The sequence below is a fragment of the Anabrus simplex genome, chromosome 11, assembly GCF_040414725.1.
Source record: "Anabrus simplex isolate iqAnaSimp1 chromosome 11, ASM4041472v1, whole genome shotgun sequence".
In the NCBI taxonomy this organism is placed as follows: Eukaryota; Metazoa; Arthropoda; class Insecta; order Orthoptera; family Tettigoniidae; genus Anabrus; species Anabrus simplex.
This window is the reverse complement of record NC_090275.1, coordinates 84,242,961-84,387,139: the sequence shown is the minus strand read 5'-3', so window position 1 is coordinate 84,387,139 and position 144,179 is coordinate 84,242,961. Positions and strand designations below refer to the sequence as shown.

The 144,179-nt window shown below is 38.4% G+C and overlaps 1 protein-coding gene across 1 annotated transcript; it reads left to right on the top strand.

The window, feature by feature from the left end:
* Positions 1-43,254: 43,254 nt before the first annotated feature.
* LOC136883516 (ribokinase) lies at positions 43,255-140,264 on the top strand. The gene is made up of 7 exons (XM_067155880.2): positions 43,255-43,437; positions 53,010-53,142; positions 67,798-67,924; positions 85,238-85,399; positions 107,616-107,707; positions 122,189-122,377; positions 140,027-140,264. The coding sequence occupies exons 1-7, from the start codon at positions 43,337-43,339 to the stop codon at positions 140,201-140,203; spliced, it is 981 nt and encodes a 326-aa protein (XP_067011981.2). The 5' UTR covers positions 43,255-43,336; the 3' UTR covers positions 140,204-140,264.
* The last annotated feature ends 3,915 nt before the right edge of the window (positions 140,265-144,179 follow it).

The following is a 144,179-nucleotide window of genomic DNA, read 5'->3' as shown; positions in this document are numbered from 1 at the left end:
TTCTACAGGATGGTTACAAAGTCTTGTTACCCCTATCATACGCCAAATGAAATGAACAACGGTTCTTAAGAGTAGATTTTATTCAGAACTTTCAATGAATTTATGATAATCCTCTGCAACATAAAACATTAATTATCCAATGAATCAGTCTTTGCACCATCATTCTCATGGCAAAGGATAACACACCACCAGGTTTTGCGTGACACATTTTGGAGCAATTCTGGTACAACATGAACAAAAGCCTGTCTCATAGCATCTTTCAGTTCGCCAGTGTTACTATAACGTTCTTACGCAGCAGTATCCTCTGTGAATTCCCATAGCAAATTATCACTTGTGGTGAGGTCTGGGCTTCATGGTACTGCAGCACAAATGACCCACGAACAATCCAGAGCCCAGGTAAAACATTAAGATATTTGCATACTTTGATGGCATAATGGGCAGGTGGCCCATTCTGCTGGAGCCAACATGACTCTGTGCTTCCATGATCATCTAGGATGATAGAACAGAACAATAAGCTTAAATATTTCACCAAGGCTGACTTGATGTGTTGCTCTAGTTAGCTCCTTTAATGGCCTTGACAATCCGATCTACACTTAGGGCTGTTGCCCAGGTGGCAGATTTCCTATCAGTTGCTTGCATAGCCTTCTCTTAAATGATTTCAAAGAAGTTGAAAATTTATTAAGATCACCCTTGATAAATTATTCCAATCCATAATTCTCCTTTCTATAAATGAGTATTTACCCTGATTTGTCCTCTTAAATTCCAACTTCTATGATCTTTTAAAAAATGCACTCAAAAAACTTCTTTTGTCTACGAGCATCATTCCAAGCCATCTTTCCAGTGACAGATTGGAACATGTCTCTTAGTCGAGCTGTACGTCTCTTTACTGCTAATCTTCCCAGCCCAAAGTCAACAACATTTTTGTAACACTACTCTTTTATCAGAAATCAGCCAGAACAAATCGTGTTGCTTTCTGTTGAATATTTTCCAGTTCTTGTATCAAGTAATCTGGATGAGGGTCCCATACACTAGAATCATACTCTGATTGGGGTCTTACCAGTGACTTATATGTCATCTCCTTTATGTATACCCTCATAACTACAGCTAGGAATTTTAGGTGCTGCACCTTTTCTTTTTTGCAATATAAATGCCCAGATTAGTTTGTCTTGCAAAGAAAACACAAAATGAACATCCCTAACTGTATTTTAGTTGCACCTTTTCTTAATGTCAGCATCTTTTCCACTTGTTTAATACCTTTTTGGCTCCTTGGAGTTTATATGTCACACAAACACTTCAAGACATGTAAGAGAGTACGCGTTGTTCAGGCACTGCTATTAGCACACAAAAATCACAAGTTTGAAGTAAGGATTCATTAATAATAACTGCTTGTTAGTTGGCAGTCTATGCACCACTTGTGCTATTCAAACTTAAATACCATAATTTTGGTAATTTTGAATGTTCCTTTCCACCCCTACTAACCCTATTCTGGTTGGGGCTAAACTTTGACTTAAATAGCATCCAGAGTGTCGCAACTATCTCAGCGACCTCAAAAACTGTAGATTCAACACTAATATTGGTCATTTTAGCCATTTTTATATTTTACCCCCCCCCCCCCCCTAGAGTTGGATGCATAGGGACTGGTTATATGAACACTCACCCCTTCTATTACACCTCAATTGGCCTGCAAAATCACCTGACTTGAACCCCACTGAAAATCTTTGGGACACATTGGAACAGTGGGTAAAACGCTGATATCGGCATCCCCGCAATTAGGTGGAATTGCGCGCTCATATCCTCAGCGATTGGTTTACCATGGATGCAACATACCTGCACAACCTTGTGGACTCACTTCCTACCCCAATGCAGGCAGTTATCAAGTTCAGAGACAGAGTTACATGGTATTAAATGATGCTTGTAATGATTTCTTCAGGGTCAATTAATTATTTGTCTGGTAAGCTTATTTGGTGTGCGAGAGCATCTGTGTAAATGCAGTAATCATAGTTGGACAAACAGTTATTGCAAACATGATTCTTGAAGGTACTAGGATAATCGGATTTCAGGAAGTGACAGTTTATCTCCACAGAGGGTTTGAGAATTAGTGCAGGAGATGTTCTGTTTTACTTCATTAACATGAGTTCCGAATAACTTAAATGATTTATATAGTATGTATTTAGATAAATAGCAGAATTTACCACAAGAGATTGTTCTATACATTTGCCTTCTGATGTTAGGAAAGTCTTGATCTTAAAATTAAGGGTGATTGTTCAGCAAGAAGTCTAAAATTCTTCAAATTGACTAGTTCTTTTTCTACATCTGATCTAGAGAACCTTGATAACGTAATGTTATTGACACGTAATGGCATTTAAAGATATGAACTTCATTAATGTGTCCGTATTGAATCGAGATTAATGATAAGAAATATTTTATTTTACAATGACTAGAGTCTGAGACGTCTGGATGAAAGTTACTAAAATATTTTATTTTATAATGACTAGAAAATATCTGAGATGTCTGGATGAAAGTTAACTTTTATATTGTATTACTTCCTTATTCACAAATTCTAGCATTTAATTAATGTACATATTGTAAACTATGTAAATATGTAGTAAGCATGAGATCATTGTATTTAGTATTTGATATTATTTTAAGTTTAGTATTAAGTTCCAATGTTAATTGAGTCAAGACTTGACCTTAAGATTAATATTAGGCTGAAGATGCCCAAAACTAGGGCGAAACATGTCCCTAACTAGTGTTAATATTTCATGTATATTTTAATCACTACCGTACTAATTATAATTGTATTGAATAGGTGGACACAGTAATTTTATTCAAGAAATAATTTTACTTATTGTATCTTCAATACGGAACAAAATGAGATTAGTTACTTGTAAATACAATATCCATGCCGAGCAAGTGGCTGTGCTGTTTGGGTCACATAGGTATCAGCTTGCATTCGTGAGAGAGTGGTTCGAACCACATTGTCGGCAGCTCTGACGTCAATCTTTTCCGGTATTAAGTGATAGTACGAGGGCGAATCAAAAAGTAAGTTACACTTCAAGTTATGGCAATTTATGAAACCATCCACACATAGGCAACGTGGCTATAACAACAACATACAATGCCAAGTTCACTTTTCTACATAGTCCCCAAGAGACTGTAAACAGGCGGCAGCGGCTAGTTATGTTCGTGCTCCGTGCGGCAAAAAAGTGAGAAATTGTGAGGAATTCGTTAATTGTGAAGGGGATTGTGGACGTAATTTTCACAAGGAATGCTCATGAATGTCAAAGAAGGCTTACGAGGCGGTAAGAAGTGATCCAGAAATTGTGTGGAAATGTAAACGTGACGATTGTCACCCGCTCTAAATTTAAATGTATCTGTATCAATGCACGAAATGTTAGGAACAAGTTTGAGGATATCATGCTTATTATTGATGAGATTACAGAAATTGACATTATAATTATAACAGAAAATTGGCTATCAGATGAAGAAACATCCTATTATAACATACCTAGCCTTATATCTTACCATCTAGCTAGAGAGGGGACTGTCAGTGTATGTATCAAGAACATGGACGACTAAAGTCATTAAGATCATTAACAGTTTTCACAATATTTTCCAAATAGACGTATTTAGCAAAAACCGGAGATATAACGTAATTTCATATTACAACCCAAAGGAGAGTAATATTACTAACTTTATGATAGACCTTGAACTTGTTTTGTGCAATACCGTACCCGAAAAACAAACTCATTCCTACTTTTAGAAGACGATAACGTAGATTTTCTAAAAGATAGCAATATTTATAGGAACTATGCAACCTTATTGAATTGTTACAATTTTTACCCCTGCAATATAAGGCTACCGACAAGAATAACACCCACATCCTCAACTTTATTTGACCACATATACTCAAACTTTGCCACTGCTGAATACTGTGTATATAATGTAATAAGTGACCTTAGTGATCATAATATTCTAATTCTAGAAGTAATAACACAAATTAAAGACAGCTGTCTATTCAGTGTTGACGCAAATATACAAACACACATGAAAATAAATTACACGAAGCTAAATGATTTTTTCACAAAAAATACATGTACAAATCTCTCTACTGATGTGAATGAAGCCAAATACAGTAGAGACAATACGCGACACTTACGGATTTCGCCTTGCTAAAATGGGGGACAATTCGACGGTGGCGCTCCTAGTGAGTTGACCTGAACAAATCGCGCTAAATTCAAATATCAATGGAAATGTATATACGGAAATGGATAAATAAATTACGTCTAGAAAGAAAGTGGTATTGAGATATTAACTTCGAAGTTGCTAAAGCAATTATGGATAAATGAATGAAGAATTATTTAAAAGGTTATTATTCAAAGACTGAAATTAGACACAAACAAGATATGAAATGGGGTGCTGTGAAAAAGGGCTAATCTTTCAATTATGCATTACTTTTTTAGCTTTAGCATTCCTGCCTGAACTTTTACGGTTGGATTTGTCTTTTTTCTCATGTAAAAAACATTGTATCATCACATTAAGACACTTGTCAATAAAAATATCGGCACATTCCTTACACACATGACGCAATGAATTAACATTTAAAAGCTGGACAATTTACCTCTTAACATGAAGCCTACTAACAGAAAGAAAATCTAAAATTCCGGCTTTAATCTGAGAAGAGGGATTAAAGGAAGAAAAGTATGAAAATGTTGTCGATAGTGATGCTTTGAGGAATTTTTACGTACAGTCAGAGTAAAAATGTAACATACCCTTGGCTGTATAGTCGAGGATTTTCAAAGTCGCTGGCCCGGAAATGATCTGAACAGATCTTATAATTCTTATATAAGCGTAACGTCCCTTCTTTCTTGTACACCTTATCCAAATCACTTCTGTGACATTTTAAAACCCACAGATCACACCTACAACAACACATCGGTATTGAAGGTTAACTGCTGCACTATAGAATAAAATATGCGTATTACATTTTATGCCAGTTAAAATATGGGTCGAGCAGGTCAGAAGATTATGAAGTACTATAAAAATCTCTGTCACTGGAAGAATATATATGCAAAAACAATATTACTTACATGTTCTTGTCACGAGGGAACCTGAAGAATGACCGCGCATTTTTCACTACTTCGTAATTACTGCAGCCAAACACAGCACATACCTTTCCCCTCATGTTGAGAGGAGATAGCAAGGAATGACACACGCTACTATTTAATTATGCCAACTCAATGAAAACGCATAAATAACACCAAAAACTTCACACAAAAATACACGTGCTCTTATGAGAGAATCAGTACTGTTAAGGTCTATCCGCTAGAGCGAGCTCCAATAGCTGTCCCTCGATATCTCGCTCAGTGTCGGGTATTGTCTCTACTGTATTTTGATGAAGCCTACGACCAGCTCTGTGCTTTTATAAGTGAGGGACTTAGAGTAGCTATACTCCGCACGGTCATACTTCTAAATTGAAGTTTCGCAAAACAAATGAGCATCGCCTTCCCTCTGTTGCCAGCGCGCTACGCCAGCGAGAACAGCTGATGGAATATGACCGCGGTAAACAGCCCTTTTAAACTGTAATACAGTACTCAGAAAAACGAATGAATATGGATTGAAAACAAACTCACAAGACCTACACTTTCTAACAATATCTGGCACTAAAAGAGAATATATTATTAACAATAAAAGAGAATGAGGAAATAACACATCACTAACGGCTAATGGCTGGCACAGAAAGGAGGTTATGGCCTACAAGGGGAACACACTACTGATCTCAGAGTCACTGTAACCCTCCAACAATATGGAAAACACACTAAATACTGAAAGAAAATGCAAAAGATCGCGAACGGTACCGAATACCATACACGCTGAGCGAGATAGGTTAACCACGTGGCGAATGTAAATATTAGAGTTGGCAACTAGGTTTCGAGATCGTGCTCTGCCGATATAAATCGATATGAATGGCAGCTTGGGATTGGTTGGATGTCTATGCTTCAGCGCATAACCACCAGACAGAGCCAAAATCTGCTAAAACGTCAATTTAGAAGTAGAGCCGTACGGAGTATAGTTCAAATATTGGACAAAAACCATCACGAAAAGATACACATAAGCCATGGGTAACACAAAAATTCGTAGAAGTGGTAAAAAGAAAAAATATCGTATATGCAAAAACTAAAGCTAAAAACCCATCAACTGAAACAATCGAAGAGTACGGTACACAAGATGTTGCAAGGACGTAATTAAAAAGAAAAGATTGCAAAAAAGGTCATTTTATAATCATGTAATTAGAAAAGGGGATACTAATAAAGAAATGTGGAAGGCAGTAAACCAGATAGGCTACCTGTTAGAACTAATAGTAAACCAAAAGTTACAGAACTTGTGTATGAAGCTTTTAACACATTTTTCGTTAATGTAGTTGAAAACTTGGTTAAAGATCTGGGTCCATGTAACCCTCCTTTGCTGTGTAATCATACGATCTGCAACTCTGTGTACTTTAGGCCAACAGATGTTAAGGAAGTTCCACAAATCATAGAAGCACTAGCCATCAAGAATAACTACAATGATGACGGAATAAATAACATACTCCTCAAGAGGTGTGTAAATCATCTGGACCCCTTGCTCACCGAGATAATTAATTTGTCATTGCAAACGGGAGTAATACCAGATCAATGTAAAATTGCAAGAGTGGTACCAGTTCTCAAGAGAGGAACACAATCAAGTCTTGAATTTCCTAATAAAAAACATTTCTTCTTCAAATTTCAGTATGGCTTCCTACCTAAAGATAGTATATTTTCAGTTACATTTGACATAGTGTCCGTCATACAGAATGCATTAGATAGTAATAAAATAGCAGCTGGAATTTTCATAGATCTTGCAAAGGCATTTGACACAGTTAACCATATCTTACTACTTAATAAACTAGCAAATGCAGGAATTAGAGGAATACCCTTTGAGTGGCTTAAAAATTACTTAACTGATAGGAAGCAATATGTTAATATCAATGAAACTAAAGGGCCCATCTACAATGATAAACATGGTGTCTCACAAGGGTCAGTGCTAGGACCACTACTCTTTTAATATTTATTAATGACTAGCTGATGTACCCGTGCTTCGCTACGGGATTCTCAGAAAGACTGACTTTGTGGTTTTCCTAACTGAAATCAACATAGGTCATTAGAAAAACGTAAGTATGAATGTAGCGATTAAAAGCAATGCTATCATATAAAATACTCGATCAAATGAAAATCTGCACGTTTTATCATTTTTAACAAACAGTGCTGCGGTTAGATTGCGGTGCTAATCTAATAGTCCAAAGTTCCAGAGCTGGGATGACCAGGCCGCAGATTGCCATGAACACTCATCTGCCATTATTCCGCTAAATATGCACACTGTTCATTCCAATCAGTGCCTCAGAGTATTGATTGAATAGCCCGAATGCTATGATGATCCAGTGTGTTAAGTACCAGTAGTATCAAAAAATGTATACACCAGGGTGGTGATTGGTGATTTTTGTTTTAAGAGGAAGTACAACGAGGTAATCATCCTATACACCAGGGGAATGGCATGCTAAAGAAGAAAGTTATCTAACTCCCTAGCTACTCCCGATCAGTATTCAGGCAAGCTGTTACACTCTGTACGACTGGGCGAGTTGACCGTGTTATTAGCGGTGCGCAGCTGTGAGCTTGCATCCGAGAGATAGTGTATTCGAACCCCATTGTCGGCAGCGCTGAAGACGGTATTCCGTGGTTTCCCACTTTCACACCAGTCAAATGCTGGGCCTGTACCTTAATTAAGGCCTAAGGCATTCCTAGCTCTTTCCTCTCCCATCGTCGCCATGAAACCTATCTATGTCGGTGCGACGTAAATCAAATAAAAAATACTCTGTACGGAGCAGTAATCCTATCTACCGGAGATGAGGGCAACAGAAGACACAAAGCACATCACGACAAACAATGGTCAATGTAATGTTATTGTTGATCAATGTTATGAGCTTTCTATATTGTAGGCCTACACATTTAGTTTTCTTTCGACTCTGTGATTTGTAAAATATTTTATACCGTAAACGGTAGTTACTTATTTTCCGACTTCACATACCGATTTTCATTAAATACTGTTTACCCTTTTTCTCGTTTCTCGGCGCTGGTATGGACTTAGTAACAAAAATCCAAATTCATGAATATCTTTGTGATCATAGCCAGTACGGTAACAATGTATAAGACATAAATAATAGGAAATTTAATACTATATAAGCTTAGTTATGTAGCATTCATCGATACACTTCTAATAAGAAATATTTTAGAATTACATTTTAGGCCTTCCCCTAAACTATCATTTCGCTCAGCGTGAATAAAATAATTTACAGCCTAGACTATGGCGACTTATTTCCTGACTTTGCATACCGATTTTTATCTAGATAAGACTACTAATAACAATATTTGAGAATTAAATTTTAGGCCTTCCCCTAAACTACCATTTTTCACAGCGTGAATACAATTATTCACAGCCTAGATTGTAGCAATTTGTTCTCCAACTTTGCGTACCCATTTTCTTTAAAATACTACTACTAATAACATAAATAGTTGAGAATTCAATTTTAGGCCTTCCCCAAAACTACCATTTCACTCAGCGTGAGTAAAATGATTTATAGCCTAGAATGTAGAAGCTAATCCCCCGACTTCATATACCGATTTTCATTAGACCACTAATAGCATAAATAGTTGAGAATTTAATTTTAGGCCTTCCCCTAAACTACCATTTCACTCAGCGTGAGTAAAATGATTTATAGCCTAGATTGTAGAGGCTCATCTCCCGACTTCACATACCGATTTTCATTAAATTCTCTTTAACCGTTTTCTTGTGATGCGTGTACATACATACATACATACATACATACAGACAGACAGACAGACAGACAGACAGACAGACAGACAGACAGACAGACAGACAGACAGACAGACAGAAATTATGGAAAAGTAAAAAGTGCATTTTCTTTTTACTGTGGACATAGCCGATACAGAAATACCATTATTTTCAAATTCTGAGCAATGTACAGACAAAACTCTTATTTTATATATATAGATACAGGTTTTCTTGAGTTTACTGGTAAGATATTCCTGTTTGCAGATGATATACAGCAGTTGTGAACAAACGATTATGGAGTATATGCAAAAAGATCTGGACATACTAACAACATGGCTGAACAAAAATAACCTAGTTATAAGCACCTCAAAAACAAAATACATGATACTTCATAAACCAACACAAATTACATTACCTGTAATGTAGTAAAAACTGGCAATGAGCCCATTGAAATAGTAAAGCAGTTTTCATATTTAGGCCTGGCTTTAGACAATAAATTAAGTTGGAATGAGCATATCCTAAGTGTAAGGAAAAAATATTAGTGTAACTGGAGTACTAAAAAGTTTGAAAGACTATGGAATAAACAACCCAAACTTAAGAAACATATATACCTCCCTCATATATTCACACCTTATGTATATGAACATAATATGGGGAGATTGTACACAGAAAGCTATAAAGGGACTAGAAGTACTCCAAAAGAGAGCTTTAAAAATTATGTATGGATGTAATTTACTAAAACCATCTGTGGGAGTTATTCAGGAAACAAACATATTAAAAGTATAATGCCAAATTAAATAATCTCGAGCTTTATTTATGTCCAGGTATAAAAATAATATGATTTATGTTAATACTATACAGAACTACGATACAGCAAAGACGCTCACACCCATAACACAAGATCAGCAAACCCGTTTTACAAAGATTCCACTATCACTACCAGATATGGTGTTAAAACCTTTCTTATTCTGCAAGCACAGTCTTTAACAATCTACCTCCCAAATTAAAACAAATCAATAAGTTGTACAGATTTAAGAAATAACTACGCAGTATGTTGGAGAATAAATCGATAACCACTGTGTACCTATTCTTCCACCTAAGTTTAGTTTATTTTTAATATCTTCATTTTTCCATGTAAAATAATGATATTATGATGTAAATCAATAATTGTAAATATTCCTTGTTATATATGTAGGCCTGTGCCTTATCTGTTAACTGAAACTTAAAGCTGCCAAGCTGTGATTGTAAAGGGCAGTCCCTCCTTGAGCCACTAGCTCACTGGGACATTCTATAACCAATAAATAAATTTCTCGGAACGGTCAACCAACTTTTCGAATCTGGATGCGTAGAAATCACCTCCAGTGCTATGTAACCACCTGGAGACAGCTGCTTTCACCTTCCCATGGTTTGAGAGTCGTCGTCCACCGAGATCCTTTTTCAGATTACTGAACACATGATAACCGCATGGCGCTAAGTCTGGACTCTATGGAGGATGTTGCCATACTTCCCATTTGAATCGCTGCAGCAGTTCGGACATTTGGCGGGCCGTGCGAGGTGTTGCGTTATCGTGCAATAAAATTACACCGGCGCTCAAGTTTTCGTGCCGCTTTTCTTTAATTGCCTTACGCAACCGGTTCAACGTTTGACAATAAGAAGCCGAGTCTATTGTTGTGCCTTTCGGCATAAATTCCACGTGCACCACACCCTCCCTGTCAAAGAACGCAGTCGCCATTACCTTTCCTGGTGAAGGTTGGAGCTTGGCCTGCTTTTGTGGTGCTGATGTGGTGTGCACTCATTCCATCGATATTTTCTTTGTTTCGGGAGTGAATTGGTGGAAGCACGTTTCATCTCCTGTGATGATTCGCTACAGAAACTCGTTGCCCTCCACAGAATACCATTGCAAAAATGCCAGTGACGATTGGAAACGTTGTCCCTTGTAAAAATCGGTGAGCAGACGTGGTAGGTACCCATCTTTGACACATATTACGAAATCCAAGGTGCTAGTGAACAATGAAGAACACACTGCCATACAAAATGTTCAGCGTGCTGGCAATTACCTGCAGTATTATGCGGCGATTCTCTTTAATGGCCCCACCCACATGGTCAACATTTGCAACTGTACTAGACGTTGAGGGCCTGCCTTCGCGATATTCGTCCGTGAGATCCGCGCGTCGCGCGTCTAATTGCTAACACCACTTTCAATACCTGGGCGAGAAATTGTACGCTCACCATTTACAGCAGTGATTTTACGATGAATGTCCTTGGAATTGAGCCGTTTAACCAATAGAAATCTGATCGCTGCACGCACCACATACAACGGGTTTCCGTAGATTTATAGCATCATAAGGACTTGATATGTTACAAATCTTACGTGGAATACCTTGTAGAGGAGAGATGTGTTCACTGTGATAGCCATGGACCCACTGCGCCGTCTCCCAGAAGTATTGTACCTGAAACTTTTAGTGATATTTCTTTTGTTTTCCTTTCTTGATGCGTATGGGCTCTTGTATTTTTACCCAGTCACTATACTTTTAATATAGAAAAACACACGAGAAACTATATGATTCCATAAAGTCACACATGGGATAACGCTGATTCTCACGTAAACAACAGAAAACCTATTACATAATGAGCAGTATTTCTATGGGGTACCTACATAAGCCTTCTACTTCTTCTTGAAATGTTGTGTTGGGCTCCTTGTAACTTTCGACCAGACAATATTCTTATGAGAGTTATAATTATAAAACACCGTGTAGATATGTGTATAAATATAAATAAATAAATAAATAAACAAATGGGAGCACTGCATTATACTGTACACACAATAGAAAACACTGGGGGTTTGGAAAAAGAGTTGCGCAGTATAGACTTTAATAACTCATAGAACGGTAACGGTATCGTATGCGAGGGTTAAGCTTCATAGAGAAGGAAGTACGCAGCTTCAGTAACAAAACAAAAGAAAAACTGAAAATGAAGAAATAGTAACCACTAGTGATGGGCAGAATCGAATACTTTACAGAATCGAATACTGTGCATCCGAGACCTTTCAAGAATCGAAACTTGCATTCGAAACCAAGTTCTCGAATGCTACATAACTCGAGTACTCACCACAAGGGTCACGATCAGTGAGAATCTAGACGGCAATGGTAGAACCATAGTCTTTTGAGCAAAGAGGATAGCGCGGTCCGATGCGCTTTTGTTTGAATTACAGCTGTAAAGTGTAAACCAACAAGGCATGTGAAGTTAATTTTTATTACAGTTTGGTGAATTTTCTGTTTTTGTATAGTCAAGTATGGAAAAAGGCGAGAAGAGGATGCGTGGTACTCTAAATGCAATAACAATTGTACGTGCCTCAAACCACAAGGCCAACCTCTCGATGAAATAAAATTTTAATTAACACAGTTGATATAGTATATACACATATGAATGAAAATATACACTAGATTTGGACATTTTGACAGCAACCAATGGCATGACATCAAATTTATACAAAATAGCTGAAGCTCCCCTTAAACTTACCAAGCAAAATAGTTGGTTATGATTGCATTTCTAAATGCAATAACAATTGTACGTGCCTCAAACTACACGGCCAACCTCTCGATGAAATAAAATTTTAATTAACACAGTTGATATATAATATATATACACTAGATTTGGACATTTTGACAGCAACCAATGGCACGACATCAAATTTATACAAAATAGCTGAAGCTCCCCTTAAACTTACCAAGCAAAATGATTGGTTATGATTGCATTTCTAAATGCAATAACAATTGTACGTGCCTCAAACCACACGGCCAACCTCTCGATGAAATAAAATTTTAATTAACACAGTTGATATAGTATATACACATATGAATGAAAATATACACTAGATTTGGACATTTTGACAGCAACCAATGGCATGACAGCAAATTTATACAAAATAGCTGCAATTTAAAAATCCTTATTTGTTCATCAAATAAGGCTAGATTAACAACAATTAGCCTTTATTAAAACACTTCCTGGGCACTGAATTTTCCTGATGTCCAGAGTTCACGTACATTTCAGTAAGAATTTGTCCTGGGTATGCTTATTCACTTACAAATCTTTTATCTTCAGACTCTTTCTTCTATTAATAATCTGACAATTTGTATCAGATTACACACACGCACATGTCATACAATGTAACATTATTTGTTCTGCATACATAGCGCCAGGGACTTGGCACAGGACACAAAATAAAATATTGAAGCAAAAAATGGTACTGACACAACAGCGTACTCATGTTTTACGTGAAACAGTTGTTGAGAAAGATAATTTTGTCTACAAGTTTGGGGGCGAGTCTGTTTCTCCGAGAATTTGTCAGCTGACCAGTTTTTGAAAACACTCTTTCTGATGGAACAGATGTTCCAGGAATGCAGAGATATTTCAGCTGCATCTCATATAACTCAGGAAAAGTATTCTTATGCAGTTTCCAAAATTCCAGTGGGCTTTTAGATCTTTCAAGGTATGGCATTTCCATATATTGGCGAATGGTTAAGTTAACGGAGGTAGTTGGAGTCACAGTAGTTTTAGCATTTGCTAATTTGGCGTCGAACTGAAGCCACAGGGAGACACTGTCATTTACTTCAGCAAGCGTCGGATTAGAGTCAGACGAGGACATGATGGATTTTTGGAAAACAGAAGTAAGTTCCTCTGCAATCCACCTCTGTGCATTAGAAGCATTTTGCTCTAGACCAAATGCCATTTTCTTCAATCTTGGATCTAAAAATGTGGCCTTTGCAGCAATTTTGTTTGTTTCATAAACCCCTAAACGTCTCCCAATAACATCTAGCAATACAGCCTTCAAATTATTCCCAGTTTCAGTCGCAGCTTGTTTCATCCTGATGCAATACTGCAGTCCTCTAATTAATGGGATTATCAGTGACATTGTCGGGTATTTTTCTCCTGATAACTCAGTTGTCAATAATTCTACAGGCTTCAGAAGTGGAATGCAATCTGCCAAGATGTTCCATTCATCAGCCTCCAAATTGGATGGTGCCTTGGGAAGGTGCAATAGTGCCACAGACAATGGATCTTTGATTTTTAACAACCGTTCGATCATGATGAGGCTAGAATTCCATCTCGTACTAATATCTTGCTTGACCTTCAGGATAGGCAATCCCATTTGTTCTTGAAATTCCTTCAGTTTCCTGCATGCCAAATCACTGTGTTTAAAGTGGCTCACTAAATGTCTGCACTTAGCGCGCAAATCGCGTAGCAATTCAATTTGATTGATCGCTTCATTCACGCTTAAATTTAAGACGTGGGCAATACATGGATGATGATATTTCTTCAGATGTTCATTCACTGCATTCTTCATGTTAGCTGCATTGTCCGAGACGATAGTGGTGATCTTATTTGTAACTTTCCAGTCTTCAAATACGGCAAGCAGAATTGTTGCAATGTTCTTTCCTGTATGCGCTTCTTGAAGCTCCCTGGTCGCTAAAACTGCTGAATTTAATTTGTCCTCAAAAATGAAGTGGCATGTGACAGTAATATAGGATATATTGCTTTCTGATGACCACATGTCTGTGGTAATAGCGACATGATTCACACAATTTAACACAGACACAACATTTAACTTAATTTTGTCATACACTTCTGGCAGTAATTTTGAGGATAATAATTTCCGACTCGGTAATGTATACAAAGGATTCAGTTTCTCAGTATACTCCACAAAACTATGATTTTCAACTAAAGAGAGAGGTTGGTAGTCCACTGTAATCATTTTAATGAGGCACAAGTCGATGTCTTTCCTTTTAGCATCAGAAAGCACGTTTTCACTAGATCCAGTTAACCTTAATTGGCGTTGACAACGACGTTTCGCAGGAGGGGAAGGAATAACTGTAGAATCTTGGTGCAGTTCAGTTCCGTGTGGTGCTGGAGCCTGTGGATTGGGATTCATTTGGGACGAAGAGCAGGTGCTAGGAAATGTCTGTTGGTTTGCCTCAGATGAACTCCTGTGACTGCTAGATGGTTGCGTGGTTAATTCTAATGTCCTACTAGTAGATGGCTGTGATAGTGTACCATCCATATGATCGAAATAATCAGATTCTGTAGGCCTACTACACGGTTGTAAAACCAAAGTTGGGTGAAGTCTTTTCAAGTGCAATTGTAAGTTTGTAGTATTTCCGAAATATTTAAAATCTTTTTCACATACCAAACATGTCACATATTTTTGCTCCTGTGATTTTTTGAAATAGTTCCAAACTTCAGATCTTTTCGAACCTGGCTTCATTATGCACTAAATATTTGAAAGGTAACACTAAATAAATTTTAATAACAAACTAAAGGTAATACGATACAAATCGTTACGATAAACAAACGAATTACACTCTTTGTCCAAATTTCAGAATGAGAAAGAGACTAATTCAATGCTTAAACCGCCAAGAGCAGTGGACAGGAAATAATACATGTAATTTTCCAATTTGACATCTCAATTCTGTATACACAAGGGTAGTTCTAAGTTACGTCCAGAGATGGAGCTACTATCCTTACTGTTCTCGGTTATGATAATCCGAGACCGAAACCACATTGGTCTCTCCCGTAAGTGAATACCTCGAGTGAAAGTATTCGAATACTTTTATCAGGATTCGAGTAATCTTGACATCGTGAATATAGAGGTAATTCCCAGTTACGTCCAGAGATGGCGCCACAGTCTACAGTAGTCGCTGTTCTCGGATGTTGTGACAATCCGAAACCGAGACCACATTCCACATTGGTCTATCAGTAAAATACTTCGCCTCGAGTGAAAGTATTCGAATACTTTCATCAGGATTCGAGATGTCTCGAGAACTTTTAAGAATCGAATTCTTCGACATTTTGGTCTCGAATACTCCCATCACTAGTAACCACCACCACAAAAACAATCACGTTATATACACAAAGGAAGCCAGGAGCATAGCAACAAAAGACAAATGATAGAGTAACGTGATACCAAGTTATAAAGTGAGGATGGAATCATCAACAAAAGTGGTAATTAGACCTGTCAAAATCGCTCATATAAAGAGCAAAACGTATTCCGCTGAAAATATCTCCCTGCGGTAAGCCGTTTGACATGTGCCGACTAGAAATAGGATATTGAGACGATTTTATTATAAGATACGGCATGTAAATAATTGCTGTAAAAGGGAACAAAAACCAGGTGGGAAATTCTTAGCAGAAAGACAATCCTATAGCATATCTAACGGAATAGAGTCATATGCGCCTTGAATATCAAGAAACGTAGCTATGGTATTGCGGCGACGTGCCTTCGCCAATGTTAGGTCGAGTACAAAGGTGTTTATAACATCTTGAGTGTTACGGCCCTTAAGAAACGCATATTTATTTTTTGGGATCAGGTTATAATATTCGAGCACCCAAAGAAATCTCTGGAGTAGTATTTTAAGAAATGTTTTCGTCATACACGAACTGAGAACAATCGCACGGTAACTGTGAAAATCAGAGGCTATCTTATTCGGTTTAAGAATTGGCACGAGAAAGAAGTCATTCCACTGACCGGGCATTTTAAGTGTAGTTAATATGGTATTATAGTATTTAAGAATGACTTGCTTAGCTGTGGGAGGCAACAAGTGCAGCATACTGTAATATAGTCAGGGCCAGGTGCTGACTGAGAGGTTGTAGTGAGTACTGCTTCGAATTCATGTAGTGTAATAGGTTGTAATAAAACGGAAGAATAAAGACTGGAATCGGCTTGTGAAAAGGTACTGGCAGGGACGACATAGTCCGGAGTGAGGGAATGAAGAAACTGCTCAAGCACATCAGTTGGGATTATCGCACTTGAGGCATGTTGAGAAATACGAGTTAGTGTTCGAACAGCATTCCAGAGTTGCGTAACCGGTGTGGATGTTGTAAGTGATGAAATAAAGCTCCTCCACGCTTCCCGGCGCTTGGCATTAAAAATTCGGCGCGAATAAGCAATATGATGTTTTAAAGCGAAATAGTTGTGAGGCGATAAGTTTTTTCGATAAAGCGAAATAATCTTTTACGTTTTTGTATAATACTGTGGCACTCATCATCCCACCAACACAAACGACAAACGACAAGGTTACCGTGAGTGAGGAGTTTAAGCGACTTTAAAAGGGTGATTGATATTGATATAGCGAACGACGATCTGCAGGAGTGAGTCATATGTTAGCATATGAGAAGGCATAAGAGAAAGTTGAGTAGCGATAGTGTCGGAAGGTGTTCGCGACAAAGCTCTTAACTGATCGTACGGTAGGAATATGTCTGTTGTCAAACAGAGACGGGTTTGGTCTTCTGAGGCCGTACGTTAATGATGGGAAAGTGATCGCTTGTAAAGGTATCCACCAAAGTATGCCAGGTTTTGAGTGGTGCCGTAGAACTACGACAAACAGTAATATCCATCGCGCTGGGCGGGGAGCATGGGGAATCAATCTTGTAGAAGAGCCGTCGTTAAGTATTATGAGATTATGTTGATATTGTATGGTGACAATTCATATCCCCGAGGATGAGCATCTTTGAGGAATGATCAAATTGAGCGAAATTCGTAGTTCGACCGTTGTTCTTCTGAAAGATAAATATGCGAGGGGCAGTTGATATTGATAACGTACATATCACGATAAAGTATACCGATACTGAAGGTGAAAGGAAGTTGAGTAGTGATGTGTAATGATTGATATGACATATTATTTTGAACGAGGAGTGCCACGCCACCAAATCCTCGCCCATCATAACTTCCAATATTATAACCTGGAACAGAAAATATGACTCGGCAAAAACCATGTTTCTTGTAAAGCTACAATCTGAGGGTGTGTTTGTTGGATAAGTAATTTTAGTTCATGTTGTTTAGTTAGGATACTCCTGGCGTTCCTTTGCGTGGGACTGATCATAAAAAGAAAACAGAGTATGCACTGTCTTTTAACATGTGTAGAGCATGAGATACTTGATGATTGTCACCCAGAAGTTGGATTAATTGTGAAAGTTTATTGGTAATATCATGTCGTAGATGTAGATGCTGGTGTTGGATATTGTCTACCAACGGTGGTTGTGGCACACTTCCGGACACAGGACGAGCTCCGAAAGAGGGGAGGGGGTACAGATGGGGCGGTTGAATGGGAAGTGGATGGCAATTAAAGGGGTTGAGAAGCTGGTGCCGGAGGAGCACGGATGAGAGAGAGATAACCATCTCGGTCATATCCTGATACAGGTACAGGCCGAGGTTGATAAGGAATAATTTGGGTGAATTTGCGTTTTCTTCGTTGTTCGGCAGGCATAGGAGATGTAGCCTTAGGTAGAGGGAGAAATTGTTGCTGATGCCGATCAGGAGAATAACTTGGGGGATGAAGCTTATACAAGGCGTCATTAAAGGAGATATTTTCAGTGCTCATGATTTTCTTAATTTGGAGTTAGTCTTGTTGTTTTAGACAGGAGGAAGAACCAGTCAAATGGGGTCCTTGGCAGTGAAAACATTTAAAGAATGTTTCTAGACAGTCTTCAGTAGAATGGAAAAGGGAACAGCGACCACATCTGGTAGTATTTGCCCTACAATACTTGTCTCTGTGGCCATACCTTTGGCACTTACGGGAAAGAATAGGAACAAAAATAAACGGTTCAACTTCCATATAAACACTGTAGAGGGAAACATGTTGAGGGAACGCCTGACCACGAAATACTACTTTAACAGAGCCCGTGGGTAGATATTCTGTACTACCCTGTTGCGTGACTCGACGGTTAAGGCGTTTAACAGATTTAACCGAGATCGTGGATTTTTTTAAGAATCTCAGGTTCAGTAAATGTTTTTTCAACATCATGGATGATTCCTACACGCATACTATTGGAACTGCGTATGAATGCTTTAACTTGAAGAGCAGTGAGAAGAGGATTACTTAAGAAAGCATTGGCTTGCACTGCATATGAAAATTCGATGTGGAGGCGATTACGCCCTTTGCGAGTAATGGATTTCGCACTTAAATTATTTTCATGAAATTTTCGACCCAAAGCCATCAGGTACAAATTGCTGACATTTTGTGGATTGGTAGACTCCACATATACAATATATGGTCCATAGTGAGTACTAGGATACGTTTCAGTTACAACAGGCGGAGTAGAATCAGAGTGGGGTGGATCATTAGATCCTTCCATATTTTGAGAAGTAGAATTGGGTAATTGAACGGAATCAAGTAGTGAGCTATCATCTTCCATACGAAGTTCTATTTCCCGCTCAACCTGTGGCTGTGGCTGATCAGGTGATTCGTCACCCCCACTATGCTCTGCCATATCACACACACCACACTATGTAGCACACACTGCACTACACTACACTCGACAGTACGTTACTCGCATCCGCACTCACTATACAAGGCAACCGTTCAGATCCGCTGCCATGCAGCAAATGCTGGATACATAAGCCTCGTAGAGAAGTTATCGTACACACAGTTCGAATGGAAGCAGGAGCGGGAATGAAATTCACAAAGTCAATTGAGCGTCATCGAAAAATTGATTAAGAACCTGTATCGTACCAGGGGAAGGGTCAGATAACCAACAAGGAATACTAGTACGAAAGGGAATTTTCATCCGTATGAGAGTATGGGGAAATTTACGGCGAGGATGTAAATAGACAGGACATTGGAAAAATTACATGATTAGAGTCGCCATCATAATCACCACACACACAACAAGGCAAAATAACGAGCCGAAAACGATATTTATATTCAGGGGTAAGAGCATGATTGAACCGGAGGCGGATTATGTTAGTGATATGTCGTCGTGACTATGTTCCCTTATAAAACCAAGGTTGTGAGGTGATGGATGAATGAAGCAGATAATAGTAGTGGCCCTTGGGACGTGCTGATTGAATCCATTGATTCTGCAACATGAAGAAAACGACACCTAATTAATTCAAACAACTTCAGTGAGCAAAGACATGACACACGAAAGTGTTAGACAAACAAAACACATACGGATGCGCTGCGACGTAGCAGAAAGACTAGTTGAAAGGTAGTAAAGTACGTCTCCATATTAGTTGTTCATTCGTTTTGTGCCCTAACTCATTCATTAAATGATATATTTATTGGTCCAGGGATCATGCTATTTTCATTTCAACAAACAAGTAATATATTTATTGGTCCAGGGATCATGCAGTTTTGTTGTTTGGACTGCCCGCGCTAATCATATGGACAAAGATAATGACAATTCACAGACACAGCACTCCCATTCGTCGGTGCAAGCCCTGAACCCGAACGATATATATTGAAACAGGAACGCCCGTACTTCAGTTTATCGGAGAGCATGAGGAACGACAAGGCGTGTACGGCCCATGCTAAGAGAGTGAGAGAGAGAAGGGTAGTGAAAAAAATTTCATGATTAAGTGGATCCTTCAGTTTATTCAATAGATATGCAAAGAATTGTCACCTTTTACAGCTGAATTGTGGAGTTGTCCCTGAAGGCGTGGAGAGAACGTCTGCGGCGGCTGCGTCGTCTTGCGGTCGGCGTCGGCGTTGTCTTCCGTCGTTGGTGTTTTCTCTGTCTTAGTGTTGATGACTCGAACCTGAGGCAGGAATGGGGAAATGTGTAGCTTCCACATTGGACGCCATGGGACACTGGTGTGACACCTCTCTAAGGCGAAGCACGCCGAAATAGTTCCCACAGTCAATGATGTTGAACGCACTTTAGCAGCAAGGATAAAGTTAGAGTCACAGTTCCACGAGGATAAGATGGAAGGAATTATCGTATTTGGAATAATAAACAAACGCAAACAATCTAGGACCTTCCGAGGTGCAGTGATTAAGCACTTCATAAAGAAAATTAAATTCACCGGGTACAGTCTCTGCACTGTACTCCATGAGCACAATATTCACACACTTGTTGAAATAAACGACTGTCCAAGTTCTGTTACGTCGTAATTTTCAGAAGATTATCACTGGCACTTCTGAACAGGTTATGATGGGAATTGGCATGGTTCCTCGGAAAGAAATCACGATACCGTATTCCACAAGTTAATACTGTCTTTAAGAGGGAATGTTGGCACAGTTTATTACGAACACAGTTCAACGGATAGACACAGTCTTTAAATGAAATGAAGGTCGGCACAGTTTTATGACGAACACAGTTCCGAAAATGGATAAACACAGTCTTTAAATGAAATGCAGGCTGGCACAGTCTATGCTAGAAACACTATCGCTGTTTTCACACAGTCTTTAAATGAAATCGAGGTTGGCACAGTTTATGCTAGAAACACAGTCTTTAAATGAAATCAAGACTGGCACAGTCTATGCTAGAAACACAGTCTTTAAATGAAATCAAGGCTGGCACAGTCTATGCTAGAAACACAGTCTTTAAATAAAGTCAAGCCCACGGAGAAAGCTTTTAACACGAACGTTCTGAACTCAAGTATACAGCCGGACCGAGTGACGAATTATGTCGCGACGTGCTTACTTGCACACACACACTGAACTCACGGCTGATTGCCGACTCCCCTCACTCTCTGCCTACAGCACACTGCAGCTGCACACTGCACACATTCTGCTTTACCCCAGGCTGGCGACTCGCTTATATTGCCGAAGGCCGGTGGGCGTGGCTACACATGTGGGCCCCAAGAAAATTTTATATCTTGGCCATCTTTACACCGATTGACACGAAATTTCGGCTAGCAGCGTTCATTATTCCTGCCTGCAAGGTGACGTTATTGAAATATTGATATTACATTTCGTTCATGCAGCAATGCTATGGAACACGAAAGAACATTCTGCGTGACGTCGCTTGTCCTTGGCCGGTGTTCTAGAACATCGCGAGCTTGCTTGCAGTTCCCTCTATGCCTGCGCGCTCGGCGCAAGTTTTAAATGCTTACGGCCGGGTGTTAGCGAGCTCCTCTTAATAAGAGAATGAAACGTGAATGCTCGTAGGGCGTTCCCGTTTCAATATATAGTATATTTTATTTATTCTTATGTTGGTCTCGTCATTCTCTCGACACAAGTGAGAGAGTACATTCTATTTCACTTGACAGTTTACCTCGTGGGTCACTTGGAAATTTGAAAAGCGCTGTTGTTATTAACTTAAATATGAAATCATACTATATAAATACATAATATACCGTACAGTAGATCAAGTAGAGTGAATGTGATAGTATGAAACTTACCTAAATACAATTCTGGGCCCCTTCAGCTGAACAATGCTTGCTTTTTAACATCGTTAACTCATCACTTTTAACTTCTTTCCACAAATACTTTAGTTTTGCTACAACGTATATATACAGTTCGCAAAATATTTACACAATTCACCCATACAGTAATTGTTACCGTAGCTGTAGTATTTAGGATTGCTTCTATAAAACAGTTTATTGTACCGAATAGGCCCTATAATATATTTTGTTCAGCGGAGTAACAAATTTGCAGCAATTACCTGTTGTTCACCCTCTGCAGGCCTTGGCATGGACGAAGAAGTTTTTTTAAGGGGCTTGCTCGTGGAAAATAATAGTCGCTGAGTTTCAAATGTTATCGTCTTTGAAGTTGACGGTATTTGTGCTGTGCCGATTATTGCTTTTGTGCTATGGGCTTGTATAGTTTGGATTATTGGTGGGAGGTGTTTCTCAATTATATCTACAGGTTCTAGTGATTCTATTGTTGCGAGAATGCCTTCAAATTTTTCTCGGAGCGTGTGTGGGGTCTTCAGACTTAGCGTCAGTTTTAACCAATTGCTCCTACAGTGCAGTTCGGATTTAAGAATCATGCCTCGAGCGTTTCTAATGGAATTCATACAGCTATACCGTTGTAATCCGTGCTTGTGGAAAATCAAAAGTAAAGAGTACACGGTACAGGGTTATTTTTACATGTTTTCGATCAACCGCACACAGACAATTTGGAAAATTCCATTTTCTTTCAAACTGCTGTCCATTACATATCCATTCATCTTCTTTTGTTGGAAACTGAAACAAAATAAAATTATTATTATTAAATCATGCAACTAAAATATAATTTAACCCAATGTAATTAATTATATTTTTTGTTTTTAGGTTGGTTGGACGAAGACTGTTAATTTTCACACTCCATTATATAATTGTTTCTTATTGTACTCTAAGCATACATTATACCTTGTTTTATATTAAATTAACATGAAATACATTTCCTTTTACCTTCTGCAAGAAACTTATAAATAAATTTTACTTACTTTGAGATACTGATTCTTGCGCACCTTATATATTGCAGAGCAAGTCTCAGGAATTATTACTCCCAAAGACTGGACTGAAATTGCAGCGGAAAATTTCAGATCTTCGTAACTTCTACCGGTTGCTAGGAAACGAAGTGTGACGTTGAGTCGTTCATGCGGTGTTATTGCCCGTCTCGTTGCTCTGTCACACTTTCTGATATGGAGCGCTACCAAGTGAAGAAGGTATAAATACGTTTCACTGTCCATCCTCAAATAATTATACCAGTCACCTGATTCAAGCGTTAAATCTTTCATTAAATTTATATGCGACAGTGTATCTCGTAACTAACCAAGCTTTTGCCCATTTTGATCAAGCCCTTTTCATTTTAGCTTTTAATCTCAAAGCTAATGCTAGAGCGGTGTAAATTAGAAGTTCCGCTTACATGTTATCCGTGCACGACTAGCGAAAACTGATCGCAAGTCTGACAGCAAAACGGAGCGTCTGTGTCCTCTTCCGTGTTCCGTCTTACCTCTCATCTTAGAACTGCGCAGGCAAGACGGACAGTAAGACGGACCGTCTATGGGGCCCTTTAGTGTTAAGCCCGCCGTTGAGAAGTTTACAATAGGCCTAGCAGACTGTTTATAATTGGCCTCGAAATAAATACCAAAGTCTCTTGTGTAAGAGTCACTTTTTAACGTAGGCCTATTTATTTCTTGAAAAACATTTCTCGAAAAAGTACCAACTTCAGCTGAAGGGGCCCAGAATTGTATTTAGGTAAGTTTCATACTATCACATTCACTCTATTTGAGTAGCCTAGTTACAAACATGGACAACTCCATTTTTTTTTAAATCGGGGTTATTGCCGATTCATACAGTAAAGAATATGGGGAATCTCATTACGAGATTAGTTAGTATCAAAATCGGACATAACAGTGTTAATTTAGCATTATAAAATCAACCTAAGTTACATAAACGTCCAACTCCTTAAGGCATTGGTAACAAAATCGACCAATTCCACGTCGACCAATCATAAGTTTCAATTTAATCACGTGACTGGCACAGATGTTTGTGGGAACTGCAAGTAAACAGTGGTTGTTGATATTGTGTGATATGAACGATTGCTGTACTAGAAATTTTTGGTTGTTGTTAATAGTTTTATTATACCGTAAAAGGAATTAGGCAATTATACATCAAAAGGCTACTTTGTGATATGGAGAAAAATATCTCTGGCCATTCTTACATGCCGAGCGATAGAGTTTTTGGAACAATTGTAAGAGATTTAAAGAAGGTGGGTACAATTGTTCAACTAGAAGACTACCACGATGTTTTTAGGAAACATGGAGTGGTAAAGCTCCTGAAAACCCACTGGAATAATCTTGATTGGAAAGCTGAAGCTAAAACGTGTATGAAGGATTCTGGAGCACTTCACTTTAAAATTTCACGAATTAAAAGACTTGTGCTTACAAGGAAGTCAAACTCGATTACTGTTAGTGGGGAACTCAACTACAATTTTGAGATTGCGCAGTCTTTGTCAGTTACGAAAAAAGATAAACGGTAGAGGTAAAAGGTAAACGACCGAAAGATATAAATCCTACAGAACTAGTTCCTGGCATCAGAGTAAAGCCATTGAAGATACAAGATGTGAGAAATTTGCTTCATAAACACTATGGAGAGGAGTGGAACAAACATGAGAAACTGAAATGGTTTCACAAGATTATTGACGAAAATGACACCAAGCCAGAGGTACCTGCAGCGGCTGATTGTTGTGAATGTCTCATTCAGAATACTGAGGGTGATTTTGAAGTTGTTGAAGTGATTCTTCAGTTTCAAAAAACTGAAAACTATCATAGAATGTATGAAAGATCAACTTTCTTATATTTGTCTTCTCATTTATAAAATAACCACATTTTCCTCATTAAAATTGACAATTTTACATATTACGTGTTTGTTGAATGCATCTGTCATAAATTTTAGAATTACTGACCATTTTACTATGTTAAATCAGTGCATTATGCGTGGACTTCAGTTACAAAGGTGGCCAGCTCCATTGTTTACTTACAAACTTGGCCAACTCCATATTTCAACAGTGATTTTCTACTTAACTATGGAATATCATATAAAAATATATATGTAAATATGTTTCTAATATTGCTGAGAATCTGTATTCAAAAATTTAACTCAAAAGGTAAGTAGGAAATGTATTAAACAGTTTTTGCCTCTCCTGAAAAAATCTAAGAAATGGAGGTGGCCATGTTTGTAACTGGACTACTCATTTGATCTACTGTACGGTATATTATGTACTTATATAGTATGATTTCATATTTAAGTTAATAACAACAGCGGTTTTCAAATTTCCAAGTGACCTACGAGGTAAACTGTCAAGAGAAATAGAACAAGACCAACTACAATTACATCAGACCCTAATGCAGAAAAAACATGGCGGACATCGGCGTGCGATATGAGAGGTTGAGGGAAAGGTTATGCATGTTTATTCCGAGTCACCTAAAGAAAATATCACAAGTCGAACCTCATGAAATGCAACTCACTAACTCAAAATATGAATAATTAAACACCATAAGTAGCGTTATCGTGTATTGTAAGTCTAAATGAAATTTCAGAGGGGAAAAAACGAAGGGAGAATTATTGTATCAACGTCAGGTTGAAACACAGAGTATTAAAATATTTCACATATGAATCTCCGGTCAGCAAATACGATATATAGATGTCAACAAAGTACATTATTAACCTTACATGAAATACTATGTAACACCACCATTAACCGCAGCCCATTATGTAAAACACGCAAACAAATTTCCCAAATAAAATTTCAACCCTCCAAAATCAATCTGTATTGTTGAGTAGGTACAAGCGATATTTGTATGATAAACTTGACCGTCTAAAGCACTCGTCACCTTAAAACTCATCAGAATTGAAGGCATAATTGTATTTTATATATTTAAAAAAACATAATCCTCACGTTAACTCACGGGAAATGGGGTTAGGTTTAGTTTACGCATGTTCACTGTAAAATGTTGAAAATTAATTAAGTTACATCGTTCTTGCACGACCGTTTAAGGTTAATTTACTCTCTAAATCATAAATCTTGGTCATGATTTTCCGGATTATTCTGGGACTGATTTAATTTTCTTTGTAGTAAGGTACGTTGGCTGATAGGGTAAATGCTAGGATAGGCATCATTAGTTTTAACTTCGGAAGTTTGCGCGGCACTGGAATTAGATCACCACCCTCTATAGGTATATGTCTTCCCTCAGAATACATGTGATTTTCGAAAAAATCTTTAATGCACACAACATTATTAGTCCTATGATTCGTTTCGAAGTTTTCCTTACGAATGCTCTTAACCGAATTTTGCCTTAATACTAGGTCTATTGGAAAAGGGAACACTGAGCTCTTACTTACATCCGGGCACACAGCACATTGAACTATAAACATATTGCATAGGTGACTAAAAATAAAGAAAGTACTTTCGGAGAAGAACACGAGAATCAAAATTAACCTAATCACCACCGACATTGTTGGAATAAATAAGCTCTTTGAGAACAAACAGCTTCTTACGGCACTGAAAGAGGATCTATGATCTTCTTAAGATCATAAATAAATATCATGTACGATTAATAATATTCAAATTTCCATAAATATTTGGTAACAACACGGCTTACACAAATCAAAACAAACGCATGCTAGCACTCCAGCTGCCGCCATTATGGACAGTTTCGATAGGTCGGTTATGGTCTGAGATATTGTAGTTGGTCTTGAATAGAATATACTCTCTCACTTGTGTCTAGAGAATGACGAGACCAACATAGGAATAACTGAAATATGCTTATATAAATCACACTATCATAAGAGTTTCTGTGGCTATTAAACTGATTACCGGTACCTAATTCTAAAGGGTAACAGCTGTTCCCATTCATGCTACTGGCCATTGTGAGTTCTGCTGGCTGCACCTCACTGAAATGCTTGGTGGGATGGGCTAAATGCCGAGATTACCCGAGCAGTTCCGCGTACAGCCGATTATGGCTGCAACTCCGTCATTCCCTAGACTCAAGTGTGTTGGGGTAGACATCTTGTCAGTTTTACTCCTGTCTTTGTAGCAGACAGACGTGCCATGCAGGATGCTATATTTTTGTAGGGTTTACCCTGGTTCTCATCCCTTTTGGGTGGGAAACTTTGTAAGTTTAGTTCTTTTTATTTACTTCTACCTTTGGTTGTATTTGATAATGTAAATTTGCACTTGTGCAATCAATCAATCACTACTGTTCTGCATTTAGGGCAGTCGCCAAGGTGGCAGATTCCCTATCTGTTGTTTTCCTAGCCTTTTCTTAAATGATTGCAAAGAAATTGGAAATTTATTGAACATCTCCCTTGGTAAGTTATCCCAATCCCTAACTCCCCTTCCTATAAGCGAATATTTGCCCCAATTTGTCCACTTGAATTCTAACTTTATCTTCATATTGTGATCTTTCCTACTTTTAAAGACACCATCCAAACTTATTCGTCTACTGATGTCCTCCCACGCCATCTCTCCACTGACAGCTCGGAACATACCACTTAGTCGAGCAGCTCGCCTCCTTTCTCCCAAGTCTTCCCAGCCCAAACTTTGCTACATTTTTTGTGACGCTACTCTTTTATCGGAAATCGCCCAGAACAAATCGAGCTGCTTTTTTGGATTTTTCCCGTTCCTGAATCAAGTAGTCCTGGTAAGTGTCCCATACACTGGAACCAAACTCTAGTTGGGGTCTCACCAGAGACAAATATGCTCTCTCCTTTACATCCTTACTACAACCCCTAAATACACTGAAAACTATGTGCAGAGATATGTACCCTTTATTTGCAATTCCATTTATGTGATTACCCCAATGAAGATCTTTCTTTATATTAATACCTAGGAATTTACAATGATCCCCAAAGGGAACTTTCACCCCATCAACGCAGTAATTAAAACAGAGGACTTTTCCTATTTGTGAAACTCACAATCTGACTTTTATCCCCCTTTAACATCATACCGTTGCCTACTGTCCATCTCACAACATTATCAAGGTCATTTTGCAGTTACAATCTTGTAAGTTATTTATTACTCTGTACAGAATATCATCTGCGAAAAGCCTTATCTCTGATTCAAATTCTTTACACATAGCATTGATGTATGTATAACAAAACATAAAGGTCCAATAATACTGCCTTGAGGAATTCCCCACTTAAATTTTTACAGGGACAGATAAAGCTTCATCTAGTCTAATTCTCTGAGTTCTATTTTCTAGAAACAGAACAACCCATTCAGTCACTCTTTTGTCAAGTCCAATTGCACTCATTTTTACCAGTAGACAGGTCAATCGCGATACAGTCCATTTGACCTCCTAAATCCAGGATATCTGCTATATCTTGCTGGAATCGTATAAGTTGGGCTTCAGTGGAATAACCTGTCCTAAACCCAAACTGCCTTCTATCAAACCAGTTATTAATTTTGCAAACATGTCTAATATAATTAGAAAAAACGCTTTCCCAAAGTTTACATACAATGCATGTCAAACTGACTGGCCTGTAATTTTCAGCTTTATGTCTATCACCCTTTCTTTTATATACAGGGGCTACTATAGCAACTCACCATTCATTTGGTAAAGTTCCTTCACGCAAACAATAATCAAATAAGTACTTCAGATATGGTAGTATATCCCAACCCATTGTCCTAAGTATATCCCCCGAAACCTTATCAATTCCAGCTGCTCTTCTAGTTTTCAACTTTTGTATCTTACTGTAAATGTAATTTCTGTCATAGATAAATATATCTCCGATCTGGATTCTCCTTTCCGACCTGGCATTTTCGTTAGTACTAGGAACTGATTTAATCATTAGTTCATTACTGACCCCTTTCCTAAAGCCCTTTTTCTTTAGGTTCCTGATTTTAATATTTCTGTTGGTCAGTAATGTTAATTCAGACCTTCCGTTACGGGAGCCATCAACCTTGATTTTTAATGTAGTAATTCTGTCCCAATTGAAATTTTTTCAACATCTGCTTTTATTATAATGTACCTAATTCTATGTAATGTGTCAGATAAGGTGTGAAATATCATCTTAATCCGGATGTTATGACTTTTTTCTTAAATTCTTTTTTTAAATCTGGGCGATAACTTAAGTATACCTAACCGTTCTGTAGGTTAACATCTTATCCAAATCTACCCCGTGGTTGTAAATTGTTGATTAATTGTTTAAAAGGAGATGAGAAAAATGAAAACCAATCCATTCAACGGTGTTTTGTCACTCGTTGACTGTCTGATATTGATTTTATTAGTTCGTCGTCTTGGTGACGCTTACTGTCCCATATTTTATTTTTTGAGAGATGACTATTGAGTTGTATTAAAATTAGTTCGGAGAAACGTTGAGAATTGGTTGACTTGAGCTTATCTTGCGAATTTTGTGGTAATTATTACTGATATTACCTTCATTTCACCACGTTATCTGATTATTTATTGTGTGATCTGGTTTTATTCCCCTGTGATTTAATTCGTGAATTATTGAATTAAGCAGTTACTTGTGCTTGAGTTGAAATACTCTTAAAGAGTTGTTGATGATGTTTACTGAATTACCTCATTTCACCACTGCACTGGATTTGTGGTGTGATTCATGATCTATTCCCCTGTGATTTAATTCGTAAATTATTGATTTAAGCAGTTACTTCTCCTTGACTTGAAATGCTCTTAAAGTGTTGTTGATGATATTTACTGATTTACTGAATAGAGTGAAAAAGGAAGCAAAAGAAAATTATATGAATGGCATTCTTCAAGAGGGTAATGACCACAAAGGGAAATGGAAAAAGCTGTATTCATATATCAGGAATCAAAAAGGAAAAGGAATCCAAATTCCTACAATGGTGGGAGAAGGGGATGAACACTATTTAACAGATACTGAGAAAGCAAACCTCTTCAGTAGGGAATTCAGAGATTCAGTAGAAGATTGTCAGGACTTGGAAACCATAACAGAAGATAGAGAGGGAGAGACACAGAGGGAAACAAGAAGCTTCTCATTCACAAATGAAGATATTTTCAGAGAAATCCAACTGCTTCAGCAAGGAAAAGCAGCAGGAAGTGATCAAATTACTGGGGAGGTATTAAAGACAATGGGGTGGTATATAGTGCCTTATTTAAAATTTCTCTTTGACTATGTCATAAATAATAGTGTAATACAAAAGGAATGGAAGTAATCTATAATAATACCAATTTATAAAGGAAAGGGTGATAAAAGGAAACCAGAGAACTACAGACCAAGCGGCCTGACCAGTATAGTTTGTAAAATACTGGAGAGTTTAATAGCAAAGTACATCAGAGGGATATGTGATGATAAAAATTGATTCATGAGGAACCAGTACGGATTTAGAAAGAAATTTTCTTGTGAGGCACAACTGGTGGGATTTCAACAGGACATATCAGATCAGTTGGATTCAGGAGGCCAGTTAGATTGCATACCCATAGATCTTTCCAAAGCCTTTGATAGAGTGGAACATGGAATATCATTAAAGAAATTAGAGGGAATAGGATTGGACGTAAGGGTTATACGTTGGATAAAAACATTTCTAAATTCAAGGGTTCAGAAAGTCAAAGTAGGAAATAATGTATCGCAGGAAGAGAAAGTTTGGAAGGGAATTGCACAGGGTAGTATAATCGGTCCGTTACTTTTCTTAATATACGCAAATGATTTAGGGAACAATATAACATCGAAAATAAGATTGTATGCAGATGACATAATTGTTTATAGGGAAATAAATAACATTGAGGATTGCTCGGAATTACAAAGGGACCTTGAGAGTATCCAAGAATGGGTTGAAGAAAATAATATGAAGATTAATGGAGGCAAATCAACTGTTACAACATTTACAAACAGGAGTTTTAAAACTGAATTTGAATATACTTTGGATGAGGTAGTTATCCCTAAAGATGGCAAGTGCAAATACTTAGGTGTGAGATTTGGAAGTAATTTGCACTGGAAGGGTCATGTTGATGACATTGTTGGGAAAGCATACAGATCGTTACATGTCATAATGAGGCTACTTAAAGGATGCAACAAAGAATTAAAAGAAAAAAGTTACTTAAGTATGGTTCGTCCATTATTGGAATATGCAAACAGTGTTTGGGTTCCTCACCAAGAATACCTAATAAAAGAACTAGATGGTGTGCAGAGGAAAGCAGCAAGGTTTGTAACAGGGGATTTCAGGAGAAAGAGTAGTGTATCAGAAATGTTAAAGGAACTTGGTTGGGAAACTTTAAGTAAGAGAAGGGAGAAAAGTAGACTTATAGGATTATATAGAGCCTATACAGGAGAAGAAGCATGGAGAGATATCCGTGAGAGGCTTCAGTTGGAAAATAATTATATTGGTAGAACTGACCACAAGTACAAAATTAGAAGGAATTTTAGCAGAAGCGATTGGGGTAAATTTTCATTCATTGGGAAGGGCGTGAAGGAGTGGAACAGTTTACCAGGGGTAGTGTTTGATCCTTTTCCAAAATCTGTACAGATATTCAAGAAGAGAATAAACAACAACAGAGAAAATAAATGAAATGTTAAGAGGGCATTCGACCAGTGCAGGATATTGTAAATAAAAAATGTGTGTGATTAAATTAATTCCATCCACTTGTCTATGGAGTTTTGACAGCCCAAGTAGGGGACTGCCTGTAGGGGTGAAGTACAGTGGGGACTTCGAGGGCCCTGGGACCGCTACGGTAGCTGTGAAGGCCCTTCAGGAACTCTGAAAAGTGGTGGCAAAAGGGGCTCTGGTTAAGAGGCAGCAGGTCGTTATGCTACTTAGGTTCCAAAATGGGTAAAATATAAATATGTAAATAAATTCAATGTTAATTTTAATCTTATACCAGTTGTATATTATTATTAGAAGTAATTTCACATACTGTATATGAGTTGTCTATATTTGTAAGATATTATATAAGTAGAATTTTGTAAACAATATAAATTTATTAAGGATGATTATTAGCGTAAATTGTATAATATTGTATTCTAGGAAAATTTTCTTCGTCTCTTTGTTAATTTAAAATTTAGTGCTTGACAATAATGTATTTTAGTGTACCATTTGCCACCGAGGTAGACACCTCATTTGCAAATAAAGAGATGTTTTATTTTTTTAAATTTTGATTTACCTTATTTCACCACTTCACTGAATTTGTGGTGTCATTCGTGATCTATTCCCCTATGATTTAATTCCTAAATTATTGAATTAAGGAGTTACTTCTGCTTGACTTGAAATGCTTTTAAAGAGTTGTTGATGACATTTACTTATTTACCTTTTTTTCACCACTTCACTCTACTTGTGGTGTCCTTTATAATCTATTCCCCTGTGATTTAGTTCTTGAATTATTGAATTAAGCAGTTACTTCTGCTTGACTCGGAGTGCTCTTAAGGTGTTGATGGTGGTGTTTACGGATTTTTTCTTACTTCACCACTTCACTGGATTTGTGGTGTTATCCATTAGTTATGCTGCTGGGATTTAATTAGAAATGTTTTGATTCTGGAGCGATTTCTCTGTTACTTGACTTTGGTCTGCCTTGCTCCACTTACTTTTGAGAGCTTTTCTTCTACTTCCTTTAAGGGGGAATTTTATCTAACGTCCCCCTCGGGTTTTATCACATTGTTGTTCTTCGTGTTAATTGTTTTGGTGTTGACCCTGAGATGCACCTTGTATTGGGGGGGTTACCATGTGAATTATTATTAACACCGTACTAAGGATTGGATTCGTTTCTCACCATTTATGTTCGTGAATTTATTTTATTGATTAACTACTTGCTCCATCTTCCTTGGACTGTTAATTTCAAATCATCCCTTGATTAATTCTCTGATTTATTGCCTTGGTGTAATTTTCATATTGCGTTGTTATCAAATTCAACTATTTCTAAAATCTAAGGCTTATCCTTTCATGATAAAGGTCGTGCACTAATATCTAAGGTTACTATGATAATTTTATAAAGACGATTATGATTGCAATGATCCACTATTAAGGCACCTTCCACATTTACACCTTTGAGTTAAGTTGCCTTGCCTTCTACTTGTATTAACAGTGTCCAGCTGCTCATACAGTGATAGTGGACACGTCAATAATCATATTTAGAGCAAAAAGGATAAAACAGTAATATATATGCCATGAGAAATAAAGAGAAATATACAATGTGGTAAAGAGGAACAGATTTAATAAAATGCGATACATAAGTTAATTTTCAAGAGCTAAGTATTCTTCAATAGAATAAAACCAATGGTTAGAAACAAATTTGAATAATTCTTTATTAAATTTGAACATGGTTTTACATGCTAAGTGTAGTCTGGCAATTTATTAAATAAATGTACTCCTGCATAACTCAAACTTGAGTCATATAGCTTAATTTTGTGTGGTTCTATGTTCAGGCTGTGTCTATTTCTAGTATTATACCCATGTACATCGGAGTTTATAGTGAAACAGTTTACATTCTCCTTCATATATACAAGTGAATGGAAAATATAAAAACTAGAGAATGGTAAAAAAAATCAAGTTTAAATTATTTCTTGCAGCTTGACCTCCTGCCGACAGCGGCCATTCCTCTAATTATTTTATTTTGTATTTTAAAGATGACTTCTCTATATCGTGAATTCCCCCAGTAAATCCCATATGGGATGGACATATGCAAAATAAATTATTCGGCAAGCCTCTAAATTAAATCAATTTTTCAAAGATATTATCATGAAATAAATTCTACTAAGCTTTTCCCCTATAAATTATGTATGTTTTTCCCTGTTTAATGATTCAACCATCCACAAGCCAAGAAACTTCGTTGATGATGTGTACTCAACTATGGTCTCTCCAAATGATATTGGACTAATTTCCATATTTAGATTAATCTTATGGTGAAATCTAATCAGAGAAGTTTTTTTGTTCACTTAGAATTCATTTATTATCTTCAAGCCAGCTCAGGATTTTACTCACTATATTGCCTGCCTTTAATTCTAACCCTTCAGAAATTTCATCGGCTACAAAACAGTAATATCATCTGCAAACTAAGTTCATATCATTGACAATTTGGACAATATCATTAATAAATAATAAAAATAATAACGGTCCTAAAACTGGCCCCTGTGGATCACCATGATCTCTGTTTCTGGCACAGGAATACACATTCTTAATTACAATTTTGCTCAAATCAGTACCGCTATATGACATCACAACAATCTGTCTTCTATTCCCTAAAAATGATTTGAACCTGTTATAAGCCGTTCCCCGAACTCCATACTTGTATATCTTTTCTAAAAGCAAGCTGTGGTCAATTATATCAAAGCTTTTGTTAAGTCTAAGAAAATACTTAAACATGCACCATTCCCATCTATCGTGTCATATATCCGCTCAATAAACTTAATGAATGCTGTGGTACTTGATCTATTTTTACGAAAGCCATTTTGGCAACCAGCTAGTATATTTTGCTTCTCTAGGAGTGATAATAGTCTATCGTACATAAATCTTTCCAGTATTTTGGAGAATAATTCCTTCAAGTCGCCGTAAGGGTGCAGTAGTAGACGCACAATCGTCGCTGTCGGTGTGGGTGTAGCACTGTGTTATTTGTGCAAGAATGTGTGTGAAAAGCTGAGTTTTTCGTACAATAAGTAAACGTGTTCGGTCACTTCCCTTTGAACAAGAGATATTTTGTACAGAACTGTGAAATGAATTAATCATGTCATGCTTATAGATATTTCAAAAGTGATTTTAAGGCGTATTTGTTTCTTTCCGTTTGTGCAAGGTATAATTTTTTTTGTAGAACTGATACTTTAGATTCTTTCCCCGAAATATTCAACCGTTGTGTAGCATTTTTCCAATCTCGGCAAGGTGGTTCGCAGCCAGAAAAGATACGACTCCTTGAAATACCGTCTAGAAGGGAATTAAGAGAAAAGCAGCTGTCGGCTTTATCCAGGCAAGGACCTAATAAAGGAAGTAATTTGATATCCTCAGATTATTCTCGCATCTGTGCCTTTACACCTTATTTCAGAAGGATGTGGAGCCTCCGTGGCTCAGGCGGCAGCGCGCCGGCCTCTCACCGCTGGGTTCCGTGGTTGAAATCCCGCTCACTCCATGTGAGATTTGTGCTGGACAAAGCGGAGGTGGGACAGGTTTTTCTCCGGGTAGTCCGGTTTTCCCAGGCATATTTCATTCCAGCAACACTCTTGAATATCATCTGTCATCCACTAATCATTGACCCAGAGGAGCGCGACAGGCTTCAGCGGCCGGCACAATTCCTGTCCTCGCCGCTAGATGGGACTTCATTCATTCCATTCCTGACCCGGTCGAATGACTGGAAACAGGCTGCGGATTTTTTCAGAAGGTGATTAAATCCGTGGAGGATAGTAGATTCTTTGTGATAAGAAGTGTGACGGACAATCACAAAAATGTCTTCAAGTTTAGACATTTTGGATAACCTCAAATATCCAGGCGACAATATCCCAGTCAAACTAGAAACAGGAATTCAAATCCTAATTTGCGTGTACCGGTACTTGGTTGGAGTTTTTGAGGAGAGGATGGAGTGTGACATATGCGTCAGCAACGTCTCACTGCCTTCAGCTTCGACACCGCTAAATGGAACTGATTATGCGTCAGAACAGAGGAGGAGTTCGATGACCAAAAGCTTATTTTGTTGCTCTGGTGAAGTATCTGCAGGAGTTCGTTCAAGCTGCTGTGCCCTATTGTCGAAGTCCTCCAAACGTACAAGCGTAATATGATGACTTGCGACGTCTTCCCTTTCAGAATGTGTATTGTTACGGTGTGAGGACAAAGAACACCAGCAAAATGTTTGTGATATTATCCTAACCAAGTTCGTAAGACTTCTATTATCTGATATTGCGTTGGCAAGAACACAAAACGTACGGCGCGACTCCAAGCCTTCGTCCAGGAAAATCTTTAAATTGTGCATGAAGAAGCCAACTGTAACTTCATACAAGTAATATTGCTGATATTTAATATTACTGATGTAATTTACGAGCTTCATAGTGCTTTTTTAGGCTGTCGTCATAAGAATAAGTTTGGAACATTGTGCGTCTATGCCTTCCATCTGGTGGAGAAATGTTGTCGTAGCCTAGTCGCAAAAAAAAAAAAAAAACTCGCATAGAGCAGGCAATATAGGAGAATCGAGATGGTGGTGCTATTGCCATTCTAAATGCTAGAGTCCTAGCAGACGCTTCTTGGCTCTAACCTGGGGACGTACGCCCCCAGAACACCTTGGCTTGATCCTAGTCCAATGGCTTTGTCACTAACCGTACCTGACCAATCCAGACCAATTGGCTTTGTCACCGTACTAGATTCGTTAATTCAAAAGTGGAATATAGAAGGCCTAAAGACAGTAGCAAGTTTTATAACTGAAGACACCTTTAACCAGTTTGGCATTTGTACCCTGATAGAAACGTTCTTATGTGATGAATCAAAGAAATATCGACGGATCCTATAATATATAATATGGCACGACGAGGGAAAGGGGCAGACCGATGGGAGGCGTGAGTTGCCTAATTAAACTTCACTTATCCCTTTTCTGAATAATATAAAAAGAGGTATATTTATTGATTGTTGAAACAAAAATATGCTTCATAATGGCTGCATACTTTAATTCGGTCTGCACATCTGTAGACATCATAGACACTATATCTCACGCTTTCAGTGTAATCCTTCCTAAAGGAAAAGCTATCTTAAGTTGTGATTTCAACTGCCCAGTCGACAAGGAAACAAAAACAACATAAGTACTGGCATTCATTGAAGAAGAGGGACTAAATCTAATAAATAAAAAGGATGCATACAGTTACGTATATCACAACGGCATGAGTACGGTACTCTGTATTTAGTATTTATAAGAGGGTTCCCAACATATGGTCAGGAACAATTATGGAAAACAGATGGGGCATTGATAAGCAAGCAGATTCCGCTATCAACAGAACTTAAACAGGAACGGGAATTAACAAGAACGATAAATACAAACGGCATTAGTCGTAAATTATACAAGAGGTCTTTAGAAGAGATGTCTGAACTGCAGGAAAGTACACAGTTACTAGTTGCAGAAAATAAGTTACAGTAGACGAAGCACATATGACCATAGTAGAAATGACTAAGGAAGCAACTCTTCAGATTAGACCAAGAAGAGCAAAACGATGGTTTGACACTGAGTGTTACCAGAAAAGAAAGGACACTCTAGCTAGTTTAAGAAGGCTTAAAAATAAAAATGCGAGGAAACCTTGAAGGAATATCAACGCCAAAGGCAATAATACAAAAGACTAATAAATTGGAAGCAAACGGAATTCAGCGAAAAAGAAGCTATTAGACAAGCAGAAGCTGTGGGAAAAGATCATTTCTAAGCCTTACGGTCAAAGCAGCCAAGATTCGCAATGTCTATTCTCATGAAAAGATGGGAACATCATTTTAGTAAACTTTTATCGCAAAAAGAAACGAGACCAGATTTTACAGAAGAAACTTATTTGAATGAACCATGTCCATACTTCGCCAAGGATGAATTGGATAATGTCATAAGATCACTATAGAGAGGGAAAGCAACAGGATCGGAAGGAATCTGCAATGAACATCTACAAAAGACATACACAGTAATGGCAGAGACATGGCTTGACCTTTTCAACAAATGTTTGGAGACAGGAATATACCAAAGGAGGTGGCGCATTTCCACAATAAAACATTATACAAAGGCAAAGGAGACCCAAGTAATCCGGAAGCGTATCGAGGTATAGCACTTGTAGTAGCTGCTTTCAAAATACTCTCAACATCGCTAGCCTTGAGGATAGGCCAAAAATAGAGGAAAATCTTCCAGACGAGCAATTTGTATTCAGAGTAGGTCGCTCCACATGAATGGCAGCCGAATGTCTAATAAGACAAATACAAGCAGAAATAAGTAAAGAAGGAGGAAAGCTGTATGTGATCTTCATAGATTTCTCAAAGGCTTTTGACATCTTGAACCGCAGGAAGCTAGTAGGTAAAACTAAGAAAACTCTACGAAAACCCATGGACAATGAAACTCATATCAAACATCCTATCGGAAAATTTTGTGAAAATCAACGACGGTACTGGACAGTCTGAATGGTTAAATCAAACTAATGGAGTGTAGCATGCAATGGGGCAACGATGTAGTAGTTGCATTTAATAAGGGATCACGAGCTGTATCATACATATATGCAGACGATATGGCACTGGCATCGAACAACAGGGAGCTTCAAAGAGGACTAGACTCCTTAGTTGAATGGATAGAAACGAACGAACTACACGTGAATCGAAACAAGATGGAGCTAGTAATTTTAAGGAAAGCAGGAAGACTAGCCTCGAACGATGAAATCTTCTGCAAAGGTTTACCGGTTAAAAATAAGAACATGTACAGATATTTAGGAATTACAATACAGATGACTGCAAAATCTTTCTCAGTACATGTTAGGGAAAGACTGATCGCTTCGGTTAATGCAATTAAGGAAATTAAAAATCTACAGCTTCTCTTCCTGGAAACTGCCTTGAAGTTGTTCGATACCAAAATAATACCCACATTAATATACGGAATAGAGATCATCTGGGAACACCTAACTGTAAAACAGCTGGAAGATACTGATGCTCTAAAAGCCAGATTCTTGAAAAGAACTATGGGCTTATCAAAATACACGCCGTCTCGACTAGTTTATATGTTATGGCGAAAGAAACAATTTTGTTGGAAGATCTAACTTGAAGCCACTTGTTACCAAAGACACCTGCAGGAAAGACTGCTCTGTGGAACAGACGGGAGAAGGAAGATGAAATATGGGAAGACTTCTATACAACAGAAGCAGTGATGACTACCAAATGGATACAGGTAGGTAGGTAGGTAAGTGTTATACTGCCCGAAGGCAGGTCCGAACCTCCGCAGAGGTGCTCCTGAGCCGGAGTTTACGTGCGGTAAGGTGGCCAGTTCCTTTCCGCTCCTCCATTCCCTTACCCCCACCAACAGAGCGTGGCAACCCATCCAACTCGTGACCACGCCCAATGTTGCTTAACTTCGGAGATCTCATGGGATCCGGTGTTTCAACACGGCTACGGCCGTTGGCAAATGGATACAAGCAAACCAAAAATTGCCACATGTGTTGACCAGGATGGCGGTGAAAAAAGGATTTCATACAAAATTGTGCATAAATAAGAAGTATCACATCCCCAGAAGTGATTGCGTATGTGAAGTTTGTAATGAACGCTGTGAACGCTACCACATTCTAAGTTGTAAATTACGATCAAAAAGTATCTGTGAATATTCAAGTTGGTAATGAAAAAATTTTTGCGCACTTAATAATAAAATAAAAGTACTAGTTCTTAAAATCAACTGTTGACAGCCCTGTCCTTCGCACGACGACGACCATCGCGAGAAGTTAGTGAGAGGCAAACAAATGACACTGCAATCTCTCCAAGATATGTTTGCTGAAAAATTGTTGTAGTTACTGAACTTTTACCAAAAAACGTCATTCTATACAACTCACCACCACGTATTCACAACGACAGCTAACCTACAACTGAGCCCGTTAGTCAACACAGCGCCATCCAACGGATTATGCGTGTGACGTTACATATTTAGCACAAATTTTGCCTTGCTTTGAAGCCCCATTGCATGAAAACTACGTTTCAGGTTTTCATTTTTTTCAACAGGTAGCCTCCTCTTTTATCTGTCAATTGAGAAATTAAATATAATCTGCGATATACGCGTTCTATCCAAGCACTAGAAGCGTCTTAATATTTTTCATACACCGGTTGTCGACTTGTAATAATTCAGCATTATCATAGGCTTCACAAGCGATTGTCTATACCAGTACAGAGAGCGTAGCGCAGATCTAGTTGGTCGTGATTTCACATCCCGTCACCGGTATACTAAACAAAGAGAATGAAGGCCCAAGAGAATTGGAGTCTGACGTTTATGCAAGACTGACTACAATACCTCAGACCTTAACCGACCTATCGAAACTGCCCACAGTAGTGGCAGCTGGTGTTTGTTTTCATTTGTGTAAGTCATATTGTTACCAAATATTTACGGAAATTTGAATATTAAGGGGATTGTGCTGCCCGAAGGCAGGTCCGGACCTCCGCAGAGGTATTCCTGAGCCGGAGTTTACTTGTGGTAGGGTGGCCGGTTTTCCGCTCCTCCATTCCCTTACCCCCCACCAACAGCGCGTGGCAACCCATCCAACTCCTGACCACGCCCAATGTTGCTTAACTTCGGAGATCTTCGGAGATCTTACGGGATCCGGTGTTTCAACACGGCTACGGCCGTTGGCATTTGAATATTATGAATCGAAAATTATGCCCATTTATAACATCAAAAATGCTATAGGGCCTCTTTCAGTGCGGTAAGAAGTTGTTTGTTTGTAAAAAGCGTATGTATTCGAACAATTCCGGTGTTGACTAGGCGATTATCCTCATGTCCTTCTCAGAATTTGTTTTCTTTATATTTTCGCTTACCTGTCGGAATGTTGATAGTTTAATTAGATGGGTCGTATGTGCTGTGCCTGGACGTAAGTCTAACTATAGGGGCAGAGCTAAAATTTCAGTGTTGAGATTTCCAAAGACCTAGTATTAAGGTACCTAAATTGGTTAGGTGCATTCACAGGGAAAACTTCGAAGCAAGCGATGGTAGTGTTGTGTGCACTAATCATTTGATATCAAATGTATTGTTAGGGAAAATATTACACCCATAACAGGTGTTTATCTAGTTCGGGTGCCACACAAACTTCTGAGATTACCTAATGATGCCTATCTTAGCATTTTCCCAAATCAGCCAACGTAGCTAACAATAAAATGAAATCACTCCCGGAAATATTCGAAAAATCGTGACTCCAAGTTACGACAGAGATATGAAACATTTTTAAACGGGTAAAAGCATGATGTTATTGAATCTTTGAAGTGTTTTACAACGGAGGTGCGTAATCGAAATCTAAACTCATTTCTCGCAAGTTGAAATGAAGTGCATTGAGGCGAGTTGAAATTTTGTTCGAGAGAAATGCATTTGTTTGCACGTTTAGTGTAATGGGCTGTGGTTAATGATGTTTTATGGTATTTCATGTAAAGTTAATAATGTTATCCGTTGACATCTGATTATCTTGTTTGCTGTCCAATATTTCATACGTAAGATATTTTTATGGTGTGTGTGTTTTTCAACCTGATGTTGATAAAATAATTATCCCTCCCTTATTTTCCCTCTGAAATAACAATTACGCTATAACGTTGCTTTTGGTGTACAACTATTCATATATTGAGTTAATGAGTTGCAGTTCATGACGTTTGACTTGTGATGTTTTCTTTAAGGCCGGTCTCCACTGATTAACATTTAGCACCAACATGTTAAATGTTAAAAGTGTTAAATGTTAACTGGTGCACCATCAGCATGTTAAATGTTAAATGTCAAATACTGTTTCATTTAACATTGTGTCCACACTTAATAAACATGTTAAACTTAACATCCTTTGTTTATATACAGGTAGTTCATCATATCAATTTATGGTAATACATTTAGATGGTGTCTAGTATTTTTAAATAAGGACAATGGACTCAGATGAAGAGGAATTGGCCTTTGTTATTGCCAATGTTGCAATTTAGAAAAGCAGTTTTATTAGGCACATTTCCTCCCCTCACTCTGCTCATTGCTTCAAAAGCAAACCACTTTGAAGTATAAACTTCGTCCGCTCCCGACTACCGAATTTTCTGAACTTTCTGCAATTCTCGACTGTACTGGGAGCGGAGGGATGCTAGTTTTTTTTCATTTACTCGCGGGAACAATTATAGATATTTTCGAGTTCCTGGAAACTGTCTGCTTTCTTCGCTTTATATCTGTATTCCTCTGATGAGACATCTCACAAATAAGGCCTTTCTATTATATCATTAATTAAGTCCAGATTAATCTTCTTGCTCTACTCCATTCCTGACTATACATTTTAGTATAGTGCAGAGAGAACGACACACGTGCGTGTACTGTATTTGTAGCTTATAACAAAGAGAAGGATTGTTGCGGAGTGTTGTAATTATAATCCTACTTCATGAGGAGCACATCGTTTGCGTCGTTTAGGTTATATGTTGGCATGGAAACATCATGGAAGTTGCCGAAGCTGCGCCGACAACGCACGAACAACGAATTGACTTGACATGTTTTCCACTTGGAGCGGAAAACACGCCAACATGTTAAAAGTGTTAACTCAACATTCTGAGTAAACATGCAAAGTCAATTGGAAGACACAATCACAATATACATGTCAACTGTAACATGTTAAATTCAACATGTTGGTGTTAAATGTTAAACAGTGGAGACCGGCCTTTAGGTGAGTCAGAATAACCATGCATAATCTTACCATTATCATCTCATGTCGCCCACCGATGTCTGCCATGTTTTTTGTGGGTTACGGTCTGTTGTGTTTGTATATTTTGGTCTTGGTTTATGCCCGGCCGACTTGATGCGTCACTCTATAGAGATTGAGACGGCGGTGACTGTAATTGTAAAGTTTTACCGTAATTCCACTGGAGCGCTGGCCTCCTAGTCACTGACAGGAAGCTGTATACCGCAAATTGCCGTATTTCAAGTTATTGTTTTGCTGTCGGAAATGTTGGCAATGTGTTCGCAATGAGGTGCTTGTTGCCTTGTTGGTTTGATATTGAGCGCTGATGTTTGTAGGAAAATTTTAGGTAGGAAGTGTAGGCCTGGTGGAAAAAAAAAAAAATAAGCAAAATAAATTTGTGTAGGTTTGTGATTGTAATATCATCCTACATAGAAACGGGGAAGTTTGTTATAATTTATGAACATCACATTATCTTCAATTATACGATGATGCAGAATGGAAACGTCGTTTATTCACCTGGTTGCGGTTGCGTGTGACGTATTTCCATATCTTTGACAATCGCTTTTCTTGATAACGCGACTACGTTCGGAGCAGGAAGGGAGGGGACAGGGAAAGAGATGGCAATCACGCCAACTCGATATTGACTTGATTGTGCATAGACCTAATTACCGTACGATTAAAAACTATGAGCCGCATATTTTCGTTATGTATAACACAACCAGTGAAGTGTTTAAATCAGCTACATTTTACGAGAGGCTTAAAACGCGAAGTGGAGGAGAACGCGTGGCTCGGATGTCGGATGCTACCGTCCTCCGCCAAGGACGTTGGCTGTCAACGTCTTCGCTTATCTTAACCTTGAAAAGCTATTATGTAAATAATCATTTATCTCAGCTTGTGCTTCACTTAAGAGATACGCTGTCAGTCGTGGTTCATTACGACAGAAGATACAATAGTTAATTAAGGTCTTCTCGTTAGTTTTTTTTTTTTTTTTTTTGCGTCGTCATGAATTCAAAGGGACTGTTACGAAGCGGTGCAATTTCAACCCTAGTACCTCAGCGAGTAGCTGTGGTGGTAATAGGATCGTGTATGATCGATCTCTCTTGGTAATTATAGTTAAAGTGTCAGAAATTAATAAATGTACGCAGCAATTTTCCTGAATAAATTAGGTATACTTGTGTGAACATTGGAGGTACCGTACCGCAGCAGTTATTTAAAACCATGTCTTAAGAGGTTAAAGCAAAGGTAATAAGTGGGTTAAAGGAATTCGGTTCTTCAAAAGTTGGGTAGCGCGGTCTCAAAGACTTCCGTGGTATGCTTTGTCATAAAGGCAACCCATAACTTGGGAAGCAGCTAAACTACATAAATAGGTGCCGTACTGAAATGTTAAAAGTAGTTCAGTGTTAACATCAGAGTCGTTAGATTTTTTCAGTTTAATTGCGCAGGTACGGTAATCTTACAGTAGTCTACCGTAATTAGGCCAATATGTTCGGTAGGGTCTATATGACTGCATTGGCATCAACGTAGGTAGGACCTAGCCCATATCCTCTTTAGCTTTTAGAATTTGTAAACTTATTCTTGTTCAAGATCGGATGTAGTAGTAGGGTGGTGGTAGTGATAGTGATTGTAGTTAAGGGAAAGTACAACTAGACAACCAACCTCTAGGAGCACTAATCAGAGGGAAAAAATTAATGGGGTCTGACCCTTCGAAAAATGAAGATATCGGCCAAAGAAAGACCAGGCCCACAAAGGGTGTAAAGACTCCCTAGACCTCGAATGTTTTAATACCGTCGGGGTCGGAAAACAACAAGAGTGACCAAGGTAGGTCAGGCAGGATAGATGAAAGTAAAGAGCCAGGCACAAGTATGTGGAAGCAATGCCAGGACTCGGCTAAAGGCGCTGTGGTCGCCAACCCATGCTCCTAAAGTTAGAGTCCGTGGGGCCTCTTTTAGTCGCCTCTTATGACAGGGAGGGAATACAGTTGGTGTTATTTTATTGCTCCTTTTCACAGGGAGAAGATCTGGTGCAGCAGGTATTGTTATTGTATGCGTTATGTCATCTACAAAACAAGAAGGGTATCGTACAGTATTGTTTACCATTACACAAAGAATTTCCGAGGATTCCCTGTCGACAATTGGTCGAGCGTGGTATAGAGATATGACAGTGGGGTTACCCGTTCTTCCCTGAAAGATATTTGACAAATATTGCAAATACTTTGTTGTATTATTATTCATTACCAGAGAAAATAAACATACTGGTAATTATATTCCAGAGATTTAATATGCTGACAGCTGCAGTCTTGTACCTGTTCACAATAAGTACCATACCATGGTGTAGTATATTTAAAGTTAAGAACTTCATTTTGGTCTGTATTGAATCTAGATTTACACTATAAATTGAGGATATCTGATGGTGTAGTATACCGGTAACCATTTCATGCTGGTAAGATGTAGTAGCTAATTAAATTACTTTGTGGTACTCATTGTTAATAATCCATTTTTTAAATGTTAATATACAAATTCTAAAGCCTCAATAGATATGGTATAAGTACCTTCCACAAAATATACTGTACTGTAAAGATTGTAAACTTAAATGCTTAGGTAGTGAAGCTTACAAAAGTGAAATATATATGTATAGGAAATAGATTGAGGGCAACAAATTACTAGATAAATGCACATGGGTATAGCACACGTAAAAATAAACATAATATAAATTTTAAAAAGTTGGGTGCCCATTCATCAGTGGAGAATATAGGAAGGAGGATGACTACTGTTAAAAATAGATTCCGATACATGATAAGGATGGGAAAATTGAACAGTTATGGTATCTAATGTTTATATTGGCATTAACTCATGTCCAACTTCTAAGTCTTTATGAGCTAGAGACTGGGAAGATGGCAGTCAATTACTTGAAATGATGATGAAAGACGACACATACACCCAGCCCCCGTGCCAGCAATATGAACCAATGATGGTTAAAATTCTCGACCCTGCCGGGAATCAAACCTGGGACCCCTGTGACCAAAGGTCAGCACACTAACCTTTAGCCATGGAGCTGGACCACGAATATGAAGATGCTTGGGGATACAATCGAAAGGGATGTGGTGCCCTGAACCCTGCTCTGATCAGTCTTTGTGGATTATGAGAGGTTGTACAGTGATCATGGATCAGTACCCTGCTTCTGATGTCTTGTAGAGCACATGCCATGCCACATTGCTGCCATCATCAAGACAAAAGTGGGTGCTACATGCCAATAGCCAGGCGTCTCTAATTCAAATACACACGAGTGTATGTATAAACATGTATGCTATTAATTGGTCTTTTATTAGCAGAAACGAGGAAGCTGAACGATTCCTATTCAGAATTACTTATTTTGTCCTGTTGTTTACAGCTTATAACAATGGCAGGTGTGCAGCAATGTTCTGATGTCTAGCATCCTACAGAGTTTCACTGCAGCTGGCCTGGTCTAGCAATTCCCTTGTCAATTGAATTACCTGAAGTTGATAGCATCTTGTTTCTAGGTTTGCCAACCATGTGAATTTTTCCAGGCCGTCCGGAATATATACGTGTCTGTCAGATGAAATCTGAACTTCTTTTTGGACTTGATATAGTTGAGTGAATTTTAGTGAATTGCACTGCGATCAACAAAGTATAATTTTTGTCAACATATACGTTAACTCTTTTCCCATTCTTGCATCAAGTAACAACTTGTGTTACTTGCTCTTTAAATCAGTCAAGGTTTTACCATACAAGAATGAAGTTAGCTGGCTTTAGGAAGCAATAATGGAGAATAAGAATTATTCTGGTCCATAACACCTGAAAATACACACCTCGAAAATCTTGAAGAACATACCGTGAGTGGCACAAAAGTCATGTGATGTTAATAACGAGCGAGGCATCGACTCTACAAGGTGTTGGAATCATTCTGGAGGAATCTGGACCCATGCACCTTGCACTGCTACCCACAACTGGTCTTGTGTAGTTGGTGCGGGGTTCATAGAGCATACACCAGGATCGACAGCATCCCATAAATGTTCAAATGGATTAAGATCGGGGGATCTGGAGGGCCAATCCATGGTCGTAACTTCAGTGGAGTGCTACTCCAATCACCTGTGTGCCACCACATAGCGGTGACATGGCTCATTGTCTTGTTGAAACATGGCATCTCCATCAGGGCATTCTAGGGCCAAAAAGGGTTGCAGATAACATGTACCTGTCCGGGCTCCCTGCAGCCAGACAATAGAGCCTAATTGCGACCCTGAGAACACCACCCAGACCAGAACAAGAGCCACCTCCCGCCTGGACACAACTTTGCTGACATGCAGCTTCCTGGAGCGTACGCCTCACTCTCATGCGCCCTGTTATCCACATGTATTAGCTATAAGCTCCAACAGTCGAGCAGTTTCTAACGTGAAAAAACAGAACCAGCAACCTTTGATACCGTATTTACTATTGCTGCCATTTTTCATTAAATCACGGTTCTCGAGGGAATCCGTTAACATTTTGGCATGACACATAGCCTACATAACTGGGAATTATTATCTTACAAACGGTGAAAGAAACGTCAAAACTGCTATTTAAAAAAAAAATTTTATTGTATGAAAATATGTGCTGGACAATAAAACTTACCTGATTTTGTAAGAGGTGCCATACGATGTTAAGTTTTTCGTTGTGATGTAGGAGGCTGGCAACAGTATTCCAACTTTATCAACAATATATTAAAGGTTATGAACAGAGTTTCAAATAGAAATAATCTCAATTACTTGAAGGAAATCGAAGAGAAATAGCACAGTCTGCAAAAGAAAAGTGAGCAAACTATTGTGATGTGACCACTTCGCACAATACAAAACAATTGAACATGAACATTAAACAACAAACCAACCATTTTGAAACTGAACTAGAGCTTCTCACTACACTTTAAACTTAAAAATACAATTTTACTTTTTCAGGTGTTTTGTCAATTGTATTTCACAACAAATTACCTTCGAGAGACTGAAGAACTAATAGTTACAGCACAGCATATGAAGTGAGTCCTTTTTCGTATTTAATAGGTGTTGGCGCCAGGCAGTACTAGTGTTGCTTTGACTGCACTGCGCTTCCTCTAAGCAGGTGCAGCGATACACGAAATGTGCATGAAAAAAACGCTGTAAGACTTCCCTTTGATAGAATGAATATTGAATTATTTCCTTTCATGTGCCATGTGTGTACACTCATGGGATATCTGTATAGAATAAGTTTGAGTGGTGTCTTTATAAGTAGGAAAGATCACAGTATGAAAATGAAGTTAGAATTCAAGAAGACAAATTGGGGCAAATATTCGTTTATAGGAAGGGGAGTTAGAGATTGGAAAAACTTACCAAGGGAGATGACCAATAAATTTCTAATTTATTTGCACTCATTTGAGAGAAGGCTAGGAAAGCAACAGACAGGGAATCTGCCACCTGGAACAACTGAAACCGGGATTCATCGGACCATACCACACGTCGCCACTGTTTCATGGTCCATTGCCAATGTTCGCAGGTCCACGTACGTTGTTGAGCTCTGTGTCGAGACGTCAGCAATGGGGCATGAGTTGTTCGTTGGCTGGTGAAGACTATGCGGTGCAGTTGCCTCCTTACAGTCCTGGTAGAAATGGGTTCCTGACTTCCAACATTCAACTGGGCAGTAATCTGACTCTCAGTAGCCTGTCGAGCGCCCAGTATAGTTCTGCGGAGGAGACATGATGTTCGTTCATTAAACACCTGTGGTCTTCCCGTGCAGTGGTTTTACACAGGTGGTAACAATCTTCTTGCGATATTGAAGATCCGTCCTCAACACTATTGACCTCGGATACCCGAATTCGCGTGTAATCTCTGCAATGCGCTGATGATCCTCCCATGTTCAAAACTGGTTAACTCAGAACCTGTTGCCATCTTCACGACACTGGTGTCTGTGACAGACTGCTCAGCTACACCGCAGCTATCCGCAATGCTCAGGGGTCATACACGGCACATTTTCTAATGGGACACCCCTTCCCATGACTTTTGGCCACTCAGTGTATATTTTGTATGTAGTATGCTTTTGTTTATAACATGTGGGAAATATTATTACATTATATTATTATTTATGATTGTTTTTGAGTGGTTTCATCATGTATTAAAAAGAAATTCTCTCCTCCCGCTCCTACTCCATCAGTGGCAAAACACAAAATACATGGACAGAGTCCAAAATGTTTTTCTACTTGTTTCAGATACTCAGCTCAGTCAGTAATTCATGGCAGAATTTGAAGATGTATCCAGGCTAACTATGCCGAAAGCTACTATGCTAAATCCTATATCTCCAAGCTCGATAGCTGCAATCGCTTAAGTGCAACCAGTAACCAGTATTCAGGAGATAGTTCGAACCCCACTGTTGGCAGCCCTGAAGATGGTTTTCCGTGGTTTCTCATTTTCACACCTGGCAAATGCTGGGGCTGTACCTTAAGGCCATGGCTGCTTCCTTCCCACTCCTAGTCCTTTCCTGTCCCATCATCACCATAAGATCTATCTGTGTCGGTGCGACGTAAACCAACTTCTAAAAAAAAAAAAAAAAAATTTCTATATCACAGCAGTGGAACATTAACGGAAAGAATTCTGGAACCTTCTGGAGGGGCAGTCTTCTTTATTTAATATTTTACTTGTGATGATGATGATGCTTGTTGTTTAAAGGGGCCTAACATCGAAGGTCATCGGCCCTATATTTTACTTAACATCCTTTACCTCAGTGGAGCATGGCTAAGAGCTTGCATTATGTTCACACCTGTGGAGAATTCTTACAGCATGTATTGACACTAAGCTATAACTTATAAGTTTCTATCATAAGAAAATTATTTTTTTCTACAATGCCTTGAAAACTAATAGGTGGTGGTGAAGATATGAACATTCCTATCTAATAATATGCTAATTTTATTTTGGGATGCATGCCCATGGGAAATCAGAGTGTATGTCTCAAGAACTTCTTGTGTCTTCCAGACAAGACATGTCTTACAAGCCTCTTGAAAAGATTATGCTTCTTACATCATGCAGTACATCGAAAACAGTAACACGCTGTGATTTCTCAGTCAACGGGATGACTCAGGAGGTTGTTTGATCTTCCATTCACAGTGAATACTTACTTACGTACTTACTTACTTACTTACTTATCCGGCGCTACAGCCCTATGTGAGCCTTGGCCTCTTCTACGATAGTCCACCATCTACTTCGATCCTGAGCGGCTGCTCTCCATGGGCAGATGTTCATTGCCCTCAGGTCGGCTTCAACTTCATCGCTCCATCTATTACGGGGCCTTCCTTGTCGCCGTCTTTTATCTACTCGGGATTTAACTACTTTTCTTGGCATTCGATCTTCTTCCATTCTTTCCACATGACCAAGCCTTCGCAGTCTCTGTGCCTTAATAAATCTAACTATATCCTCCTGGTCTAATATGTTCTGTATTTCAGCATTCGTCCTTATCCTCCAACCATTCTGGTTTTAAATTGGGCCATATATTCGTCTAATAATCTTTCTTTCAAATATTCTTAATTTATTCGCATCATCAACTAAAAGGTTCCATGCTTTTGAGCCATATGTCACTACAGGTCTAATAAAGGTCTTATATATTTTGAATTTTGTAGGTTTGGACAATAGACGAGATTTAAATAATGTAAGATTTGCATAATAGGCCCTGTTTCCAGCTATTATTCTATGATGTATCTCCTCACTTACTCTATTATTGTTTGTCAACATGGTTCCCAAATACTCAAAACTTCGTACATTCTCAAAATTATGCCCATTTATTGTCAGATTATCTTGACTTCTTCTACCCTCTATAACAGTGACATGCATATACTTGGATTTACCGTCATTCACCTCCAATCCCATCCGTTTTCCTGCTTCCTCCATTTCAAGAAACATTTCCTTCAAATATCTATCATTCCTGGCCATTAACACTACATCATCTGCATATGCACAAATTTGTTTAGATTTATATACAATATTTCCGGTATCCATTATTTTTTCAAGGACTTGGTTAATTGCCAGATTAAACAAAGTAGCTGAGAGTGAATCACCTTGTCTGACTCCTGTATTAATAGCAAACTCATTTCCAATTCTTCCATCCACCATCACCTTTGCCCTTACTTCTCCTAAAGTGATTCTGATCATCCTAATCAGTTTCTGTGGTATTCCTATTGTCTCCATATATTCATATAGCTTATCCTTGTATATACTGTCAAATGCTTGTTTAAAATCTACAAACAACATATGTAGATCTATATTATGCTCATAGGATTTTTCCACCGTTTGATGTACCACGAATATTTGATCTAATGTGCTCCTATTTCACCTGAAGCCACACTGTACTTCATCCAATCTCTCTTCAGCATATGGAGTCAGATATTGTAATAGTATATTTGAAAATATTTTATAGATGATATTCAGTAATGTAATTCCCCTATAATTAGTGCATTCGTATTTATTTCCCTTTTTATATATTGGGAAAATTATTCCTGTATTCCACTCATCAGGTATCCGTTCTTCCTCCCAAATCTTAATTCACAGTGAATAGCATAGACATATTCTACAAGCAAGCAGGAAGATAGTCTGATTTATCCCACCATAAGGTGGATAGTAGAATCTGTCATTTCATACGAGCCTAGATATTTTTGGTTTGGTTTCTACAGTAATTTACATTTAATAGCAATTTGCTTCGCAGCGCTGCGTGCACGGGAAGTTAGAATTTAAAAAATAATTCTGTTTATCACAGTTTGTTTCTGGTAAACAATGAGTAATGCACTTAATATTCCAATATTGCTAGGTAATTAAAAGCCTCAGATAAACGCCACAATTATAATTTGCAATAATGTGACTTTTCCCTGCAGAGGCTTTGTGCTTTGAAACCTTGATTACAAGCACTTGCTACACATGGGTGCACTGTAGAGTGAATGCTTCGGGTGATATAAAAGATTCTAATCTCATTGACAGGCTAACAAATATAAGTAACATTATAGCAAATATAAGTGCAGTTAGTAAATAACTGACTATGAACATCCAACATTTGCACCAAAAGTTTTGAAAAAAATCAGTGATTAGACCATCTAACTATCAATTCCAACTCCTCATAGGGGGCATCATTAGAAAGTTCTTGCTTAGCGTGAGATGACAATACCACAACGGTTGCCCTATGACCTTTAAGGATGAAGTTATTTGGGTTTTAAAATGTGAGAATTTCTTAATTTGTTTCACATCAAAAACTGAGTAAATTGTGGTCTATGATGTATCATTGAATAGAGAATATTTTACCAGGCATAAGAGTATCATTACGGTCGACTTAGAATGATTAGAATAGCAGTTACGTGGTGTACAGAATTTTGAAAATTACCGCATATATTGGAACATGCTTGGGCTATCCAGCTAGCCATACATGTCGCTTGACGATTAGCCAGATTAGTTAGTTTGCAATAAATAATATCAATAACATAACAAAGATAAAATCATTTCGTTGTTTACTGGTTTTATTGACATGAAATTTGCCCACTTCAATGATATACATTTTGTACCGTTGTTATCATTGGCCATTTGTAAACAAAATTGTATTGAATTGACTATCTAATATGTCTTTCATTTCATCCAAAGTAAAACTTACACCAGGCGATATCACAGAAACCCACCAGTACAGTCCCTCATCTGTCCCCACCCACCCGTACTTGAAAAAGATATACGTAAATTTCTCCGTTACATGGAAAAGCATAGAATCATGAGAAGATGAGCAAGTGAATACAGATTCTTTGGTTGTTCCCCCTCTTTGTAGTCTCTTAGGCCTACGGCATGCAGGGGGTACAGATAATGTATCCTTTCACTCCACCTACAGCGGAGATAGAGAGTTTCAATAAATCAAAGAAATATGTGGCATCATAACCTATGCCCAACAATATGACAGCTGATCCAGCACATAACATTCCTATGTCATGTCACAAGATAGCCCTATCTAATGAGAGAAATTCTGCTGCCTAGACGAAATGCAACTCAAAAACAGTGATAACTCATTTAAAACATGGCACCATTTGTACCTACTCTCTATAGAAGACCGGGTGAGTTGGCCATGTGGTTAGGGCCACGTAGCTGTGAGCTTGCATCCGAGCGATAGTGGGTTCGAACCCCACGTTCGGCAGCCCTGAAGATGTTTTTCCGTGGTTTCCCATTTTCACACCAGGCAAATGCTGGGGCTGTACCTTAATTCAGGCCACGGTCACTTCCTCCCCACTCCTAGGCTTTTCCTATCCTATCGTCACCATAAGACATCTGTGTTGGTGCAACGTGCCAATTATAAAAAAAGAAATATATGTATATAGAAGGCATTGTCGTAGCAGACGGTAAGAACGTCAGGAGGAAGATAACGAAGACTTAGTGTAGATATAATTATGATGAACACTGGTTGCCTGGTTACCACAGTGTCGGTTTCCTGTCTAGGCTAAATTGATGATGCTAATTCTAGATAGACCCCTCCCCCCCCCCCCCCCCTAAAGCCCAAAAACATATCCATGAAAAACACACTCAAGGAGACAACAGTATGCTGTAACTACTCATTTAGCTCAAAATGTGATATGGTTTAAAGATTAACTTTCAAATACAGATGTAAATCATTTAAAACGAGAATTTATTTGAATAACTTTTGTACTTTTCCAGCTATGCTCCGCAGCTTCCATGTCCTGGTGAGACATTGATTGGACACAAGTTTGTTCAGGGCAATGGTGGAAAAGGAGCAAACCAGTGTGTGTCAGCAACAAGACTTGGTGCCAGCACAGCGTTGATTGCCAGGGTAGGTACTAAATGATGATGGTAATAATAATAATAATAATAATAATAATAATAATAATAACACCTAGTATGGGTTAAGGAGATTCACAAAGATTTGGAAGAAGTGGGGATCCAAGAGGAAGATATACAGGAAAGAACATTCTTTAGGAAGAAAATTAAGGGAATGAGGGATACACCGGAGAAATTCGTCAAGTCTCGCAATATCTCAGTTGAAGAACGACAAAGGAGAAGTCAAAGTTTTAAGAATATCTGGAAGAAGTGCAAAGAAAAGGGAATAAGTTTGAGAGAGAGAAGATCAGGTGGATTTGTGGTCCATAGATGACCTTAATGAAATAAATAAATTAATAAATAATAATGATGCTTTTTTTTTTTTTTTTTTTTTTTTTACCAAGTTGCAGTCCTGTGCCATGTAGGTACCACCATTCGAAAATACTTGGACAGTCTTACTCTCAGTTTCACTATAACAAATTAGGGCCGACGACCTAGATGTTAGACGCCTTTAAACAACAAGCATCATCAGCAAACTACCATCCGGTAGGGATAGTTCAGCTGAACACTCTGTTGTGAGTTTGATTATCCTCTTGTGGTTGTTTTCTAACATTTAACGTATTAAATAATCGCATATTATTATCAGTCCTTATTCATTAACTTAATCTTAAGAAAGCCTCATTCTTATAAATGTTCACTCATCCTTCATTTCTGTTTCAATCATCATCAGTTTTAAAAACATAAAAATACATTCTTTCCACTTAATTCTGTCTGTGGCATTTCCTGGCCACTGAACACCAGCCACTTCCTTAAATATTTGAGATCATCTTTGTTGTTTTCCCTCTCCTTAGATCCCATACTGTTGCAGTGTAGGCCCACCTACCTTGATGCGTCCTGGCCCCATGTCTGTCCCAGCTCTATTCCAGAGATCTCGCTTTGGTGGCTGCATCTTCCATGCCATTCCTTCATCTTAACTCCTTGTTCCTCACTGTAAGGAAGATACCCAGTGATCTTCTCTTCATTTTCCTTGGTGCACCTGTGTCATCTGGATTTGTCTTTTAGTGTCCAAGTCTGACTACCATACGTTTCCAGGATTTCAAACCTTCTCTGAAAGTTAAGACTTTTGTCCAGTAGAATTAATTTTAAGCCTCAGAATTTACCCCAGGCAAGTCTTATTCACCATTAAAGTTCCATGTCCATTTTTCCTGTCAGGTGACAGACCCAAATAGATATAATATTCCTTGCAGTAATCTATTGTTGTGCCATCAACTACAGCTGGTCTACAACTAAACCCAGTGGAATTGGTCATGACTCCTGTCATTGAAGGGTTTAGTTGTAGACTTCTTGGGTCTTTTTATTCAGCTTCTTTAACATTTGTTGTAATTCTTGTGGGGATTTGGCAAACAACACAATCTCATCCACGAATCTGAGAATGGACAATCTTCCATTAATATTGATCTCCCAACTCTTTCTGTTCCAATTCTGTTTTCTGACCACCATCTTTAGGGTGCACATGAATTTTGGGAAAACAGGGTCTCCTTGTCTGACATCTTTTTTTTGTTCTGAAGATTTCTCCTTTGAATTCTGTCATCACTTTTAAACTGCAGTTTGTATATATCTTGCCAGTCATTCTTATGAACTTTGGGTGGATAGCTATCGCTTCCATAGAATCCAGGATACTAATGTATTCCACAGAGTCCTGTGCTTTCTTGTAGTCTATCAATACCATGTATGTGTGCGGGTTAAATTCTTGAAGTTTTCAGTTACTTGGTGGATTGTTTGTAAGTGTGCCACTGTGGTATAATTTGTTCAGAATCGTGCTTTTTCCAGTGCTTGATTTCATCCATTATTTTGGCAAGTCTATTGTCTGGATTTTCATGAATAAGTTATTCAGGGTTGATAGTAAACTAATCGGCCTGTAGTTGTTTAAGTACCAGGCGAGTTACCCATGCGGTTAGGGGCATGTAGCTGTGAGCTTGCGTCCTCCCAGATTCGAACCCCACTGTCGGCAGCTCTGAATATAGTTTTCCATGATTTCTCATTTTCACACCAGGCTGTACCTTAATTAAGGCCAAAGCCGCTTCCTTCCCATTTCTAGCCCTTTGTTATTCCATCATCGCCATAAGATCTCTCTGTGTTGATGCAACGTAAAGCAAATTTTAAAAAAAGTTGTTTAAGTTGTTTCTATCTCTTCTTTTTTTTATGAATGAGAATTATGGTACTTATATGACATTGTTGAGGTACCAATATTTCTTCAGTTTCAAGAGTTTTATTGAAAAGGTTTGTTGTTATTGAAAATCAGTTCTTTTCACATTTTCAGCATTCATTGGTAATGCCTTCATCTCCAGGACTTTGTTACTTTTGAGGTGAGCTATGGCATGTTCCACTTCCCTGTTTAGAATCTGCAGTATTTCTGCCCCCTCATTTTCTTTACTGTGAAGATATGGTGATTCCCTGTTGAGGTACTATCATATAGTTTTTGTAGTAATCTGTGGCAGCCTTAATTATTTCAAACCTGGTCCTCATTGTGTTACCGGTTGTGACATCGGCACCAAGCTTCCAATATTTGCCATTTCTCAATTCCTTTTGCAATCGTTTTATCGAACTCAAGTTTGCAAAATGTTTTGCATCAGGCTGAGATTGTATTCCCATCTTTTCTTATTGCTTTCTTGGTTCTCTTGTTTATTTCAGAGTAATCTTCTGGCTTCCTTTCTGACTTTTGCACTAATCTTTTCATCATCTCTCTTTGGTGGCAGTCAACCGTCTGTTTCATAATCTATTTTCATTTGAATAATGTAGGCTATGACTGTAAGTGGTCATAGAAGTTTTACACATTGTTCTCTGGTACTCATTGTAGACATTGAATTTTGCTTTGTAGTATAATTATAAATCTATTTCTATTTATTTCCTCAGCCTTAGGTTTGTAGAATCTATTGACTTATCTTCTCTTTTGTTTGAAACTTGAGTGTTCTCCTTACCATTATCAGATTTGATCCATTTATCACTTGTATGTCTTTGACGTTATCAGTTTGTCACTTTGTTCTCCTGTCTGGGGTTCACCAAGTCCATTTGGCTGATGGATGTGTTTTTAACCTTTTCCAGTCTACCACGAGGTGACCTCAACACCATGGTTTATTGTAACTGGTCCAACGTCAAGGGATTATGTTTTGTTCTACTTGAGAAGTTATTTATTGAAGTTCTTTGACCTGATTGAGGTCGATTGATACCCCTGGAGTTTCTAGAGCAAATTTTTGTGCACAAAGGAAGCCGTTCTGTTATCTCCATGGAAATAATACGGGATATTTATGTATCCGTGTATCATCATGGTTACCCGCTGTCTGTCAGCTTGTGTTTACAATTACATTGAAATAAGAAATAAAATGGTTCAAACTATTCAATACAATTAAATAAGAAATGTAGAGTTACATTCTTATTTGGTTATAAGCGGTACTGGTTTCGACCACCAATCTGGGTCATCTACAGCCAATTAAAAATACAAAACCAATGCATAGGAAAACAAGAAATTAAAGGATAAGTCTTTCAAAAGCAGTTGAAGAGGCAATATAAGACATTAAGGATTAGCACTGTGCAATTTTAAATCATAAAAACTAGAAAAGTTGAAGAACAGTCAACCGGGCGAGTTGGCCGTGCGCGTAGAGGCGCGCGGCTGTGAGCTTGCATCCGGGAGATAGTAGGTTCGAATCCCACTATCGGCAGCCCTGAAGATGGTTTTCCGTGGTTTCCCATTTTCACACCAGGCAAATGCTGGGGCTGTACCTTAATTAAGGCCACGGCCGCTTCCCTCCAACTCCTAGGCCTTTCCTATCCCATCGTCGCCATAAGACCTATCTGTGTCGGCGCAACGAAGAACAGTCACTTATATGAAGCACGGCGCAAGCCCTTGATGAGTAGCACAACACACGCATTGTCCGGTACTGTGCCTCAAAATGTTTACAAGAAGAAGTGAACAGTTCAGTCAACCAGCCTGCATAGACTGTCTGGCGCTAAGTCACAACACAATTTAATAAACATGAAGTCCCAAAAATGTGTAGAAGTCGAAGACAAGTCGTTTAATTGAAGTGAGATGCTAGCTCCTGAAGATCAGCGCAACATAGGCCTGCTCAATGTTTGGCACTGTGCTTTTAAATGCCGACGAAACTCGGGGGAATAGCTTAATGATCAAGGCTGTTAATGCTTCAGTCGCGAAAATATATATAATACAATTTAATAAATTACGTAAAGCCTACACAGTCACCTGGAATATCTACAATAAGAAATCCCTTTCCATCCAAGCCAAGCTGCGTCACTACCATAGAGTAGTTCTTCCTGAAGCACTCTACACGATTGAAACATCAACACTGACCATCAATATCAATGGCATCGAGAAAATGAAATGGCAAATACTTAGGAAAATATTTGGACCAAAGTTCCAAGATGGAATATGGATGCGAAAAAGCTCGGAAGAACTGTACTTGCTGACCGAAAGATTCACTTCAATCGCCTGGAAAAGACGTATGCAATTCTACGGCCATCTAGCACGAATGGACGACTCGCGACTGACCAAGAAAATCTTCCTCATTATCAGCGGAACCTGACAAAATAAAGTACGGTGGCTTGCTGACACTCAAAAAGATCTCGCAGAAGTCGGCGTTGACCCACTGACAACTACACGGGCTACATTTAGACACAAAATTAACTTGCACAGCTTTGCAGCCAGACAATGTACAAGAAACTTGAAACTCCAGGAGGCATGGACTCAAGAAAGACGACAGACTCACAGTGCGAGGATGAAGAAGTTTTGGGAGGATAAGAGGAACAAGAAGAAGAAGAATGCTAGCTAATGGTTCTACGTGCTCCTTAGAGGGCCTAACGCATATATATATATATATATAATACAATTTAATATAATTGATGTATGTATCAGTGTTAATAGGATCTTGTAGATTCTTAAAATATGCGGAACAGTTGACGTAAAAAACAATTGTGAAGAGAAAAATGGTAAAAAGCGCAATATTGGAAACAAATGAAAAACGCATATGCATGACACGTTATTTCTTGAAGAGAAGTATTCGGGTTGTACTTGAAGTAGCTTAAGGTAGCGTAAGACTTGTGTTTACATTGAGTAGTGCTGTGCACGTGTTGTACTAGGCGTGTTTATCTGTGAATGCAAATTGGCTCAGTTGAATTTGCGATATAAAAGCGCCAAATATGAACACAGAAGAAATACATATGCACGTTTATTTCGACAACATTGACGATGAATTATTTATTTGAATTAACAAAGAGTTTAGAAAACTGTCAAGTGAATATGAAGGTGTAGTGAACTCCAGCATTGCAAGTGAAACTTCAGCGACTGGACCTGTGCGTAAAAAAGCATGGAATGATCCCAGACCATCTAATGCTGTTTCTGAAGATTCAGAAGAGGAAGTTCCAGTGACTGCTACAAAAGCAAGAAGACACGCAAAGGTAATGGGCCAAGGGTGGAGGAGGAGATATGGCACATGGCAATGACATCGCTTCTTAGGTCAGTGTTGATAATTTGAGTAACAGTGATGCTGAAAATACTTCTGCACATACAAATGGGAATGCAAACGACAGTAGTGTTTACCAGAATGTAACATTTCATGATAGTGAGCCTCCTAGACTAAATTATTCATCAGGTCAGAAAACTAGAGGACCGCAGGTTCCTCCTAGCTGCATCACTCCACTTCAGTTTTTTATGTTATTTTCCACCTCTGCACTGATGACTTTTATGTAAAGCTGTAAATAATACACTAGACTCATGTTTATAGAATATAATCATAATCATAATAACAATTATAGTTACTAATAAAAGTTCTGAGCTTAATCTAAGTAAAAATGTGCAAAATTAATTTGAACCAGAATGTTGGAATGTATGACGAAGGGTTAAAGAATCAATGGAGGACATAAAAGTTATGTTCTTCCTCAAACTGGATAAGATATTCTTCTCTGGTATCCCTAGTTCCTATGCCGTAAGGATCCACGAATACTTCCTCCTCGTTTTCACATTCCTATTTTATTACAGAAGTCACCTAAAATGAACACAATTTGATCTCTCTACATAGACAGTGTTTTATTCAATTCATCATAAAAACTTAATTCTTCATCTGGGCTGGCTTCTGTTGGTGAGTTATCATCAAATTGTAATTGTTGCATTGATTTTCACTCAAAGTACTGTTATCCACTCATTGTTTCCTACTATGAATTGTTGGATACAATGTTTGAAGTTCATGTGTACTTCAAAACTGACACCTTTGTGTCCTTTCTTTCTGTCCAACATAATCTATATATATAAAATAATATGTCCTAACTGACTGACTGACTGATTCATCATCGCCGAGCCAAACTGCTGGACATAAAGAAATGAAATTTTGGGGATACATTTATATTAGGGTGTAGGTGCTCACTAAGGGGGGATTCTTGGATATTCTGTTGCTGAGGGGCTGAAAAGGGGGGTGAATTTTTAAAGTGAGCATATCTATATCTCAAAAACTTAAAAGTTTACAGACGTAAAAATTGGTATTTGGAATCTCTTTTAAAAATAAACTTATATGTTTTGTTTTTGGAAAATCCCATTAAGGGGTGTGAAAAAATGGGGAAAAGAGGTTGAATACCTTTTATGGGGAGACTTATATCTCAAAAACTGAAGATGTTACAGACATGAAAATTGGTATTTGCATTTGAAATCTCCTTTGAAAATAAAGAAACACGTAATCGAAACCAATTTTCAGCCTATTAGGTCGTGTTATGTACATTTAGTACGTGTGGAAGAGATGTTAAGTACAGAACAAAAATGGCCAACCAGACACCAGTGGGATCCGAACCCACACGTACTAAATGTACGTAACACGACCTAATAGGTTGAAAGTCGGTTTCGATTACAATGCGGTCATGAAAATTCAATATTCATTGACTTGGCCCTCAACGGGCAACTTAAACGCACTCTACAGTGTGATGGTAGTAGTACCAGACCTGTAGTTTAGATCCTTTCCAACAGAACAAAGATGGCCTAGGCCACCATAGCTTAATTGGTAGAGCAACCGACGCGAAATCGGGAGGTTGTGGGTTCGGATCCCACTGGTGTCTGGTTGGCCATTTTTATTCTGTACTTAACATCTTTTCCACACGTACTAAATGTATGTAACATGACCTAATAGGTTGAAAGTCGTTTTCGATTACAGTGCGGTCGTGAAAATTAAATATTCAAAGAAACATGTATTTTTCTGTTTTTGGATAATCCGATGAATAGGGGGTGAACAGGAGTGACAAATGGGGTGAATTTTTAAAAACACTGTATCTGTAAGTTATCTGAGACGCGTAACATATTACGTGGAATTCCCTGTAAAAGTACAGGAACTTTTTTTTTTTTTTTTTTTTGGAAAATCCACTTAAGGGGAACTGAAAAAGGGGGTGAACTTTTGAAAATGAGCATATCTACAGTACATCTCAAAAACTTAACATGTCACAGATATGAAAATTGGTATTTGGAATCTCCTTTAAAAATAAAGAAACAGGCATTTTTTGGGTGGGGGAGAAACCAACTTAACGTGCAGGTAGGAGTGAAAAAAAGGAATTTTTTTCATAAGGATGTTTATATCTCAAAAACTGAAGATGTTACAGACATGAAAATTTGTATTTGGAATTTTCTTTCAAAGTAAAGAAATGCGTATTCTTTTGTCTTTGGAAAATCCAGTTAAGGAGGTGAATTAATTGAAAAATGAGTTGAGTTCTTTGTATGAGGATCCTTATATCTCAAAAACTAAAGATATCACAGACGTGAAAATTAGTATTTGGAATCTCTTTTCAAAATAAAGAAATACACATTTTTGGGGAGAAATCAACTTTGGGGTTGGGGGCAGTGAAAAAGTAGTTAAAATCTTTTTATGAGGATATATTTATCTCTAAACTGAAGATGTTACAGTCGTGATAATTGGTATTGGGAAGCTCCTTTATAAACAAAGAAACAATTATTTTTAGTTCTCAGAAAACTCACTTAAGGGGGAGGGTGAAAGGAAGTGAATAAATGTAATTATTTTTATGGAGAAACTTATATCTCAAAAACTTAAGGTTACATACGTGAAAATTTGTATTTGGAATCTCCTTTAAAAATAAAGAAACGTGCATTTTTTTGGAGGGGGTGGGAATCAACTTAACGGGCTGGGATAAAAAAGGAGTTGAATTGTTTTTATGAGGATATTTATATGTCAAAGCTGAAGATGTTAGAGACATGAACATTTGTATTTGGAATCTTCTTTCAAAGTAAAGAAACATGTTCTTTTTTTGTCTTCGGAAAATCCACTTAAAGAATATAGTAATTGCCACGTAAGGAAATACCCCAGAAAGTAAATATCGCCGCCCGATGCTCTTCTTTTCTCTTTTTTGTAATGGCTGATCACTGCTGCCAACCTGCCTGGTTACATATTAAAATCATCAGACATAACCATAACAAACTAACCTCAATGTAAACACCGATAATGAATGTTTCCCTACCCTAGTAAATGATAAAAGATAAGATGAAATAAATCAAGATAATTATGAATATCTCCTCAATGAGGAATTAAGGAAATAAACACACTTTCTCACTTAAATTATCTGTCTTTATTTTGATATACAGTAGGCGTACTATAACCATATTCTTGAAAAGAGGGGCGTGTTAAACGATGCATTTTATTTAATAAGTCTTTGCAGTGTGATTTTCGAAAGTTCCAGACATCCAATGACTTCCCTTTCTTTTGCGCGAATATTTCCTTCTCTCTTCAATACCGGTAACCAGTAAGGAGAGAGATTATTGGGCATATTTTCAGCCTGCAGGCTGGTTATATCTTCAAGCTTATCAGGAAACATATAGGAATACTAATGTGCCAAGCTCCGTGAACGGAATTTAGGTCAGCTTTCAAGTTCACTGCGGATTTGAAAATAATAATGTTATAAGTTCTGCTGCCAAAATTTCGTCCCGCAAGAGTTATTTCATGTACCGGTAGATCTAAACATGAGACTGACGTATTTGAGCACTTTCATCATTTCACACAAACTATGTTATTAAATGCATTATCCGAACATGCCACAATCCTACTTACCTGGTATTAGTCAAATAGTTTTACAATCCCACAGAAAAAGAAAGTATGCTTTAAATATTCTCGCAAATGTATCACTAGTGACTTTAACGGCGATGCGGTGGCAACACGCACTTCACGCTAGAGCAGTGATTGAACGTTGCCAACGTGCCAGATTAACGGTAAATGTAAGACGTCGTATCGGCAAGTAGGGTCCCTAAACTGTATGGTTACCGATACTGAAAAAGACCCAACAGCAAGAAAAGTAACCATAAATCAATATCTTAATATTACAGGGGAGAAAGGGTAAGGTTGCACCCTTAGGGTACGTCCTTACACGGAGAGGACTATACTTATATCTCAAAACTAATGATGTTAAAGACTTGAAAATTGGTATTTGAAGTCGCTTTTAAAAATAAAGAAACACGCACTTTTGGGGAAGGGGGAAGCAACTTAATGGGTAGGAAGGGGGTGGGGGGTGAAAAAGGGGGTGAATTCTATTTATGAGGATACTTATATCTCAAAACTGAAGATCTTACAGATGTGAAAATTGGTAATTGGAATCTCCTTTAAAAATAAAGAAACACATATTAGTTTCGGAAAATTGACTTAAGGTGTGTGGGGTTGAAAATAAGTAAATAAGAAGTTGAATTATGTTTATGAGGATACTTATATCTTAAAAACTGAAGCTGTTACAGATGTGAAATTTGGTATTTTGAATTTCGTTTCAAAATAAAGAAATGTGTATTTTTTGTTTTTGGAAAGTCCACTTAAGAAGAAGTTAAATTATTTTTATGAGTATACATTTATCTCAAAAACTGAAGGTGTTACAGACATACAGTCATGAAAACTAGTATTTGGAATCTTCTTTTAAAATAATGAAACTAGTAATTTTTTTGTTTTTGGAAAATCCACTTAAGGGGCTAAGAAGAATTTGAAAAGCAGGTGAATTTTTAAAAAGCATACCGGTATATCTACAGTATATGTCAAGAACTTAACCTGTTACAGACAAGAAACTTGGTATGTGGAAAGTCCTTTAAAGATACACGAACATGTACCTTTTTGTTTCTGGAGAAGGCACTTAACGGTGGTAAAAAGAAGTGAAAAATAGTTGAATTATTTTTTGAGGATACTTATATCTTAAAAACTGAACATGTTACAGACGTGAAAATCGGTGTTTGGAATCTCCTTTAAAAATTAAGAAACATGTATTTTTGTTTTAGGAAAACACACTGAGATGGGGGTGGGGCAAGGACTGATCAAGGGGATGAATTCTTTTTATGGGGATACTTATGTACTGTATATCTCAAAAACTGAAGATGTTACAGATGAGGAAATAGGTATTGGAATCTCCTTGAAAAATAAAGAAACTTATTTCTTTTTCGACTTGAGAGAAGACTGTTTCTCACACGTACAGTTCTTTGTCTCATGGTTGCCTTTGCCCCAAAAGGTAATGCCACAAATTGGTTTACAAAGAATTTCTGGGGTAAACTAAACTCAATTTTTCGGTGAGTTTTTAAACTTTAGGAATTTTCAGATAATGCTGAGGAACGATTCAAATTACGAAATCCACATGAGTGAAGCTGCTGGTAATTGCTAGTATAAGATGTTACCATTTGATTTTGCACTATATTTTCTCCCACTTCCCTCACCTCTGTTAATCCTAGTATATAATACTTAATTTTGGATAGAGCATAGTCAAGTTCAACTTCTCTTTCTGTCGTTCTCACTGTTCTGTCATTTCGAGTACCTATGTAGATACCATTCATCACATTGTCTTTCTTTTTGTTTGTGAGTAGCGGTGCTGTTTTCCCCTGGCCATTTTTTGGTTTGTCGTTGTTGTATTTCCAATTCCCATTTATTTGGATTTTCTGATATCCTATTTTAACTATATACCCCTTCTCTTTTTCCACTTTAGCTCTATTGTATATGGCAGCCTGAATTTATCATTTTTCCTTGGTCAAGTCATTTTCTATGAAATAATCCTGTCCCAAGAAGCTTACTGTTATATTTCATCACATCTTATCTTCAAAATTCTTCATTTTGACTTAAATTTCTTCAAAGTTCTCCTGTTGACTTAAATTATTACTTGTCCCTTCCAGTCCTTCCTGATATATCTGGCTTGTACATAACTTAGTTAACATTAATTTCCATTTGCTTGATTTTTTTTTTTTTAACTTCTTGTTGACACTTTACGTGTCAATGAGCTTTTATAATTACTTGGGTTTTCCTTTCTTGTTTCTGTTTCTTTTCTTCTTTAACTATGAGTTCACTTAAATTCATCTGTAATTTTTAATTTTACTTTCTAGCCTTTCCTTTATATTCATTATGATGCCTTGCAGCTAATTTCTTTCATTGCTCCAATTGTCATCTTTCTTTTGTAACTGTAATAGGATCTCTTCTAATTCATTTCTTCTAGGAAGTTGTCATTTTTACATGGCAGTTGAGGCATTCACAGCCATTGTTATACATCATGTCTGGATTTTCTGGGCTTGTAGGTCATGGTCCAGGAGCTTTATGATGGTCCCAGTGTTTCACCGAAAACTGCATTCGGCATTTTCAAGGGTTTTGAATGATATCGATGGCTCTGAAGCTCGCAGTGGAATGGAGTATTGTCATACTTCCACTTCAGTATATAGTGCAGGTTGTGGTCCACTATGGTGTGGGGCGGTTGCTGATTGGCTGTTCTTTGGCCAATGATAGTACAGGCTACGGTTGCACTGCTTGCCTATTGGTCCGCCGAAGCTGTTCTTTGGCTGTTCTTTGGCCGGTGATAGAAGCACTATGGAACCTGGCGTTGGTCTCCATTGTTTTTTCTGACCTGACTCAGCCACCGTGTCCTCCAGAGGTAGAATTATGACCAAGGCAGGTCAGCTAACATCGGGCTCCATAGTGCCATTGAACTAACTTAAAATAAGTGAGTTAAATCCACCTTTTCAATCAAATTAAATAGTGTTTATTAAATAAACATTTAATGGGACTATTTTCAACCTATTTAAAGGTCATCTTTAGCCAGATCATGTGTAGAACAATGTATTTGAAACACAGTTGTTTTAAAGATGGTCTTAAAGCATAGAAGTTTGACACTATGAAAAATATGTTTTTAGAATTTCCTTAAAACACTTTTGTTCACTTAGCTGTAGGAATATATGAGGAGGAGGAGGAGGAGGAGGAGGAGGAGGAGGAGGAGAAGAAGAAGAAGAAGAAGAAGAAGAAGAAGAAGAAGAAGAAGAAGTCTTTTAATACTTGTCTTTCTTTTTGTTTGTGAGTGGCGGTGCTGTTTCCCCCTGGCGGTTTTTTGGTTTGTCGTGTTTGTATTTCCAATTCCAATTCCCATTTATTTGGATATTCTGGTATCCTATTTAACTATATACACCTTCTCTTTTTCCACTTTAGCTCTATTGTATATGGCAGCCTGGACCACATTCTGCATTAATTATTGAGGTAGAATTATGACACCACTCCTTCCCACTGTGAGCTTCGGAGCTATCAAAGTTGTTCAGAACCCTTGAAAATGCTGAACCGAGTTTTTGGTGAAACATTCAGACTATCATATGCTCCTGGGCCATGGCCTACAAGTCCAGAAAATACAGACATTGTTTTTAGTTGTCATTTTACTTCTTAATGTGATTTCCCAAGACACTGCATGTAATGATTGAGATCTCCAAATAACTATCAAACTAGACATATAGATAACATTACCTTCAATATAGGTTAATATTAGCAGCGCACTAGACAAATTATACAAGGCGTGTTTTTTAAGTAAGGTCCATTTGAAAATAAGTACACAGCAAAAAGTTATTTAAAAAAAGTAAATTTATTTTCAGAAAGTACATACTTCACTCTATTTTTCGACATAGTTGCCAAGTTTGTTCAAACATTTATCATATCTCGTAACCTATTTTAAAATACCTTCTTCATAGAAACTTGCCGCCTGCTCTGATAACCAAGAGTTCACTGCCGTTTTAACATCGTTGTCATCATTGTAATGGTTGCCACTGAGGTGATGTTTGAGGTGGAGGAACAGATGGTAATCGCTCAGCGCAAGATCAGGACTGTAGGGTGGATGGTCTAAAACTTCCCAGCCAAAACTGTCCAATAAATCGTGGGTCTGACCTGCAGTGTGAGGTCTTGCATTGTCATGGAGAAGGACAATTCCCTTTGTCAGCATGCTGTGTCTTTTGTTTTGAATCACTCCGCGTAGCTTTCTCAGGGTTTGGCAGTGTGCTTCTGCATTGATAGTGGTTCCTCGTTGCATGAAGTCAACCAACACCATGATTTTGTGCTGGGACAGAGTCTGTTTGGCCTTCACCTTTTGAGGCGAGTGTGTGTGTCTCCATTCCATGCTCTGTTGCTTCGATTCGGGCGTGATATGCGAAACCCATGTTTCGTCTCCAGTTACGATCTGACTCAAGAAGCCGTCACCTTCTTCGTCATAACGAGTCAAGAACTTCATCGCACACTCAAATCTTTGGTTTTTGTGGTTCTCTGTTAGGAGTTTTGGGACCCAACGGGAGCACAGTTTCCTAAACTTTAGGTGTTCAGAAACAATGTTGTAAAGCATTGATCTCGACACGTCAGGAAATTCGTTTGAGAGACCTGTTATTGTGAAGCGCCTGTTCTCTCGAATCTTTGCTTCAGCTGAAGCCACCAAATCGTCTGTAATCAAAAAAGGGCGACCAGAGCGGTCCTCATCATGGACGTTGTCACGGTCATCTTTGAATTGTTCGTATCCACTTATGCACTTTGCTTTCACTCATAACAGTATCACCGTACACTCCGCAAATCTGTCGATAAATTTCTGCAGTAGGCAGGTTCCTTGCTGACAAAAACCGTATCACTGACCGAACCTCACACGCGGTAGGCGAGTTGATAGTCTTAAACATTTCAAAAGCACAGAACAGAACCGTACAGGTTAGCTACAAAGCTGAAACTGAGCACAGTTGTTCCTGAGGCATGCCGGTACACGACGCATATGCTCATTGCGATATGCGCGCGAACTACTAGTGTCTACAACAAAACGGACCTTACTTAAAAACACGCTTCATACATGCGTACACTGATTCACTTTAACACTATTTATCTCACATTAATATGAACACGCTTCGTACATGCGTACACTGATTCACTTTAACACTATTTATCTCACATTAATATGAACACGCTTCGTACATGCGTACACTGATTCACTTTAACACTATTTATCTCGCATTAATATGGAACAGTCAGCCTTTCAGTTGTGCACCAAAGAATAAATAGTAATCTCTCCAAGGACTATTCCTTGCTCTGAACCTTCCAGATTTTCTTTTGTTCACTTCAAGTCATATGATGGGTATATCTGGGTAATCATTGTGGAGTATCTGTTTTGTTGTGTATGAGAATTGTTTTAGAATAAAATGTCCTTATTGTAAAATGAGCAGGAAATAAAATTCAAAGGATTTGTGATTACATTAAGAGTTCAATGTTGTATACTAAAACAGTTTGAAAATGAGTCTTTTATGAAATGTACAAAAAATGCATAATTTTATTAATGTTCTTCTCCCATACATTGAAGTTTAAAGTAACATACCAAAACATTTGTATTTTCATTTCAGCTTGGTGATGATCTATTTTGTGAGGGTTATCTGGAAAGCTTGGCTGAAGACGGTGTGAATATTGATCATGTGAAGATTACTCAGGGTTGTTCAAGTGGAATGGCTCAGATCACAGTTGCAGATAATGGTTTGTATCATCAGGTTCCTATTTTATAAAATCCACAAATTCTGGAAAACAGCTGGCTGATACTCCATTGTGTTAACCGCTCTGAGTTTCCCATGTGTGAGGGCTGCATCAGCTGAGCTACGTCTATTCATGGCTGGATGGCAAGAGTTTGCATTTTACCGAACTACAGTTTCAATACTAGAGCCACTACCTCATAATAGCATCAAAGAAATGTGGAGTAAGCTGTGTTGGGACTTGGCCACAATTTTTTTGATGTGAACATGTTGCATGAGTAGGATAAGGAAGTGTATAAGATGGTAGGGGAAAATAATGCTGTTTGTAGGAGCTTAAAAAGTAGAAAGACAAGATTAATAGGGCATATACTAAGGCATGACAGCTTGCTTAAATTTACCATATTTCTCTGAATCCAATAGACCCTAAATGCAAAACAACCCCCACTTTTTCCTTCAAAAAAATTAAATCAGGCTTAAAATTTTTTTTTGTGAAATCATAGTTTTATTAATAACAAATTTCAAATTTAATTTGAGAAAAAAAGTAAACACCTCCTACCTACTTCCTTAATAATTTTCATTAGAGGTATCTGATACTTCCTTTGAAAGTTCTGGGAATTCCTCTTCGCGAACCCGCATTCATATTGCATCTAATCAATATATGAAAAAGGGTCCACCTAATCGATACCTTTCTTTTTATTTAGCCTTATAGTTTTATATAGCTACTTATAAAAACATTAATAATATCAGGACATGTTTCGATCGCTTTGCGATCATCATCAGCACAAACAAGATCTACACTGCAATAAACGTTCACGCACCTGTCAATGAGGACAATAAACATAACCCTGAAAGTAGTGACAAATTTTGGGAAGAACTAGAGGACATCATCAGCAAAGTCCCAGAGCGTCATACAGTCATTCTACTCGGGAACTTCAACGCACAGTTAGGGAAAGAGCGCAAATTTAGAGACATTGTGGGAGAATACCCAGCTCACTTACGAACAAATAGAAATGGGGAGCGTCTAGTGAGACTCTGCAAAGCCTTCAAACTGGTAATGAAGTCAACGGCCTTTAAGAGACTACCAAGGAAACAGAAGACCTGGACGTCACCCAACAACCTCTTAGGGGAATTTCAGATAGATCATGTTGCCATTGCAAGGAAAGCCCATAGATATATCCAGAATGTAAGAGTGTTAAGAGGAGCGAATTTGGACTCCGACCACTACCTCTCCAAACTAAAGCTGAAATTTCTACCTAGGAACACTAAAAATACCAAGTCAGTTAAACTTACTAAGTTTGATTTAGAAAAACTTGCAACTTGCAAACAATTTACAGAGAAATTGGAAAGAATAGAATGCAGAGATTGGGATGAACTGAGGGAAAATCTAGTGAAAGTAGCAACAGAGACTGCGCCATTACTAAAACAGAAGAAGCATGCCTGGTGGACAGCTAGATGTGAAGAAGCGGTAATGCAGAGGCAGATGGCCTGGTTAAAGTGGAACTCACAGAAGACACAAGACAACAGAGAGAAGTTCATAGAGCAACGGAAGATAACTGCCAATATCATCAGATAAGTGAAACGGCAATTCACAAAAGACCAAATGACACAGTTGGATGATGACTTCAAGGAGAACAACACCAGAAACTTTTACAGAGGCTTTAAACGGAACGTTAGTCGCTACAGTCCACCCAGTCTCCATTTCCGTGGACCAGATGGGAAGATAGCCTATAATGACAGTGACAATTGCCACCTTCTCGCCAAGTACTTCGAGGATCTCCTTAATTGTGAATCACCTGATACCTTTTTTGCTTACCAAGACAACATCAAGCAACCAAACTCGCAACCACCATCCAAAGAAGAAGTAATACAAATCATCCAGTCTCTGAAAAACAACAAAGCATCCAGAGAAGATTCAATAGTAGCCGAACTATGGCAGCAGGCTGGAGACAAGACTGTAAGCAAGCTGACAGAAATTCTACAAAACATCTGGGAGACCGAAACATTACCTAGTGACTGGACCACTGCATTGATTCATCCCTTGCACAAGAAAGGAGACTTGACTGACATCAATAATTATTGAGGAATCTCATTGGTACCTGTCACATACAACATTTTCTCTAAATCCTTATTAAATAGAGCCGAACCTCAACTAGACCCACAATTAGGAGAGTACCAGGCAGGATTTAGAAAAGGACACTCTTGTACAGAACAGATACTCAATCTGCAATCAGTATTACATCAAGCAAAAATGGCCGGTAAGAAATACGTTGTCATTTTCGTCGACTTTACAAAGGCGTATGACTCAGTAGACAGACCTACTCTTATGAAGATTTTGCAGGAACTAGGACTTGATGAGAAGACCCATAACCTAATCAAACAGACTTTAAGCAACACCAAGTCACGAGTAAAGTTCAGAGGAACCATATCAGAAAGTTTTGAAATTAAATCAGGAGTGAGACAGGGAGATGGCCTGTTCCCTCTCCTCTTTAACTGTGCCTTGGAGAAAGTAATAAGAGAGTGGTGAAAGGAGTTAGCTAGAATGGAGATTCCAAGTGGCATTTATTTGGGACATAAGTGCAATAAGCTCAATGTTGACTGTCTGGCGTATGCCGATGATCAGGCCCTGATATCTAATTCAATAGAAACTTCAGTGAAACAACTAAATGTTCTCAGATAACAAGCAGCAAAGGCTGGGCTACATGTGTCTCTCTCGAAAAAACACAATTCATCACAAACATCGGTGAATCTCCTTGTACGTTGCATCTGGAACAGGGAGAGATTAGGAAAACCAACAGGTTTAAGTACTTGGGAGAATGGTTGGAATCCAATCTCTTCTGAAGGAACAGCTTTGTCAACTCGAGTTAACAGGCTTGAAATGGCCTACCAACTGACCAAGAATACGTATAATAAAAAGTGTGTCTCTCGTAATACTAAGATGAAGCACTACCAGACAGTCATCCGCCCTGAAGCCTTATATGCTTCAGAATGTTTAACATTCAACAGGAAGGGACTCATGGAAAAACTTGAAATCCAGGAAAGAAAGATAATGAGGAAGATACTGGGGCCAGTCAAGGAAGGGGACAGTTATAAAAGACGGCCTAACCAAGAGCTCTACAAGTACTGTGAAAGAATAACGAATGTAGCAAGGAAGAGACGCCTAGCATTCTATGGGCATGTCTACAGGATGCATCCTACCAGGTTGACCAACCGGATTCTCAGCTACTGGCAAAATAGGAAGACCAAGTCACCATGGTTGATGGAAGTGGATAAAGATCTACAGGAACTGGGAATAACAGAAGGAATCTTAAAGGATCGTACAGCACTCAGGAAGATGCTTAAACATAAGAAGTTCCAGGACAGACTACCAACAAAGAAGACTGGTGCCCTTTGGACAAAGGAGAGGAAGGAGCAACACAGCCTGAGGATGCGCAACTACTGGGCAAACATCGAAGCCCATTCCAAAATGCAATAGTTGAATGTCGTGGTCCTTAGCTGGCCTATAAAAAACAAGAAGAAGCATTAAGCTAAATAAAAAGAAAGGTATCGATTAGGTGGAACCCTTTTCATATATTGATTAGATTACATTATCGATACGGCAATGAAGTGGATAGTTTGTAATTCGTATTGCATCTCGTGTTATGGCCATTCTGACCTTGTATTTTTCATGGACATACCTCACAATTATGTTCAACTTCTTTAACCCTTTCCGCTCGTGTGTCGACCTGAGTTCGACAGCCGTCACTTAGCATTATAGCTCGTGTGTCGACCCTGAGTCGACACAATGTTTCGCCGCTCATTTCTAGGTTACCTGGGATGCCAGGGCTTTTGTACTTCGTTTTGTAAGTGCTGGTCCCTTCCGGAAACCAAAAGAAACCAAATAGGTGTGTTTTAGTTTCTCTTTGCTTGGAAAAGTTGCTCCATTTCCTTGACAATGGAAAGCAGTCGCATGAAGCAACATGGCGGCGCACAGTCTGACCAAAGGAGAGATTCTTGCCTCTCCTTCGGCTGATTTTGATAATAGTAACCATGAAAATGATTAAAATTTTGAACCTGGCGATGAAAGTGATATATCTATTAGTGATTCAAATGACGATATTGATATCATCATCACAAGAAATCATGGAGGAGACGACAGTATTGTGACTCGTCTCGGTCCCAGTCATACAGTGCTGACTTCACACATACCTTGGAGATCGCGGAGAACGGCTTTTGCAGGATTAGCCAAACTTCCTTACAGGTTAGTCAGTGGATTCATATGTTGTGGCAATAGACCTAAAATAGAACTAGAGCACTGGTATCCAGGCATTTTACTGATCAGTTGATAAACTGTATTGTCCATGAAACAAACAAATTTGCCGAAATGAAAATACAGCAAAATACTCCACTTCAGAAGAGATCTATGTGGTTTTCTCGGAAAGTTGTGACTTTAGAAGAGCTGAAGGCATTTATTAGTGTAATTATCAACATGGGGGATGAACAGTAAGGCAGAAATGTAGGATTATTTTAGTGAAGACTGGTTGAATAAGCAAGCAGGGCTCCATCCAGGCATTTGCTTTGAACGCTTCCACACACTCAAGACATGCCATTAAGAAAGTGAAAAACATGATTTTGTGTCATATAAATACCACACATTCATTAATTTTGTTGTTCCTTCCTGTATATATTGTTAAACCAGTACATAATACAAGGTTTTAAAATATGAAGAATGCTGACAGAAATAAATACGAGTTAGGAGAAATCAGGACTTACAAATAATTTGAGTGGAAAGGTTTAAAGCGCCCTTGTTGCGTGCCACTGAATGCCTTTCTTGTACAATACCCATTTTTAGATTGTCTTTTTCTTCAAGCCAGCATCGAACATTGGCTTTAGTTATGCCGTATTTTCTTGTGGCTGCATAATCATTCTTTATTTCCGCATGCTTAATAACCTTGAACTTAAAATTGGCATCATAATATCGAGAACCCATAAAAAATTTGCTGGCAATATCTGTTCCACATGTCTCTACAATACTACAGTCCATCACAAAAATATGCATGTTGTCTATAAAACTGTTACTTTTACTAAGCGCAAGGTACAAACAACCAGCTGTTCCTAGACGCAAGTCTCGCTTGTCGGCTTTGTCCGGTTGCAGCGGCTAGCGATGTATAATAAAGACACGGACGTTGAAGGTCAAAGAGTTTTGCGCGCCGTGTTACGGCCATTCCGCCCTTGCGTTTTTTCGCACTTTTCGCACACATACTTCACAATTTCATCTTTGACTTCTTTAAAGTGTCCTTGTTGCAGGCCACTGCATGAATTTTTTTGTACAGTACACATTTTTAAGCTATCCTTGTTTTCACACTAATGCCGAACATTGGCTTTAGTTATGCCGTACTTTCTTGCGGCTGCACAATTATTCTTCATTTCTGTGTGTTTAATAACTATTAGCTTGAAATTGGATCATAATATCAACAAGAACCTGTTGAAAATTTGCCGGCAATACCTGTTCCACTTGTCTACAATACGACAATCCATAACTAAAATATTCCTGTCTATAAAACTGTTACTTTTAATAAGCATCAGGTACAGCAGACACGTTATAATAACTCTGCCACTGAGTTGTCGTGGTCTTTCTAAGCGTTCGAAGTGTTGCATCCTTGCTATTCCAATTTGAATGACATTTCCTGTGCAACTGGGGCTTGGAATTACACTATAGTTGATCTTGCAGTTAGCTCATGAGAACACTGTTTTGATACCATTCTGCGGATTTGATAAACGCTTTGTAGAGGCTAGTAGAATGTCATTTGCTCTTCAATATTTTCAAAAAACCAGTGACATTACACGGAGGCACTGTACAACTGGTTGCTGCGGCTAGCAATGTATAGGCCTAATAAAGACTCAGATGTTGAAGGTCAAAAAGTTTTGTTCGCGCATGTGCATGCGGAGTTGGTGAAGGGAACCAGTGTGGTTACCGTGGTGGCGGCCAGTGTGTTTATTATTGTTAGGTTGCGAATGCAGGGCGATGCTCAATATTTCCTGTGAAATTCTGAGGGAAAAGAGTCGTCTTGGATTCAGAGAAATATGGTATATTGGAAGGAATTGTTGAATGGAATGGTACCAGGGAAGACACACTTCCCTTAAAGCGAGCTGATAATAGGAGATGATAACTGTGGAAGCTATGCTGAATTCAGGAGGAGGGCAGAAAATAGAGCCAACTGCAGAGCTGCCGCAATCCAGTCTATGGACTGAATACTTAAGGAGGAGGAGTTGTGTGAATGGAGAGAGTTCAAATAAAGTAATTTCAATCGACTGTGTACAATTTCATTATCACAGTATTATTGGTGGACTTTTGAACTCTTGCCTTATGTATGTGTATACTCAACTTGACTGTACTGTGTGCATTCTTCTTTTAGTGCCTTCTCCATTACTAAAGGTTGGCCACAATCATAGCATAGTCTGTTCGGTATTTGGCTGTCTTCATCAGTCTACTTGAATTTAGTCCTGTCCAATCCCGTAAGTTCCTCAGTCAAGAGTGTTTCCTTCGACTGTGACCCCTACGTCCATCTATTATACTTTGTATTATCAATTTAAGTAGGTTGTACTTTGCATTCCTCATTTCTTGATTGTACACATCAACATTTGTTCCCTCCTCATGCATTTGAGTACAGCAGCATTGGAGACGTGGTCAGTCCACAAGATCCGTAACATCCTTTGGAGCACACACATCAAAGGCATTATTATTCTTTTACTGGTGTTACATTTTGGAGTCCATGTTTCAGCGCTATACAAAAAATATACATAGCATCTGATGAAGTTGTGACGTGTCTCCAAACTGAGGTTTCTGTCACACAGTAGTTTCCTCATTTTTAGAAAGCTAGTATGAGTCATTTCTATTTGTACATGGATCTCTAAATCCAGGTCTAAGTCCTCAGTAATCCAGCTGCCAAGGTACTTAAACTTCCGCACTTGTTCAAATGGTTCCCCATAAATGGTCATAAGAATGTGCGTGTTAATTCTGGAAATAGCCATCACCTTGGTTTTGTCGGTGTTAATTTTGAGTCCAGTTTATCCCCTTCTGCTACAATTGTCTACCAGACGCTGAATACCATCAGTACTGTTAGCCAAGATGACAGTATCATCTGCGTACCTCAGATTATTGATGAGCGTACTGTTAACTTGTCACTCCCCCTTTGGAGAGGCACATAATATTTGCACATATCAACAAAGTAATAATGTAATAAAATAACAAACCTGAAGGAACATACGCCAGCCGATGATACACCATGAAAACATTTCAGATTTCAACAACATACACATTGCTAGAAACAAAGATTTACAGGATGACCAACATGACAACTAGAGAAAGGATATAGGAAGTAGGCCGGGAAACCCTACAGAGGACGTGATCTTACATGATGTTGTAGGGAAAAATATGTGAGAGTGTTTACCTTTCATTCAACTTTACTAATATTATTTATTTACATATTTTACGCCCACATTGAAGCACTGAAATCAGTACATTTGAGTTAATTTCTTCTTTCTATGTAATGTAAAACAAAAGCTAAAGGTTTCCACCTATTCAATACTATTTATTGTAACCTTAAAAAAATTACGTATATTTCATGAAAATACAGTAGTTTCGGTCTTGCTAGAGATCATCATCAGTCAAAATCAAGTTAAGGCAAGACATGAATTACAGATAAAATTTAAGAAGTAAGCATGTGTTAAGAAAATTTAACAAATTAATATTACAGCAATTAAAAGGATAACATTAACCAGAAAACAAGATGAAACAAAACACAATATTTCTGTCCATGGTTCTTCCGAATGAAATTCACAAGGGAAATTTATCAGGGAATATAAACATCATCTTACAAGGCAAATAGAAAAAGAGTTTACAAATTATTACCAATAGTTTACAAAGAAAATAACAACGGAATTTGAAATTTAACGCAGAGGCCTTTAGAGTTTCTGTCCTCTCCTAATACACATCAGCGAGAGACGCATCACTCCACAGGCTTACCCTAAATTGACGCAGCACTACGGGAGGCAACTCGAATGGAAAAATTAAGTTTTACATTACACAAAAGGTTAATAAAAAGGAATTGCCTCCAAAACAAAGGATATGCCTAGCTGACGAGCTAAGGCATTACTAAACAAAACGGTGAAAACCAGGGTCTAAGGTAAACTCCGAAACAAATGAATTTACATATTAATTTAACATTTGAGAAAAGAAAACATGCTTACCCTGAGGTGACCGGAGCCGCTGAGCGGACCACCAAGAAGGTGCGTCCGACCGTGAGGACGTACGAAAACCAAAGACCCGGACCAGAGCCCTGCTACAACCAAGTACCCAAAGGCCGGAAATTGAGAAGCACTCAAACAGCCAATCAGGGAAGCTACCTACGATTCGACCCAAAATTTTCACCAATAAAAATGGCCGTTATTCCAGCCAATAAAAATACCTTGCCTAATGTGGTCATGTGGGAAACACATTCTAGAGGTTTTGATTGCAAAACTCAGTGATTTCGTGATTGAAGCCTCCACGTGGCAAATACAGAGTGATACAAAAGATGGGTTACAACAAGCATACTACTGGAGATCTCCAATACCCAAAATACAATTTCTTCCAACATTCATAATGGTTAAATAAATATCAACTGTCTCTACTGTGAGTCCTGAAAATTCTTATTAACATTTTTAAATAACACAAATATTTTATCAACTTCTTCACAAATGTCTTAATTCTTGTGATGGTGATTTTACCTAAAATTTACATAAATACACAACAAAAAAATATTTAATTGAATTCTTCGAAAATGTCTGGGAGTTCCTTAGTTTTTTCAATGACGATTTCACGACAAATTTTTAGCATAATGACAAGAATTAGATATTCCGTCCAATTATGAACTTCGCACCACCGGAGACAAACTTTTGCTCCATCTTCCACTTCTTGAAGAGCAGCTTGGAAGATATGCTCAGAGTACAGATTAAATAGCAGGGGAGCTAATACACATCCTTGCCATATTCCCTGTTTGATCCTAGTAGCGCGAGTCTCGGAGTTCCAATTCTTATGGAAGCTTCTTGATATTCATACTGCCCCATTATTCCCGAGCTAAGCCCAGCCAGCGAGCGAGAGATCCCGAGGTGGACCGTTCGATCGTTGGCTATCACTTTCTAGAGGCATTTAAGGGAAGTTAAGGGTTGATGACCAAGTAGGATAAAAAGAAATGTTAAAACAACACTCTGACATTTATTCACATAAGCAAATAATAAATGAAAATATTCTTAATGATATCCCTTTTTTTTTTTTACATAGAACTTCCATAATATTGTATTTCTTCCTCGATTTTGAGTGACACGTGTTCTTAATCTCCAGCCTTACTGTGCTGTAATGAAAACCAAAGAAAAATTAGGCCTCTTGCCTTTCCAAATCAAAATATTTGATTGAAAGAATTTAAAAAAAATTAACATAGAGGTTCATAAAATAATTAAACAACTGTCTTGCTAACGAGGGTTTTACAATAAATGTGTTCAAAGCTTTACCAATCCAGAGTAGTCTCAACACGTGGTTATAAGATGAACTCAACTAAATTTATCATTTACAGTATTAGTCAATGACACCAACATGAACTTCAGTAGAAAATGAAAATTGATTTCAAAATTCTCAAAATTAATTAATTATTATTCTGATTATTATTATTAATCTCTCATCATTTAATTAACCTATGCTTCACTGTCACACGATCATGTTCTCATTAATTTTCCACTGCATCATTTACCTAACGATCGTCATTAGCATTCCAGAATAATTATTTTCCAATTAATTATTAATGACTTGGTTTCACCATAACTCAAAGTAATCATGCGGCTAACGAACTTCTACTTCTGAACTTTGTATTGCATTTCCATTCAAATTAATCTTAAAATATTTCAAACTTCAACTATAAATGTGTTAGAAATTTACGTTATCCACGTGTGAGCTAGTTAAATAAATTTTATTTACAAATCGAGTGCCTTCGTAAGATAACGAGATGATCTTTCCTTTTAAATCTCGCTAATGAAGAAAATAAATCCTTTTCTAGTCTTCCTCGACGTAAGTTGATCAAATTTTCCCTTAAGGGCATGAAAATTACTTCTTAAGGCAGCACACAACAATGAATGTAATCTGCGTTGCAGCAAGTGCACGACCAGATCAAATTAAATGGGATCAACATGATACAAGAGAAATATACGTATTTACATATACACACACATTCACACTAGGAAACACGTATTTTATGTACATTATTTATATCGAATCCTGTTTTGGCAAGTTTATTCATGATTTTTACGAGTGGTCAGGTCACGTAATATCTAGCAGAAATAATCTGTGTACTGAAATTATTCTTCATTAATGGTGACTAGTGATCGAAGTCATGGGTATCACTTGGTAGAAACACATTTCACATATCAATGTGAGTTCGTCTAACTCTTGAAATTATAATGGAAGATTCTAGTAAAATCCATAAGCACTACCATCGCTTGGGCTACAGGTTGAAACTATCGCGAGCGTGAGCCTTAATCGTATTATTTTTATTCCCTACCTGCGAAATACACTCGCAACACGTACTCCAATAATTATAATCTGTCTTGCGCTCCCAATACACAAGAATAAGTCAAATATCGTCATTAAATCATCAATCGCTCAATTATACAACAAATATCCCTCAGGATTGGTCATATTCCAGACCCTTCATGAACAGAGCACATTCAATCTCACATATAAGGACTCTACTGTAAATTTATGGCTCACGAGCGTTTAATTCTGTTTTATCCGATCTTTAGTCAATATTATTATTATTTAAGTGATTATTACATCCACTGATCCTCGTGGAATATCATAAAATTAGATGACTTCATCATAAATACAACAAGTGATCTTGAAAGACACTAGGTTCGACCCTATTCACTCAAAATGTACACGTAAATTTCAGTCCAGTAACTTTCAACATTACAAAGGAAGTAGATTTATCGTGTGGTCAGTGATTTTTAAATATTAAGCTTCTAAGCATGGGAAATCATTCAAAGACAACCTACATGTCTACTCTAACAGATTCAAAATTTCATTCACACGTACCTAGTCTACCACGACACCTTAAGAAGTGGAAAAATGAAATGTTTCTAACTACAACAAACTAATAGATCTATGACTTAAAGAAGAAAGACCTCTAGTTGTACAAAAGGTGAGACAGATAAATTAAATTAAAAGGTACTCAAGTTTTAGATGGAGTTCGATCCCCGTCGACAGTCAATTATTCCAGCATTTTCCTCCGGTCAGTCTCCTTCCAATTACCAGATACGCCTCACATTTTACAGCTCCATGGAGGCTTTTGTAGCAGGTGTCCCTCGATGAAGTTGTGTTATAGGTGGTTGTGGAATTGTCCATCTTGAGGTGTTCAGCTTCTAAGACGACTTCTGTAGAATTCCGGTCACAAGCTGTAACTGAGATGACAAGATTAAGTATTTGCACAAGCACACGTCGAACGTTAATAACTCGTCTACACAGTCACACTTAATTTGGTTCTTAAGGCGTGTTTTACTCCATAGGAATTCGCTAATTATCTCGCTAAATTCTGGCAGAACGGGCGTCGACTTGAACTGGAAATCATTTCTCCACGTGGTCGGATAACGTAGCGTCGCACATCCAAGTGTAGAGTTCAGAATAGCAGCACAGCGAAGAATATTCAGAGAGAGAGCAATACAGCGAAGGATATTCAGAGAGAGCAATTTACTCATAACAAGGCCTTTTTATCTTATCGGCCTGGGAGGTGTGATCTTCAGCGAGAACGATAATTGGCTGATGGTCTCATTTAATTGGCTCAGACTATTCCAGATTCAGAATGTGAGTTGCGCGCGTGCGGCGGTAGTCACGTGATTTGCTTCGACCTTGGCACGGTCCGGGCCATGTATCACCCCTCTGAATGACGAAAAAAACTCGTTCTTAGCTCGCCACTACTTCCCCAATGACACATTGCAGTTCCAAGCAGACAATAAAACTTTTAATTTCCAATTGTTGAAAATATACACAATATCGCCAATTTTAACGGGGACAGTACAGCATTTTCATAAATGTAAGATCTTCACTATCTATTCTTATTGTGTTCAGAATTTGCGGGAGTTTGGAATGTTTGACACAATCAAATACTCGGGCATAATCAGTGAAGCAGATGTATACATCTTTACACCGGTCTCTATCATTTTGTAAAAGTGTTGACAGGCAGAATAAAGCCATAGCATTTTTAAATCCTCCCTATTCACTTCGCACAACTTTTCAAACTAGCATCCCGATTTATAAGATGCCTGTCTCTCTCTTCCTAGCATTTATTCCTAATAGTAGTGGAGTTAGTTTTCTTTATACTCCTCCTCTACCTCACTCTGTTGCGGACATTCGTGGATGGAGAGTTTGGCATTGCCGATGTCCCTGGCAGCTGCATTCATTCACCTTATTTATGTAATGTAAAACAAAAGCTAAAGGTTTCCACCTATTCAATACTATTTATTGTAACCTTAAAAAAATTACATATATTTCATGAAAATACAGTAGTTCGGTCTTGCTAGAGACCATCATCAGTCAAAATCAAGTTAAGGCAAGACATGAATTACAGATAAAATTTAAGAAGCAAGCAATTCAGTGCAAGTCAAGTAAAGATTTAGTTGTTAAAACACTCATCACAATCACATGTCTTGTGTAAGTTCTCAGTTTTTTCCAATTTGAAGAATGCACTTCACAGAAGACTAGGTGAAACATTTAAAATACTAGCACTTGAAGAATCTTCTAGAATTCACTTCAGCTGAAACAAGTGTGCTTCTTAAATTTTATCTGTAATTCATGTCTTGTCTTAACTTGAGTTTGACTGATGATGGTCTCTAGCAAGACCGAAACTAGTTTCATGAAATATGTGTAATTTTTTTAAGGTTACAATAAATAGTATTGAACAGGTGGAAACCTTTAGCTTTTGTTTTACATTATATTGCTCTTCAATACAGAATAATACAAACTTTATTACCTATGAACACCTCATTTATGGTCTACCTTTGGATTTCCACCCAGGCATGGACAGGTTCAGTACCGTGTTCTCGATGTAATCAGAGGGATTTCTTCAGACATGCCCAAACCAATGCAGTCTATTTTCATGCAGATTATCGGTGATGTCGCATACGCCAGGGCTGCTTTGCACATACTTGTTGCATATTCCTAATTTAAGAGATGTATTAACATCATTTAAAAAATACATTCAATCACTCTTGTCATGCAAGGAGGTGTTCATTTTCCAAACATTTCTGCCATCGACTTGAAATTATCCATCACTCTTCTTAATTCCCTCTGAGAAACTGAATTTATTTCTTGACTGATGATTGTCTTCAGTGCCTGTAATGTAGTGTTTCTCAGCCAGAAGTATGTGCACTTCTGGAACTACTTGGAGAGGGCTGAAGGGGTACAGTTGTTTTGCTTGTTGTTTGGGTCATCAGTCCATAGGCTGGTTTGTTGCAGCTCTCCATCCCACCCTAACCTCTGCTTACCCTTCATTTCTATGTAACTGCTACATCCTACATCAACTCTAATTTATTTTTCATATTCATACCTTGGTCTACCCCTGCTGCTTTTACTGCCTTCACTTTCCTCAAAAATCAACTGAACAAGTCCTGGAAGTCTTAAGATGTGTTCTACCATTCTATCTCTTCTTCTTTACCAGGCGAGTTGGCCGTGCGGTTAGGGGCGCGCAGCTGCGAGCTTGCATCCAGGAGATATTGGATTTGAACCCCACTGTCGACAGCCCTGAAGATTGTATTCCATGGTTAATTAAGGCCAACGCCACTTCCTTCAAACTTCTAGCCGTTTCCTATCCCATCATCGCCATAAGACCTATCTGTGTGGTGCGACATAAGGCACATTTAAAAAAATACTCTGTACGCAGCAGTAATCCCATCTATCGGAGATGAGTGGCAACAGAAGACACAAAGCACATCACAGCAAGCAATGGTCAATGTAATGTTATTGTTAATCAATTTAATGAGCTTTCTCTATTGAAGGCCTTCACATTTCGTTTTCTTTTGACTCTGTGATATTAGGGTGTCTTATAAAATTATGTATAGCATAGACTGTAGTTCTGTATTCTCCAACTTTACATACCGATTTTCATTTTTAAGATCAGCAACAACAGTGATATAATCTTTTAATTATTGAAGAGTGCTATTTTAGTGTTTAAGATTGTGTATGTATTTAGCTGAGGATGATCCAATCAAAGGGCTGAAACTAGTCCTAGTGTTTCAATGAAAAATGTAATTGAACTTTAAATTATTGTATTGATCATGTAGAACATCCCCTCCTTTGAATTATAGATTCCATTAAGGAATCATCGATACAGACAACATTACACCTATATCATATGATAAGCACTTCACTTTTATGCATCACCCATTGTTCCACTAAGTGAGTTTTTCTGTACTTCCGCTTCCCTTTCTTCCAGTAAAAGCACATCTTCACCAACCATATTTCACTTCTTATAGATGAAGCTCTCATGCCTGTACAAGTTGGATTTAGGCCTGGAGAATCATGTTGTGGACAAGTTCTCAGTCTGATGCAACATATAGAGGATGGCTACGTGCGGGAACAAGTGACTTGGTGTTGCCTTCATAGACCTTAGCACAGCTTATGATACCATTAATCATAAGAGATTGGTGTATAAAGTGTATCATACAATAAGGGACTATAGTTTTACAAAATTTGTTGAATGCATTCTTCAGAATCAACGTTTTTATGTCTCTCTTCAAAATAAGAACAGTCGTTGGAGAACAAATAGAATGGATTACCCCAAGGAAGTGTTCTTGCACCATTGCTCTATAACATCTACAAGCAATGATATGGATGTTGATTCCCATAGGGAATGGTAGGGGTGCTAGGTACCAACTGATGAGCCCAGCCTAGCATACGAGGGTGAAATGCTGGCAACCAGGAATGAGTTAGCTGGAAAATTTATAATGTCCAATAACGGACCATTTATATTGGTATTATCTACAAGCAATTCGTACCAAAGTCAAGCAGTTTATCTTTGCTGATGACACAGCATTGGCAGCACAGGGGAACACATTTGAAGAGGTTGAGGAAAAGCTGGCAAAATCTCTTGGAAGAACTTGCTACATACTACGAGATCAATCATATGAGACTCGACCCCAGCAAAACTCAAGTTTGTGCCTTTCATCTACGTAACAAAGAAGCCAGTAGAAAACTGTGCGTGGAATGGAGAGAAGTAGCCCTTGAACACTGTTATGCATCAAAGTACCTTGGTGTGAAACTAGACAGAACATTGTCTTTCAAACAACAATGTCAAAATACCAAATAAAAGGTGTGCACTAGGAATATTATTAAAAAACTAACAGGCCCACCTTGGGGTGCATACCCTCATGTCTTACGCGCATCTGCCCTGGCCATCTGCTTATCAGCTGCAGAATATGCATCACCAGTATGGAGAATCTCTGCCCATGCTAAGCAAGTAGGTATTGCTGTGGACGAGACTGGTCGCATAATTACAGGATGTCTGAGACCAAGTCCAACAGAAAATATCTATCCTATCGCAGGAATCACCCCTCCTCACATAAGAGAGAAGTAGCAGCGGAAGTTGAATGTCAGAAGCAATGAACCGATCCACATCATCCCCTTTATGGCCATCAAACACAGCCTATTAGACTCAGGTTGTCGTAGGTACGACATCCTAACTGGTGTAAAGCTTTCAATTACTATGTTTAATATATTTTAATTATATTGTATTAAGTGCTGAATTATCCTTGATTAAATATTAAATATGACTAATACATGGTTTCCCTGTAAATATGTATTATAAATTCGTATAACCTCAAATACGTATTGTGTATAAATTTAACCTCAAAATCTATATTGTCGAAAGTGGTAAAAAACTGTATAATGTTCGTATATTAGATGTATTCTACACTGTAAGGTTTATCCAGATACATGTAGGAATGTTGGAGAGATTTCCATGTGTATTGGTAAACAGTAAACGAAAGTTCAAGCTGGATCCATTACTGGAATACTCCATTCGACTAGCTGGTCGATGTTTCGAGTGTGTTCCATTAGTGTGTTGTAAGAACCCTTCCAGAAATTGATAATTCTAGAGGGTTGATCGAACTGTCAGTCAGCGAGGAAGGCAAGTGTTGGACTCGGAGTGACTGTTGGGCTCCGAGATCGGTGAGTTCAAGAGAGCATATGTTATAGTGTGCAAGCCACTTGCTAGTGTGTATAATTGTGTGTTGTGACTTACAGTGACAATAAAGTAATTTACACAGGGAAGTGAACGTGTTCTCATGTGATATTTATTTCTGTCAAATAAAATCGCATTTGAGAACAATAAGGTCAAGGAAGAGTTTTTTTTTAGAAACAACCATTCCAGTTGTAGATACGCCAGAAAAACAAAGGCGTGAATAGTGGCAACAGCAAATACGTAATCCATCCGTGAGTTTAAAGGAAGAACCTTCTGCAGATTTTTGCCTTCTGTATCCCGTCTGGAAGACCCTCAATCAACTGCAGACAGGTGTTTCAAATTGCAAGTCTAACCTAGTTAAGCGGCGCCATGTACAAGGAGACATGACGTGTGATTGTGGACTACTACAGGATGAAGAACACCTGGTTTGTCAGCATTTAACATCATTGTGCACAAAGGAAGATGTTTTGCAGGCCAATGATAAAGCTGTCCTTGTAGCCGAATATTGGAAAATAAAATAAATGAAATCACCAAATACCAGGGCATTTGGTCTGCTGTCCATTTTCATGATAGACTTTATGATCTTGTCCATTACTGTTATGAGTGGTGATAGAGCACTTGTTTGTTGGAAACCTCTCAATGTCTAAGATCATTTTGATTGGCCATTGCTTGTCTGAGCACAGCTGCAGCAATCCTTACACGTAATATGGGGTCATATATATCTTTTCAGATAATGCCATGTATGGTTAGGCTCCCATAATAGTCTCATCCATTTTTTATGTCTCTCCTTTTCCTTCTGTATATCTGACTTTCTCCTTATCTCATCCTTCCTAAAAAAAAAAAGGTATTTCTGAAGAATGCCTTCCCTCCTATAAGGAGTGTAATAGACACCTGCCTCCCTGATGATGCAGGTAGGCAGAGAGAGTCAAGCTTGTTGGAGGCTGAGAGTAACTGGGATTGATGAGCAGAGAGCCAATCCATCGAGTTGACATTATGTGATGATGTACCATGAATTGATCCTTACCATCCAAGACCTCTCCCATGTGCAAATTAACAGACTTACCCTTTTGCTTCCACTGTTTCAGGAGAGAATCATATTGTGATCATCCCTGGTGCTAACGCGAAGTTGACTACAGCTGATGTGCTGGAGGCAAAGCATATTCTTGATACTGCTGAAGTTCTAGTTTTTCAACTTGAAACTCCTATTGAGACCACTGTAGAGATCATGAAAATGTATCATGGCAAAGGTGAGATTTCAATTTTCTTTCCACTATTTCTACACTCAGCAGATTCTCGTTAGTCCTGGTTTTACTTAACCAAAGCAATGCTTGTTCCAGAATCATACATGAATATTGAATGAAGAGGAAACTAAGCAGCACAGTTTCTCTACACACTGTTGGTAATGTTTACAGTAACTTATGTTAATCTTCTTTACTTAGGGATTGTAAAATCAAATCCAAGAGTCTTGAGACCTCTCGAACCGAGCGTGTTGGCGGTGCAGTTAGGGTCGCATAGCTTTAAGCTTGCATTCAGGAGATGGTGAGTTCGAATGTGACCATTGGGAGCCCTGAATATGGTTTTACGTGGTTTCCCATTTTCACACCAGACAAATGCAGGTACTGTATATTAGTTAAGGCTGCGGCTGCTTCCTTCCCAATCCTAGCTCATTCCCATCCTTGTATCGCTGAAAACCTTTGATGTTTCACTGCCATGTTAAACCACTAGTAAAAACAAACAAAAATATATATATATATATATATATATATTGTAACCGTAAAAGTTTGTTTTGATGACTAGCTGAACACAAGACTCGGCACAGGGGTGACCGGTCCTTATCTGACTTGTTACAGAGGAGAGGGAAGTAAGATAAGTATAATGGAATGCTAAATTTTTTTAAAAAGTTTATTCATAAAATAAAGTCAGAATTTAACATCACCTCAGCACAGCAGTTACAATGAGTACTTCTCCTGGGGTTGAACTGGTCCTGATACATTGCGGGGTCGCAATGTCTGCTCATGGTGCCACCATCTTCCGAGCCGGTCTCGAATATCTAGAAGGTCTTGAATATCTCAGAGGTCTGGATGATCTAGGAGCACTCGTCTTGGTTGTAACACGACACGGGGGTAGGAAATGGATTAAAAGTAATTGATCTGCACAAATGAGATTAAGGTTAATAGCGATCTTTAACGAGTCACAAGCTGCACTCAATAGTCTTCACAGTGGGATTTTACTAATTAATTAGAACACACTTATTACTGATGGATTAAGTTGAACTCAAAATTAAACTTGTGATGTATTAATCACGTAAAATAAATGTCACCTTATTAAAGTTAAGTGTGAGAACATTGTCGAATAACGATATAGAAAACAAGGTATCCCGTTTTAACACTTTATCTCTCTTAATTCTCAATCCTAAGATTGGTTGGCAGCAATTCATCTTCTCCACTCTTCTCTGTAATCTGCTAATCTCTTCATTTCCACATATGAGCCTTTTCCTATGTCATCTCTGATCTGTCTTGCATATTGCAGTCTAGGTCTTCCTCTTCATCTTTTACCTTGAATCATTCCTTCTATGACATTAACTATGAAATCATTGTGCCTATAGAGATGGCCAATTAATTGCTCTCTTCTCTTTCTTATTGTTGCTAAAAAGGATCTTTTTTCATCTGTTCATCGAAGAACATCTTCATTTGTGAGTTTGCTGTCCATGAGATCTTTTCCATCCTCCTCCAGCACCACATCTCAAATGATTCCAGACGTTTCTAATCACATGCACTAATAGTCCACATTTCTGAGCCATACAAGGCCACACTCCATACATAGCACTTAATAAATGTCTTCTTAGTCTCCACATTTAAATTCCTTGATGTAAGTAGTATCCTTTTCTTGTAATAAGCAATCTTTGCTTGGGCAATTCTGCTCTTTATGTCGACTGAACTTTTGCCATCTGGAGTGATTTTACTTCCTAAATGGATAAAGACATTTACTTGCCTTAGTGGTATATCACTAATTCTGATGTCGACTGCAATATGTTGGCGGTTGCATACCATAATTTCGGTCTTTTTGTATTAATTTTCATGTTATATTTATCTCTCAATATCTTATTCATTTTTATTAATGCACTTTGTAGTTTCTCTTCGTTCTCCTCTATGACAGCTATGTCATCAGCAAATCTTATCATTTTGATTTCTACTCCATTTATCTTTATCCCTTCCATTTCCTCTTTACATTCCTCAATGCATTTCTCAATATACAGGTTGAACAACACTGGTGACAAATTACACTTTACACAACATCAAAGAAAAAGAATAAGTTCCGTACCAACACCTTTGGTAGAACAACTATGCACTGTGATGCTTCACTACCGTAAATTCAATAACCTGAACAGTCTGAAAATATTGGATTAGGTTTCTCTACCAGCACAATTTATCAGTTGTCACCATTAAATATAAAATCATGGACAGTTTTGACGTTTCACTGGCGATCATGTTTCAACACTTTCAGTATCAAATGTTAAATAACTCTATGAAATTATCCACTGCCGTTCAAATACGAACATCAAATTATATTAGCATAACATCGCATTGATGAGAAAATGTAAGTTTCAGTCACACTGTTCTCGTAAATGGTAAAACTCAACTATTCGCACTTCAGCTAAGGTGCAGTTTCTATCACCACACACACGACACTGAAAATATTCTAAGTCTTGTAGTGCGTCATAATACGCGGACTTAAACTTTCGCAGAGGGTCAAACTGACGACTTACATTATGACTGAAGAATACCCAACAGCCGACCGTCCGATCTTGGCTATGGTATAAAGTGAACTGGCTTGACAAGCAAAATGTCTGCCTTTTTATTCAGTATCCCCAAGAAATTGTAATTGCTAATATCTCCCGTAATTTTCAATAGATCTCTTTGAAACTTGGGAGTCATGATTATAAAAAAATAAGCTACATGGTGATGTACTTCATTTCATCATATCTTAATTCATTCAGACGAAATTAATGGTGGAAGGGAATCGAACATTCCGTCGTCTGACGTAATACGGCCTTGACCAAGTTCCCCAATTGTGACGTCGCACTTCCCCGCTGCTCTCAGCTGACATGCACGCAGGGGAAGCGTGCTCAGCGGGTAACATAACTCCATACACATCGGGACTTTAACTTAGAACCGTGTTACGGATATAATATATTGTGACCTTTCACGAATCTCTCAGTTCAGGGTTCTTGATGTTAAGGTTGCGCCTCGGCTAGTGTCATGCGGAGATACATGAAGCTCCACTCGAGGGACGTGAAAGTTCAACGAGTTGGGTCACAGGATCGTATGGTGGATTTATGTTGGTTCGACTGACGTGAGAGGACGATTACTAATTGCTATCTTAATTTAGGTTATCATCATGACATTCCTTATACTATAAAAAATGAGAACACCGAAAATATAACTTTCATGGAAGGATTTTCCGTTTAATGACTAGAAAACACTTTAAATAACAGCTACAATAATAAAAATGAAAACAACACAAATGGATACTAGAAGTGATTGAATGTTACGTTAATTAAATAAAAAGAAAATGCCTAACTTCCAACTCTTGTCAATATTTCTTCTTATACATCAGTGATAGTATTGATTTAATCGGAAAAATCAAAGGAAAATCAATACCTCAATGCTGATGGCTTTAAATTGAAATGAGTCCATCATTCACCACATTTATCTTCAAACTGATGGTTAGAAATTGTTAATTCTTGTTGGCTTGGCACGCCTATTCTGACTCAAATAAATGTCTCAACATCCCGTTATTATACATAAATCATCGCTTAATTTGTTGAAAATCTACCTAACAACTTGAACGCACCGGTGACCTAAGTTAATGATTATCATACCGGTCAAGAAAATGATCAAATAGCATAAGACAACATCGTAATCCATCAATCAATGACATTGAGCAAATAAGAAATGAACTTGATCTCTTCTGGGCTCCACTGGCATCTGCACCTAAATAATGGACATTTGAAAACATAATCATCACCAACTACAATAATTTCAAAACTACGATGACTCTGCAGCTCTGGTGTCCTCCGCAAATTCAACCTGTAAAACTACATCAGCTCTAAGCGTCAAACTCAATGGTCTACAAAAGAAGTCCAGCTAGCAAGAGGAATTAATTTACTTACCATATATAAATGAAGATCATACACACCCTTTTGTGACATGGTTCTCAACTATGTGGTATTATTAATTCGTGAAGATCTTATGTCAATCCAATATTGTGCGCAACTATATATACTGTATTTAATTAATGTAATTTAGACGATCAGACTATCAGTGTTCTCGAAATACCTTGAAATATCATTTTAAATACTGCTTCATGCCTAGGTAATTACAATTCATCATAGCAATATCGAATCTACACGCATGACTAAATCAATTCATACCACGATGAATCTCATCAGGACCTCTACATCTCATCATTCTATAAAATGCATAATCCCAATGACACATTCATGACAATTCATATAATATCAACCATTTACATATTTCAACGATCCTATTAATAAACACTTCATCACATCACACATATGTCATGCTCAAGGAATTCTCATTTCATTAGGAAAATATACTCAGGCACTTCATGTTACGAAGGCTACTAATCTCATCACCATGTTAACGCAATATTATCATAATAACATCACAATTACCTTCCCGAACACTGTGCTCAACATAAGAATATGATTGCTGATGACTCTAAATTACGCACATTTATGATTGTCGATTCCTTCTAATATATATTCGAAACACGAATTGGACTAAAATATCTTCATAATGACACTATTTCAACACGAATGTTATCCATGCCTAAGTCTATCTGTATAACCTTGCTAGCGATCGCTTACATTCACACGACATAGTATACAACATAGTATACGATATATCACAATTCAGGATCATTTACGATACAATTTACAACACTCTTATCCATCGTAAGGCAATGATTGACAAGTAGAACGGTCGCCTTCAATTTGTATAATTTGGCATGTCACAAATTGACATAAAGAAAAACATACTACTCTACTTTAAAAAGCGGCTACATAGCAGGATAATAAGACATTGACTTTGAGTACTCATCCTTCATTGGCTTTGTGAAAAAGACACCTCTCATCCTCCAGTATTTATGTTTCAACCATTGGTGTCCATCCCAGTTCTCGTCAGGTCTGTCGAGATCTTATTGTAATTTAACTGGACATGCTGAGATTCATAAACATCTCATAATCGTATCTAATGGTTTCTGGCTTCATGTTACCTGAAACTTATAATTATTTGTTAGAGTAGGGTTACATGCATTAATATTATGTACAATATTCGTATACAATCACTTGCCTCAATATTCTGAGAAAACAAAATACGTATTTTGTTGTACAACGGTTATTCTTATTACAATCTGTCAATATTGTATTGTGATCTAGCTTTTCGTCTGATTTCTTTCGCTACGTGTGCAACAGCTCTAATCCTCTCTGAGTTTTTAACAGAACTGTAGTCTACTCTTATTTTTTGAAAAACAAAATCTAATAACATATTACAATAATAACAGATGGTTTGCTTTTAAAAGACTTCTCCATATTTCCTAGCTTCCATACGTTTTTGACAATCAAACACCTGACTTCTTAATACGGAGCCCTCTTGTATGATCATTTACGCCGGCAAAGGAATTCATTTAACAATCTGCCACATAATATTTTGGTTATCAATCGACAATTTCATCACCAGTATCGATCATCGAATCGTATCGGACTAGATAAGCAGAGTATGGCCCTCATATACAGATTGAACTTTGCCCAATTAATTCCAACTCATTCCATGGCCTCCGATACATTTCTATTATTACTATTCTCGCCATTTATTAACATTTCACAAACTTTACTTGAGGAAACTGCAATATTTACTTAATTCTGTATTACATGCCACGACATCTTATTGTCCACCATAATTTAACGAGATACCAAGGGGTTCAGAGCTTATCATTTTTGCCGATACCTTCAATCCGTTGCCTGTTGTTCATATAGTTGAGCGAGTTATTTGGGTTTCTGACACACCTGGACGTATAGTACTCGGACATACGATTTCATTGACGTTGATTCATTATCTGGATTATCCGTGAGTGCGTACTTGAATGTTTCTCTGGAGATCCGTCTTCATCTGTTACATAGCTATGTTGTGTCGGCTCAGTTCCACTGTGCTGCTATAACTTAAATATCATATCGAGTAATCTGTCATGTTGATGTAATGTTCAGGTATATTTGTCACATTTTAGCCTTATCTCTCATATTACACTGTAATAAAGGAGTAGGTCAAATAGGGCCATTATTTCATTCTTGTTTATAAAAATGGTAAGGATTTGGTGGGAGAATCCTATCCCTATTTGTGTGTAGTCTATAAGTGATCTAGCATAAGGTTGCACTTGACAGATTTCATGTTGGCACCACTACAGAAAATAAATAAGGAATGTCGCATGTCGGTCATGACAGCCGCTTCACTACTTTTTATTTCAGATATACAGTAAAACCTCATTATGATGTTTCTGCAGGGGACAACAAAAAAAGAACTTGTTAAGCAAGAAAACGTACTACTAAATATACAAATGAAAACTATCCAACAGGAATATGAAAACACTAAATACGATTTTTTCCTACATAAGGGCATTTTACATTGTGTATCTGCGGGTACAATGTAAACTAAATCTACCATATCTAAAGATGAAAGTAAAGTATTAAAAGGTGTGAAAAGAATGAGAGAACAAATATGAAAACCTTTTCCTCTGGGATTTATAACATAACAAGTGCACTGAAAGTTGTGAAAAACACCAAACAACAAATATGAAAACATGTGCACGGGACCAATAAAAATACCAAAGCATTATTGCAAATTACACTCTTTCTAAAACAAATATTAGTAGACACCTTTTATTTCAGAGCAGTGGGTTATTAAACATTATTTTCTGATTACACTCTTTGACAATGAATTAGAGATTACACTCCAGCATGTGCAACTGGCAGGAATGACTTTGGCCTCCATTTTGAATAAACTTCGACCAACTCGAAGGTGCGAGTTCAACATTCGCGACCTATGCGCACGTCAAGGTGTGGACGCCAGTCTACTTTCTGACAGAGTTTAATTTTATCTTCATTAGTAAGGAAATTCACGATTCTTTGTATCCATAACTAGGCTATCTCAAGACAAATATGCACCACGCTAGTCAGTTTCACACGATTATACTCCTAATCCAGATATAGGCTACCGTATCATGCAATAAATATTCGCTACATTTTTCACTGTACCACTCAACACAAAATAAATTTCTAACTTCTGAATGGAATGTGAAATACAAGCACAAATGGGCTCACTGTGTTATTCAGCAATCTCGCTGCTAACTGACAAGCAAAACTGAACATTCTTCAGGCTAATGGCTTGCTCCCTGAAGGTGCAAGTTATCCTGTGGAGTTCAAGAATTCAAGGCCTTTTCCCGTAATTACGCAACTGTGGCAACGGCTCTTACCTGAGTTGGAAATCACGTTTCTTCCACAAGGGATGACAAATAACATTTTTAGGGCTAGGAAAAATGTGATCGTACTTGTACTAAGCAGTAATAACGAAAATTTGTGTTGCGATAGGTATGTTTATATGTTCCTAATCCAGATATAGGCTGCTGTATCATGCAACAAACATTCGCTGCACTTCACTGTAACATTCAACACAAAATATCTAACTTCTGAATGGAATATGAAATACAGACTATAGGCTCACTGTGTTATTCACCAATCTCGCTGCTAACCGGCAAGCAGAACTGATTACATTAATAGTTAAATGAATTTTATCAGTTCCATCGTTTAAATACAACATTTTGCAATGTGTTTACATTACAAGTTAATTTAATTTGGTACTAGTTTTGACCTAGGGTCAAGGTCATCATCAGCCATAACACAAATTATACAATATACCAAATAGTCCAAAAAACAATGTACAATACAATGACATTAAAATGAACATGTGAGAGAAAAAATAGATGGATTTTTTAATATTGTAGTGTACCATTACAAAGTTAAAACTAAAAATAGAGAGTGGTCACAATGACATTAAACAATTAAATTGTGTACACAATACATTAAAATAAGGCAAATGAATGCCGCTAAGGAATGGTTTCTAGTTATTTGATCTTGATGCTGAAGATTCTTAAAAATGTTTTGCATTCCATTACAAAGTTCTAATAGTCAGATGAGGTATTGTGGTAGCGATGACATTTTGGATTAAGTTGTGCACATAATATTTTTAATGTTAAAACAAGGTGCATTGATACCGTTAAAAGACTTCCAGTTGAGGTTCTTAATGCTGAGGGCAAATGTTGCGTGTGAAGGTATGATTACTTCTAAGAAACAGGTGGTAAAGATTCGCAGTTCAATGGGGAATGAGAAGTTTGACCTAATAAATAATAATAATAATAATAATAATAATAATAATAAAAGCCAGGAAAATTGGAAGGACAGAAAGGAGTGAAGGCGGCTTGTTAACCACACCCGGGCGACTGGAGTGGGACATTGATGATGATGATGATAATTAATAATTTCATGTGGCTATTTCTAGCCAAATGCAGCCCTTGTAAGGCAGACCTTCCGATGCGGGTGGGCGGCATCTGCCGTGTGTAGGTAACTGCGTATTATTGTGGTGGAGGATAGTGTTATGTTTGGTGTGTGAATTGCAGGGATGTTGGGGACAGCACAAACACCCAGCTCCCGGACCATTGGAAATTACCATTGAAAGTTAAAATCACCAACCCCGCCGAGAATCGAACTCGGGATCCTCTGAACCGAAGCCAACGAGTCTGACATGATGACGATGAAAAGCCAAAATTAGTAAAAGGACTGCTGAAGAAAAGGGCTTATCAAATGATATAAGTAATATGTGACTCACCTTGCGCTGCGATGTGTAGAACGTGATTAGTTGTGCATGATTGATATGGAGGAAAGGTATGTATGAGGATAGTCCGGGGGATTGGAGGAGAATTGTGGGGTAGAAAGAACGGAGAGAGCAAGGTAGGGAGAGGAAAGAAAGGAGGGACTGTTTTAAGGTGGGGCCGAGGGATGCGGGAATAGAGGTAGTTGCTGTGGGAAGGTACCATGAATGGAATGAAAAATCAAATTCTGATTTATTGACTTAACGTTTCTAAAAATATTAATAAGAAGGTCAAATAAAATATTGGGCTTCTCTGAAGTGTTATTAAGGTTGTAGTTTGAATTGAAATACTGATCTAAATGTATAAAGCAGTTTTCTGTTATATTAAGAAAGGGTCCTTTATGTATCATCTTGGGGATTTCCATATCTTGTTCTATGTCAGTAAAACTATGATTATAATCATGCATATGTTGTCCGGCTGCTGAGAATTTGTTATATTTTAGGGCATTAACGTGTTCTAAATATCTTATGTTGAAACTCCTCTCAGTCTGTCCAACGTAAGAAAAATTGCAACTATTACATTTGTCTGTATACTCCTGATTTTGAGAAGCTGTTAGTCTTGTTAACTGATGTAGAATTATGTAAGATTTCTGCACTTTTATTGTTAGTTTTAAACGCTATTTTTACATTATGTTTTTTAAAGATGTTAGTGACTTTACAGATCTCGTTATTAAACGTGAAGGTAGAAATTGAGGGGATGTTGGATTTTTCTTTCTTTAACGTGGTCAGAGGACGATGTTTGTATCTGTTGATTATTTTTTCAATGAAAAAATTATTTTAACCATTAGATTTTGCGATCATGCGAATAGTGTTCAATTAATGTTTTAGGTATTTTTTTAGATATAGGCACATTAAAGGCTTGGTGAACCATGCTATTGTTAGTTACTCGTTTATGAATCAGAGGACAAGAAGAGTCTTGGCGGATTTTAGAAGCTGTTTGAGTACGTTTTCTAAGGATTATATAGCTTTAAAAGTTTGAGTGTCTGACGATGGTTAAGTCTTAAAAATTTGTTTTTATTTATTATTTTCGGATTCGAGTGTGAATTTGATGTGTGAATCAATGTTATTAAGACTGAGAAGAGTGGTAGCAGCATCGACTGTTTTTTCATCCATGATTACTAAGGTATCGTCTACATATCTTGCCCAAAAGAGAATATTATCGAAGTTATTATTGTTATCAATATTAGTATGTTCTAAAATATCCAGGTAAATTTCAGCTAAGATACCTGAGGCCGGCGAACCCATAGCCAAACCTTCCTGTTGATAGATGTCGTTATCAAAAGTGAAGAAGTTATTGTTTACAACTAATTTTAAAATAGACATGAAATCCTGGATTTCCAATTTACTTAAACGACTGTATTTTTTAAAATTATTTTTGATAATACGGTATAATTTAGAAATTTATATGCTAGAATATATGCTCACAATATCAAAAGAATCAAGAGAGTGATTAGGTCAAATATTGAACTTTTTTAGTTTATCTATTAATTCTGTGGTGTTTTTAACGGATTTTTTTTGGACAAAAATTGGTAATTCTTACTTAAAAACTTTTGAATGAAGTGAGAGATTGTATATAGAGGGCTTGGTCACGAGGTGTTTCACTCTAGTCATACATAGTAGTTTGTATTAAATTTTGTATAATGTTTATAACCTTTTATTTACCCTATTTACGAAAATATATAAATGAATCGTGCAGTCGAGTAAGGAACTAAGTCAGATTTTGCTACTTTTCAGGAGAGCAAAAAAACTGATTTTCTTTGACACGCTTCAATGAATAGTTCCCAGTATTTTATATAATATTTAGATCAGTGATAGATATGTAACGGAGGTAACAGGAAAATGTTCAAGAAAAATTTATAAATTTATGACCATTTTAACTTTTTTGACTTAGTTCATTTCTCCAATAATACCGAAAAAAAATGGGAAGAAATCTCTCATACAAACTATACCAACCTTTGTTATATATTAAACATTGCATAATGCAATACATAAGCACTGTTTACAGTTTATCCAACAGAAAAAAACAGGGAAAACAAATACAAATGACCTTGAAGCGCCAAATAACTGCAGTATTACAACCGAGACTACTAACCTAAGGGGAATTCATTGGCTGCGAAATAATGTCCAAATAAAATGCCAAAGCATCCTCATTCGCAACATATTTCAACAGTTTACGCAAGTCCTTAATGTTCTCAGCTTTTATTGGAACCACACCCTCTGGATATGCTGCCATTGGTTGCAAGGAAAATGTGCAAAAGTTACCTTTCCCAAGATGAAACGTATGTTTCACAGTGCTGTTTATGAAGGGAAGTGCTACAAGAACTCCTGGTTTCTCTGCCCTATATCTGTATTCTTTAAACGAAGAACGAGAAAATGCAATCTTTCCAGCACGAGGAGTATTCTTTGCCGATGTTTCAGCTGATACAGTCACTTTTTAAAAAACTCAGTCCACCACTTGTCAAAATTAAATACTGCACTTGAGTCTACTAACTTAACTGTAACATTTGCTTTGCTGTTTACAATAATTGCCATATACTCTTCGATAGTATAAACTCTGTCTACTTTTTTAATGTTTTTCTTAAATACCCCAAAGTCCCTTTCGCATGGTAGGAATGAATGACCCCTCTCGGGAAAGTACTGTCTAATCTCCTTAAATCGATTTGAAGCTGCCAGGCCTAGCATTAGTCTTATGACCGTGTGGTTCTTATTTTGGCCTGGAGAACCATCAGAGAAAACGTGTAACTGGTCAACATTTTCTGACACAAATTCGTCTATATAATCTTTCAGGAAAGAAGCAACTTCATTCGCACCCTTCTTTCCTTGGCCTTCATGATACATATACACAGCACACTTGTCCGTTGCAAGATCATGAATACAAAACACATTCACCCACAACTGTCTCATGTAAAACACTTCTTGCACCGGTATGTGTGGCAGGAGCAGATTTTGCATAAAGTCGAAGGCAAGGCCTGTCACTTTGTCATTTGTTCTGCATAGTGTTGCAACTTCTTTCAAAGACCTGTAGAATTTCCTGCTTCTTTTTTTATGAACATCATATTCAGCCTGAGCTGCACGCTTTGCTGATTCACAAATATGTGGACTCCTAAGTTTTGCTGTGAACTCCTCACACTTACTGCAGACATCGATCTGTGGTCGTCCGAATCGGTAGTTATAATTCTCAACAAAATAAGTCCTGTAGAAGCTGTACTTGACTCCACACTCCGGGTATTTTGTGACAAACATGTTGTGCATTTCTTTAATAGTTAAGCGGGCATCTAAGTAATGCACTTCTTTCCCTCCGTAATGAGTCCGTTTCAGAGGGAATGATTGAATATGATCAGATATCAGTTTAGTGACATCTTCCGGTATCTTTCTGGTATTTGGATTGGTTCCTCTCTTGTCCCTGGGAATTTCTCCATGAAGAAGAAGCATTGTGATATGGAATACTCTTTTCTGAGTGACGGCATGCATGCTCATAAAAGCTGAACGACATACCTTCTTTCTATTGTTGCCATGCATAACAAAGTAAGTGAAACTTGCTGCTCGCTGCTTTGAATTTCCATTCCTCGGTCTTCTGGTCTTAATTTCATTCTTCTCGATGAGGCGCTGCAAGTGTAAATCTTGTGCATCCTTACTGGGAAGTTGAAGAAACTTGGAAAGAATGGACATGCGAGCCTCTTCGTTGATAATCTCAAAGCACTTCTTTCTGCATCTAGGTGACACTAAGTCCTCACCAGCGTGGCTTCGTGCCATTACCTGGAACTCATGTCAACGCTTCCCTCGTGAATGGTTGCCTCCAAGATGCGAAACGCAACAAAAAGGATTGTTGCATCATTTTTTTAGATGTCACAAAAGCATTTGACTCTATCGGACATGAACATATCAAACGATCTCTTCGACAATCTGAAATTCCTCCTAACTTATGTAGATTAATTGAAGCATTTCTTACAAAGAACACAATTCAAGTGGAAGCTGATAATAAGAAATCAAAACCCATCGAAATTAAGTGTGGCGTAGCTCAAGGGTCCCCTATCTCACCACTGCTGTTCAATTTAGCAATCAATACTGTAATACAAAATCTCACCGACCATGACATATGCCAACGTTATGGCTATACTTTATCTGATGATCTACCGTCGTTATCCTCATTTGCTTTCGCAGATGACCTAGTCATACTCAGCAAAACTGAAAATGATGCTACTACCTTGTTAAATTTAGCTGAAAGCAGCTTTGCAGAAATTGGTTTACATATCCATCCTCATAAAAGCAAATCTATAATCCTGAAGAAAGGAAAATTAACTGAAGGAAACGTCACTACACTTGAGGGATCAACAATCCCATCGATAAAAACACACAATGAACGAATCAAGTATTTAGGAATTGACTTCAACAGTGAAATTTCTCTTGACAGACATAAACTAATAAGCACAATAACTTCTGACTTAAATAATCTGGTAAAAACAAAGCTTCTAAAACCAGAGCAAAAGATCAAGATTATTAACGAGTTTGTTTGGCCGGGTTTGATCTATCCTCTACAATGTGCCCCTCTGACACAACTATCAAACACTTTTCTTAAAGATCTGGACAAAATTATAAGAAGTTCTGTAAAAGAAATAATGATGCTGCCAGATGATACTCCAAATTCGATGCTGTATAGTGCAAGGAAGGTCAGAGGGATGGGAATAATTTGCGCAGAATGGGAAGCAAATATACAGCATTACAATATTTGTAATCGCTTACTCCATGTTCAGGACGTTCATCTACCATACGTAAGGAAGTTACCTGAAGAACAAGATATGGCACTCCACAGACTTGACATAAAAAAAGAAAGTCTTCCTTCAAAGACTGACGGAAGAAAACTACGTGAAATTATGAGAAATCGATCCTTTCAGTCGTGGTGCCAGCTACCACATAAAGGAAAAGGAGTAGTGTTATATTCAGACTGCCCGAAAGCAAACTCCTGGATGACTCGTAAATCACCTCTGTCCTCTTCTGAATACATAAACGCAGTGAAGATGACATGCAACCTCACCGCAGTCAGGTCGGTTCCCGGTAGGTCATTCAACACAACCCGTTGCCGCCAAAATGGCTGCAACGAGACAGAAACCCTTGGGCATGTGTTGGGATTCTGCCGGAGTACTGAGCTAATGCGCAACCATCGCCACCATCGTGTAAGAACGTCGATTGCTCAAGGCTTGAGACAGCGTGGATGGGAGGTGCACGAGGAGGTTCACTGCATCTCTACCGATGACTCTAATCGGAGGGCGGACATCGTAGCCATCAACAGAGAGGACATGAAAGCGATGGTCTTAGATCCCACCATTCGCTTTGAAAGAGACCTTAATCAGGCACTGGATGTGGACCTAGAAAAGCAAGCTATTTATGTTCCATGCTTGCCTTACCTTTCATCTAAGTATAAAATACCTATTGATCGGTGGATTGTCACAGGCCTGCTTTTCGGAGCAAGAGGCACCCTCCCTAGTCAGACATCGAACTTCCTACAAAATTTGAAAGTTCCATTCTGCGAGCTAGAAAAAATAGTAATACAGATACTGAGGGACTCGCTGCAAATCATTCATTTCCACCTATACCTGAGAACGTGAGTTACATTCCTCCCCAACTAACCCTGGAAAAAAGAAGATAACAGCATTAACGATTAAATGTTCATCTTTTGATATTTTTAAACCATTGAAATTGAAACTGTATTCCGGATCCAAATGGTCACCCTCATTGGAGGACGGATGATTTATTTCTTTAATAAATCTCTCTCTCTTATTGAAACATTTACTGGTATATTTAAAGTGACATTCTTGTTGGCTGATTTCTTGTGTATTATGTAACAACACAATAATAAGAACCTTGTAGTAGATTTATCTACTATCATTCTGTGTGATAATATACAATGAGTGGCCAAAAGCCACGGGAAAGGGTGTCCCATTAAAAATGTGCCATGCATGACCCCTGAGTGTTGCGGCTAGCTGCGGCATAGCTGAGCAGTCTGTCGCAGACACCAGTGTTGAGAAGATGGCAACATGTTGCAAATTAACTGATTTTGAACGTGGGATGATCATTGGTGCATGGCGCATGGCTCATAACATTGCGGAGATTACACATGAATTCGGGTTTGAGCCACACCCACCCCATCTATCACTACATAAATCAGTGATCCAAGCAATACCTTAGTGAAATATTCATGGGGAACAATATTTGAGGCCCGGATCGTGCCGACTGGACGAGGTGCAGACATAACCTTGAGCTGAAACCCCCCCCCCTTGTAATCAGGTAACAAGGGCAAGACTACATCTATTTGAAATAAAAGAAGAAATGGTTTAAACCAGGGGATTTATTATATAAATGAGAGAAAAAATTTAAACCAAGAGAAGCAAATCACACAAAATAAATAAGGAAATTAATCGTAATACTCATGGACATACCTTGTTCTTTTTCACATAGTTGAAACATGGCATGAACTCAAGCTAATACTCTTCAAAAAAATATTTATACGTAATTTAAAATGCTCACTGCCCCTCGACACATCGCTATTACAATACCAGCAGCTTCCTTTCATCATAAACTATTCAACCAGGTCGTCCGTTTTACCAGGATTCACATATCCAAGGCACTGCACCACATATTACATCAGGCAACTAACAATGTGAAACGTTAGCACAACAATAAGCCGTGCCGGAGAACAAGAGGCAGATAAGAATAACGACAGATGAGACTGAGCACAGCCTCCATGGACCAATCAAACCCAAGACAGATCCAAAGAATACAATAGGTACGCCCATGCGCAAATATGAAACCAACATGGCGGGTACTCAAGCTGAGCATCAGCCATGAATAATAAATAAATATATAGCTCTGCGCTGAAAACAACACAAGGCGCAGAATTTGAAAGATAAATACAACAAGTCGATTGACATACCATCCTTTTCTCCCCCACACATCCCAACTCACATGCATACCACATTCACACACACACACACAAAGAGGGTATCGGGAAAATAAAACACAAACGGCCGTTCAGATTTCGTAGTCAAATACAAACCATAAACTATGACTCCACGGTCATTATCAGCGGGTCTCATGTACTCAAAATGTTTGCGTGCGGCGTGCAATTACACATAAGGTCAGAATTGAACATTACTTTATTCACATCACTGGCATGTTGCGCCTTGTACAACCTGGATTGGTATCTCCTGCGGTCGAGACAAGGGGCACATCATGAGGATCATGCAGTATTAAAGCACGCAGTGCACCAAATCATAACCAGAGAGACCCTTTTTCAATTATCACAACAAGACCACAAACACATTCATTCAAAGCACATCGTACGACGGAGCGGAAAGATGTATGCCATCGACCGTAACATATGGGAATAACTCGTCACCAAATTTAAATATAAACCAAACTATCACATACCTGTGATTATCAATGGTAAAATCGAATAGCAGTTAGCGTGAAAGGTCCAGGCTTGAACACATTGAATGAATATTTAAAGCATAAAAATACCACACCAAACATAGCGGCAACCATTGTTAGTATCCGCCACACATAGAACAGCAGAAGAACTCCACAGAGTAAAAATTATCGCTCCAGCAAAACGAACGACCTCACAGATAAAAACATAGCATGTGCTGCTCCCCACTGGACGTCATTAGACTGACACATGTAAACATTGAAAGACAAAACTGAAGGAAGCCATTTGAATAATTAAATGACAAATCGTGGAACATGCGATAAGCATGGTTCAGGTTTCCGAGGTCAACAGTTGGGGGGGATCTTCAATATTGCAGAGAGAATGTTACCACCTGCATAAACTGCCGTATGGGGAAGACCACAGGTGTTTAACAAACGGACATCATGTCACCTCCACAGAACTATACTGGGCACTCGATGGACTACTGTGAGTTAGATCACCGCTGAGCCACACCCACCCTCGATCTAACATAAATACATAGACGACGAGGATAGAAGAGGAAACTACACGTGAACCATGACCAGGAAGGGCGAATAACACTGCCCTGAACTGGAAATGTTATTCACCTAAATCAGTACAAGCGTAAGCTAACACTACTTTGAGTTAAAATTAAAATAAGTGATAAATGATAGTTTATTGAAAAGCAACGTTAATAAAAGAATTAATTAAAAAGAAAATATAGGATCATAATTGGGTAATACATATGTATGTGGGTTAGCCTGAAAGACAATCAATCATGATATCCTGAACTCATCAATACACACGTGCACAGTTGCATAATTATGCAAGGGATCTTAGCATTTTTACTTTTGACGACTTAGCATACAACATTTGCGAAGAGAATAGTTTTAGGCTAGGTCTTAAATCGATTGCTCCCATTCATTGAGGGTTAACACTTAATTGCAAGTCGGGAGTACCTTATCCATTTCACCCTTACTTTTTCTCTTTTTTATAATAACATTCTATATATCTTTCATTTTTTCAAACAATACCACGATCTCTTTTCATTAGGTTCCCACACACCAAGGAGCACACAGAAAAAAAAAAAGGGGTCGACCCAGGAAAAGATAACCCCAGCGGGCAAAGAGAAAAAAGATACATCGGGAAAAGAACGGAAAATGAATCAATCAGATAAACACGGGCCAGCGTGCGGCCAAGAAGGAAATAAATCAACATGGTGACGTCCAGGTCGAAAAAGATCGGGGCGCGCACTAAATAAGTAGAAGAGATAACAACCGAGAGAAAAGGGGTGATAAAGAACAGTTACATGAAAATTCAATAGACCGACACTTCATCTAAATACTCGGCTAATTCATTTACTCATTCATTCAGCCATACGAACAAATTGCCTTAACGGCAGATAACAGTGATCACTGGTGCTAATAGGTAAATCCGGCCAACTCGTAGAGCGCAATATAACCAAAAATCAATAAGGACAGGCGTCAATAGCGGCCAAACAGTTCCACTCACCGCAGATGTCAGCAGCACATGTCGTGGCCTCATGGCCATGCGTAGATCATCTACAAACATCACTGTGTACGGCCAGAATAAGTCTTCCGGTTGACACACCAACCATAATTCCAACAGGGGGCAAAGACGTTTCGTTGAAAAGCCCATTATAATAGACAGAGGCTCAGATTTAGATGCACCACAATTATAACAACAACGCACGCAAACACATACCATCCTCTCCCCGAGTATTAAGACGGTTTTTCGGTCCGCGAAAATAAAAAGAGAAGTAAAGGAAGACAGATCATACACAAAGATACAAATCCAAAATGGTACGTTACCATCTAAAATACATCCATTTGAAAGGTAATAACACTGCTCCTGTGTGTGAGGGCTCCATATTATTATTCTTCTTCATCAGCAGAACAAAAAAATTATCAAGGAGATGATAGTTAAAAGACCTAGTCAAGACAAGATCATCAATGCTCTTGACAGAGGGGGCTGCCCTCTATCGATAAAAGCCGGAAACACATATAGTAACAGTTTGATACCTATTCAGTGAAACATTGGTAAGACATTTTGGAAACTATGCTGGAGCAGCATGTTTCACCGCCTAGTTGAATACTAGGAGTCAGGAACCCATTTCTACCAAGACTGTAAGGAGGCAACTGCACTGCATAGGATTCACCAGCTGTCGACCAACTCTGGTCGCTTTGCTGACACCTTGACACAGAGCCCAATGACGTGCATGGGCCCGCAAACTTCGGCAATGGACCAGGGAAGAACAGTGGTGACGTGTGGTATGGTCCGATAATCCCTATTCCAGTTGTATCAAGCTGATGGGCGTGTGAGAGTGTGGCGTATGGCCCATGAAGCTATGGATCCTGCGTGTCAATAAGGTTATGTCCAGGCGGGAGGTAGCTCCATTCTGGTCTGGGCAGCGTTTCATGGTCGCAATTAGGCCCCATTGTTCGGCTACAGGGAGCGCTGACAGGTGCATGTTATGTGGACATTCTTTCAGACCATCTCCATTCCTTTCTGGCCTTACCCCGATGGATATGTCCTGTTTCAACAGGACAGTGCGCCATGTCACCGCTCTGTGGTGGCACGCTGGTGGTTGGAGGAACACTCCAGTGAAGTTACGACCCTGGATTGGCCCTCCAGATCCCCCGATCTTAATCCAATCGAGCATTTATGGGATGCTGTCGATGCTGTCCATGAGCCCCGCACCAACTACACGAGACCAATTGTAGGTAGCAGTGCAAGATGCATGGCTCCAGATCCCTCCAGAACGATTCCAACACCTTGTAGAGTCGATGCTTCACCGTATTGCTGCTGTTTTAAGGGCTGGCAGAGGAGCAACTCATTATTAAAATCACATTCATGTCTTCCCATGACTTTTGGCCAGTCAGTTTATTTTAATCTTACTTGGTGTGTTGAAAGTGTGATTGTTGTTGGCCGAAATCATTTATATTGTGTATCATTATGATAAAATTTAAAGCCTGTTTCTAAAAGCTCACGTGTCATGCAATCAGCTGTTATTATTGTGGCAACGTTGCTTCGTGCGGCAGTGCAGTGGGACCAACAGTTTGTGCAGCTGCCACATGCAACCTTATATCAGCCCACCTATACCTTTTGTCTGGAATACGTATTCTGGAAAGTTTGTAAGCAGTAAGAGTAGTATTCGAGATTTATAAATGAATCTGACTGTAATAGCTGGAGTAGAATATTGTTTCGCTCGTAGAATATTAATGTGGCTATGGAGATGCAATATTACCTGGCAGAGATATATCTTCCTTGCATATCAAACCATTGTGACTGCTGGTGTTGCTGGCTTTAGTGGTTCTGGTTTGAAAGTATTGGTGTGTAATGCTGCATCAGTCCCAGGCAGGTATATATTTTCTAAAACAGATGTACTTAATAATAAGCAATGAAGTAGGCTACATGGCAAGGTACCGTTAGTGGAAAAAAAGTAATTTTTGTGATAAAATGACAGTGGTTAGTGTTTTCTGTTATATTTAATTTTCTTTGCCATAAATTCTATCATTACAATTATGGCATTATGATTATAAGCGTGTACTGTAGGTGCCATAATCTGGTGTTTAAGTTAGCTTCGTTTGGAGTATATAAAGTGTAATTCCATAATCTTTTACCTCATGTAATATATCCAACTAATAGATCTCCAGAAACTACCTAGAGTGAACCACGATAGCGAGGTCATCTCGAAAATCTTACAGAAATATTGAGTTTCAAGACATCAGTTTTGGGCTTACTACCTCAATAGACTCTGTATGTCTCAACATTTTTTCCATATGTGAAATTCTTCTACTCAAATACTGTTTGTGACCTTCAGCAATTTTCATTACATGTTGTCCAGGTTATGAATTTTGTCCTACTTTAAATTGCTTGTAGTCTTAACCAGTGTAGGGCAATCGTACAGACGTAAGCAGGGACTCAGTCAAATAGTGACAGACAAGCTTTGGTGATATGCAAGTGGAAATTTCATCAAAGTTTACATAAGTTAGTCTTTTGACATATCCTTTCTACTCCTGCCTGCATTTATGCTAGTGCACTCAGCTGTTTGATGACTGCTTGTGATTTTACTTGGGCATCAGTTTTGTCATTTTTATGGACAAAAAGAATAATATTCAAGCCTAAACTCAGCTGTTTTGAGAGTGTATTAAGATTCCAATTCCATATGGTACAACAAGTGAAAAAGTTATGTCAGTTGTAATAAAATGTTTTAATGCGTATACAACAAATAATTTTAAGACATTCAGCAATGCAAGAGATTGTAAATGTATTTATATAGAGACTAACTAATGGCATTGTATTTTTAAATATTAGAATAAGGTTTTAAAGTTTCAAACTCAAGAAATAGTCATATTATTTTCAATAAGACGACGTAATATACAAATGTTTTGTATTTAAGAGGTTTTTAAAGCTTATTATGGATAAGTTTGTTAATGGCAAACCATAAGTGTAAGTTTCTTTTAACAATGTTATCAATTTAACCTTGTAAGAATAGTTATAGCTGAAGATGTTCAAAATATGAATGAAACATGTCCTATGTTTTAACAATTAAGCAATAAAATAAGGATGAGATTGCTTTTAATGTATTGAATAGGTGGAAATCAGCATATGTCAGTTAGGAAAGAGATTAAACCATCCCAGCACTTTTCATTTTAAACCCGCTTTAGCACTGTGTGTGTATAAATATATTTATTCAGACCATTTCTGAATAATTAATATGACACACAAAAACATTAGCTGACAACTCTGGATTAAAAATCGGCTACATAAATGACAAGTTAACAGTCACTCCCTTAACCTTTGCAGATGACCCCCACACTATTCGCTTCAAGTATGGAAGAAGCTACGTACCAGCTATCCTCCCATTAACACATAGCAGCTAAAGTAAGGCTGAAGATCGCTGTCAACAAAACTGAGTTTCTGACCAACATCAGAGAAGCACCCAACTTCATTTCTTTGGGGGACAAAATAATACGAAAGGCCAACTCATTCAAATATCTTGGAGAATGGATAACCCCAAATATCAATGAGCCCTTGCAATGAAGAATAGATGCGCCAAATTAGAAAGAGCTTATCATCTTTGTAAGTACATATACAAGTCTAAATCCCTCTCCTTCACACCAGGCAAATGCTGGGGCTGTACCTTAATTAAGGCCATGGCCGCTTCCTTCCAACTCCAAGGCCTTTCCTATCCCATCGTTGCCATAAGACCTATCTGTGTCGGTGCTACGTAAAGCCCCTAGCAAAATAAAAAATATCCCTCTCCTTGAATCTTAAAATTAGACACTACAGTACCGTAGTAAGACCATCTGTACTGTGCACTTCAGAATGCCTAAACATGATCTGGAAAGGACAACTCAGAAAACTGGAAATGAAAGAGCGAAAGATCCTCAGAAGGATTATGGGTCCCATTAAAGACGGAGATGGGTATAGCATCAAGCTCAAGAAGGAACTGTACTGTAAAATAGCGAGCATTACAACAGCTATGGTCACATAGTCAGGATGGACAGCCAGAAACTCACCTCAAGGATCTTCAACACTGTATCGAGAGAGAAAGCAACAAATGCCAAATGGACGAATTTAGTTCGGAAAGACCTACAATACATAAACATTGATCACACTGACATTTACAACTGAGATAAGTTCAGAAAGTTAATCAAGACATCTGACTCTCTCCAGTCACTAACAGCTAAATCACTGCGTCCAGGATAGGAGTGAAATGGACTCAAGAAAGAAAGGATATCCATAGCGCTAGAATGAAGGAGTATTGGGCTAAGAAGAGAAAAGCTCACCAGATTTAAGAACCACGTAGTCCATGGTGGGCCTAAACAAAGAAGAAGAAGAAGATGACACATAAGTCGAAAATCTAATATTTCTGTTAAAGCCACTAAATCATGTTTACTCTGTCTAATTCATTAATTTTAACTGTCTTCATGTTACCTATTCATCATCATCATAATGATTCCCAGTAACACTGTTTATGTTTCTATGTTTCAGTTAAATGTATCGTAAATGGAGCTCCCGCACATCCAAAACCAAATTCTGGGCTGTACACACATTGTGATGTTTTCTGTGTGAATGAAAGTGAGGTAGGTACAAATATTTCTGTACTCCTACAGTTCTGAATGTTGGAATTTGAATAGCAGTGACTACAGTATATATCTATAACAAATATACAATGTATGTGTATGGTTCAAAGTTTTACCGGCTTTTGGTATCAGTGTTGCGTACCACACATTGCTAGCGATATGGAACACTGACAATGCCTACGGTATTTGCTATGCTTGAACAGACCTGTCTACTACTTGAAATATTTCTGGAACAGATCTGATTTGAAGGTCGTGAAATGGTTCCTTCAGGGTTGAGAAGTTACCACAGAGGCTTAAATAAGGGTAATGCAATTATGACAGAGTACTTCCCACCTCCAATGATTAAACAACTCAACCACAACTTGTGAAACATGCCTTTGAGCAGAATGATGGGTGGGTTCTGCAGAGTGTTTGTCCATTGTTTTCTCAAAGCTGATAGCAGATTGTAATTCAAACATTTGACATAAATTTATGCACTGATGGTCTGGCATACATCAAAATAACATCATCCTAATTTTATATGAGGGTAAATATAGCCTTCCCACTGCTGTGATTCTGATGAACCTTGGATTTTCGTAGTGATCTATAGTAATGTCATTTGCTTGATTGTTGTTTCGCCTCCAGCTTGAATGATCTAACCCAGAAACAAATGGACGTTGCGTATTACTGTCAAAGCAACAGAAGTCATTCCTGCCAGAGCTTTTATGGCCAAGATAGGCCAACGGTGACTTGAATGTACTTATGTTTTCGTTTTGAGATTTGGCCTCACTCGCATTTTAAAGTGACTGCGAGGTGCAGTTTTTCTTTATACAGAAAGTTGATGATTCCAATTGTTTGCTATGCAGTCGTATACTCACTTAGTTCCATGTACATAATGTTCGAGTAAGATTTTTTCACATATAATAATAATAATAATAATAATAATAATAATAATAATAATAATAATAATTTATTTATTTATTAATTTTTTTTGTAATTATCTTTTATAAGACGCTTGTGAGGGTCCGCACTCAACAAGTGTGTGGAGATTCGTACCCACTAAAAACCACACTCCCTTTTCCCACGACGTTTATCTCTGCCCCGGAAACTGCTCTCGCATTACTTCAGGACGGATGTCGTTCTTAATGCATCTTGTGCTTCATCTTCCTTCTGCTTTACTGTCTGTCGTAATCATCCAGGTCCTTCTTCTTCTGACGCAGAATATTTTCTACGTAGACTGCCACCTGGCCCCAAGATTCTTAACTTCGTAGCATTACTGACACGATCCCTTCTGGTGTCAATTCTCCTTGCATAACTTCTAAGCATCTTCTTCGTGGCAGCCAATGAACTCACACAAAGAAAGTATGTAATACATCATCGATATCACCGCAGTATATGCACACCGGACTAGTTGCTAGTCCTAGTCTATAAAGAAATTTTTGGAAGTATCCATGACCTATCAAGAACTGTGTGAGATGGTAGTTCACTTCACCATGATTTCAGCCAGCCCATACACCCAGAGAAGGTATCAGTCTTTTTGTCCATTTCCCTCTAAAATCATCTTCCCATCTTGTTTGCCATCGATGCATTCTGCGACTAAGAGCCAAAGCCTTACCCTGTTCCTTCCTAGCTCTTCTTGTGTGAGCCAAATTTCTTGTCTTTTGAAGGCCAACAAGTCAATAGGAGCTACTGCTGCTACTCCTAGAATCGCAGGTTCTGATACTGTACGATATGCGCAAGCAATTCGTAAAGCTGCTCTCCATTGTACAGCCGCAATTCTTGTCCAATATTTCACAATTTTTAACGATTCACCCCAAATTTCCGAACCGTATAGTAGTATCGATTGGACAGTCGACATGAGAAGCCGCCTTTACTAGATTTCGGCCCCTTGATATTTCCCATGAGTCTACTCAGTGCAGTCATGGTTTTCGCTGCCTTATCTGTTACCTGTTGGATGTGGTCTCAATATGTAAGCTTAGTATCAAGCGTTACACCAAGTTTTTTTGTGCTCCTAGTTGCTTTGATGGCTATCTGCCCGATCTGCATCGGTACAACAGTATAAATCCTTTTCCTCGCCAGGCGGACAATTTCCGTTTTATGATCTGCAATTCTAACTTGTGATTTACCATCCATTCTTTAACACGTCACATCACCTGATTCAATTTAAATTGAGCCAGCTCTAGGTTACGGGTTACTGTCAGAGCAGCCACATCATCAGCATAACCCATAAGTTTTACATTTTCTGGCATCTCCAGCCGTAACAAACCATCATACATGATATTCCAAAGGTGTGGTCCGAGAATTGAGCCTTGCGCTGCACCAGCTGTGAGCCGTTTTCTTCTCTGACCATCTTCCGTGTCATATAACAATGTACGGTCTTTCAAATAGTTTCGCAGTATATACATGAGATATTCTGGTAGCTTGAAATTTTTTTGTAGAGCTTCCAAAATATCACTCCATCTTGCCGAGTTGAAAGCATTTTTAACATCTAGAGTGACAAGAAGCGTCAGCTTTCTAGAGTAATGATTACCCATTTGAGCTCGTTCTGCTGACTTCACCACTTCCTTCACAGCATCTAGCATTGAGTGACCTCTGCGAAATCCATGTTGTTTGTCAGATAGGTCGCCAGCTAATCGAACTGCTGCTAGTATTCTCGGTTGTAGTAGCTTCTGTAAACCTTTCCCGGCAGTGTCCAGCATTCATAGAGGTCTGATGATGATGATGATGATGATGCTTGTTTTTTAAAGGGGCCTAACATCGAGGTCATCGGCCCCTAACATAGAGGTCTGTAATCCCCAGTTTTCCCTTTACTGATCAGAACCAATCTAGCTATCTTCCAATGAAAGCTAAAAGTTCCCGCTTTCAAACAATGATTATACATTCTCAACAGCAGTTGAGGACATAATTTGACTGCCACCTTTAGAACTTCTGCTGGAATACCATCTGGTCCAGGGGCTTTCTTATTTCTAAGGGAATTAATTGCTGTTATCAATTCTTCAATTGTAAAAGGTGGTACATTAACTAGTTCTTTCTTGGCCTCATCATCAAGCCTCTCTGGATGACCAGGGAATAGTGTGTGTACTATTTCTTCCATGATGCGTGGATCCATGATTGGGCTTGGTAGCATCCCGAATTTCTTCATAACGATTTTAGGCCCTAATCCCCATGGATTTTCATCCACTTCCTTAGACATTTCCCACCACTTGTCAGCTTTACTCTTTTTAATTGTATTTTGCAGCCTTTTCTTCATAGTTTTATACTCTACTGAGAGAGTTTCATCGTTATGTTATGTTGTGCTCTTTGTGTCCTTCGCCTGAGTCGCAGGCATTGTTTCCTCAGCTCAGCAATTTTTTCATTCCACCAATATGCTGGACGCTTGCCTCTCCGTTGTTTGATTCTGGTCATTGATGCGTCGCATGCTTGCTGAAGGAGTCTCATGTTATGTTCCACGCATTTATTAGCAAATTATTCTTCTTTTGCCTCCGTGACATGTATCCGTCATACAGTCCATTCCATTCTGTATTATTTCATGAAATATGGCTATGTTCCATCTTTCTGGCTTGCGCATGGTAATCCTTAGATGCGGAGTCTCTTGAAGTACACGAAAAGTGATATACTGATGATCTCTTCCAGTATATTCTTCAATTACTCGCCATTCAGTTATCCTAGACGCAATGTCTTCGGAAGCAGAGGTTACATCTGGTATAGTTCCCTAACATCCTGGTCACCGAAAGGTTGTCACATTACCAACGTTGATAACCATTAATCACAATCTGGCGGCCATCTCTATTGTACGCCGCCCTCTAGAATCTGTTTGAGGCATGTTCCATTCAACTGCTTGAGCATTAAAATCACCAGCAACAACTAGGTTAGTGTTCATCCCTTGCAGAGTATCTTCAAGCCCATCTAGTTTTGTCTGGAAGTCAGAAATAGCTTCATTCGGGGTAAAATAACAACTGACAAAAAACCTTCTCAACTTGGACCCAGACAAACCAATCCCCGCATCCTTGATTTATTACTGAATATTTTCCAAGGTCTGGTACCCATATCGCAGCTGTCCCTAGATTGTCTGAAAACCAGCCTGATCTCTGTCTTGATATTGTTCACTAAGAATCAAGATGTCTACCCTAACTCATAGGTCATCTGCGTCAGTGGATCATTGGCAGATAGACTCCTGTGTACATTGGTTTGAAGGATCTGTACCATTCACCACTGCTTTTTGGCCTTTTCTAGTGCTTCACAAAACACAATACACTTGCCTGAGCCAAGAGCATGATGTCGTTTTGACTCTTCAACGCCCATATCTGTGCAATTTATGCATTGAGGATTCGTTTTGCATCCTACTGCCTTGTGACCAGCTTCCCCGCACTTAAAGCAGAGTTTACTTCTGTCCAATCCTTTACAGTTTCGTGCTTGATGCCCATATGACAGACATCTAAAGCACCGAGGAACTACGGCCCACCGTCCTACTCTGCAGTATAGTCAGCCTACTTTAATTTTGCCTATGTCTAAACAGCTTTCGTGCCTCGCTATCTTCTATCTCCACAATGGCGAGTTTTTGTCCCCTGCTGTTTGGATTTGTGATTGAGACCTTCAATTCTTGATTAAGATTTTCTAATTCTCATCTTACAGTCTCCTCTACGTCGGATATAGTGGTGGCATTGTCCGTATCCCGAATTTCCAATGTAGTCCTAGGCGTCAAAACCTTTACTTCGCCATCATGTCCAAGAGCACCTTTAAGTGATTTATTAAAATTTTCTCTATTCTCCTTTTCCATGGCCTTATTAAATTCAAGAAGAACCGCTCCAGATATAGTTTTCCTGATCGATCTAATACCAGCGCCACTGTCTTCCGGCTTCACCTTGCTGCGGATATCCTTCACCACATCTGCAAAAGTCTTGCCATTCATCAGTTTAATAAGTACGGCTTCTGGGCGGCTTCTTATAGTTGAACGTTTTTGTTGCTCGTTCTTTTTTACAGTTTCAGATACCGGTATTGGTTCTGGTTGAGTACCTTCATCTTGATCTGTCTTCTTCTGCCTCTGTTCCCTCTTCTTCTTCTTGGACAACGCTATTTCCCATTTATCCTATTCTACGTTTCTGCTCTGTTCTACTTTCTCTTGAACGGGCAAATCCTTTTGCATTAATGCTCTAGTTGCTTTCCAAGCTTTTCTGTGTGTAGATCCCGCATCTAGGGCTTCCTCCAATTTCTTTAAACCTTGCTGAATTTCCATCTTCACATTTTTCTGCTGAATTTCAAGAATATTTTCAACAGGCCCCTGGCGATTTCCAGTTGTTCTTCCTCTTTTAACATATCCTCCATAATTTGTTGAATGATATCAAGCCTCAAATTCGTTTTCGCATTCTGCTCAATACTACTATTGCATGTATCATGCGTGTGCTCCACGTTCAGGATATTGTGGCCATGTTCCATAGATGCTGGATTCAAATCCATAGAGTCACACTGGATTCCAGCTCCCGACATCGTGCCGTATAGGGAGTCCAGCTGGCTGTGACTCAAGTCGCAGTGAAATATCTGTTCTCTGTTATTTTCTATGACAAAAATAGGTAACCTAAAAACGCAATTTCACTAACACACAATATCAATGTCTTGAACTTCACACCCATTACCGTAGTTTATCCTATTAAATAATGAAAGCACGTATATTAACCCATTGCCTTGCAATGACGGAAATTTTCGTCATTGTCCGCGGGTTCCCATAAATGCAATGACGGATATTTCCGTCCACCCTCTTTATTGCTTTGTTGAGGTTTCCAAGGATACATATTGATATTTCTTTGCAATCCCAACATGTCTACGAGATGTTGGTAATCGTATTACAGCTATCTTTGCCCTTCAGCTATGTATTTCACCGCCAAAGAGTCTAAATATGATCGAGTAAATTGCCGCGTAAAGCTTTAGTGAAGGTGAAGTCAACGTCATGGCCGAGTCGGATGAAGCTTCAATATTATGTTTTCTGGAGGAAAGCGATGTCGGCAACGGTTTTTCCGATGAAAGTGATACTGAATTACCTTCGAGTAACGTCAGCATTAGTAATTCCGAAGAATTAGATGACGTTATTGAAGAAAATGAAGACGGGGACGCAGCTGGGCGTGTGCATAACCTAGAAGACTGAAAGTGTTCACAAACAGACAATGTACCAAATAATGTGTGGTGTAGTCTTCTTGCTACCACAGAGTTCAGTTCTCCAAGCCCCATAGTTTTTCTTCTGCTGAAAGAAGGTATTGATGCGGTTTGTCGGTCGTGTGTTTATTATTATTATTATTATTATTATTATTATTATTATTATTATTATTCTTTCGAATGGGCCACCAGAGGACCACGTGCCAATTTCAGTTTCTTCTTCTTTGTTCTTTCCTTTTCTTCCAGTACGCTTTCATCTGTTCACTGTGTTTCTTCTTTCTGTCTTCAGACCACTTTAAACCAGTCTTTTTTACTTTCCTACCTTGGAATCCTTCTATTTTCAATACTTTTTCCTGAAAGCCTTCTCTATTATTTATTTCTTCTGTTGTTATATTGTTTTTTCCTAAATCCTTTCTTACTTCATTGACCCAGCTTGTTGTTGATTTCTTACCCCACAAATATCTGAAAATCTTACTGGTTAATCTACTATCTTGCATTCGATATAAATGTCCAAAAAACATAAGTCTCCTTTTCCTCATTACATCTGATATATTTTCTATTTTTTGATATATTTCAGCATTACATCGTAATTTCCAACCTTCTGCTGTGTTTTGTGCGCCTAATATTTTCCTCATGATTCGCCTTTCTAGTATTTCTAGTTTATCTAAATTATAGTTTAATGCCAGACATTCGCTTGCATATAGGCATTCTGACTTCACTACTGTGTTGTAGTGCCTTATTTTTGCATTTTTGGATAGGCATCTTTTATTGTAGATATCTTTGGTGACACCATAAGCTCTCTCCATTTTATGTACCCTCTCCTCTACTGCAGATTTTTCTAAACCATTTCTTGGATTATTTCCCCTAGATATTTGAATTTTTTGACCCTCTCTATTTGGCCAATATCTGTTTTCAGAAATTTTGGTGCATCCCAAATATTTGTTAAAAATTTTGTTTTTTCTGCAGAAATTCTTAAGCCAGTTCTGCTGGCGATTCTTTCCAAGACATTTACTTGGGTTATGGCAGATGTCACATTTTCAGAAAGTAATGCAAAGTCATCTGCAAATGCAAGACAATTTATTTCGATCCTTTTGTTTCCTCTTCCTAACCTTATTGGTGAAATGTTGAGTTCAATAAGTTTTTCGTTCCAAATTCTCACTATTTTCTCTAGGACACAATTAAAAAGAATTGGGGATAGTCCGTCGCCTTGTCGTACACCAGTTTTTATTTTGAAAGGCTGTGATATCTCTCCCAGAAATTTCACTTTAGAGACTGTGTCTGTAAGTGTTTCACGGATTAGATTTGCCAGTTTAGACTTTATGCCAAATTCTCGAATTATTTTATATATAGTTTCTCTGTCAACAGAATCAAAAGCCTTTTTGAAATCTACAAACATGACTACAATGTCCTTTGAATTAAGTAACCTGTGGCGAATTATTGACTTAAGATTAAATATTTGTTCTGAGCATGATCTTCCTTTCCTGAAACCACCTTGATATTCACCTAAATGATTGTCTAGTGTTGTTTCTACTCTGTTTAATAAAATCTTGGAAAATAAAAGATATAAAGATATTCCTCTGTAGTTATTAACGTCCTGTTTATTACCTTTTTTGTGGAGTGGATGTATCAAGGCTACTTTCCATTCCTCAGGATTTTTTTCAGTTTTCCAGATATCTTCAAAGAGTAATTGTAGCTCATTTGCTATATTTGGCAAGGACCACTTCAAAAGTTCCGCTGTAATAGAATCTTCTCCACTAGCTTTGTTGTTTTTGAGGGTTTTAATTACTTCTTCAATTTCTTTTATAGTTGGTGGTATGTCTTCTTCCAAATTTTCATCAATGTCTTGAAATTCTAATTTATGACTTGGTTCAGGACAGTTCAAAAGTTGATCAAAATATCTTGCTAATATCTCAATTTTCAGTATTGCTTAGTCCAATTCTGCCGTTTTCATCCTTGAAACTAACATTTGTAGTTTGGTACCCCTTTAATTCATTCTTAAGAGTCTGATAAAAGTCACGGGTGTTATTTTTTATAAAGTTTTTGTCCATTTCTATAAGTTTCTCCTTTTGAAAGGCTCGTTTAGTACTTCTGATTATCCTTGCTGTTTCCTTCCTTTGTTGTTTAAACTGATCAAAATCTTCAATTTTCTTTGAGCATTTCCATTTTTTCCATGTTTTAGCCCTCTCTGCTAAAGCTTCTTCACATATTTCATTCCACCATATTTTCCTTTTATTTTTTATTGGCCCAAATGTTTTCTGTGCTGCATAATTAATTGCTTTGGATATATCTTGCCAGTTGCCTTGTTTAGCCACTTTAATTTTGTCTTGGTAGTTTTTAATTGATTCTTTTGTTATAGTAAATCTGTCTACATTATATTTTATTAACCTCTGTGGCTTTCTTTGTTCTTTATTAGGTAGGAGTTTGACTTTAATTTTAGAGAGATAATGGTCAGAATCAAATTCACCATTCCTTACTACTTTCACATTCATAATTTCTTTTGTACTTTTTTTTGAAACAGCCACATGATGTAACTGAAATTCTCCTAACATTGGGTTTGGAGATATCCACGTTTTAGCTTTTCTGGGGAGTTTTCTAAAGAAGGTTGACATTAGTTTCAGGTGATAGCTTTGACACAAACTGATTAGCCTAATACCATTTGTATTTGTTCTTCTGTGGGCTGGGTAATGTCCTACTACATTTCTAAATTTCTTTTCTCTACCTATTTATGCATTGAAGTCACCTAATAGTAATATGGTGTTCATTTTCGGAATTTTGGATATTTCATTTTCCAAACGAACCCAGAATTCCTCTGTTTTTTTTGAGGGTTTTTCCTATTGTCTTCATTTATTGGTGCATAGCAATTAACAAGTGTGTACGTTTTGTTTTTGCATTTAATTGATAGGAGAGATATTCTTTCTGAGTTGGATTTAAATTCTGTTACATTTCCTATTATACTTTTATGAATGTAGAAAGCTGTACCAAGTAGTGACATCCCCTTCATAATTTTGATTGCTGGTTTGCCTTTAAAGATCCTGTAGTTACAAGTGTCTATTACATTTTCATCTAGGAATCTAGTTTCTTGAACTGCCAAAATTTGAATTTTGTTTTTCTCTAGAAGTATTTCTAGTTCTTTTTGTTTACTAGTCTTGAGTAGAGAATTTACATTTAAAGTGCCAAAAAAGAATTCCTTTTTGAATTTTATTTTAGAAGGATTCTAAGGTTGCTCCGACTCAACCTTCTGATTGCAGTTGTTGGGACTCCCCAGAACCTTTAGTCCCAATGCATTGCGTGATGCAATGGTGGATTTCTCTTTCGAGTTACCACCTGGGGTAGTGCCTTCATTCAGCGGACTTTCCATACTGCAATTGAAATTGTATAAAATACAAAGTGAGGAATTAAATTCCAGGATAAGATCGGATTGTTAGTCCGAAATTTGATTTTTGTTCGTGGTTCACTCCACTAGGCTCTTCCGCTCTCTCCACCGTTCGGAACTAAAGCAGAGTTCCTCTTCCGCCTTCAAGACCGTTGGCCAGGTTTCACCTGTAACCCTAGGCAGGGGCCCTTACTGGGTGCTACCACCCGGAGCCACATGGACCCCGGTTTTTTAACGAGGTTGTTACTCCTCCCCCTCCTTACTTCCCCGTCTCTTGATAGACGAGATCCCGGGCTTGGGACCGGTAATAGCGGAGTTTTATTATTATTATTATTATTATTATTATTATTATTATTATTATTATTATTATTTCCTTATGCCTGACTAATGAGCGCAATTAAACTTATTTAGCTGATGTCGTTGCCTTTTCCTTCTCCCAAAATCTCTTCATCTTCACACTGTGGCTTTTCTTGCGAGGTCTGCTATGACTGCAGAGGAAAAAATCCCAAGGGAAAGAACAGGTGTGAATCCCGCTATGAATGTGATAAGTGTAAGGTGGCACTGCATGTATATGAGTGTTTTAAGATCTACCACACTGTGTTGAACTATTGTTAGAATGTGAACTGTGTTTCAGTGTGTTAACTTGCTGTAGCAAAAGTGTTCTCTGTTAAGCCAGATTAAATCGCAATCAATGTACATTTATTTTCAAGAAAAATTGCAGTTCAATGGGTTAAATATTACTTATACTCACTTTCCATGTCAATATACGGGTGATTACCAACAAAAGCTTCGATCATTGCATGCACAACAGACTTACTGATCTTGTCACTACCAAGATGTATAATAATAATAATAATAATAATAATAATAATAATAATAATAATAATAATAATGATGATGATGATGATACCCTTGTCCTGTTTCTCTACAGGGTCAGGTATGGAATGAGATGAATCTTCATAGCGAGTTTTTACGACCAGATGTCTTTCTTGTTGTCAATTTCGTCAGAGGAGTTAAAGAGATGAAATGAATGACATGATATATAATAGTAGGAATGGAGAGAGTGAAATGCAGTTCGAGCACATTGCCTACTCCTGTTGAATAGTACCAATGGGTCTGCTCAGGTGCCATTTTTTGAAATAATCACCCATCTTGTCGAGGTCTTGGGATAGAATGTCTTCTGCCTCATTGAAGTGTTTTCTTTGTGTGGTGAAAACCTAAAATGAAGACAGGCAAGACGTGGGCTTAAGAACGGAAGGAAGCTCACCGAAGAAGGATGTTGGGAGTACAGAAACCAGTTGAAATAGCATGGTCCATAGCTGGCCGGAATGAAAGAATAATAATCGCAAAGTCTTCAGGATCTCAGTTAATAAACACACATTTGTGGTCAAAACTAGCAGCAGGATTGGTACAAAATGGTCAGAAGAATGGAAGAGGTAACACAGTGCGTTCATGAAGAGATTTTGGAAGAATAGGAAGGTGGATGTCATCAAGCCAATGAACAAGTTGCAACACGCTCTATGAATGGGCATAACGAAACAATAATAAGACTAATGATGATGATGATGATGATAAAAACTACAATTATGATAATAATAAAGTTCCTGGGAAAGCTGTCAGAACTGTTAGAGATAAGAACAGGCCTGAGGCAGGGGGATAGTCTTTCCCCATACCTGTTTAGTTGTGTTTTGGAGAAGGTAATAAAGAGAGTGGAAGAAAAGGTTGACTGAAAATGAAGATCAGAGTAAGAGTAGGGTGCAAATACACATGCATTATTTTTGACTGTTTGGCTTTCACTGATAATAGTGTTCTTCTAGCAGACAATCTTCAGACAGCAGTAAAATACTTCAAGAAATAGCTGTTAAAACAGGCTTACAGATCTCCTTTAAAAAGACCGAGTACATGGATTTGGAAAAGACAGACACCTATTACAGCATTGAGACGGCCTATGTGATTATCCAGAGGACCATGAAATTTAAATAGCTCGGTGAAATCATTACCCCCAATGACAATGAATAAGAAGCACTGGAAGAAAGAGCAAGGAAGATGGAATTGGCATTTAAAATGAGCCTTACAGATCCAAATCCATTTCCTACCAGGCTACTGTGTACTAGTCAGACCGGCATGCCTTTACGTTGCAGAAACACTAGCAAAAATAGTAGGTATGTCGATTGAGAAAAAGGAAAGGAAGTTCCTCGGAAAGATTTTGGGTTCTAAGAAAGCATTTAAGTGCTTTTCTTCCACCTGATGTCAAACAAGGAACTGTATGCAAGAGTCGAAAAGATCACCACTATTATGAAAAAACAAAGGTTAACGTTTTATGGTCATCCAAAGAGAATGAACCCAGAGAGATTGGTGCACAAATTGCTCACTTTCCAGGAAAAATGGCAATCTCATCCCTGCTGGCTGAAGGAGGTGCACACAGACATGCGAGTAAAGACCAGAGGACGTAATGGGGAGGACTATCTTTAGGAAGAAAGTTGTGGGGTTGAGGGATTATCCAGAGAAAGGACCTCCTAAACCAGAGAACATCTCAGTGGAAGAAGCGTGAGGTTGAAAAACCTTTGGTTACAATGTAAACAGAAAGGTGTAAGTCCAAGAAGGAGAGGCAGGTAGCTTGTGTACCCGCAATCCACAATTGGCTGTATCAATGTAAATAAATAAAATAATAATAGAATTACAAATACATTTCCACGAATGGTGTTGGTGTCACTGGAAAATGACGTAACGGCAAATTACCAGTAACCCAGCCAGCCCATTGAACAAACCAACCTCATGCATTTAAAAAATTCTCTCCTGTTTAAATTTTGTTTAAATACTTGAAATCTGGAATCTATCATAATGACTTCCTCTTTTCTCTCATAAGTAAACATAAATGTTTGTACAAAGGAAGGTTTTGCAATATGCAGAAACAATTGGCTGGACACCCCTGTTATGGTAAGGGATGAAAAGAGGGATGAACACCAGTCTAGAAGACAGCAAGGCGCGACCTTCACACTAGTTATTACCAAGCAATGGGACTGAAAGCAAGTTAAGACGTCAGTGTGGTCTAAAGGTGAATATCGCGCAATTATCCGCTACAATTTTGCTCGTGGATAAACTGTTGACCAGAGCCTGGAGGAAATGACTCCTGTGCTGGGAAAAGACTGTCCACATCAGACAACAATTTTCCACTGGTACAAAGAGTTCCAGAGAGGAAATTTTGAGGTTGAAGACCATCCTCGCTGTGGGCGACCATCTGAATCAGTGACTGAGGAAAACATTGAAGCTGTCAGGAAAATGTTGCAGTAAGAGAGGCAGTTGCCATATTGTTAGGTAGAAGAGACCCTCCACATCCCTGCACCAGCTATTCATTCAGTTCTACACGACCATCTCCATGTTAGAAAGGTTTGTTCCCTTTGGGTGCCCAATTCACTTTCAGAGGAACAAAGGGCACATCAAGTGAAATGGTGCAGAAAAATGCTAAAACAGTTTGAAAATGGGACTTCGCGTAATGTCAATAGCATCATTACAGGTGATGAAACTTGGCTTTATTATTACGATGTCCCAACAAAATCCCAGAACAAGGTGTGGCTGTTTGAAGATGAGGGTACTCCTGTGACTGTGCAAAAGTCAAGGTCAGTGAAGAAAGGGATGATTGCAGTATTCTTCCTTAAACGGGGCATCCTGACTCGGGTTTTGCTAGAAACACAAAAGACAGTTACTGTGAAGTGATACCAGTGAGACTTGTCTGCCTCAGGTCATCCAGGCTCTCAAGCAGCTCCGTCCAAGGTCACGGCTCAACACTTGGCTCTTGCATCACGACAATGTTCCAGCACATCGTGCTAATGTCACTATGGATTTTCTTGCCAGATCAGGGTTGACTGTGCTTGATCACCCTCCATACAGTCCTCATCTTGCCCCATTTGACTTTGCACTCTTCCCAAAAGTGAAGATGAAGCTGAAAGGGCGGCATTTTGCATCCGATGAGGAGCTTCTGGCAGCATGGGATCAAGAGTGGAAATGTAACCGAAGAAAAGTGGCAGAGTTGGTTCAGTGACTGGTTTTGACGTACGGAGAAGTGTATTGAGTGTGGTGGAAATTAATTTGAAAAAGTCTAAAGCGTTCATTTACATTGCAAAACTTTCCTAGTGCCCTTTGTACATTTCTAAATATTTGAGTGATTTAAAATAGAAACTGATAATGTTCTTTTAAGAACAAATCATGTCATTCTGTTTTAATTAAGTTGTTTCTTTTTCAGGTATAATACTGTTACCAGATGTTTTCTTTTTGAGGTAGTTTATACATTTATTACTCAAACTTAGTTTCGGCAAACTGAAGAATGAAGAAGGAGTCAAAAGTGAAAAGAAATGGCTTCAAATAATGCCAAAAAACATATATTTTAATCCTGGCAAATACTTTCAAACAGGAACAATCACATAGCAAACCCAAATGTTAAAATGTTTGTTATAGACTTAATTTACTTAAATATGAAAATTCCTAACTAAAACAGGAAAATACTGTTCATGTTTTTCATGAGGAACTCTCTGAAATTACTCATCAGATCATCATTGTTCCACTCCAGTCGTCCGGGTGTGGTTAACAAGCCTACTCCACTCCTTTCTGTCCTTCCATTTTTCCTGCTCCATTACTTCTGCCACATCTAATCCAGCTTCACTAATGTGCTTTCATATCTGATATATCCACCTTCTTCTTGGTCTTCCAACTAGTCTCTTTCCCTTAACTTCTCTAATTCCCTTCTTGCTACCTGTTCCTTTCCCATTCCTTTTACATGTCCGAACCATCTCAGTCTTGCTTTCTGTATGTTCTATACTAATTGTTCTATATTTAGCTCTTCTCTGATTTTAATATTTTGGATTCTATCTCTTGTCTTTTTAACCGGTGTTCTTAAAAATTTAATTTCTACTGCTTGGATCTTACTATCTTGTCCAATATTAAGGTACAGTCTAGAGATTATTAACCATTATGTTTCACTGCTGTTACAGGCTGAGGTCATGAGTGGTGTGCCTGTGAGATCAGAAAGTGATGCTGGCAAGGCTATTGCCAAGTTCCTAGAGAAAGGCTGTCACACAGTGATCATCACCATGGGTCCTAAAGGGGCTGTATTTGCCTCTAAGGATTCACCTACTCCTGTACATGTTCCTGCTAAGGAAGTGAAGCCTATTGACACAACTGTAAGTTGTAGTTTATATCATTTTCTGTTGCTTTCCTTTGTGTTGTCTCCTTTGAGGAACTAGCTTTTTAAATCCACCTGTCAAGTACATAATTTTGAAGTAGAAAGTAATGTTTCGTCTGGTGCATATCGGATATGAAACCATTGGATATCCTTTTCTTTTCCAGGTCTTTTTTAGTCTGTATGAGTTTCTTACTTGTTTTCTTTCTGGATCAATAATGAATTGCTTTTAAATCATCATCATCATCATCATCATCCTTTCATGTATTAGTCCTATATAAGAACTGTTACGGTCTATTCAAAAGATTTGCATTTTCATGCCAGCTCTTCCTGGGGCGTCCCAGAGATCTCTTCCCACCGGGGCAGTAGTTTACGACTGCTTTGGGGATCCTGCTTCTGTCCCCTGTTTAGGTGTCCTAGCCAATTTCTCTGGTACTCGTAGATGTATTCCTATAGGTCTGCTTTCCAGATCATTCAGCACTTCTGTATTTCTTTTGTGTTCCCACTTAGTGACTCTTGCTGTTCACCGCATGTATTTCATTTCAGCTGTAGCTATTCTTCTCTCATCGCATTTCCTCAGGGTCCACGCGTCCCTTCCATAGCGAAGTACAGGTCTTGCCAAGATTTTATAGATTCTTGTACAGATGTGTTTTTGAACTAATGATGGTCTAAAAACTTTATTGATGATTCCCAAACGTCTGTTGAATTTAGAGATATTCTTGGGTATGTCCAGTTCTTCAAAGAAAGACAGTTTGTTGCTGAGGTATTTAAAATCATTTACTCTTTCCAAAATGTTGTTATTTAAGCAGATCTTGCTTCTTACTGGTTCCTTTCCACAGATAGCCATTTTCTTAGTTTTCTCAAGGGATATTTCCATTGAGATATTTTCTGAGACTAGGTTTAGGTTATACATTGAATGCTGTAAATCATCTTCTGAGGTGGTGACCAGCACTAAGTCATCTGCAAATAATATTGTGTCCAGCTGTAGATTTGTTTATGCGGATGGAACCCTGTCTTGTTTCTCTAAATTCTCGTATGAGAGCGTTCATATAGATTATGAACAGGAGAGGGGAAAGACTGCAACCCTGTCTTACTCCTGTGTTTATTGTTTTCCATTCTGATAATTTATCATTGACCTTCACGGAAATCGGGTCATGTTTGTAAAGGTTACTTATGTTCTGTACCATCTGTTGTGGGGTGTGATCAGATATTAAAATATTAAGTAAGGTATTGCAGTTTACTTTGTCAAAAGCTTTTTTGAAGTCCACAAAAGCAATATGTTTTTTCTAGAAGGGTTTTCATTGTGAAATAGGTGAAATAGCCATCGCAGCAAGATCTTTCCTTTCTGATGCCGAATTGTTCCTCTCTCAGACTGTTCTCATAGTGTTTGGATAGTTCATTTTTAATGATGTTGGTATATATTTTATAACCAGGATTTAATAAACATATGCCTCTGTAGTTTTCACAATCATTTTTGTTGCTTTTCTTGAAAATGGGTATAATTATTGCTTTATTCCAGTTTTCAGGTTGGTTATCTCCTTTCCAAATTCTATTTAGGAACTGGGTGAATCTTTGTTGGAATATTTGAATAACTCTAAATTTAAGCCACCTTCCCCGGGTGTTTTATTGTACTTTAGTGTTTTCAGGACTGCGACTAGTTCTGCCATTGTAATGCGTTCGATGTATGGATTGTCTGAGTGAAGTGTCTGAATAGGTGAGATATTCTGTGACCATAAATTTTGAAAGTTATTTGACCTAGTGTTCCAGGAGTTTGTGTTGATTCTGAGTGTGTCTGTAGTATCCGTATTTAAATTTTTCAAAATTTTGTTAGTCTGTGGTTGAGGTCTGGTTATGTCATTTTCTAAATGGGATACAAATTCTTCCCAGTTCCTCCTATGGTATTTGCGTACTTCTCTCTTTGCAGTTGCTCACTTTCTGTGGTATTCTATTTTATCCTCATCTTTCTTGACACATAAGTACTTCCTGTATGCCTTCTGTTTGTCTTTGATACTTTTTTTAATGTTTTCATTCCATATTCTGAGTCCCCTGTTTCTCTGCCATTTCGTTTTGGTGCCAAGGCTCTCTTTGGCTGCTTGTTTTAAGATGATTTGTTAGGTGTTTCCATTCCTCTTCAATATTTTATACCATTGGAGTTGATTGGGTTAATTCAGCTAGTCATTGTTTGTTGAGCCATCTAATACTAGGATCATGAAGTTGTACTTTGTAGAGAGAGGTTGTATTTGATTTTGTTGGTTTCTTCATTTTACTGTGCCGTCGAGGCTTTTTTCTAATGGAACAAATTAATAGGTAATGATCTGTTTCTAATTCTGAGCCTCGAAAAACTCTTGTATCTAAAACCATCTCTGCTAGTTGATATTGCAAATAGCATAATCTAGTATTGATCTCGTGCCTCTTGTCTCCCTTGTGTATTTATGGCTGTTTCTGTGATTGAAAAAAATATTCCTTAACTTTAACTGATTTTAAGTGGAGAAGTCTATTAATCTAATCCTGTTGTTGTTACAGACTTGTTTGCCAAATGTGCCAATTGACTGTCCTACTTTCACATTACCTAATCTTGCATTGAAGTCACCCATCAATAAGAGATGATCATTCCTGTTAATTTTATTCAAAACCTGTTGCAGTTTGTTGTAGAAATCTTCATTTTTGTCTTCTTCACCTTCTACTGGGGCACACACTCCAATTACAGACAGGTATCCCCTAGATATTTTCAGACGTATCCCTATTATTCGTTCATTCCAGAAGATATAATCTGTAATGGCAGATTTAAACTGTTTATGTATCATATTCATAATCATTATTCCTGCTTGTGCTCGATTTTCGGAAGTTACGCCAGCATAAAACTGTAGGTAATTTTGTGTCTGTTTTGTACCTTGTAGTTTCTTTTTGGTCTCTGATATTACGACGATTAAGATTTTTTTTTTTTTTTTTGTGCCAAAATGTCGTCTAGTTATTCCTCTTTATGAGCTATACTTCGTACATTCTATGTGGGAAACTTCAGGATGTTTCCTTTCTTCCAGTCATTAGCCTTATTCATGCTGTAATACTTCTGTTCAATCTCAAGTGTGGAAGGATTCCAAGGACGCTCTGACTCATCCTTATTGCAGATGCTGGGACTCCCCAGAACCCTAGGTCCCGATGCATTGCATAATGCAATGGTGGATTTCTCTTCCACATGTATTTCATTTTGGCTGTAGTTATTCTCATCACTACCTTCACTGAATATGCATCTGTAAGGGGTAGTGATGTGCATTCCATTACCTCTCCTACCCAAATCTCAAACCTCATCTGCCCGTGGTGCAGTAACCTGCTTTTACAGACGAGGCTCTGGGGACCAAGTCATGGCGATATAACCATTCCATCTCAGTACTGAGGAAATGCAGTACCATGCAGCTGGTTCAGAAGCTGAAAGGTGACAGACCCACCACTGAACTTACCTCCTTCTTGCCAGCTTCCTTGCTTTGAAGTCTAACAAAGGTACAATTGTAGAATGAAGAAACCGCTTAAAGAAAGCACTTTTAAATTGTGAATATTTTTATATAACAATTCAAGCCGATATGAAAAGTTGGCCAAGTTTTATCCTACAGCGGTAATACATTTTAGAAAAACCATCACAATTTTACATGCCGTCACAAATATTGCTATAACTTCTAAACGACGTGTTGATTTTGTTCAAAATAAGTGGATACACAGTTCATATCATGCAGATGTATCTACATACATAAAGGTGGCATGCAAAGTAAAAAAAAAGAAAATGTTCCTTCTTGTTGGAATAAAATTTGAATCAACAGGTGTCCATGACCACTCGAGTGAGCATGCACTTATATTACTACCATTATGTACATCACACACATATTCTACTGTGCATAATCATCATCACTAACACTCATTATCACTTGGATTATTCTCATCACTACCTTCACCTAAAATGCGTTCGAGAGCTGCATTAGATCAATACAAGCCATTTTTTATTTTTTATTTTTTGATAATTTATGATGACTTTGGCATGATCTCAGTTTTCTCAAAGGATATTTGTAATCCTATTTTTAATGCAATTTTCTGGAGACTGGTGGTTCAACCACGGACTTCTTCCATGTCAGGGGCTAAGAGAGCTAAATCATCTGCAAACCCCAGACAGTTTTCTCCAATTTTGATTTTAGATGGGTTTTCTTTTTTGCCAAATTTTCATGATGTAATCTAGAGCCACACTGAAAAGCATTGGGGATAATTCATTACCTTGTCTGAGGCCTATATTTATTGTAAAAGCATTTAACATTTCTCCCCTGAACTTTACCTTTGAAATTGTGTTGGTTAGAGTTACTTCAATAATTTTTGTTAATTTAGGATGAAGGCCATATGATCTGAGGATTTTTAAAATAATGGGCCTCTGTATACTATCATAAGCCTTTTTGAAATCTATGAATGAAATAAACAGCTGTTTATTTCTGTATTTGTAATATTCCATTATTAGTTTCAGGCTGAGAATTTGGTTTGAGCAACTTCTGTATGGGCGAAATCCTCCAAGTTGTGGTTCCAGAATGTTTTTTATCCTATTGTAAATTATGTGGAAGGAAATTCTTTAAGTGAAGTCCATAAGAGTTATTCCTCTGTAATTGTCTGGATTAGTTTTATCTCCTTTTTGGAATAATAGATGGATTACGCCTGAGGTCCAATGTTCTGGGATTTTCTCTGTGATCCACATTTTGACTAGATGTTGATGTAGATTTATGATTGCTGGTTTCCTTTCTTTTTCAGATTTCTGCAAAGACTAGGTCTTCACCACATGCCTTATAATTTTTTAGTTCCTTAATTGGAAATTATTCCTCATTGATAGTTGGAGGATCTATTAGATCTGGGGTGGTTAACATGGGTTCATCAGTATTTTCTTCCAACATTTCCAGTGAGTCATCACAATTTAAAAGTTTGTTGAATATCTCTGCAAGGATCTCTGCATTTTCTTGATTACTATGGGGTAACCTTCCTGATTTATCTCTCACCATTAACATTGGGGGCTCATATTTTTTAAGGTATTTGCCAAAAGTTTTATAATAATCTTGTGATTGTTTTTTGTTAAAACTCTCTTCTATGTTTTGTTAGGTTTTTATAAGATGTTTGCATTTGATTTGTGATGATTTTATGGGTTGACTTTCTTTGTTTTATTATTTCTAAATTTGACTGTCTGACTTTTGGTTTTGATGATTTGCTTGCTAGTTGCTTTACGTCGCACCGACACAGATTGGTCTTATGGCGACGATGGGACAGGAAAGGGCTAGGAGTGGGAAGGAAGCGGCCATAGCCTTAATTAAGGTATTTGCCTGGTGTGAAAATGGGAAACAACGGAAAACCATTTTCAGGGCTGCCGACAGTGGGGTTTGAACCTACTATATCCCGAATACTGGATACTGGCCGCACCTAAGCGACTGCAGCTATCGAGCTCAGTTTTTTATGATTTATCCAAGCTTGGTGTCCTCTCTCAATTGCCTGGTCACATTATTCATTCCACCATAGGATTTGTTGGAGCTAACTCTTCTGTTATTGATTTTAGTTTGGTGGTCAGTTCTTCTAATGTATTAGTGTTGACAGATCCTTCTCCTGTTTTGCTATAGTACTCCCTGTTATTTATTAAGGTGATAGGGTTGAATTTTTTCTATTTTTATTTGGAGGCCTTTTCTTAACCCTTGGAGTTAATTTTATTTTGATCTTAACAACATAGTGATTTGACCCTGAGTCTTCCCCCCTTAGGACTTTGACATTGTAGATTTCACGATGGTGAAATTTATCCATGCAAACATGGTCCAGTTGCCATTCACCTTTTCAGAAATCAGGATGTTTCAAAGTTTTTAATTTGTAAGTTTACTTTAAAAGTATGTTGATTTTGAGATAAGATTATGGTTTCTGCATAATTGAACCAATCTTTGACCTTTTTATTCGTATTCTTATGTGCTGGTCATTTTCCAGTGATATCTCGGTACCTTCTTTCTTGTCCCGGTTGTGTGTTGAAATCGCCAAGGAGAATTTTAATGTGATGGAGGTATGTTGATTAAAGTTTGATCCAGGAGATCCCAGAATTTTTGTGCTGCTTCTTTATTCCTTAGGGTGTTATTTTTCTGATTAGTGAGAGCATGTACATTGATAATTGTGTAGATTTTATTTGCAGATTTCAGAGTTAGTGTTGCAAGTCTGGGGGATTGAGATTTAAATTCCATGTCTGAATCTATGATTTTGAGATTGTCCGACTCGTTGGCTGAACGGTCAGCATACTGGCCTTCGGTTCAGAGGGTCCCGGGTTCGATTCCCGGCCGGGTCAGGGAACCTTAATTGGTTAATTCCAATGGCACGGGGGCTGGGTGTATGTGTTGTCTTCGTCATCATTTCATCCTCATCACAACGCGCAGGTCGCCTATGGGTGTCAAATATAAAGACCTGCATCTGGCGAGCCGAACCCGTCCTGGGATATCCCGGCACTAAAAGCCATACGACATTTCATTTCATTTCATTTTGAGATTTATTAGAAATCCATTACCAAACTGCAGACAGTTTTTCATCACTCGTTTTCCAGGGATTCCTTTATACAGTGATGTGATTCTGTTGGGTCTTGATCGCTATTCCTATCACTGTTAGAATTTTATGTTTGTCCATGATGTCAGTGACAATCTTTAATTTTCCAATTTGGTACAAAGAGTTAACGTGTGCTGAGAAGAAAGAGAGTGGTTTAGGTTTAATTCTTTGAAGTTTCTGTGTAGATGCTGGCTGTTGAGTTTTCTGATGCTCCGATCCATCATAATCTTCCGAATGCTGTCTTTTCTGCAATATATGATTGCAGCCGGTGGAATTCTTCTTCAAAAGACTTTTCATGGTTGACTGTCTAAGGTGTCACCTTGATATGAGGATAAAGCCTTGAGTTACAATTCTAAATGAGAGATGAAGGATGATTTTATAAAATTGTGAAGAATGCTTTCTGCCTTATTTCATCCTAGTTGTTCAGGACTGGGAGTAGACATTTTCTCCATACTCCGCAAACATTATGGTTTTCCCGCCAATATTTGGGTAACTGATTGCAGTGATTTCCCATTGAGCGATGGGGTCACCACATCCCTACGCCACGAGTAAACTCTTTTAATATATAGATTATCACATAACACACCATACATATTTCGAGGACTTTAGTATCCCCTTCCTCAGCGGTTTACTCAAACTACCAAATATCTGTTGGACCTATTTACTTTTAATTATTATTAAACACCAGTCACATTCTTAAAAAGTCCTCCTATAACCTGAACACTCTTCTATTAACAATCTTATTAAAATAACAGCCTTGTGTATTACCTACAAATGGCCTGGGCCATCTCTACAGTCCTCAAGTTACCCACGTTGAGATCATGATTGTGAAGTGGAAATGGGAAAACATAACCACAATAAAACCATGGCCAGGTAAGTCGTGTGTTGACCGACAGCAGCTGTTGAACATTGAAGAAAGTGGTACAGGAAAATCGCATGACATTGTGCGATACCATCACTCATGAATTACATAGTGGGGACTAATATTGTGTGCTGGAAGGATACAAGGTCCACTCAGGCACTTACTCATAAACCACATATATTGCTCCATGTTCAGTGGTCGACTCAAGACACGTGACTTGGAGTGATGAATCACGATATACCGCCTGGAAGTTACAAGGGAATGGAGGGTTTGGGTGTGGCGAATGCCAGCCTGGACATTGTCCACAGCAAAATTTGGTGGAGGTAGGGTTACAGTATAGGGGTCATTTTTTGTGGAAGGGACTTGGTTGTCTTGTAATAGTACAGAACACATTAAAGACAGAAGGATATGTGGACATTTTGACCAGCTGCATGTTGTCTATGGTAGATGATCACTGTATATTTCAACATGATAATGCTCCCTACCATAAAGTGTGTGTGTATGGGGGGCTATTCATGGGTGGTTTGTGGACAACAAGGTTTCAGAAATTGACTAGCTAGCCCAGAATCCAGATCTCAATTCCACCAAACACCTCTAAAATGAACTAGAGTGTCAACTTCATTTCATCTACGTCATGAACTATGCTTGTTACAGTGCTGCAGGAAGAATGGTCTGTCATTCCCCCTATATTAATGTCCACTCACTTCAAGGGCAATTTCGAATAGGTACTGTATCTGGATACTTTTGATTAGATAGTGTATTTCCTTCATGTTAATCAGTTCTCTTTTATTATGCTTTATTTTCCATAGTTGCATATCTGTTATGTGGCCAAAGAACTCCAATACTGAAGCAATAAATACTCAGTACCTACTCAACACCTCTTTTATTATGTTCTATTTTCCATAGTTGCATATCTGTTATGTGGCCAAAGAATTCCAGTACTGAAGCAATAAATACACAGTACCTACTCAACACCTGTTTTATTATGTTCTGTTTTCCTTAGTTGCATATCTGTTATGTGGCCAAAGAACTCCAATACTGAAGCAATAAATACACAGTACCTACTCAACACCTTTTTTATTATGTTCTGTTTTCCATAGTTGCATATCTGTTATGTGGCTAAAGAACTCCAATACTGAAGCAATAAATACACAGTACCTACTCAACACCTCTTTTATTATGTTCTGTTTTCCATAGTTGCATATCTGTTATGTGGCCAAAGAATTCCAGTACTGAAGCAATAAATACACAGTACCTACTCAACACCACTCCGAATTGAAAAGGAAATAGTTCGAGTTGTTATCAAAATCTTCAATAGGGTCATGAATCCATAGACTCTGATACAGCTCCCTTCCAGCATATGCCATATTTTGATATTTTATTTATATTTACCTGTTCAAAGAACTTGAAAATTTTAGATTGGCATTGTACACTGACTGACAGAGCAAATGCAACACCAAGAAGGAGTGGTTCGAAAGGGATGAAAGTTGGGGGAAAAATAGAGACGGCACGGACGAATAATTGATGTTTATTTCAAACCGATATGCAGGTTACACAATGCGCACGGCATCGAATCAGTAGGATGTAGGACCACCGCGAGCGGCGATGCACGCAGAAACACGTCGAGGTACAGAGTCAATAAGAGTGCGGATGGTGTCCTGAGAGATGGTTCTCCATTCTCTGTCAACCATTTGCCACAGTTGGTCGTCCGTACGAGGCTGGGGCAGAGTTTGCAAACGGCGTCCAATGAGATCCCACACGTGTTCGATTGGTGAGAGATCCGGAGAGTACGCTGGCCACGGAAGCATCTGTACACCTCGTAGAGCCTGTTGGGAGATGCGAGCAGTGTGTGGGCGGGCATTATACTGCTGAAACAGAGCATTGGGCAGCCCCTGAAGGTACGGGAGTGCCACCGGCCGCAGCACATGCTGCACGTAGCGGTGGGCATTTAACGTGCCTTGAATACGCACTAGAGGTGACGTGGAATCATACGCAATAGCGCCCCAAACCATGATGCCGCGTTGTCTAGCGGTAGGGCGCTCCACAGTTACTGCCGGATTTGACCTTTCTCCACGCCGACGCCACACTCGTCTGCGGTGACTATCACTGACAGAACAGAAGCGTGACTCATCGGAGAACACGACGTTCCGCCATTCCCTCATCCAAGTCGCTCTAGCCCGGCACCATGCCAGGCGTGCACGTCTATGCTGTGGAGTCAATGGTAGTCTTCTGAGCGGACGCCGGGAGTGCAGGCCTCCTTCAACCAATCGACGGGAAATTGTTCTGGTCGATATTGGAACAGCCAGGGTGTCTTGCACATGCTGAAGAATGGCGGTTGACGTGGCGTGCGGGGCTGCCACTGCTTGGCGGCGGATGCGCCGATCCTCGCGTGCTGACGTCACTCGGGCTGCGCCTGGACCCCTCGCACGTGCCACATGTCCCTGCGCCAACCATCTTCGCCACAGGCGCTGCACCGTGGACACATCCCTATGGGTATCGGCTGCGATTTGACGAAGCGACCAACCTGCCCTTCTCAGCCCGATCACCATACCCCTCGTAAAGTCGTCTGTCTGCTGGAAATGCCTCCGTTGACGGCGGCCTGGCATTCTTAGCTATACACGTGTCCTGTGGCACACGACAACACATTCTACAATGACTGTCGGCTGAGAAATCACGGTACGAAGTGGGCCATTCGCCAACGCCGTGTCCCATTTATCATTCGCTACGTGCGCAGCACAGCGGCGCATTTCACATCATGAGCATACCTCAGTGACGTCAGTCTACCCTGCAATTGGCATAAAGTTCTGACCACTCCTTCTTGGTGTTGCATTTGCTCTGTCAGTCAGTGTATTTCGCATAATGCCACAACTTTAAAACAAAATGTCTAGCTCAGTTACTAAGGCAGTAAGTGTTTAGGATGTTTTTTTCCTGTCCTTTATGTAAAGTTTGGTTATAATCTCAACTCAGTAAAGTTGCTTGTAGAAGATTTAATTTTTATAAAGTTGAGGGGTTTTGGTATCCATTCCTAGTCAGCATCTCTGTAGCCTATAATTGTCAACCTTATGTTTTACAGCAATTTATTTGCATTTGCTCAATTTTAAACTTTTAAAAATGTAGTAATGGTACAGTGAAAATTGTTTACCTGATGTTGGAAATATATGCACTCCTTAAACAGCTCTTTATACAAAGAAATTCACACAATACAAGATTGAAATCATGCTGAAAGAAATAGGGGAATATCAGTGTAGAAGAACATATTCTATTAAAATTATTAGTATTGGGGAATAAAGAAAAGAATTTTCAAAGTTTACTAAAAATCTCATCAGGCTTTTCTAAGCAAACTGTATGTTGTTATAGACCTTTCCTCTTCTGTGACATACACAGTAATACTTCATTATCCTGTCCTTTCACCCCACCTCTTGGTTTTCCATAGTGCTTGTAAGTTTTCATTTTGTATTCAGGTACTTATACTAAAATGTATTTTTGAACTAGCTGATGTACATGTGCTTCGCTACGGAATACTACATTGTATACAGAATTCTATGCTAGGTAGTATACACATTGTGAGTAAGATTGTATTAAATTGCAATGCTCTTAACGTTACCCCAGAAATGCGACGGCGAACTCGCCATATGTCTTTTCTCATGTGAAGACTGGGTTAGGGAATATTCATTGTAATGGTAGGCCTTGTTGCCTACCATTAGTTGCAATCAAGTTGGGAACTTTTCATTATAATGGTAGAATACTCCCTCTCCATCTACCTTTTTACATCCTCAGAAAAACTGTCTTAGTGGTCTTCCCAATTGAAATTAACACAGGCCATTACAATGACGTCAGTAGGAATGTCACGATTAAAAGCACTGCTATCACATGAAATACTTGATCCAATGAAAAACCACACATTTTCTCACTTTTAACAAACAGTATGGTGCCAATCTAACAGTCCGAAGTTCCAGAGCTAGAATGACTACGCTGCAGATACCCGTGAACACTCCTCTGCCATTATTCCATTAAGTGTGTACACTGCTCATTCCAATCCGCGTCTCAGAGTAGGAATTGAATAGCTGGGATACTATGATGGACCAGTGTGTTACGTACCAGCAATATCAGAAAATGTATGAACCAGAGGAATGGCATGAAGAAAGTTATCTAATCTCCAGCTACTTCCCGCCAATATTCAGGCAGGCTGTTATAATATGTAAGCAGCAGTAATCCCATCTATCGGAGAGAAGTGGCAGCAGAAGTGACAATATACATCACAATAAACAATGGTCAATATAATGTTATTGTTGATCAATTTTTTGAGCTTTCGATATTGTAGGCCTTCACATTTAGTTTTCTTCTGACTCTGAAATACCACTCTTATCATAGTCAGTACAGTTAAACTGAATAAAACGTAAATGATCGGAAATTGTATTCTCTATAACGTTTGGTACGTAGTACTTTTTGATATGACCAATAACATACGTATTTAAAAATTAAATTTTAGGCGCCTTCCCCTAAACTACCATTTCATCCAGGGTGAATAAAATTATTTATAGCCTAGACTGTAGTATCTTATTCCCCAACTCTATATACCGATTTTCATTCTATTCTGTTTACCCATTCTCTCATGGCTCGGTGTTGATATGGACTTTAGACAAAAATCTTTTTTTTTTTTTTTGCTAGGGGCTTTACGTCGCACCGACACAGATAAGTCTTATGGCGAAAGGCCTAGGAGTTGGAAGGAAGCGGCCGTGACCTTAATGAAGGTACAGCCCCAGCATTTGCCTGGTGTAAAAATGGGAAACCACGGAAAACCATCTTCAGGGCTGCCGATAGTGGGATTCAAACCTACTGTCTCCCAGATGCAAGCTCACAGCCGCGCGCCTCTACGCGCACGGCCAACTCGCCCGGTAAAAAATCTAAATTTATGAATATCTCTGTTATCATAGCTGGTGCGGTAAAAATGTGTAATTACAAGTTATAAATCTCATCGTTGGGTTCGTATTGAGCAACGGATACCTTTCTAAAAGAATTTTTATTTTTTGAGTCCAACTTTCCAGTACATTTTGTTTTTTTATTGATTTCATAAATATATGTTTACATTATTGTTATGTCAAAATCAGGACATGTTTTGCCTTTTTTTTTTTTAAAGGCATTTTCAGCCCCTGTTCCTACTACCTAAGATCAAAATAGCCAGGATCCTGGATTTTGCTTACTAAAAATATACTTAAAATGGTTAGGCTGACATGAATTGTTTTAACTAAAAATTTTTGTGTGTGCATTATGTGTTCTGTAGAAACATCCAGCTGATGTAGTTATGACTAGTGAATTGTGTTAACAAGTACTATACATTAAAACATTTAGCTTGTATACAATTGCTCTGTTTAAAAAGGGGTGAGTTTTGTCAAGATGCCTAAAAAATAGGCGAAACATGTCTCGCTTATGACATAATAATAATAATGTAAACATATATTTATGTAAATCAATAAAAAACATAATGTATTGAAAAGGTGGACTCAAAAAATAAAATTTATTTTAGAAAAAAATATGTGTAAGACGTAAATGACCGGAAATGTAATTCTATATAACTTCAGTTATGTAGTATCTATTGATAGGACCAATAATAACATAACTAATTGAGAAATACATTTTTAGGCCTTCCCCTAAACTACCATTTTGCTCAGCGTGAATCAAATTATTTATAGCCTAGATTGTAGTGGATCATTCCCCGACTTTACATACCGATTTTCATCAAATTCTCTTAAGTCATTTTCTCGTGATGCACGCATGTTCATACATACATACATACATACATACATACGTACGTGCAGACGAACAGAGGTGACTGAAAATAAAAAGTGCATTTCCTTGCTACTGTGGACACACCCGATACAGAAATACCATTCTTTTTAAATTCTGTGCAATGTACAGACAAAACTCTTAATTTTATATACAGTATATAGAAGGTTCTTTAGCAAGATGAGTATAGGGTGATCTATATACACTGTCTGACAACAAAAGTTATACACCCAGAAGGAGTGGTTGAAAGTGACTGAAACTACATATGCTGAAAGGCCATTGGCCTTTATAGAACTGATTACAATATGGGATGAAAGAGACAAGGCTGTTGGCAGTTACAGGTGGAATATTGGTATCAGGTCAGTAGGGTGTTGTGCAACCCCCCCTGCCCCACACACACACACACACACACACACACACACACACACACACACACACACACACACACTCCTGGCTGCAGTGCATGCCCTTATGTGGTTTGGAATGGTGTCAAACAGCTTTTGGATCCACTCCTGAGGTAAGTTCATCCACAGTTGTTGCAGCTGTCCATCCAGGTCTCGCAGGTTGGTACTGGGACGGAGTTCCCTTCCAATGTCATCCCACAGGTGTTCAGTGATGGAGAAGTCCGGGGATTTTGATGGCCACAGGAGGACCTCAGCATGCTCTGGGCAGTCCATAGACACACATGTATTGTGTGGACAAGCATTATCTTTCAGGAACACTGTCCCAGGGAGCTGTGCCATAAGGGGTAGTATGTGCTGACACAGAATGTCTATGATGTATCACTATGCCATCAAAGTCTGACGAAACACTATTAGAAGTGACCTGATGGCATATCCTATGGCTCCCCACACCATGATGCCAGGGATTACGCCTGTGTATCTTCCTCTGCCCTCGACGCCGCCAAACTCGCACACAATGGTGATCAGAGGTTATGGAGAAGCGGGACTCATCACTGAACATGATGTGACGCCCATCGTCCTCTGTCCATGTCTCCCAGGCAAGGCACCACTCGAAACACAGGCGTTGGTTTTCAGGTGTCAGTGGCAACCGACGTGTGGGGCGGTAGGACCCCAAGCCAGCGGATGCAAGTAATCGAGACACTGTGGGGTAATTCACAGGATGTTGTAGTCTCCTGTACTTGGTCGCGAATGGCAGGTGCCGCAGTTATGGGATTTTGCAATGCTTTGCGCAACATATGACGTTTCTCCCTCTGGGTGGTGTTTCTTGGTCGACCCGAACCTGCACGACATGATTGGGCGACCTCTTGTTCCCATTGAGTCCAACATCGGGCCACTGTGACATTTGAATGACCCACATGCCTGACAATTGCACGATACTACCAACCAGCCTCATGCAGTTAGGGCAGGAAATAATAGAACAGGTGGATGCTTTCAAATACTTGGGAAGTGTAATAACAGAGGACATGAGGTGCAGTCGAGAGGTGAAAACTCGTATTGCGATTGTGAAGGAAGCGTTTAATAAGAAGAGCAAACTTTTTTGTGGGGGCATGGATAGAGACTTGAGGAAGCGATTCGTGAAGTGCTTTGTATGAAGCGTGGCACTGTATGGAGCTGAGACTTGGACATTGAGAAAAGAAGATGAAAGAAGACTGGAAGCATTTGAGATGTGGATTTGAAGGAGAATGGAAAGTATACAATGGATAGAAAAAGTAAAGAATGAAGAAGTTTTGAGAAGAGTTGGGGAAGAGAGAAATATATTAAAAGTAATCAAGAAGAGAAAGCACAATTGGATTGGTCATTGAATGAGGAGAGATTGCTTGCTTATAGATGCTATAGAAGGAACAGTAAATGGAAAAAGACAAAGTGGATGGAGAAGATATCAGATGCTGGACAGTATCAGGATAGAATACAAGTATGAGGAAACACAGAGGGTGGCAAGAGACAGGATTGCGTGGAGATCTGCCATGTGAAGACCTGCCGTATGGCAGAACACTGATGATGATGATGATGATGATGATGATGATGATGATGATGCAGTCCCACAATGCCTTTGTCAGTTGGTGGATAGGCTGTCTAACAAATTTGTGAGGCATTGCACGTTCTTTGTACTGTACGTAGTCCTCTCTGCACATCTTGCTTAACTGTCTGACTCACAGCAGTTGCCTGGCAACAGCTTATCAATAACAGGATGGTGCCATCATGAATGCACTCTGGTGGGCGTTCTACACATTACAGATCTTTGTAAATCTAAGCATTTATTTGCACGTCAATGGTATGCATGTATACCGAAATGGGATAATATTGGACCACTCCTTCTGGGTGCTTAATTTTTTTTGTCAGGCAGTGTATAAACCTTTACCTATGTAGTGACTTAAAACCTCTGAGGCAATAAGGGCAAACATGTGCAATCAGGTCTGAATTAACAGAGTAACTGTGGGAAAATTATTGTCATAGTAAATGTTGGAAAATCAGGTGAGTTGGTCGCGCGGTTAGGGATGTGCAGCTGTGAACTTGTGTCTGAGAGATGAGGGGTTCGAACCCCACTCCTGGCAACCCTGAAGATGATTTTCCATGGTTTCCCATTTTCACACCTTAATTAAAGCCATGGCCGCTTCCTTCCTACTCCTAGGCCTTTCCTATCCCATCTGTGCTACGAGACCTATCTGTGTTGGTGTGATGTTAAGCAAATTGTTATTTAAAAAAAAAAAAAAGTGTTGGAAATTACTTCTATCTGCATCCAAACATAACTGTACTTGTCGCACCATATTCCGTCAGTGTTGTTGATTTTATTCCTGATGGTCTTTTAGAGTTCAGGTGGTGTCCATGATCTTTTCCTGTATAATCTATAGTTAAGGTACCCCTTAGGAAGAAGGCTGGAGAGGTTAGGTCAGATGATCAAGAGGTCCGCTCTTTTTTTTTCAGATAAGGCAGTCACGGAAGATGCTAACTCGTAAGACGTGTGACGTAATGTACGATCGTGTTGGAAGTGCCCTTCTGTCAACATGATGTTGTCCAGTTGTTCGACAAATTCATTGAACTTGTGAGTGAAAACCGGGTTGACTGCTTTGTCAAAGAAAACTGGACCAACAGTTTTGACAGTAGACACTGTGCACTAGACTCCAACGTTTTCAGAATAAAGCAGTGTTTTGTGGATAATTCTGGGATTTTCAGTAGCCCAGTATCTGCTGTTTTGCATGTTTGTCACCTGACAGGTAGAACCGCTCCTCACATGTAAACATTATGGAGGGAATGTCTGGGCTTACATTAAGAAGAGCGTGGAACCATTGAGAGTAACACATTACCTTTTCCACGTCTGTTTCCTTCTATTACCACACTGATTGAACTCCGTATGTTCATAAGCTCTATTTCTTTGCTACTCTCCAACATGTGCCATATGAGTAGCAAGTCTCTTGGCTTAATCGACACAACAATTTCTTTGGCAAGTTGACTTAACGTCCCTTAAACATCATCAACATATGCTTGACTCAGTGCAGGTCTGTGTTTTCCGCTCTTGCTAAGCTGCAAGCCAGTTCTCCCCAGCTTTCTTACTGTCGATAAAGTTATTGTCTTGGTTGGAGCATCACATGCACCAAATTCTCTTCGAAATGCCGGTTTTGTTTGAATTAGGGACTTGGTCTTCCAGTATGTTTCCAGCGCAAAAACACTCTACTGAAGAAATTCCTGTATGATTGTGATATGACTGCAAAACCTAGAGACTGTGAACTTATCAGTACATAATTTAACTTATGCAATATTTGCCAATAATAGTCAACAATGGTTGGCAGGGGTACCAATTTAGATTTTACCAGAGCCATTGAGATTGTAATATTCAGTTTCAAGTTTAGACTAATTTCCAGAGGGAAATTGTAACATTAAAATGATACAGGATTATATGAATCCCCCTTTAAATTTACCTGTTATGGTTGCTAAATATGGCAAGTTGGCCATGTGGTTAGACGTGTGCAATTGTGAGCTTGCATCCCGGAGATAGTGGGTTTGAACCCCACTGTCGGCAGCCCTGAAGATGGTTTTCTGTGGTTTCCCATATTCACACCAGGCAAATGCTGGGGCTGCACATTGATTAAGGTTATGGCCACTTCCATCCCCACTCCTAGGCCTTTCCCATTCCATTGTCGCCATAAGACCTATCTGTGTCGGTGCGATGTGAAGCCAATTCTAGCTAAATAATCCTTTGTGGTACTTGCATATCAAATTTTGTTAAAAAGAAGAAAATAGTTGGAAGAATAGTTATCCTAGTTAAGAGCACAGAAAATACTGACAGAATAAGAGACAAAAAAAGGATACTATGATGTCATTTTAGCTAGAAAGGAACAAGAGTTTTTTGTGGCATGACATTTTACTATATTAATGTTATTCTTGTCTAAATGAGTCACTCTCTTTACATTCTCCTTATTCAGTTGCATGTATTTTGTCTCACCTGATCTTCATGTTGTTTCTTTCATAGGGTGCTGGAGATGCCTTCATTGGAGCACTGGCATTTTTTATGGCCTATCATCATGAACTGGATATGGAGGAGATGATAAGAAGATCATGTTTAATAGCTTCTGCATCTGTTTTAAAACCTGGCACTCAGAACAGCTTCCCCCACCGAGCAGATCTTCCTGTTGAGCTGTTTGTATAACACATAGCATACATGTACAGTACATCATCGTCGATAAATAAACTTCATATCATCAAAATAACCAGTAAATTGACCAGCTATTTACAGTATACCTTTATCTTGCATTCATTCCTCCTTTAGTATAGTGCTGAATACAGAAGTAGTCCCCTATAGCGAAAATTCATAACAGCGAAAAATGTATTCGCTATACCGGACTGTCGTTACATCAGACTTTTTGTAAAAGTCAGGAAAAGCCCATTACACATTCGAATCTCTATGAAACAGCAGTCGATTTGTTCAAAACTTGCGTTTTTGCGGATGATATTCACACGACGGCTGACTTGTTTGTTATTTTTCAAAATCCAATACAATATGTAAATGTACGTTTAATTTCATCCAAGATGACCCTAAATTCAATACAACCCCCACTTTTGCCTTCAAAAAATTTTAATCAGGCTTAAAATGTACTTTGTAAAATCATATGAAAGCCTTTCTTGTACAGTACGCATTTTTTAGACTATCTTTGTCTTCATGCCAACACCGAACACTGGCTTTAGTTATGCTGGGTTTTTTCGGCTGCATAATCATTCTTTATTTCAGCAGGTTTAATAACCATTAAATTAAAATTAGCATCATATTATCGAAGAGAACCCATTGAAAATTAGCCGGCAATATCTATTCCACGTGTCTTTACAATACGACAATCCATCAGGAAAACGTTCTTGCCGTCTATAAAACTGTCTCAGGTTCAGCGGCTAGCTATGTGTAGGCCTAATTGCGGACATTGAAGGTCAACAAACGAGTTAAGTACGCCGTGGTATGGCCATTCTACCTTTGCGTTTTTTGAGCGCATGCCTCACAATTTCATCTTCGACTTCTTTAAAGCGTCCTTGTTGCGGGCCACCGAATGCATTTTTTTTGTATAGTACACATTTTTTAGCTATCTTTGTCATCATGCTAACGCTGAATATTGGCTTTAGTTAGGCTTATGCCGTATTTCCTTGTGGCTGCACAAATATTCTACATTTCCGAGTGTTTAATAAACATTAACTGAAAATTAGCATCATAATATCAGCGAGAACCCTTCGAAAAGTTGCCCGCGATACCCATTCCACATATCTTTACAATACGGCGATCCACCACGAAAATATCCCTGCTGTCTATGAAACTTAATTTTACTAAGCATCAGGTTCAGTAGACGCATTATAACTCTTCCACTGAGTTGTGGCCTTTCTAAGAATTCGAAGGCTTGCATGTTTTGATGCCATTCTGCAGATTTGAGGAACGATTTTGTAGAGGCTAATAGAACTTCATTCTCTTTTCACTATTTCCCGAGATCCAGTGATGTTACACAGAGGCACTGTACAACCGGTTGTCGTGGCTAGTGATGAATAATAATAAAGCGGTCGTTCATTGTCAGTGAGTTTTGTGTGTGCGGGGGAGGGGGGAGTGCGAAAAGAAGCAGCGTGGTTACGGTGGTAGTTGCCAGTGGTGTTCATTACTGTTAGGCCACGAATGTAAGACGACCCTTGATTTTTCACATGAGATTCTGAGAAAAAAGCGTTGTCTTGGATTTGGAGAAATACGGTATCACTCCAGAGGCTTCTGTGGCAAACACATCCATTTTCTTCTTCAAATGGCATCAGCTGACCTAACCGTATATGTATCATGAAAACATTTCAAATGCATGTAGAGAAATGATAACCTCCTCAACACGCTAAAAATTTACATGGGAATAGCCTTTCCGAAATTAAACTAACCGCGAGAAAATATAAACTACCCTCTGAAATCAGTGATTTACTCTGCCATATCTTGAGGTGTATCATATTCTTACTTAATGTCATTATATAACATTGAAATTAAGAGACATAGTGGACATAGCGAGGAAGCGATACCAAAGGTGATCAATCGTACGCAACATAATCACTGGCATGCATAAATATTGGTAACGGAAAAAATCGTGCCCGCTTAATCGCTCGTAATAATGGATGTGTCATTGATAGGGCTCTCACTGTAACCGAAGGATAATACACAATTTAATATAGGACTTTCGAAGAGACAGACAAAACATGCCGTTATAACGAGTTTCTCGTTATATGCCATGCTCGCTATAGCAGACTTCTACTGTATCTTTATACATTGCCGTCTTCAGGAAGATTAATAATAATAATGTTATTTGTTTTACGTCCCATTAACTACTTTTTAAGGTCTTCGGAGACACCGAGGTGCCGGAATTTAGTCCTGCAGGAGTTCTTTTACGTGCCAGTAAATCTACCGACACGGGGCTGTCGTATTTGAGCACCTTCAGGAAGATTAGCTCTCTCTTCAATTTTCATTCTTTTACATCCTTTTTTTCCCAGTCTCCAACGAGTTCATTTCTTCTCCCAGCTTCATCAGTAGGGCAGGCTTCAACACTCGTTAAGGGGCCATCTTGACAGATCTTGATTCTTGATGTGGGAAGTGCAGGATGAAAAGGATGTTTATGGCACCTTTCCATCTTCCTATATCCAACCACCATTGTTCCTCCTTAACTTTGTTCCAGTCATGGTTTCTTGTAATTATACTATTCTTGATTGTTTTCTTCAACCACCTTAGCCTGGGTTTCCCCCTTGTCCTCCCTCCTTCCACGTGGGTCACCCACTTTGGCATCCTTCTCTCCTCCATCCATGTCCAAACCATCTAAGTTTATCTCTCTCCATTCTAATCATTATAAAATATCAGAGCCATCTTAGTAACAGTACTGATGGTAGTATTTATTATTATACTTAATCACATACAGTTGTATAAGCACATTAATTTGAATTCAAAATCAGTTTTTTTACTCTTAAGGTCCATCATCAGTGTTGAAGTTATTTAAAACATTTGATTCCACATGAGTGTGTTGTTAAAATGAGTTAAAATAAGTTTTAATAAGTTAAAATGGAGCCCTGTTGAGATCAACTGTAAAATAAGAAAATGAAAAAACAAGTGTAAAAGTATACAAACAATACATATAAACATACGATGATGTTGTAAAAGTTACAACATTCCATAGGAAGGGCTGGCTTATCCTCGTGCTCAGGCTCTTGCAAGCACACTCCGTTGGGACAGCCCATTCCTTTGTCTTCGTCACCCTGGAACTCAAGAAAGAAACTCTGGGTTTCAAGCAGATTTTGGATAACACAAGTAAGATGGTAGTCCTTAGAGATATTATAGACCTTTTCCAGGAGAAGACGATAATTAACAGTATTGTAAGCTGCCAAGAGGTCTATAAAAACCGCTCCTGTGATCTGCTGCCTTTGGAAATCATCTTCTATATGCTGAGTTAGTTTCAATACCTGTGAAGTGCAGCTGTTCCCTTCCCGAAACTAACTTGCTGTAAAATCAGAAGTGCCTATCAGTCTGTGTAAGATAAGTCTTTCCATGATCTTGTAAAGATGGCACAAAAGGGAGATTGGTCTGTAACTTTTAGGGTTATTTTGTCAGTTTTAGGATGGCTATGACCCTAGCTTTTCTCCAAATTCTTGGGATTTTACACAGTTTCAAGAAGTTGTTTGTCAGCTCCATTAACCCTTTGCAGTCCAATTTTCTGTCACCTGTTATAACAGTCTGGACCAAAATAATTTTCCATATTTTTACCTAGTCAGATTAAACTCAGATCTCTTATTAGTAACTATAATTGTAATATTATTATGATTATTATATCACATAAACATGAGTCTAGTGAGTTACTTACAGGTTTACACAAAAGTCATCAGTACAGGAGTGAAAAATAACATTAAAAAATGAAGTGGAGTGATGCAGCTAGTCTAGGAGGCTCACTGTCATGAAATGTTACATTTCGGTAAACACTATTGTCGTTTGCATTCCCATTTGTATGTGCGAAAGTATTTTGAGCATCACTGTTACTCAAATGATTAGCACTGATCTGAGAAGCGTCATCATTGCCGTATGCCGTATCCCCTCCTCCACCCCGGCTCATTACCTACGTGTGTCTTCTTGCTTTTGTAGCAGGCAC

Bases quoted from the DNA above. Each gene is read 5' to 3' on its own strand.
- LOC136883516 (XM_067155880.2), top strand. From the start codon at position 43,337: ATGAATTCAAAGGGACTGTTACGAAGCGGTGCAATTTCAACCCTAGTA. The intron at 67,925-85,237 runs GTTTGTATCATC...CCACTGTTTCAG, and splicing joins GATCACAGTTGCAGATAATG to GAGAGAATCATATTGTGATC. The intron at 107,708-122,188 runs GTAGGTACAAAT...CTGCTGTTACAG, and splicing joins TCTGTGTGAATGAAAGTGAG to GCTGAGGTCATGAGTGGTGT.